The 119181-nt window shown below is 42.4% G+C and overlaps 1 protein-coding gene across 5 annotated transcripts; it reads left to right on the forward strand.

Annotated features, from left to right (window-relative positions):
* Nucleotides 1-276: 276 nt before the first annotated feature.
* Nucleotides 277-73870, forward strand: SINHCAF (SIN3-HDAC complex associated factor). Of its 5 annotated transcripts, none has more exons than XM_070410482.1 (6): nucleotides 277-423; nucleotides 53347-53494; nucleotides 55123-55222; nucleotides 56931-57057; nucleotides 66541-66691; nucleotides 71781-73870. In XM_070410482.1, exons 1-6 carry the CDS (start codon nucleotides 417-419, stop codon nucleotides 71938-71940), a joined length of 693 nt encoding a protein of 230 aa, XP_070266583.1. In that variant the 5' UTR covers nucleotides 277-416; the 3' UTR covers nucleotides 71941-73870. The 5 variants fall into 5 exon arrangements, with proteins under 5 accessions (XP_070266583.1, XP_070266585.1, XP_070266584.1 ...); XM_070410484.1 differs by lacking the exon at nucleotides 277-423 and adding an exon at nucleotides 7780-7800; XM_070410483.1 differs by lacking the exon at nucleotides 277-423 and adding an exon at nucleotides 39317-39477.
* Nucleotides 73871-119181: the final 45311 nt, after the last annotated feature.

Consider the following 119181-nt stretch of genomic DNA (forward strand, 5'->3'; position numbering starts at 1 on the left):
CGGCAGAATAAAAATGATATTTTATTGGCCTCTCTTTGTGGTAGATAGAGATTGAACTAATGTTTAAGAAACACTCTGTGGAACCCAGAGGGTGGGCAGGAGACCAAAGAAGCTCGCCCTTCTGCCCCGGTGTGGACCAGAGCACCTGTGCGGGGAGAGTTGGCCTCTAGGATGTAAACACCTGAGCCCGACCAGAGAGGCTTCCCTGGCAGGGAGGAGAGCGGGCTGCCCTGGCTCTCCTAAGCCTGTTTTCATCTCCTGATGCCAACTAAATGCTCTCCAACACGTGACACACCTGCATACCCGTCTTTAAGGACAGCAAGAAAAGGCAGAAATGGGGTAACGACTGACTTCAGCTTCAACTCCTGGAGGAGCAGGAGGAGTGAGGGGTGAACTTGGAAGGATATTTCCAGAAGATGAGAGGTAAGTCCCTGGGGGTCGCTGCCAGCGTGGGTGTGGGGGAGCCCTGAGCCCAGGGGATTGTCCTGGAGAGGCTGCGTGCAGTGTGCGGCTCACAGGGCCAGGGGGCCCTGAGGACGCCACGGGCCTTCTCCCGGCCGCTGAGGGATCAAAGTGAAAGCGCAGGGACAAAGGGGAGTGGTGAGGAGCGGAGGCCGCCGGGGCGAGAGCCAGGGGAGGCGGGAGGGCGAGGGGGCCTTTCCCCAGGAGACTGGGAGGCCGACCTCTTCTTGGCCATGAAACAAAGAGGACTTCTCACCCAGCCCGCCGGGAACCGCGCCGGCTCCCAGGTGTGCGCTGGGCTCTCACGGACCTTGGGGGAGTGGGGGGGGGGGGGGTGGCGGTGGGGGCTGGGGGGAGGACTGATGCACCGATGTGGACAGACAGCTGTAGTTACGAAGCTAGCTCCCGCTTCGTCTCACCTAAATGTATAGTCCTCATTGCGGCCAACAGCAGTTCCTCCATAGTAAACACACAGAATGTGTTTTACGGGTGTTGTTTTTAAACTTTGTGGGGCGAGTTTATTTTCTTGATTGCTTTACCATTTCCTATTAAAGCCTGAAGTTGAACAGTCAGCCTCACACAGCAATCTATGCGTTTTCTGCCCCTTTAATTCTTCTAAAAGGACAAGTCAAATACGCAACCGTAGGTCTTAGAGGTTTCATTGAATGAACTCAAAACCTCATCACACTTAAAAAAATCATATGGTGACTTTTTAAAACATGACCGTTTCCCTGCCTGCCTCTTAGGGGACTGATTCACTAGGGCTGAGACAAACCCTGGAACTGGCATTTTAAAAAGCCTCCCAGGTGATTCTCAAGTTGCTGCTACAAAGACCAACTTTGGGGAACTGATGTCTAAATGTTTATGTATTTCTGTTTGTTTTTAAACGGAGTTTGGGGTGGCAGTGGTGCCTGCTAAGATATTAAGTGGTGTTTTGCATTTCTGGAACACATTCCTCTTCCACCTCCCTCCCCACCCACCCTGGGCTTCCCCTGCCTGGGCTCCCCAGTCCTGACCTGACAGTCCCAGCCCCTCGCTCTCACTGCCGTGTGCCTCTGGGTTCCCATGATTCCTGGCTTTCCTCTCTGGCAGCATGTTTCGGGCTTGCTTTTGTGAATGACAATTGGCCTTTCTTCTTACACTGTCTTTGAAAGCCCTGCTGCCGCTCAGGGTGTCCTGACCCTGGGCCATAGGATCCACGTCCCCAGTGGGCGCCTGGGCGCTTCTGATTCTCAAACCTGCCTGGCTCACTGCTTCCCTGGGGAGCTCCCCAGGCCCCCACCTTTTAACTGCCTGCTACGTATTTACTCTTGCATGTCCCACAAAGCATCTCAAGATCAAATATTTCTAGTATCTTTTTTAAAAAATAATACTTCCAGTTTTCTTTTCTTTTTTTTTTAAATATATTTTATTGATTTTTTACAGAGAGGAAAGGAGAGGGATATAGAGAGTCAGAAACATCGATGAGAGAGAAACATCGACCAGCCGCCTCCTGCACACCCTGCACACCCTGCACTGGGGATGTGCCCGCAACCAAGGTACATGCCCTTGACCGGAATCGAACCTGGGACCCTTCAGTCCGCAGGCCGACGCTCTATCCACTGAGCCAAACCGGTTACGGCCTTCCAGTTTTCTTTTTTCCCCCCTCCCACTTTCCAAGTTCTTCTGGCTGGGTTAATGATCAAATTAACAGAGACGGATTGACAGGAGAAAGTAAACGTTTAATACATATAAGTTCACATAGGCATGAAAATTCCAAAGACCATGAGGCAACACTGGGGATATTAGGCATTTTGGGAACAAAGGAGGCGGGGTGTTAGATTTCAGAAGTGAGAATGGGCGAGTCACAGGTGGTTGAGGAAGAGAACACAGGGCAGGAAAGTCCTTGCTGGGCAACTTAGGAACAAGCGGGGGAGGGTGTGTACCTAGCTAACGGCACCCCCTGAAGCCCTCCTGTTTACCACACTTAATTCAAATTAGGCCGAGGCCACTTCCTAAGATTCCCTTCCTGAAGCCGGTTTCTCCGAATCTCTTGGGCAGGAAAGGGGGGAGGGTCAAAGGCTCCCTCTGAGTCTTGTTTCGTAGTGAACAGCTTAGAATTGATAACCCAAAAAGTGGCTTCAGGGGGGCCCAGCCTTGGTTCCCTTCGCTGGCACCTTGGTCCTCTGTGTGTGAAATCTCAGAGAATGGCTCTGCCAAGTGACTCAAGCCAGAAACCTGGGGACAACACTTCATTCTCTTAAAGCCAGAGTTCTAGGCTCTGGGGATCCCAGAGACCCCCCGTCCCCCCCAACCTCTGCCCTCACTGAACATGTATTCTAGAGGGGGACGAGCAATTAGTCTTTAAATCTCATGGATTCTAGTCCTTGGTTTCTCTAGACATAACTTTGCCTCTTCAGTCACTGCCATAGTTCAAACCCCCCTGGGTTTAGTATAATCTTTCTAAACCCAAATCTTAAATTTTAGCCTCCAGTTTTCGCTCTCCCTCCAGATAAAGCCCACCTTCACAAATCTGGGCTAAAAGGTTTTACACCTGCACTCTAGCCGGTTTGGCTCAGTGGATAGAGTGTTGGCCTGCAGACTGATGGGTCTCAGGTCCGATTCCTGGGTTGCAGGCTCGATCCCTAGTGGGGGGTGGGGGGGAGTGTGCAGGAGGCAGCCGATCAATGATTCTCATCATTGATGTTTCTATCTCGCTCTCCTTCTCCCTTCCTCTCTGAAATCAATAAAAATATATTTTTAAAAATAAAATGTTTTACACCTACTAGGCCCTGCTGGCCTCTCACAGCACATCTCCACCCACTGAAGCACTCTCTGCTCAGTCTCTGAATTACAGCCACACTTCACTGCACCTCCCTCCCTGCCTCCTCACCCCTCCCCTCCCTCCTGGCTGACTCCTGTTCACTCTCCCATCAGCCTCCAAGGTGGCCCCATTGATTTCTGCCTCCTCGTGTTCATGCCCTGGTGTGTGAGCTGGATTTCCTGATGTTGCTCTGAAGGGGAGACTATGGCAGAAGTGATGGGCTCCTGACATTAGGTTCCATAAAGACTGTGGCTTCTGTTAACATAAGTAACATTCAAACCTGTAAAGAATTTTTGTGAGTTTATTTGAGCCAAACTGTTGACAATGGCAGGGAAGCAGCATCTCAATGAATTGAGACAATGCTCCAGAGAATGGTGGTTTTCACCTATTTTTATAAATTACCACCAAAGTAGGAGATGTACTAGGTGTACCAATTAATAATGCGGATTTTGTAATCAAAGAAAACACAATAATTTCAAGAGAAACATCAAAAGTGCTTTATTCAAAGTAATGTCCATCGCTAGCTACACATTTCCCCCATCTTTTAGGTAATTTGTGGATACTGTCCCAGTAGAATTTTTCTTGTTTTGAGGCAAACCATTCAGAGACCCAATTTTCCACTTCTGCATACGTTTTGAAGTGCTGCTCAGAAAGTGCGTGTACCATCGATCAGAACAAGTGGTAATCTGAAGGAGCAAGGTCTGGTGAATACAGCAGGTGGGTTAATACTTCCCAGGCAAGATCTTTTTTTTTTTTTTTTTAAATATATTTTATTGACCTTTTACAGAGAGGAAGGGAGAGGGATAGAGAGTTAGTAACATCGATGAAAGAGAAACACCGATCAGCTGCCCCTGACTGGAATAGAACCCGGGACCCTTCAGTCCGCAGGCTGACGCTCTATCCACTGAGCCAAACCGGTTGGGGCCCAGGCAAGATCTTTTAATGTGTCTTTAACTGGCTTTGAAGTGTGTGATGGTGTGTTATCAAGAAGCAAAATTACTTTGCCATGTCTTCTGGAACATTCTGGTCGTTTCATGATCAAAGTGTGGTTCAAATTGATTATTTGTTGTCGGTATCGATCAGTATTAATAGTTTCACCTGGTTTTAGAAGTTCATAATACACCACACCTTCCTGATCCCACCAAACACAGAGCATTGTTTCTTTCCAAAGCTATTTGGCCTTGCAATCGATGTTGATGGTTGACCTGGATCAACCATGATTTTGTGCATTTGGGATTCTCAAAATAAATCCACTTTCCACCACCAGTCACAATTCGATGCAAAAAAGACTTTCTTTCATGCTGTTGAAGCAACATTTTACTGATGACTTTTCGGTTTTCCATTTGTCTTCTGTTCAGTTGATGTGGCACCCATTTTCCTTCCTTTAAAATCTTTCCCATTGCTTGTAAATGATCGGAAATTGTTTGCTGCGCAACGTTTAATCTTTCTGCAAGTTGTTTTTGAGTTTGACACGCATCTTCATCCAATAATGCTTGTAATTGTTGGTCTTCAAACTTTTTCAGTTGACCTGGATGTTCTTTGTCTTTCACATCAAAGTCATCACTTTTAAAGCGTTTAAACCAGCGTTCACAAGTATCTTGAGATGGAGCATGTTCACCATAAGCTTCCCGAAGTATACGATAACTTTTTCTTCAAAATAAAGTAATGAATTAAAACTTCCCGAAAATGCTTTTTTTTTTACATGAAATTCGACATTTTTAAGCATAAAAATATCTATGATGTTAACACCTTCAGCAAATTTGACATGAAATTTTGAAGCTTGTTGTCAATACAACAAAGTAGCATACATATCAAATCGCATATATATCAACACTAGAGGTCCAGTGCATGAAATCTGTGCATGGGAGGGGGTATCCCTCAGCCCAGCCTGCACCCTCTCCAATCTGGGACCCCTCGGGGGATGTCCGACTGCTGGTTTAGGCCGATCCCTGTGGACCACTGGCTCCTAACCACTCACCTGCCTGCCTGCCTGATCACCCCTAACCACTCTGCATGCCTGCCTGATCGCCCCTAACCACCTCTGCCTGCCTTCCCGATTGCCCCTAACCTCCCTCCCCTGCCAGCCTGATTGCCCCTAACCACCTCTGCCTGCCTGCCTGATTGCCCCTAACCGCCCTCCCCTGCCAGCCTGATTGCCCTTAACCACCTCTGCCTCGGCTCCCACCACCGTGGTTTTGTCCGGAAGGATGACTGGAAGATGTCCGGTTGACCCGGTCTAATTAGCATATTACCCTTTTATTAGTATAGATATGTATAACTCCATCTATTGAAAAAAATCCGCATTATTAACTGGTACACCTAGTAAGTGGGTTACATGAAATCCATTGGTGATAGATTAGGGAGGTGGGAGAAAGCAAAGTGGGGAAACCTCTGGGATTGGATAAAAAGTAAAATGATAGTCCACCCAGCAAGGCTCAGTGGTTGAGAGCCGACTTATGAACCAGGAGGTCACGGTTTGATTCCCCATCAGGGCACATGCCCAGGTTGCTGGCTCGATCCCCAGTGTAGGGTGTGCAGGAGGCACCCGATCAATGATTCTCTCTCAACATTGATGTTTCTATTTCCCTCTCCCTCTCCCTTCCTCTCTGAAATCAATAAAAAAATATTTTTTTTTTAAGTAAAATGATAGACACATGGTTCTTTTACATAGGTGGACATAGGATAGTTCGCAGTCAACAATTAACACGATAACAATAACAATGAGGAAATTTGTGGTCTCTACCCTGGCACCCTGCTTGCACCCTGAGGGGTCCGAAAAAAGGGAAGTTACAAGTTACCCAGACATTCCACAGGAATGTTATCTTAGATGCAAAAAGACAATAGGCTCAGTAAAGATGGAAGTTGATCTTTGTCAGGGAAGATACTGGCCCAGGACATGACTACCCACCGTAGACTGCTTTTTAATTAAAGTTTTCATTTCAGACCATCCTTTGTGGTTACTTTAGGTCTCTGAGTTTGCAAGGCCGCCACGAAGGCCTTCCCTGAGTTTGTCAGGTTAGCATGTGGCCCCTTTTCATCCATAGTTATTTCGTGGGGCTCTCTTACTCCATGGCTCTGTGGTGAGCCAGCTGCCAGGCTGTGAACTGCCCTGTGCCGGGGCCGTGTGGGAGCAGCAGAGCCAGGCCTGCAGCCCACCGCTGTGCGAACTGAATTCTGTCAGCTTCCCTGTGAGGGGCCTGGAGTCAGTCTTCTACCAGTTGAGCCTGTGGCCAGAGAGGTGCGCGCTAGGCCAACCCCTGGATTCCTGGCGCAAAGACACTGTGAGATAATAAACACGTGTTATTTGAAGCAGCTATGTTTTTGGTCGTTTGTTACAAGGAAATAGGTAACCAGGAGCACTCTGGCCCCCTGCCCGTCCTCCATGCCAAATTCCCCCCGTCCTCCCCGCACTTGCCCTGAGTGTTGTAATTAGGGGTTTGTCCATAGCTCGGCCCCCAGATGGTAGGCTCTGTAGGGAAAGGAGGGAAGGGAGGAAAGAAAGTCACCATGTTCCTTCTCAAGGCTGAAGGCTTGCTGTGCTTCTGGCCTCACCTTGACCCACCCACAGTGTCCACAGGGGATGTCCCTAGAGTGACGCTGGGACCCCAGGAAGAGGCTCAGGCCAGCATGAGCAAGCCTCCCGCCCCCACATTCCCCCCCCCCCCCCCACACACACATACCCTTGCACATGTGCACACAGGCACGCACCACACACAGACACTGGGCCCACTGCCCTTTGCTCAGGAGGAGGGTGGGTGCAGCCGCTCCTCGCCCCCACCGTACACCCCCGCAGGCTACACTTCTGTGGCTTTTCTGAATGAAAGGTGGAGGCAGAGCCACCCAGGACTGAGCCTTCCACCTTTGAGCCTTTGAACTGCCGAGTTTCTCCACCCTGTTTCCTGCTAACAGAACTGTTGTGAGTTCCTGGAAAAAAGAAAAAAAGAGCAGAGCGTTAGAATGTCTTGCTGCTTTCATTTTCTGATGACTCAACCTGCAGGCCAGTCACTCTCTCTGACCTAACCCTGACATCGGAACAGGGTGCCTGGGGTACTGGTGGCACCTCTCTCTGGACAGGTTACCAGAGCTGTCCTGCGGCCTCGGGTCACTCTCCTGGGCTTTTCTAGAGGGAGGGCAGCTGTGTCCTCCTGGTGGCCCTTCTGTTCCCTGTGCGGGCTGTACACTGCCATGGTGGCAACTTCCCCAGTCTCCCCTCCTACTCCCTCACCCGCCCCGCCCCCACCCCCAGGCCACAATCTGCCAGCCTGTCTATTGTGCCCAAGTAGGATGAATGAATGTTTGAGAGACATGCCCGGGTATGAACACACCTCTGTCTATTTAAGAAAAAAAGCTTTCAAATCACATGGCACCCTACGGTGCGTGCTTCTGTCCTCCTGCCTTGCTCCAGCACTCTCAGCATTTTCCTCCCGCCCTTCCTCCTGCAATTGCTTTCTGCTCAGCTGCTCACTGTTGCCAAGAAGGTTATGCCCATCAGCTGCGCTCGAGACCTGTCGTGAGGGCCAGCGATCTGCTTTCAGGTTTGAGTCCTGCCATTGATGATTTTTGACCCTGGTTGTGTTACCTGGCCATCCCAGGCCTCACCTTGGACTGGGTCTGCTAATAAGCTGTTTTCCCAGTGGTTCTGAGATTAAAATTAAAAAACCACAAATAGGAAAATGCATGGCATATAGAAGAAGTAAAGTGTCCAATAAATGCTTCTTGTCGTGTGTTCTAAAAGGACCTGAATGCCCTGGCCGCTGTGGCCCAGTTGATTGGAATGTCATCCTATGCACTGAAAGGTCATGGTTTGATTCCTGCTCAGGGCACATGCCCAGGTTTCGGGTTCCCTCGCTGGTCAGGGTGCATATGGGAGGCAGCCAATCACTATTTCTCTCTCACATAGACGTCTCTCTCTCTCCCTCCCCCCACTTCTCTCTTGCTCTTTAAAATCAATTAATTTTTTTAAAAAGTTTAAAAAAACTCTTAATTAAAAAAAGCGACCTTAACAATCCTTGTGATTTTTCCTTGCATATATATAAAGCAAAAGAAGATTTTGATGTCCAAAATGTTGACAAAGTGCCAGTTAGCTTGTTTGTTTGCTTGCTTTTGGCAGCATGTGGAGCAGGAGGAGGTCGAGGGTGCTGTTAGGGGGTGACTGCTGCATGGGCTTTTCATCGTTAGCTTCCGCAGCTCTCGGGTAATGATCTGGAAACAGCTGCTCAAATGCCTGAGGAGTGGATGTGTCGGAACCTGCCACCGACTCCCAGGTGGGAAGGTGTTTTTCCCATTTGTATTCCGGTCTCTGGGCCTCTGCACAGATAAAAGGGTAATTCAGTGGCTAACATGCAGCACAAACTGTCATTACCGGCAGGTAGGCAGGCTCAGAGGACCTGCGTATATCACTCAATTTCCAGATCAGCAAACACTTGTCTTTAAAGATTAATTGTCGGGGTGGGCTAGGTGAGGTCAATGAGGAGAAAAAGGGAACATATGTAACACTTTCATCAATAAAGATTAAAAAAAATAAAAACAAAGTGTATCCAATTTTCTTTTCATTGTCCAGAGTAGCCATAGAGGGTAGGATAGCAAGTCATGGATTTCAGTAGTCTCTTCATATCAGTCCAGATGATGGTCTAGCCCAGCCGTGGGCAAACTACGGCCCGCGGGCTGGATCCGGCCCGTTTGAAATGAATAAAACTAAGAAAAAAAAAGACCGTACCCTTTTATGTAATGATGTTTACTTTGAATTTATATTAGTTCACACAAACACTCCATCCATGCTTTTGTTCCGGCCCTCCGGTCCAGTTTAAGAACCCATTGTGGCCCTCGAGTCAAAAAGTTTGCCCACCCCTGGTCTAGCCGGTGGTCGGCAAACTCATTAGTCAACAGAGCCAAATATCAACAGTACAACGATTGAAATTTCTTTTGAGAGCCAAATTTTTTAAACTTAAACTATATAGGTAGGTACATTGTTATTAACTTAATTAGGGTACTCCTAAGGCTTAGGAAGAGCCACACTCAAGGGGCCAAAGAGCCGCATGTGACTTGCGAGCCGCGGTTTGCCGACCACGGGCTAGGCTAGGGTGTGTGTGTTAGTGCCTGACTTTAAACATAACCAGAAGAGGAGCCAAATACATTGTTTTGACATTTTTAGATAATGAAATCAATGAAAGAAGTTTCTGTACCCGTGGAAAATCCATTATTGCAACACTTCAACTTTCTCTCAACAGTGTAAAAAAGTCACCCTCGTTCTATAAACTACAGTTGAATCAAGAGCACATCAAAATGTGGGTTCTGAAGTCTCCACACCACCTCCCTCAGCATAAACAGGGAGGAGAAGCATAAAAAACAACATTTGGACGGTGGGCTAGGTGGCATTTTGTAAAACGAGAGTCAGCCATTCAAATGCTTCTCCAAAGGGGCATCTATTTCCAGCCAGTCTCCATTCATGATGTCTGAACTTGCCCTCCCACCAGGGTCACTGAGAAGGGTTTGCCATTTAAGCTGACAAATACCAGTCATCATGTATAGTAATTGGTAAGGCACTGACAGAAAACAAAACGGAGATGTCAGGGGAGGAGGCTGACAGTGTTTGGTTGCTCGAACAGGACTGTGTTGCTTTATTTAGGTCATAAAGTCCAAGGTTCTCAGCTTTGAAGATCCCCAAACCCCCTTTTTGCTGTTTTGGAGGTGATCGCTGGGGCTCACAGTGGGAGCTAATAGTAAACAAACTCCTAAGAGACCGAGGTGCAAGCCAGCTGCCAATTTGTAGTTTTACAGGAAGAAACACACTGCCAAGAGGACCAGATGGCCAGCGCAGTCTCCCTGATGGACGAGGTGTGAGACAGTTAAGCAGGGATCATAGAAGTCAGAGACCAGAGTTCAAGATCTGGATCTCAGAGGTCAGTCAAGAAACCCTGTATTACTTTGATAAGTGAAGATTCAGGTTACAGAACAGTATGTACAATGTAACCCCAACTTTGTTTAAAGATAAGAATAAACCTGCACCCTAGTCGGTTCGGTGGATAGAGCATTGGCCTGTGGACTGAAGGGTCCCCTGTTCGATTCCCAGTCAAGGCACATGCATGGGTTGTGGGCTCCATCCCCAGTGGGGAGTGTGCAGGAGGCAACTGATCAATGATTCTCTCTCATCATTGATGTTTCTATCTCTCTCTCCCTCTCCCTTCCTCTCTGAAATCAATAAAAAAAATATATATTTTTAAAAAGGATAAGAATAAACCTGGAAAACATAATAATGTCAGTAGTTATAATCTGGACAATGGCATTATGAGCAATTTTCATTTATTTTTTTCTTATCTCACTTTTTATTGTTATTTTTATTTATGTGTGTGTGAGAGAGAAAAAGAAACACTGACTTGTTATTCCACTTACTTATGCATTCATTGGTTGCTTCTTGTATGTGCCCTTACCAGGGATCGATCCTGCAACCTTTGGTGTATTGGGATGATGCTCTAACCAACTGAGCTACCTGGCCAGGGCTCTTATCTTCACTTTAAAATTTTTCTTTGCCCTAGCTCAGTGGTTCTCAACCTTCTGGCCCTTTAAATACAGTTCCTCATGTTGTAACCCAACCATAAAATTATTTTCGTTGCTACTTCATAACTGTAATGTTGCTACTATTATGAATCATAATGTAAATATCTGAGATGCAGGATGGTCTTAGGTGACCCCTGTGAAAGGGTCATTCGACCACCAAAGGGGTCGCGACCCACAGGTTGAGAACCACTGCCCTAGCTGGTTGAGCTCAGTGGATAGAGCATTGGCCCTCGGACTGAAGGGTCCTGGGTTCGATTCTGGTCAAGGTCACATACCTCAGTTGCAGGCTCAATCCCCAGCAGATCAACGTTTCTCTCCCACTTCTTCTCTCTCTCTCTCAAATAAATTTTTAAAAATTTTAATAAAAGAAAAAAAGAAAATTATATGAAATTGAAATGTGTCCAAACATCAAGTTTTATTGGGACCCTGCCTTTCATTTATGTATTGTCTGTGGATGCTTTTCTGCTTTCCTGGAATGAGTAGTTGCAATAGTGTATGAACTTCAAATCTTAAAATGTTTATTCTGTGGCCTGGCTGGTGTTGCTCAGTGGTTGAGCATCATCAACCCATGAACTGGGAGGTCACAGTGTGATTCCTGGTCAAGGCACATGCCTGGGTTTCGGGCTCCATCCCCAGTAGGGGGCGTGCAGGAGGCAGCTGATCAATGATTCTCTTTCATTATCGATGTTTCTATCTCTCTCCCCCTCTCCCTTCCTCTCTGAAATCAATAAAAATGAATACATAAATATTTATTTATTCTCTGGCCTTTTACAAAAGTTTGCCAAAGCCCCATTTAGGCCCAGCACTGATTTTAAGTCATAAGAAGAAAGGCTTTTATGAATCAACTAAGGTAGCAGTTTCCAGCTTTGGCCACACTTTAGAACCTTCCTCCTGTACCCCATTGCCCGACCCAAACTGTTCTGCCTCACAATTGCAGCTTATCCTGAAGGGGAGTGTAGGTAGGATGTTTACATTTTCTTCTCTTTTTAAAAAAATATATATTTTTATTGATTTCAGAGAGGAAGGGAGAGGGAGAGAGATAGAACCATCAATGGTGACAGAGAATCATCGGTTGGCTGCCTCCTGCACAACCCCACAGGGGTTTGAACCCACAACTCAGGCATGTTCCCTTGACCGGAACTGAACCTACGACTCATCAGTCTGCAGGCCGATGCTCGATCCACTGACCCAAACTGTCTAGGGCTACATTTTCTTCTTCTTAATATTTTTATTGATTTTGGAGAGGAAGAGAGAGATAGAAACATCAGTGATGAGAGAGAATCATTGATCGGCTGCCTCCGGCACACCCCCTACTGAGGACTGAGCTCACAACCTGGGCATGTGCCCTGACCAGGAATGGAACCACGGCCTCCTGGTTCACAGGTCAATGCTCGGCCACTGAGCGACGCCGGCCTGGCGGAAGTTTCCATTTTCAAATGCATACTGTGTCTCCTATGTTTGCACTTGCATGTGTATCTTATTTAATTATTACAAGTCTTGTGACACTGGTATTATGACCCTAGTTTTACAAATGAGGAAACAGGGGCCCATAAAAGTTAGATAATGTGGTGAAACATTACACCGTTTAGGAAGTGGCAGGAATAATAGTTTTCTGGAGAGGATTCAGTAAGTATTCTCGACACACACACCGCCTCCACGCGCTCGTCTTGTTTTGTTTATTCTCCTTTGTATGACCGTGGGTCACTTCCTGTTTGGGGTGGGCGCCCCGATCCCACGCAGAAATCAAACACCAATCTCACACCTCATCAACTACAATTCACTAACGGGCGAAAGCTAACCCCAGTTACTCCTCCCACTCCCAGTAACAATTTAATCTCAGTGTATTTTAACTCTATTCTTTAATCTCAGTGTGTTTGAGCTACATTTCACCTCCATTGCTGTCTTTATGGAGGGACTCTGTTGGTGGACATTCTCGGTGGGAAGAGAGCACAGTGGCAGGTGGGTGGGAATTTCCATTTGGAAGGTGTGACTCCATTAAAATCACATTCTGCAGACGTTCGCCTTTCCGCGGGGCGCTTATGGAAGCCTGGACTTGGTCACTTTTACAAAGTGAAAAACCTTTCTCCCTCGCACTTTCGTGTATGAGTGCCTCATGCTGGCTGGTAATGCCAACTTGTGAGCAAATGAAAGACCCAGAGATAGTGTTACATTCGGTGATACAGTGTTTCGTTACACCAAGCTTGTTGCTATATTTTTCTTCTTTCATGTAGAATCTGGACTTACTTTGTCTTTCTTCTCACAGTCCTTTCCAGACTGTTACTTCGAGTCTTTTCTCTTTTGGGCACATTTATTTATTTTATATTTTTATTGACTTCAGGGAGGAAAAGAGAGAGAGAGAGAGAGAGAGAGAAGAGATAAAAAACATCAATGATGCGAGAGAATCATCGATTGGCTGCCTCCTGCATGTCCCCTAGTGGGGATCGAGCCCCGGGCATGTGCCCTTGACCAGAATCTGTGACCTCCGGGTTCATAGGTCGATGCTGAACCACTGAGCCACGCCAGCTGGGAACTCCTGGGCACACTTAATTTCCCTTCCCCATGTGGCCACTCGGTGGCCAGGGCAGGCCAAGGGGAGAGAGTGCTGGCTTCATTTGCTAGCCCTGGCTCTGAAGCAACGCTATCTGTCCAGTGGCTACGCCTGCAGGGAGTATGCACAGCACCTCTGGGGACCCAGACCCCGGCAAAGGGCCTTAAAGACCCAAGCGAAGGTGTCTTGCAAAGTTGCTGTTCTCCTGGAATAACAAGTTTTCAAGAGTAAATGGTCGTAAAGAAACTCGTTAGGAAAGGCATATTTTACCTCCTTTTCTGTCATCTTTATAATAGAGGCTTCAATCAAGTTTAATTTATTCAGCCAGGTGCCTGTGGAAGCAGCCTCGTTTGTTTGGCTTTGTTTTCACAAAATCCCTTGTCAACCGTGTTCCCAGTGTCAGTGAGCTAATCCTGCCCCTCCGTCAGATCCCTGGTAGACAAAGGCCACGAACACAGAGTCTCCGCGGCGAGAACGGCAGAGGATCTATTAATGTGTCAGTTGCCTGTGAGTGATGGCCGAGATGTTTGCCCAACATATGGCACAAGGTTATCACGTTGTAAAAGCAACTCATTTGAAGCCAAGCATCCATGCACGCATGCAGACACTCTTAACTACTTCGTGGTATGAACACATTATGTATTCTCGGGAATTTGAAGCAACCACCGAATTACAGTAGCGTTAATCTGCTGGGAGTATTTTACTTTCCATAGGATAAAAAGTAATTAGAGATAAAATAAAGATCAGAGCAGCTTTGAGAGATAAAGTAGAAAAACAGCCACATTTAGTTCTAGCTCTCAGTGAGGACCGCGGGTGCGGCCCAGGGGCAGGGGAGAATGCTGTGACCGGGATCCACTTTATCCATGAAGGCACTGCAGTGGAAAGGAACCATGTGATGTCCTGGAGGCAGGTGTCGCCGGGCCTTCTGACGGCCCCTCTGGACCGACAGGCCCCTCTCCAGACAGGCCCGGGAGGTTTGGCTCTCACCTTTGCAGATACAGAATCTCATATGAATTAGCATTCCCCCCCTTAACAAATACTAACCCCCTAACCAAGCTGAAAGGTAGGAATCTATAAAATAGAATGCGAAATTATTGACTTGCAATGAGAAATATCACTGCCCAACTTAAAAGGTGTTGAGTCAGTGTAGACAAAGAATTCTCTCCCCATCAGTCAGGCCCGTGGCAAGGCGTTCTGTGGTAGCCAGAGCTCTCCCTGGGTGTGTGCCTCGGGGGGCCCATGGTTGCTGGGTAGGGAGGAGAGAAACGGGCACAGGGGACCAGATGCGTTGCTAATGGCGTGGTGTTGTCCTTCCAGACTCACAGACGAGGTTTTGAACCCCCACAGAGAGGGGGCTTTGGTCAGAAACTGGTCAGAAGATATGGGGAGGTTTCCTGAGAAACTATATGTGGTTCTGAGCCCAGGAGACCAGGGGCCATTGGAGCTGGGGAAGGGGTCATGTATTCGTTTCCTCAGCTGCTGTAACCTAGTTCCACACACTGGGTGGCTTGAAACAACAGGATTTTTTTTTCTTCTCAAGTTCTGGAGGCGAGGAGTTGGAAATCAAGGCATCAGCAAGGCTGGTTCCCGTGAGAGTCCTGAGGGTGAACCTGCCCCTGAGCTGGTGACGGCTGGAAACCCTCATGTTCCTTGGCTGTGGATGTGTCATTGCCATCTCTGCCTCCGTCTTCACAAGGTGTTCTTTCTGCAAGGACTCTGTCCTTGGCCTCGGGTCCCTGTGACCTCTATTCTCAAACCAGGCCTTGACTTTTGGAGTTCCGTGTCCTTCTTTGATTCACTCAGTTTTAGCCAGAATCCCCTACCCTTAGTATCTGATTACCACCCTCAATGTCTGATAGGGCTCGGCTTCCCCCACCATCCCTCAGAGAGCGTCTGATCACCCTGGCCTGCCTTTAGCAAGAATCCTGTTAGGTAAGTTTACCAATAAATCCCTCCTTATCCTGCTGTGTCCTCTGAGGAATTCTCTATCCACTGACCCTCATCCTGTTGTTTGGCTATAAATTCCCACTTTTCCTGGTTGGGCTCAAAAGTTGAGCTCAATCTCTCTCTCCTATTGCAAAACCCCACTGTCGTGGTCCCTATACCTATCTCAACAGTGCCCCTGAATGAAATCCACCTTCCCTCTTTTTTTTTTTTTTTTTAATATATTTTATTGATTTTTTACAGAGAGGAAGAGAGAGAGATAGAGAGTTAGAAACATCGATGAGAGAGAAACATCGATCAGCTGCCTCCTGCATATCTCCCACTGGGGATGTGCCTGCAACCCAGGTACATGCCCTTGACCGGAATAGAACCTGGGACCTTTCAGTCCACAGGCCGACGCTCTATCCCAGGGGTGGGCAAACTTTTTGACTCAAGGGCCACAATGGGTTCTTAAACTGGACCGGGGTGGGGGCCGGAACAAAAGCATGGATGGAGTGTTTGTGTGAGCTAATATAAATTCAAAGTAAACATCATTACATAAAAGGGTACGGTCTTTTTTTTTTTTTTTTTTTTTTAGTTTTATTCATTACAAACGGGCCGGATCCGGCCCCGGGCCGTAGTTTGCCCACGGCTGGTCTATCCACTGAGCCAAACCGGTTTCGGCGACCTTCCCTCTGTTTAACAAGTATCCTGAATATTTTCTTCTTATAAGGACACCAGTTATATTAGATTAATGGATCACCCTACTCCAAGGTAACCTAATCTTAATTAGTTATATCTGTAATGACCTTGGTCCTGGAAGTTAGGATTTCAATGTGTCTTTTGGGGAGACACAATAAAACCCATAACAGGTCACCTCACTATTTCTGCATAAAACAGGAGAGTGGTCATTCTAATGTTGCTTCATACACTTTCATCCCTTCTTCCGGCAGTGGGCCACCTCTTCCTGTCCCGTGGGAGAGCATTACAGTCACATGTCTCAATGTTTTGGTCACCGATGGACCTCATGCATATGCGATGGTGGTCCTATGAGATTATAATGGAGCTGAAAAACTTCAATCGCCTAGTGACATAGTAGCCATCCTGACTTTGAAACACAACATATTGCTCACGTGTTTGTGGGGATGCTGGTGTATAAAAGTGGCACATGTGCCCTAGCTGGTTTGGCTCAGTGGCTAGAGCGTCGGCCTGGGGACTCAAAGGTCCTGGGTTCGATTTCAGTCAAGGTCACATGCCTGGGTTGCGGCTCCATCCCCAGTAAGGGGTGTACAGAAGGCAGCTGATCAATGATTCTCTCTCATCATTGATGTTTCTATCTCTCTCTCTCCCTCTCCCTTCCTCTTTGAATTTAATAAGAATATATTTTTTAAAAAGTGGCCCATGCAATTATGCACAGTACATGATACTTGATAATGATAATCAATGACTATGTAATGGTTTATGTATTCATTACACTATACTTATCTGGTTATTTTTAAGGGTACTCTTTCTGCCCAGCTGGTATGGCTCAGTGGTTGAGTATTGACCTATGAACCAGGAGGTCACAGTTCAATTCCTGGTCAGGGCACATGCCTGGGTTGCAGGTTGGATCCCCAGTGGAGGGTGTGCAGGAGGCTCCAATCAATGATTCTCTCTCATCATTGATGTTTATCTCTCTCTCTCCCTCTCCCTTCCTCTCTGAAATCAATAAAAATATATTTAAAAAATAAAGGGTACTCTTTCTAACTATAAAAAGTTTGGGTGCTCTCCCTCCTGGGAGCACTGCTCCCACTGTTCTTCCCCCACAGGCAGGCATCGCCTAAACTCTAAGGGACCCCAGAGGCTTGCAACCAGGGCAGCAATGGGCAGCAGCAGCTTATCCTGGGAACCCCCTGAACTGTCCCCAGTGTCCCCCTTTCTCCGACTTCTTAGTGCGCCAAAGCAGCCCAGCTGAGGCTCATTTCCCCACCCAGTCCCTCTCCTGTTATCCTAGGCCTTTGCTTGTTTCAGTGTCCCCAGCTTTAATAAATTAAATGTCCTCTAAAAAATAAGTTTTCTATAAAACAGTATGTATGCTGTGTTATGCCACAGGCAGCAGCCTCATACACTCCATATTTACCGCATAATTTCTTTCATGCTAGATTTACTCTCCTGTTGTTTTATACAGTAACATGCTGTACAGGCTTATAGCCTAGGAGCAATAGGCTGTACCATATAGCCTAGGTGTGTAGTAAGTAGGCTAGGCCCGTGGTCGGCAAACCGCGGCTTGCGAGCCACATGAGGCTCTTTGGCCCCTTGAGTGGGGCTCTTCCACAAAATACCACGTGCGGGCGCACGTACAGTAGATTGAAACTTCGTGGCCCATGCGCAGAAGTTGGTTTTCGGCCTGGGCGAGTCTATTTTGAAGAAGTACTGTTGATATTTGGCTCTGTTGACTAATGAGTTTGCCAACCACTGGGCTAGGCCATCTAGGTTTGTATAAATGCACTCGGTGATGTTCGCACAACAACAAAATCACCTAATGACATATTTCTCATTGCCGCTGTGTGCACATGACTGTCTACCCCACCACTCCAAGCCTGGGAATCCACACCCTTGGCTACATAAGACTGGATGTCACCCACGCAGAGCATGTGGCTGCTCTACTTCTCTCGGATGGTTCTAAGTAGAGCTGGTAGGGGAGAGCTCTTCCTCTCTGGGATGTGGAACTCGGGCATGAAATCTTGGCCCTGCCCTGATCGGTTTGGCTCAGTGGATAGAGCGTTGGCCTGCGAACTGAGAGGTCCCGGGTTTGATTGCGGTCAAGGGCATGTACCTTGGTTGCAGGCACATCCCCAGTAGGAGGTGTGCAGGAGACAGCTGATTGATGTTTCTCTCTCATCGATGTTTCAAACTCTCTATCCTTCTCCCTTCCTCTCTGTAAAAAATCAATAAAATATATTTTTTTTAAAAAAAGAAATCTTGGCCCTGCTGCATGGGAAGAATTCTGCAGGTAGAGAAATGACTCTTATGGTACAGGAGGAGAGGCTCTGAGATGAAGTGCAGAGAGTGAGAGCCAGAGAGCTTGCAGGTTCCTGCTTCTATTGTAAAATATATATTTTTACTGATTTCAGAGAGGAAGAGAGAGGGAGAGAGAGAGAAACATCGATGATGAGAGAATCATTGATCCACTGCCTCCAGCATGTCTCCTACTGGGGATCGAGCCTGCAATTTAGGCATGTGCCCGGACTGGGAATTGAACCATGACCTCCTGTTTCAGTGGTCGATGCTCAACCACTGAGCCACGCCAGCCAGGCTGGTTTCTGCTTCTAGATCCACCCCCCCCCCCCCCCCCCGCCCCGGGCTCAGTACTGCCCTTCAGGGGTCACAAGCACCAATCAGGTCTCCTCTGTACTTAAACGGGTTTGAGTTGGGTTTTATCACTAGGAAGGAAGAGTCCTAAGGGATACATGCAGCGCAGTGAAGACGGAAAAGATGGAACTTTAAGTGGATCCTGGAGGGCTTCACCATTTAGGAAGGATAATATCTGCCCAGAGGAGCAAGGGAACTGGGTGCAGAGTGGACAGAAATACTTGGGGGACACTTTCAGGACTGAGGTAGGAATTTGGGTATTAAAGTTCAACTGGGCTTGATTGTGCCCTTGTGGGACCTGAAGACACTTGAATGAGAATTGAGAAGGCAAATTATCAAAACAGTGGTTGGCGAGCCTAGAATCCTCACAAGGGGGATCTACACGAGCTACACTTAAATATTTACTGGCTTCAGGCTCTGATGTCTGTTTCCACGGTAGAGTATGCTATTAGGAAGACATTAATTTATTCATCATTCAGCAAATATTTATAAGCGTCTATTATGTCTCAGGCACTTTAGTAAGGATGAGTATTTAGTGTACACAAAAGACAGGTGATTTCTGCTCCACGAAGCTTTTCAGTCTACGGTAAAAAAAAAAGATATTTAACAAATATACTGGTAAGTATATAATTGCAAATTGGAGTAAATAGTACAAAGGAAAGGTTATGAGAAGTAATTATGAGGAACCTATTTTATTAATTTATTTTTTAACATTTTGTTTTGTTCATTTTCACCTGAAGATATTTTTCCATTGATTTTTAGAGAGAGAGGAGGGAGAGGGAGAGAGAGAAACATTGATGTGACAGAGACACATCGACTGGTTGCCTCCCGCATGTGCCCCGACCAGGGCCTGGGATCAAGACTGCAAACAAGGTACATGCCCTTGACCAGAATCGAACCCAGGACCCTTCAGTCCTCAGGCCAATGCTCTATCCACTGAGCCAAACTGGCCAGGGCAACATTTTTTATTTGTTAATTTTTTTTCAATTATGGTTTACATTCAATATTATTTTGTATTAATTTCAGGTGTAATGAAGGAACCTATTTTAGATTTTAGATGGGAAGGTTAAGAAAGGTCTCTCTGAGGAGAGAAAATTGAGACCTGAAGGTGAGCACAAGTCAGCCAGGAAACAAGTGTATTAGGGAGAGGAATGATAAGGCAAGAGAAGGGAAGGGAATTCCATGCAAAGAAAATAGTGTATGCAAAGGGCCTGCAGCCAGAAGGAGGTTGCCTAGAAACGAAAGAGAAGCCTGGCTGAAGTATAATTAAGGAGGGAAGAGAGTGGCTTGAGAACAGCCTGGAGAGATAGGCAAAGGCTCTAGATAAGGATTCTTGAGTCTGTCCTAACTGCAATGGAGAGCCACTGAAGAATCGTAGTTAGTGTTCCAAACTACCTTTTTAAAAAAGAAAATGAATTGAAGAAGGACGTGAGAGCTAAGAGAGACCAGTCAGGAGGCTGTGTGCAGTAGTTCAGAGGAGAGAAGATGACAGCTTGGGAGACTCTGGATGTGAAATACATGTTGCAGGTAGAACTGATGGTGTTATCGTCGTAATTAGCTAATTTATTAATATTAATAATAGGGAGAGAGCAAAGGGGAGGCCAGACATTGTAGGCATGGTCATCTGGGCAGCTTCACCAGGAAGCTACAGCTTCACGCTCCCCAGGGAACCACCTGTCCATTCCCTGCAGATCACTGCAGAAGGGATTGAGCAAAGGGGGAGGTGGGCACATGCGCAGTGAAATTGGGGTGATGTAGGGAAGGTGCTTGCCTGGGGAACAATAGAGTGATGAGAAGGGTGGAACCACTGCAAGGGTATGAAATCTTGGAAGGTTGTGTGAATCCCCAGACAGGAATTCCCTCTCTCTTGTTCTCCTTATTCCCCTCCCTTGCTCTGTTACCCACACTCACTGTGCACTCGCCTGTCGTTTCACCATAGCCATGTGGCCGTAGCAGTAACATGGCCCATGGCTGTGCAAACCCCAGCATGGCCTGCAGCTGGGAACACAGGCTAAGCTATCCAGATGCTGGACTGGACTTCAATATGCAACAGTAATTCTGGGCAGGGGTCTTCATTCTGGCCCTGCTGAAGACAAGTTTGGACTTCTTCCATGGCAAGACGGGTCGAAATGGGACCTTAGAGGGGAACCCCCTTAATTTCACATCGTCAACAAAGCTTTCCACAAAATCCCATCCTCCCGTGGGCGTCTCAGGAAATTCTTTTCCCTGCGGTACCTGAAGAACAGTGGCACTAGGCCTGGTGTGGCTATGGTAGGTGACAGAGTGGGAGGCATTAAGAATGACTTTCAGGTTATTGGCTTGAGCTGCTGGTAGTTGGTGGTGCCATTAATTGAACTGCGAAATAATGAAGAAAGATGTTGCAAGGCAAAGGGCAAGGAAGATCAAAGAGTTATGTTGGTTTTTAACATGTTAGGCCTCTAGGACTTCCAAGTAGAGATATTCAATACTAGTTGGATATGTGAGTCTCATATGATATAGGAAAGATCCGGGCTGGTGGTATAAATCTGTGAATCACTTGGGGGGGGGGGCGGGGGAGGAAGCAATAGGAATGGATGACCCTGCCTAGGAAGAGGGACTAGGGACTGTGCTCAGAACACAAGCTCATATGTTGTTAGTGAAGGAAACTGAAAGGTAACACCAGGCAGTGGCAGAAAAACCAGGAGAGTGTCGTGTCACAGACTCCAAAAGAGAGTGTTATAAGGAGCCACCGGTCACATGTCTCAGTTGCCAAGAAGTCAGTAGGATGAGGATTGAAAAGTGTTTATTGGGTTTGGCAAACAGAAGGGCTTTGATGACCTCATCAGGAGTGTTCTCAGTGGAGCGGTGGGGGTATGAGCTAGACTGGAATGGGTTGAAGAGTGAATGGGAGGTGGGCAATGGAGTCAGAAAATGCAGACAGTGCTTTCAAAACCTCTATTTATGGCAGGGAAATGAAATAGTACCTCAAAAGAGAATGTGAGGTCAAGAAGGGGAGGATTCAACTATGGGAGTTACTAGAGCATATTTGAATGCAAATGGGAATAATTCCAACTGAGCAAGAGGATAAAAATGCGCGGGGAGTACAAGACAGGACCCTAGAGAAGGCTCGAGAGGACACACTCGCCTCTGCACAGCGCTGAGGTGGGCAACCTCAACATCTGCCTCTATCTTCTCTCTGCTTTTGTTGCTGACCAACAATCTTCCCTCCTTACCCCACGCCTCTGATTGACATAAAAATGCTTCATTTTCATTAATATTTTTTACTTTCTTCATTTAAACTGTGAGCCAGAATCTTTAAAGGAGTCAGCAGCCCTGGCTAGTGTGGCTCAGTCGGTTGAGTATCATCCCATGCACTGAAAGGTCACTGGTTTGATTCTCTAAAATTATGTAAAAACAAATTTTTTCAAAAGGTGACAGCTTATCTTTGTGCTCGTTCCATTGCATTTTAATTTTATAGCTTAGTCCTTTGGGAAGTATTGCCGTCTTTCTTAGGTACTATACTGATGAGAAATTTTCTGTCTCCATGTACCAACTCTAGTTTGTAGGCGATTGCCTAAGTGGTGTGATTGGAACAGCCTAGTAAAATTTATCCTTGCCCCAAAGTATCATTTAGTAAGAACTAATAATAATAAACTTAAGTATAGGAGTTACCTTTAATAAGCATCTTAATTTCACAGATATTACCTCATTTAATCTTCATAAGAGTTCTGTGAGGTAGGATTTGTTATGATCTCCATTTAACTGTGACCAGGAGACGTGAAGCAATTTGCAAGATTGCATAGCCAAGAAATGGCAGATCCTGGGTCGTCTAAACCCCAAATTTCACGAAGAGCTCTAGCTGGGTGTTTACACATGTAGTTTCATGGCCCTTGGGATTGATGTAGAGGACGAGAGAATCACAGATATTCTGAGCACTCCTTAGCCTTTAGGCAGAAGTAGGGAGGAGGGATGGAAGCAGCTTGTTTGTGGGCACAAATGTAAAGTTCGGCTCTGAAAAACCCTAGGACAGTGATGGCAAACCTGTGACACGCGAACGCATTTTTTTGGTTGATTTTTCTTTGTTAGATGGCATTTAAATATATAAAATAAATATGAAAAATATAAGTCTTTGTTTTACTATGGTTGCAAATATCAAAAAATTTCTATATGTGACACGGCACCAGAGTTAAGTTAGGGTTTTTCAAAATGCTGACACGCCGAGCTCAAAAGTTTCGCCATCACTGCCTTAGGAAGTGCCTTGAATTCATCGTTTGGGAGTCTCTCACAGATTAACCATCATTCCATAAATTTCAGCTCATGTTCTCACACGTTAAAATGAGACTGAGAAACAATCTGGATCCTGTGGACAATCAGACTGGAATTACGCATTTATTAACTGCAATTAACCAGGAGCAGGCTTATATTACTACTCTCCTGGTTCCAGATCACGGAGCGACAGGGAAAATAAAAGTTTCCCTCAACTTAATTTTCTGAGAACGGTGTTTGAAGTTGGGATGAGATAATGGATATAAAATCCCTTTGAGAACAGTATAGTCATGCTGCTGTTGGATGCACTTTTGGTGATGTTGGCAGGGAACTAGCAGTCCATTGGATTAGCCTAGAGCTCAGGACCTGTGAGCCAGCGAGCCCGCCTCCAACAAGCAGATGATACAGGCTGCTGTGGCTCCCTGCATCCCCCAACTGACTGGCCCATCCCTCTTTCATGACAGCAAGGAGATCAAAATGGAAGGTGAGTCGGATCCTTTGGAAGCTGTAAGGACAATTCAGAAGCCCAAGTTGATTCCCCCTTGTTTGTAGCAACTAAACAAATGTTGTGAGAAACATCTGCCGTGTAGGTGAGCTACAGAACTCCACACACACTTTGTGAGACAAACTGAGAAGAGGCATCCCTTCCTCGGGAAATGATCCTGTGTCAACTCAGCAAGAATCGTTTGTAATGCAGCCTCGTTAAAGGTGCAATATTTGGATTCCAAAGGACCAGGAGATAGTCCCATTTCCATCACTCACTCACTGTGAGACCTATCGTCATTTCTCTCAGGCTCCTTTTGCTCCGTGATAAAGTGGGAATGAAAGCAATAATGCTTAGCTCACAGGGATAGTGGGAAGTACAGAGAGAAAGTACTACTAGATAAAGTGCCTGGTGCTTTGTGTAATAGGGACCAAAATGAAACAATAATTCCCTTCCTCCCCAACCTCTACCTTAGCCATTGGTCTGCTGCTGAAATACAGGGAAGCGGGATCATAGACACTCTGAGAAAATGAGGAGGAATCAGTGGGGGTTTGAAAACGTTTTTTCCAGAGTGAACAAAGCTCTCATCTGGACAACTGGGGAGCTGTGGGTGTCCCCGAGGCTCAGGGCCCTGAGGGCTGTGAAGAGTGGTGTGCTTGCTCAGTGAGATTGGACCACAGGCTATAAAGCTTGTGTCACCGGTCACCGCTGACACATGAGATAAAGTCTGCCATATCGGCTTCTAGGTTCAAGGTTTTAATTCACCTTGGAGGGGCCGGAAGCATTTTGCAGCGAGTTTCACTGCTTGCTGGTCATCTTTCGTGAACTCATGTGCTTTTCATTTCTCAGAACCAGTTCATCAAGAGGAAAGACTAACGCCTGTGCCGTTGGCTTGTCTGGAGAAAACAAAGCCATTAATGATAGTTAACATATTAATTGCAGAGAGTGCTTCTTTAAGTTTCTGTTGGCAACAGGTTACCAGTCTAACAGAGTAAGTGAAGTGCATCCAGACTCAATTTAAAACCTGGCCAGGCAGGGTTTTTAATCTTCAGGCTTCAGGTTTTCGTTATGACAGTTGCCAAAACGGCCAGGCTTGTAATTTACAAGTAGTCCGCATGTGTCACTTAAAAAGAAACCCACACCTAAAAATAAAAATGAAACTCAGGAAAACACCAACCCAGATAAAGAAATCTTATGTCTCATGTAGAACGCTTGTAAACCTGGGATCACGGTTACACTAATTGCCTACATTCCAACTGATTAAAGTAAGCGCGTGAACCAGTCAGCCTGTCACTGCCCGGCGGAAAGGGACAATTCTCTCATGTTTCAGAAAATTTTCTCACATCAGGTCTTGCTCTTTTCTCTTATCCTGTCTGATGATTGTTCACATCTTAGGTAACAGACTGCTCTTCCTATAAGAGCCAGGGTAATACTTCCAATGGGATTACTTTTTCCTAAGGGCTTAGGTCATTGATTATGTCCATGCGGACCTTTGTTACATTGTGACACGTTGCAATCAGTTGTTAGAAACATGTGTGCCATTGTTATGGGCAGGACAAGGGTGAGATGCATAGTTGCAAACCATTGCCTCCAATCCTAAAACCTTGAACCTCTTTCTCACCCTCCCCCCCCAACCCCACATATCACAGTTGTAGACAATAAATAGGTTCCAATGAAAGTAACTTCAAAGGGTGATCTGATCATAAATTCCTAACTGGGCAGGTCATGGTGCATAGTCACACCCCAGACACATGACTTTTTTAGTAAAGGGTTTATCGTTGCCTTAAGCAAGACCTGTCCAGTTGTTTTTGTTCATCTAAGTTAACACATCTTTGAAGTACCCATTCTCCAGAGAGCACAGGATTTTGTTAACTCTCCTGTAACCCAACCCCCTCCTGCTTTCCTCCCACCTTTGTGTAATCTCATGTTCCCTCCTTATTTTCAAATGCATAAAAGAAGCTGCAAAACTGTTATTCTCTGGAGCATTTGAGATCTTGCTGCTACGCAATTGTCGTCCGTTTGGTTCAAATAAAATCTTTTTTTAAAAAATATATTTTATCAATTTTTTACAGAGAGGAAGGGAGAGAGATAGCCAGAAACATCGATGAGAGAGAACATCGACCAGCTGCCTCCTGCACATCTCCCACTGGGGATGTGCCCGCAACCCAGGTACATGCCCTTGACCGGAATCGAACCCGGGACCTTTCAGTCCGCAGGCCGACGCTCTATCCACTGAGCCAAACCGGTTTCGGCTCAAATAAAATCTTATAGAAATTATTTACAGGTTTTGATGTTTTTACATTGACACAGTCAATCACCAAATCCTGATAATGTTTTTTTAATTTTTTTTTTTTACATTATCCATTTTTCCTTAAACTTATGTGATGGTTAGTTTTACATGTCAATTTGACTAGGCTATAGTACCCAGTTATTTACTAATCTAAGTGTGTGTTGCTGTTATGGTATTTTGTAGATGTGGTTAACATCTATAACTAATTGTCTAAGTAAAGGAGAACATCTTTGATAATGTGGGTGGGCCTCATTCAACTCATTGAAAGGGGAGGGGAGGAAAACTTTTCTCTACCCTCTTAGGTTGTGTGAATGAGAGCTGCAAATTAAACTGACAAAGTCAGATTAACAGGAGGGAAAAAAGAGTTTATTTGCCTGCATAATGGATATATAGCAGGAGAACTCAGTCATGAGTAACTTGAAGAAGTGGTTAGAATTTGGGGCTTATATACTATCTTAATAAGTTGGGCGGGGGGATGGGAAAGGCACTTATGGAAAAACAAATGACCTTTTGGAAAGATAAATGAATTTTTCAAAGAATAAACAGGAGATAAGCATGTTTGTGATAATATTAATCTATATGGGTCTGAGTAATTTTCCCATCTCCTTCAGGGCCATAAAGAACCTCCCCTGTAGAATGGATCTGGGGTAGGTTTTATATTTTACTTGAGCCCCGGTGCACGAAATTCGTGCACGGTAGGGTGGGGGTGGGGGGGCGGTCATCAAGCAACAGATAATCTGAGCTTCTCCCACTTTTGAAAATGTGGCTTCATTTTTCACCATGAGTCTCAGAGGATGAGCTATCCTACTGCTTAAGACCAACTCATCTCCTTTGCTCCTGATTCTGCTCCTCGCTGTTTCCCCAGAACCTTACTCTATCAGACATGCTCTCTCTATTCCAACTGCTTCCTCAATTCACTGTTTCTATTCTCTCAACAAGTATTTATTGAGTGCCTACGATGTAGCATAAAATGCAACCCTGGGTCTCAGCCTATGAGTATGATCAAGTTCTTCACACACTAAAATGCAATAGAACATATAAACAGCAATTCTTGAACTTTTTTTTTCTTTATACTTTTTTTAATTTTTTTTTAAATTTTGTTTTATTACTTAAAGTATTACAAAGAGTATTACATGTCTCCTTTCTTTTCCCCCCGTCCTTGACCTTCCCCCTGTTCCCCCTACGCCCCCCCCCCCCCCCCCCCCGCCCCGCAGTGTCTTGTGAACATTGGTTATGCTTATATGCATGCATACAAGTCCTTCGGTTGATCTCTTTATTTTATTTTATTTTTTTAAAAATATATTCTATTGATTTTTTTACAGAGAGGAAGGGAGAGGGATAGAGAGTTAGAAACATCGACCAGCTACCTCCTGCACACCCCCTACTGGGGATGTTCCCGCAACCAAGGTACATGCCCTTGACTGAAATCGAACCTGGGACCCTTCAGCCCACAGGCTGACACTCTATCCACTGAGCTAAACCAGTTAGGGCGCTTCAGTTGATCTCTTACCCTCTCCTTGCCCCTCAGCCCTTCCTGGCCTTCCTGCTGTAGTTTGACAGTCTGTTCGATGTTGCTCTGCCTCTGTATCTATTTTTGTTCATCAGTTTATCATGGTCTTTATTACCCATAAATGAGTGAGATCATGTGGTATTTTTCTTTCATCAACTGGCTTATTTCACTTAGCATAATGCTCTCCAGTTCCATCCATGCTGTTGCAAATGGTAAGAATTTCTTCTTCAAACTTCTTGATCTTTCACCCTTCTCTAGCTTCTACTCTTTCTCCTTCCCTTCCTCAATTCAGATCTGATCCTCTTCCTCTCTAAGCTTGTTCATTTCCCAGTTTTCTCAATCTCAGTTCATGTGATCACCATCGAAATTAGAAACATGGGACTTATCTAGACTTTGTGCTCTCCTTCTTATACATTCAGTCAGTAACTAAGCACTTGTCTTCTCTCCTTGAAATCTCCCAAATCTGTCCTCTTCTTGTTCATTCTCATCCAGTTATGGTCCTTCACGATATTTTGCCTAAACTAGACAGCATTCTAATGTTAAGTGATAAGCCTGCCTCCAGTCTTACTTCCTTTTTTAAAAAAATATATATTTTATTGATTTTTTTACAGAGAGGAAGGAGAGGGATAGAGAGTTAGAAACATCGATGAGAGAGAAACATCGACCAGCTGCCTCCTGCACACCTCCTACTGGGGATGTGCCCACAACCAAGGTACATGCCCTTGACCAGAATCGAACCGGGGAACTTTCAGTCCGCAGGTCAACGCTCTATCCACTGAGCCAAACCAGTTAGGGCAAGTCTTACTTCCTTTTAATCCATCCTCCACACTGCACCTAGAATTAGATACTTAAAAAGATGAATTCAATCATGCCACTCCCATGCTTAAATGCTTTTAGTGATTCCCATTGCCTACGGCCTAAGTCCAAGCTCTCTATTAGCATGACTCACAGACTTCCATGACCTGACCAGACTTATGCCCCCAAATCTCAATCATGCACTTGCCACTGTCATCAGTCTGCACGTTTCTTCAACCTGGCATGCTATTGTACTCGTACACTTAAGGGCTTCTGCGTATGCTGTTCCTGCAGCTTGGAAAGCCCTGCCCATGTTTGTTCACCTGTCACCTCATATGCATCCTTCCAGACCCACTCAGGCAGCATTTTCTCCAAGCTTTCTCTGGACATCAGGCTGCTAAATAATCCAACTCTGTGCTCCCTTAGTACCTTCTGCATATTTTATCATATTATACTGAAATTATTTATCTATTCTGGTTTCCTTATAAGCCCTTGACGGGCACAGACCATCTGAACTCATATAGCAATAGTAGTGAGTATCATTTAATACAGACCTCATATAACTTTGTTTTGAGTATTTGGGTATTTACTTTTTATGTAATTGTTGTGTCTCCCTCATGGGGCTGAAAGCCCATTAAGGGCAAGGAAGTATATTTTATAACATTGTGTATCCTTATCACAGAGCGGATTATGTGCATAAGGATATTTACTAATAGTTACTATTGTAAGCTGTATTAAAAGCCACTTAAGTGTATTCTCTACTAACTTTGGGTCAGCTCTATCATCCCTATGTAACAAAAGCGGCCTATTTCAGGCCCAATCTAATTCCAACAATATTTTGAAATTCTTATGCTGATAATTAATATAAAGAATTGAGAAAAGTGAGGAATCAGCTAATCATACACACATACAAATACACACACAAATTTTTGTTGTTGTTATTGTAAAAGTATCAGGCTAACAGAGATAGTAACAAAAATAGGCTCTCTTAAAAGGCACTTCCTCTGGTAAGAAATACCACATTTTATGGTGCATATGTCATCAGTCCTGTTCAACCACATTCCTGGTGTGGTCTCCTGAAGTCCCATCCCCAGCTTAAAATATTTAATATGCCATGGTGTCATATTTTGGGGAGCATGTCCTGAACCTCATCACAGATGGTATTCCACAAAAAGAACTATTAGAACTAATAAATAAATTCAGCAAAGTAGCAGGATAAAAAAATCAAACCACAGAACCAGTTGGATTTCTACACACTAATAATAAACAGACTGACAAAGAAATAATGAAATAATTCCATGTGTAATAATATCACAAAGAATTAAATACTTAGGAATTAACTTAACCAGTGAAGTGAATTACTTGTACAATAAATATTGCTGAAAAAATTTAAAGAAGATATAAATAAATGGAAATATGTCTTATGTTCATGAATTGGAAGACTTAATATTGTTAAGATGTCAGTACTACCCAAAGTGATCTACAAATTCAATGCAATGTATTTATTTTTTAAAATTGCTTTTGAGAGAGAGAGGAAGGGGGAGAGAGAGAGAGAGAGATCAATTCATTGTTCCACTTACTTATGCATTCATTGGTTGATTTTTTTAAAAAAATTGAATGAGGACTTTATTTTTTTTTAACATTACAAACTCTCCTTTTCTGATAAGGTAGATCTTACACTCAAAGACAATCTTCAACAATTAAAAAAAATTAAAGGAGAAATCCATTGTTCATGAACAAGATTTTACAGTAATACCAGTAATGGCAGGAAACCAATACATTTCACAACCGAGTGGTTCAAAGTAAGTATCTAGAGCAGATTATAAAATCTGAAAGATGACATGAACTGGACAATGATGAAAACTCCTCGTAGTGCAGAACCGGGCTCTGACCGTACAGAACAAACGCTTGCATTGTGCCTCAGAAGACATTTTCATTAGTTTCACCAAGACATGGTGGCTTCCCCTCCTCCCAGTCTTTTGTACAAATCAGTAAGGCAAGTCTACAAAGGACCAGTAAAGCACAGGGGTACAGCAGCTGACCGGAGGAAATCTATGGAACTTCCTGTAGTCTAATATCTAGTAGCCTATAATGCAGACACTGGTGTGGCAAACTCTGTTTTGTTTTATTTTGAGTTTTTTTCAGCATCAACCTGCACCAAAGCACGAGAGGTTATTTCAAGTCATCATTGGTTGATTCTTGTATGTGCCCCGACTGGGGATTGAACCTGCAACCTTGGCATATCGGGACAATGCTCTAACCAACTCAACTACCTGGCTAGGGCCTTCAGTGCAATCTATATCAAAATCCCAATGATGCTTTTTCTTACAGAAATAGAAAAACTCATCCTAAAATTCATATGGGATCATAAAGGATCCTAAATAACCAAAAGACTTCAAAAAGAACAAAGCTGGAGGACTTACACTTCCTGGTTTCATAACTTACTACAAAGCTACTGTAATCAAAACAGTGTGGTATAGGTACTAAGACAGTCACATAGACCAATGAAATAGAATTGAAAGTCCAGAAATAAACCCTTGCATATACGATCAAGTGGTTTTTGACAAGAGTGCCAACCATTCAATGGGGAAAGGATAATCTTTGCCACAAATGGTACTGGGGAGACTGGATATCCACATACAGAGGAATGACTTTGGATTCTTACCTAACAACATATACAAAAATTAACTCAAAATGGATTAAAGACGGAAATTTAAGATCTAAAACTGTAAACCTCTTAGAGGATAACATAAGGCAAAAGCTTCATGACATTGGGTGTAGCAATGATCGTGGATGCAACATGCAAGGCACAGGAAACAAAAGAACAATGGGCAAATTGGACTTCATAAAAATTGAAACATATTCTGCATCAAAAGACAGTATCAACAGAATAAAAAGGCAACCAAAAATGGGAGAAAATATTTGCAAATTATATCTCTGATAGGGGATTAATATACAGGCTATATTTAGAACTCCTAAAACTCAACCACAAAAAAACACACACCTGATTCAAAAATGGGCAAACGACTTGAATAGACATTTCTCCCATGAAGATATACAAATATACTAATAAGCACATGAAAAGATGCTCAGCATCACTAATCTTCAGCAAAAAGCAATTCAAAGCTACAATGAGATACCACCTCACACCCATTAGAACGGTTAATATAAAAAAGACAGAAAGAAACAAATGTTGGAGAGGATGTAGAGAAATTGGAACCCTGCGTACTGTTAGTGGGAATGTAAAATGGTATAGCTCCTGTGGAAAACGGTATGGTAGTTCCTCAAAAAATTAAAAATATAATTACCATATCATTAAGCAATTCTTCTTCTGGGTATATATGCAAAAGAATAGGAAAAAGGGACTCTTAAAGAGGTATTTGTGGGGCTCCAGTGGCGCAATTGGTTAGCGCGCGGTACTTATAAGAGGTATTTGTACACTTATGTTCATAGTAGCATTATTCACAGTTGCAAAAATGTGAAAGCAATGGATGAATGGAGAAGCAAAATGTGATATAATGGAATATTATTTAGCCATAAAAAGGAAGAAAATTCTGACATACGCTACAATGTGAATAAACCTTGAGGATACGCTAAATAAAATAAAGCCAATCACAAAATGACAAATACTGTACCATTCCATTTTTATGAGATACTTAGAGTAGTTAAAATCATAGAGACATCTAGTAGCAGGGTGGTTGCTGGAGGGAGGGAGAATGGGGGTTGTTGTTTAATGGGTATAGAGTTTCAATTTTAAAATGTGAAAATAGTTATGGAGATGGATGGTGGTTATGGTTGCACAACCTTCTAAAAGTACTTAAAACCACTGAATTGTACTTTTAAAATGGTGAAGATAATACATTTTATATGTTTTACCACAATAAGAGAAAATTGGGAAAAAAATTCATGGGTGATTTTCATGCCCTCCAACGATTGACACTGTTAGATTTAGGTCTCCTTATCATTCAGAAACACAAGGTTGTACACGAATAACTTAAATAAAAGCAGAATTTTTTTTAAAAGCAGAAATTGATGTGCTCCTTAAGATGCACTGACAAAGTGTCAGTAGAATGAAGAGAAGGAAAATATTACTTCCTGTTTGGGAAATCAGGGAGAAGCTCTTGGAGGAGTAAAGTGGAATGAATCTGGAATTTGGACTCAAGGGACCTGCTTTCTTCTTTCACCTCCACCACTTACTATGACACATATGACACTAAATAAGCCTCATAACTGCTAAGGCCCATTTTTTCATATGTAAATGAGAAAGACTCACTTCTATATCACTGGATTATTGTGAAGATTTTAAACAATGAAGAGAGATAAAACGTGGAAGCACATAGAGTGATGCTACCTAGATCCAGAGCTGGCAATCAATACATGACAATTATGTCTGAACCTAAGCTGGCATTTGAAGGATGACTTGAAGGATGGGTAGGATTTAAACGATGGGAGATAAGGAAGGAAGGGAATTCTGGGCAGAAGGAAGAAGAGCTTTTAAGGACCGCGTGGTTTTATAGCTATTTATATGCATGTACCATACATAGTGTTTTGGAAGCTTTAAAGCCAATACAAGTATAGATCTTGAATTCATGAAGCTAACTTTAGTAATTCATTTGTGAAACTAATACAGACACTTTTTCTTTTAGTAATGTTGCTTGTATTCCTAATGTACTTCGTGTGTTTTAATAGCTGTTTTCTACTTTAATATATTTTGTATTATAAAGGTAATTGATGATCATAAAAGTTCAGAGAAAAATATTTTATAAAATAAAAATCGCCTCTCCCAGTTTCTTTCTCACTTCTATCATCAGAAGTAAAGGTGTTTAATATTGGGATATGGCTTGCAATCACTTTTGATGCATGTACAAATGCATATACTAGAGGCCCGGTGCACGAATTCATGCACAGGTGGGGTCCAGCCGGCCTGCCCCACTGGTGGGGAGGGGCCGTGGGAAGTTGTTCCAGTCGTTCCATCGTCGTTTGGCTTTTACATATATAGATATGCATTCATACATATATGTAAATAGGTATATTCCATACACACACACACACACACACACACACACACACACATACTTACTCCTTTTTACCCCTCAGATGAAATAATATTTTAACCTCTGTTCTGGAAATTGCTTTTCAACCACTAATTAGGGTGTTAATATCCTCCTATGTCAGTATGCATAAAGCAACCTCATTCATTTTTTTTTAACTGAATTTATTGGGGTGACATTGGTTCATAAAACCATACAGGTTTCAAGTGTACAACTCACAGCCTCATTCTTTGTGATAGCAGTATAGAATTCCATTTTATGGATGCTCCACCATTTATTTAACCAGTTCCCTGTTGATGAGCATTTGGGTTGTTTCCAATACAAATAGTGCTGGAATGTATGCCCTGTGTGAATGTACCTTAGGGGAAATTCCCAGAAATGGAACAAAAAAGAAGTTTTACATTTCAATAGATAATGCTAAATTGGTGTCTTAATGGAACAAATAATTTATACTCCCCAAATAGAGTATGAGAGTTTTTCTTTCCCTACATGGTCATCAAACCTGGATATTATCAAATAAATTTATTTACAATCAAATATAGATAAGTAGTGGTTGATTCTGTTTAAATTAAAATTACTAATATAGTTATCATAAAATTTATAAATAAGTAATCGTAGTTCAGCATCTTTCTGTGTGCTTTTATAGATACATAAACTTTTGCATCTATACTTTTAGATACTTTTATATTTTATGTTAGATATCTATACTTCACATACTTTTAGATGCGTTAACTTTTCATATTTTTACTCATATTAAGAAATTATTCCTTTATTTTATAAGGTTTTTTTTTCAGTTTGACTTTTTTTTCTTTGGCTATGTGGTAATTTTCCCTATGTATGAATTTTTAAATCTTATGTAGTTAAATTTGTTACTCTTTTAAGTCTTTTGAGTTCCCTCACTCGAGGATTAAAAAATTATTTATATACATTTTTAATTCTATTCTTTAATTACAACATTCTTTAAAAATAATATTCACTTTTGATCATATTGCTTACATCCATTATCATAAATGTTAATAGGAATATGTTTATGTTTGGTATATTTCTGTTCTCCAAATCAAGAATTTGGGCAAAGAAATAATGATTTAGTATATGAAATTCACTCTAACACAGCGGGCGATTGTTCTGATTTGAAAAAATGATGGAAGGTAAAATTTTAAAGAATGCATTTTTTTCCGAAATAGTCTTAGAACCCTCTATTCTCTTCCACAAAATCTTATTTTGTAGATTATTAGTTTAAGTATAGATTATATTGTTTCCATTAAAGTAGCGTTTTAGTTGTCAATAAATTGAGTACTAACATCCTTCCCTCCCTAATTTCAGCAAACCTGAGGATATGTTTCTTAATTCAATCCTACAAAGTAATTTAAATTATGTTAATATACTAAACCTTGCCTGTTAGGAAGATAGCATGCAATATGTTCTATTCTCTGTTAGTACTATCTTTTCTAACTTTTGCCACAAATGCAGTATGGTACATTCATTACCTCTATTTCATCTGTTTTGCTTTGTATTTCCATTTCTGGAACACTAAAGCACTGCTATATTAGCAGTATATCTAGATAAACTATTAATGGTTATATCATTTGACACATCAAAACGAATAACTTTCTCGCTGATCTGAGCTGTGAAAATTTATTCTATTTTTTAAAAAAATTGTGTAAAGAATTCAAATTAAAAAAATATTAAAAAGTTTTAAAAGTTAACTGTAAGAAAAATATTAAATTCTTTTAGATTCCTGGGTATTTTATACCCACGGTTCTTAGAAATAGCAATCCAGCATGTTGATGCTGTGGCATGCTTGTCTTCACTAATGATTAGAATATTAGAACAGGGGTTCTTCTAGTTCTGTCCTTTCCTACCACCCCAAGCAGTTGGCTGTCTCAAAAAACTTGTTTCTGAAGTTGCCACTGGTTCAATACTCTTTCCACTCTCCAAATCTCCATCTAATCGATAGTTTAACTTCATTTCCTCAAAGGTGCTTTCTCTTACCTCCAGATTAGATCAGACCCCCTGCCACACCTGTTTAGATTCACATTCCTTTTTCCCCCCTTTTATTTGTTACTGTTTGTAATGATATTTGTATGGTTATTTGGGTTGCCTGCCTCGCACATTTAGGGAAAGACTGTTTCTGCATTTCTTATCATTTTATTATCAGAGCCTGGCAATTCTATATACGAAGTATTTGTTGAATGAATGAATGAATGAATTCATGTCCAAGCTCAAATCCCACCCTCTTTACAAAAAACATTTCTAACTTCTCCAGCCATTGTGATAAATCCCTCTCTTGAATTTGAGGTGTTTGTGGTTGGTACCATTCATTTATCCTATGGAATCATAGATTCATAGAATTTAATAGGAGTTTAGAGGTAGCAAGTTTTATATTGTAAATGATGCAATTAATTGAAATACAATTCTTGGTTTTAGTTTGTGAATATCATCATTAGTGATTGGAAGTTGCCTCCTGAACCATCATCCTTGGACTATTCATAGTTTTAGTTTTTCTGATATTTAGCAAGTATCTACTTTCTTGTGATTTTCAAGACTAATTTGGTTCCTTAGCATAAAAAAGAATAAGCCCATTTGTTCTTCTAATGATGGTCCCTCAGATAGTCTGCTCTCCTGCTCAATCAAAACACAGCCCTCCTTTAATTATTGCTTTTATATTGTGGTTTCCAACTTCTTTCATCATTCTGGTTTACTCTCCTGTGATATCAGTTTAGTTTGTCAAGGTCCTTCTTAAAATAAAATTATGTTTGTTATTAGTAATTTTATTTTTTCTAAGTATGCTATTCAAATGTCATAAGATAGTAATAAAAGACTTAAAATTTCTAAAATTCAGAGGTTACTTTTTCTAAGAATAAATTTGTGATGGTTCTTTAAGTCTTTAAATTCAGAAATTTGAAAATATAATTTTGATTAAGTAATAGATACCGTTTTCTCGCAGCTGTTAACGGTTGTTGGAGGATTGCATAGATCACATAACCAATTCTATAACTTACTGTTTAAAATGATCTCACTTGCTCTGACCACTTGCTAGGTGAACTTCAAAGGGATTTAAACAAATAAGTAACAAAATACTGTTCTTGTTTTGGTCCGATAGGTTTACTCTTATAGTTATTACCTGCTAAGAAACCAAACCCAATGTTTAATAATAATAATCAGCTCTTTCCTGGGCTCAGCAAAAAATGTTTTGATGTGGTTGGTACCAGCCTCTGATGAGGGTATCAGCCTTCATTTAAAAAACAACCATTAGTTTGAGTTGTCATTACCAACATTACTAAATTGTTGATAATAACATTCATTACAAAGCAAGAATTGTCCTTTTCAGTCCTTTATATATAATTTATCCTCCGTTTCAAAAATATTGTAATATATTGTAAAGTTGCTGTCAACACGTCTCAAAAGAAGGCAACAAATGCTGCAAGAAGAAAAAGCAGCCAATAAAATAAAATAATATAGAAATAAATTAGAAGGGGGAGGGGGGACTTGAGCCTCTCCACTTCTGAAATGGTTTTACTATCTGGCACATAGTTACAATCATTAAATATTTGTTAAATGAATGAAAACATTCAAGCATTAGGGATAATTCCATAGCAGGGATGACATGTTATAAGCAAAATAATTGGCTTAACCAGAATATCTGGCAATTTATTTTCAATTTCAATTTTTACTATATTTTCCATTTCAATATTTTTGAGAACTCAGTATGAGTTAAACTGTAGTCACTAGAAACACTCAAATATTTTTCTAACATGATGTAATTCAATCTCCTATAATCCAAATTTATATTATAAATTCCTTCCTCTTTCTTTCCCTCCTTCTCTCTCTCCCTCCCTTACTTCCTTTCCTCCTTTCTAATGAAAAATTCACTTGGGCTATTTAGGTAACTAATTTAAAGTACCCTAAAATGAGCTATTGGCCCTGGGTAGAGTCAGCCATGTGTTCAAGCAACAAAATGAACAAAAGAAACTTTGGAATGCACCTGGATGTTAAGAAAATAACAGGTGGTTTAAAAAAAAAAAAAAAAGGCTAAGGAACTCAAATTTCTCTTCAAGGATTTTGTTGCTACCTTTCCTACAAAATTATCCAGATTACTTCTTGACCTCTACTTTGAGAGCAGAGGAAGTCTTGCTGTGTGATGTGTTACTCGGTAGCTAGCTCTGAAGTCTCCAGGTACTTTCTTACCTGAACGATATATTCGAAATACTGTAATTGCTTGCACATTTGAACCTATTCCATCCCTGGATTACAAAATATATATTCTCTACATAAACTTTAAAGAGAAAAGGCATTCGAGGTACATTTTAATATGTATATACTAGTAAATGTATATATTTTTATTTGTAGAAAATATATAGGCATATCCTGTAAGCAATAATTGTAGTTTTAAAAAAATTATAACATTTGCCATTTTCATACTTTCAAAAATATATACTAATTTCAAACTACTTTTGGAGAATCTGTCATAAACCAAATAAATACTTAAGACAATCCAGGAAACTTTAAAAAATTCTCTTCAAAAAGAAATTAGGAGTTTATGCTCAGGGGCCAGTTGGCCACCAACGAAAGCCCAGAAAGTTGTTAAGCCTATTCTGTTTTATTTATTATAAGGACAGGATTTATATCAGTCGAGATGACCACTATAAGTTCCAAACTCACTTTAGATTAAGTGCAAAAATTCTAAACTAAAGTTGTTTTGAACTGAGATAAATCTATAATAAATTTGAAAATGTCCATTGAATTATTATTTTACAAGCAATTAGAGTTTATCATTTGATGTGCACGCTGTTAGGCACTAGAATGCACAAAAAGGAATACAATATAAAATTTTTGCCCTTCGGGAGCTGGCATTTTAGTGAGAGGTGTCCAGTTTTTTCTCCTTTGCAGGTATTAAATATAGAGTTTTTATATACAATTATAGAAGTAGCATGTTACAGAACCTAAAGAAAAGAAGCATTAACTGAAGGTTTCAGAAGTGGGTTTGTGTTGTATATACTAGGGATTGGCTGTTGAATTAAAGTAGCGTTTTCAGAAGTGTCTATTTAAATCCATATTGTTGACACTACAGTGAAAGCAGTGAAACTTGTCAGCAGATGATTAAGTTTTATGGTTGATGTGCACCCTTTTGTAGCTTGGGACCAATATCAAGTTTCTGGGCAAATCATCCTTCCTCTCTCCCCACCCTCCATTTATCATTAAACCAGCTCCCCAGCCTGTTGGCGTTGTGTTCTCAGTATAAAGGTATTTCACAATAATTCCATTTTTCATTTTTCACTTATCAATCTGAGAAGAGTAGTTACTTCCATTTTTCTTTTTTATTTTTCCCCCTCCCAGGGCAAGAAGCGTTTAGATTGCTGGTTTATTTATATATTCCATAAGGGAAAGTCTGCACTCCACTGGCTACTTTTGCAATTCCCAAGACCACCAGTTAGTGGTATTATTTCTGGATGAGTGAAACGCCCTTAACAAGCAGCTGGGGGAGGAGTGTACAGCCCCAGGTCACTGGCTTTCCACCGACTAGTCTTTTAGGAAAGTGACACGGGTCCCACGGAAATTAACAACCCTTTAACTCGGACAGGCTTGACATCTTCAGGCCGAAGTGGAGATGAAAAATTGGATTCTTATGGGTTGGATTACTGTTTGAGGAGGGCAGGTGGGAGTTAGTGAATGGATAGACTATCAAATGGGGCTTTATTAAACGACTCATTAAAATGCACGAGAAAATAAACCTCTGCTGACTCCAGAGGATAAAAAAAAAAAGCTTCAAAAATCCAACTTCAAACAAAATTTAGGAAACGTAGGAGACCTATCAATGCAGTCTGGGTGCTTGCAAGACCACCCCCCGTCACCTCAGGCCAGAACCTGGGCACAGGTGTGAACTGAACAGTTTGCAAAACAGCTTTCAACACGGCGTTTCAACGCGAACTGTCTTTGCGCGCGACCTGGGAACTTCGGGGTGGCCAGCACGTCCCGCAGGCTAGCGCTCGCCCCGGTGGCTAACCTTTCCGCCATTCCCACCCCGCCACGCCCCCTTCGCCGCCGCCTCCATCCAGGAGGCGTTTGTTTATGTGACGTCATCCGTAGTAAGCAGTCCCCGCCCCTGGGTGCCTCCGGCCGCCGCGTTTCCCGCGCCGCGGCGCTTCTCCCCTTAAAAGGACAATAGAGGCGCCGGGAGCGCGCGCAGCCGCCGGGCCTCCTCGCCTCACCGCCCTCGACGCGCGCGCGCCCGTATGCAAATGAGCTCGATTCAGGAGAATTTTGTCCCGGGAGCCGCGCGTGCGCAGAGGGAAAGCGGAATCTACACCTTCCCGGCCAGCGGTAGCAACTGCAGAACTGCAGGAGACAATCTTTCTAGACAAGGCAGTTGAGGAGGAGGGAGCGAGTGGCGGGGGGGCTGGCCTGGCGTGCACTCCGCGCCTCGGGAACGTTACTGCGCGTGGAACGGCTGTTTTGGGAAGGTGAGTGACTCTAACCATTACTCCGGTGCAAAACTCTCCCTAGGCTTTGATTTCAGAGTGGCTTCTTTTTTCCTCTCATTTCATCGCCCCCACCTCCCCCAGCCCTTCCACACACACACACACACACGCACAGGAAGTTTTGTCTTGGAGATGGCATTGCGGGGAGCGCTGTTTTCGTGATTCCCCAGACCCCCGATCCTTTTGTATCCGCGCGTTTAGTGTGTCCCTTTTCACTGGGGAGGGGACCGGAGGCAAACCGAAAGTCTCGGGGTGGGGGAAGTGAGCGGAGCCTGGGAACGAGCGCGGAGTCGCTGGAGTTGGGGCATCCGCGGTAAAGGTGACAATGACTTTTTGTCAGCCGCCGCGTTCTCGGGCGCCGAGGAGCCCCGTGGCTGGAAGGCCCGAGAGGAAAACGACTCGCTGGCAATTGCGGAGGGGCCCCCGGGCCGGTGCGCGGTGGTGTGGGCGCGCGCCCGGGAGTGGTCGGGCTCCGCGGCTGCACCTCGTGGCTCAGTTCGTGGCAGCAGCCCCTAGCGCGTGGGGCGAGAAAGGTGGACCCTAAACGCCCTTCGCGGAGAAACTTAAGTTGCCGTGTGCACTCGCGAGCTGGCGGGCAGGAGGGGGGTTTAAAGCGGCCTCTGGGTCGGTGCCGGGGTGGCCAAGTGCACGCGGCGGGGCGTTGTTGGCCCAACTCCGGAGGGAGACGGATGCGACAATGAGAGCAGCACGCGGCCGCCCGCCCGCAGCCCGGGCTCCCCCCGCCTCGCCGCCTCCGGACCGCGCCCCAGCGGCGCTGCCGCCCGCGGTGCCGGGGGAGCCCCGAGTGGAGTTGGCCATGTAGTCACCTGTAGCGTCGCGGTGGGCGCCGCGGCCAGGGCTCTCCAGGGCCAGCGTGTGCACAGGCTTAAGATGGCCAGTCCGAGCCCCTGGACCTGGGGATGGAGGCAGCCGCGTTCCCTGCGCCCACGGGGCGGGAGAACTCCGCGGGGCACTGCTTTTTTGTGCCGAACATGACAGACCACGTGCTCGGAGCTGCGACCTGGTTTTCGTCGGAGTGTCCGGCTCCAGGGCAGCAGGGAGATGCGGGCGCTGCCGCGTCCGGCCGCCCGGCAGGACCATGTGATTTGCTGATGATGGCGTCCTGCCAGTTTAAAAAGCAGAGTGAAAGTCGCCAACTCGCGGCCGGTGTGGGGCGGGTCACCCGGGCGTTTCTCATCCAGGACGGGGCGAAACTTGGGGTGACACGGGCCTGCAGCCGAGGGGGAGGTCGGGAGGACGGGGCTCCGGTCGCGCGGGGTCCCGAGCCTTCCCGGGGTGATCGCCGAGGGTGTCGCCCCAGGGACACCATCCGACATCCCGAGGCTGCACGTAGGCAGCGCCGGGCTGGACAGAAAACAAAGAGCTGCATGTGCCCCTGCGGGCCCCGCCGGCGCTCGGGGCGGCTGCGGGCAGAGGGCCGCGCGGGCCGGGCCCCCTGAAGTTCGGGCGACTTTCGGGAGGGGCTTTTGTCTCCCTGCCCCTCGCGGGGAAACTTTGGCGGCGCGGCTCGGATGGGTGCCATGCGGGTGCGCGGGGAGGCGGCGGGCTTCCGCGCTCCGGGCGAGCGGGCGGGCGAAGGAGGCGGCATCTCGGGGTCCCCGCGCCCGGTGCGGCCACGGCCAAGGGACCGGGAGAGCGTGGCCCCGAGTTCTCGGCCCGTTACCCGCGGCCCGGAGCGTGCGTCTGGGAGGTCTGGGGCTTCGCCTTTGAAGTCGAACTGTTGCCATGTTTGAATTACGTCAGGGCAAAGCCATGAGGAGGAACAAGCCCCAGCAGCTCGGCGTGCGGGAGGGAGGCGCGGCCTGCGGGAGGCGCCGGGCTGGGCGGGCGGGCGGGCGCCGGCGGCGAGGGGCCCGTTGTTCCGGCGCAGGTGAGGGCGGAGGGACGCCGTGCCCCTCGGGCTGCCCTCGCCCCGGCCAGCAGCTCTCCCCTGCAACTTTCTTCCCGACCCGCGTTGTTTTATTTACCAATAGACCCAGCGGGGAGCTTTTCTGTTTGCTACCTCGGTGCCTCTTGCTTGGTGGTCACCGCGTGCCCAAGGGGGGGGGGGGGGTGCGCAGCTTGGGGACACACGAGGGCTGTGGGGCGGGGGGGCGGGGGGGGCCGGGGACCCGATTGCCATGGGAGGCAATTTGCTGCTTTCTGGGAAACCGGCGAGTGCGGCCAGCACCCCCATTCCCAGCAGCTGAGCCTCGGCCCGCACGTTCAGGGGACCCAGCCCCGACGACACGCAAAAAAGCCACCGTGGGGAAGTTTCGGGGCTCCGGGTGCGCGCTGCTGTTTTCTTTTGTGTGTGCGGGTGGGAGGGGGAGCCGGGAGGGCGAGGTTTGTTTGGGTTGGGATGGCGCTGGTGGTTTCTTTGGGTGGTAGAGCGCTGCAGAGTTTGCCCTGGTAACTATGACCCTAGGTTTCTTTGTTTTTATTTTCTTCCTCTAACGTCCGATTGCTAAGCTAAGAATTACTGCTTAGCCAAGCATGGTCCCCGTGGGGAGACAGTTTTACCTCCGTGATCCTATCCCCCCAACTCCTCATCTTGTCCTAAAGAAGGTTAATAACGCTTTTCTCCCTTTTTTTTTTTGAATAGTTAAAAAAAAAAAAAAAAAGGATTTGACCTTGTCAGTAAGCACCTGTTTTTGAGCTGGAGTTCGCCAGACTTGAAAAGCCTTTTAATAATTTATGTTGCAAAACCGAACACGTTTATTAATTGCTCAGTCTAAATAATTAAAGTATGGGAGTTCGTTTCTGGTGGAGTTGGAGAAAACCTGGTGGCATCTGAAGTATTTATATAATGATTTGGGGAAGGGGGGATAATTCTTGGCCCTAAAGGTATGCTTGGCTCTACGTCTGGCGATTGTTCGCTGTGTTATCTTGGGATGACCTTGAAGAAGCCTGCGCACAGGGAGTTGGGCCTCGGAGATTTGGTGTGGGGGCTGGGGAGGAAGCTGCTGGGAATGACTGTGGCTAGCCGTGCTGTCCCTGCTGGCCTCTTCCCCGTTCCTGGGAATTGTGGTTGACCTTCTGGTTACCCCTCTTAGATTTTCTTTTCAAGCTAACTTTTTTCTTTCCCCTTTTTTTGGTATGTGACCCCAGGCATAGCTCAGAAATTATGCTGGTTTGACACATGGATGCTTCTTTGGTATTTGGGGTTTGCCTGCAGTCTAGACATCCAATAAGCAGCCACCCTATCTGTTGCTTCTTTGCTGATTACGCCTGCATTCAGATGGCGTGCAAGGGTTAGAATCCAAAAGTAATCATCACCGGAAAAGAATATCCTCAGAGGCCACGCCCCCACACCTGAACAAATTGAAATCCAGTTTCTGCTTTTCATTGTTTTGTTATTAAACAATCACATTTCTCCCAAGTTTTGGTTCACCAAATTGCAGATACCCAAAGGCAAACAGTATCAGTAACAGTAAACTTCTGAAGTGAATACAAAGAGCATGTCAAGAAAATGAAAAGCTTTGGATTTAATAACTTGATGGCTTCCTTTGGGCAGTTATTTCTGGGGTCATGTGCTTAAAATGCACGTGAAGTACTTTGCAAATACACTGAGATTCTTTGTTTGTTTTTTCTTAATTAGTATTTTATGGTCAAGTTCCGGCGAGGATTTCAATATCCTGGGACATTTCAAATACAATATATAGACCTTAATAAAACTATTAAATTGCAGATATTTTTAATATCAGGGATATGTGCAACAGAGATTTGGTTTATCAAGGAGAATGAGCTGAGTGGGAAAGACACACAGCCAAGGTCTCTGCTGCCTTCCCTTTTTTCGTTACTTTTGCAGGAGGTTGGAAATAAAAAGTTTAATTGGTGGTTTATTCTAGAACCTCAGGCTGCTGTTGCTCAGTATTCTCAATTCTGTAGGTCTGGACCCTGGATAGTCACTTTTTCCCCAAAGTGGGAGTCAGGCCCTGGGAAAACCTGGCTCATGAGGCTCAAACTCGGGAAGATTTATGTCAGGAAAGCCATTTGAGAATGATTTTCTATGTAAAATAAATTTTTCACTGGGGAAAGCTTACTCTTATTTGAAATATAAACCAACTTTCTAAACTGTTATGGGGACATTAATTTACCATGCCAGGCACACGGTAGGTTGCTTTAAAAATAGGGCATTTCCTTTTTTCCTTAAGAGAAGCTAGGAATATGGTTGAGAAGGAAGGGAGCACATTTGTGGAGGCACTAGGTTAGTTGTTCAGAAGTCTCGGGGGTTAAAATGCCTAAATTCCAAAGCCCCGTACTCCTAAATAAGTCCCATTGTGGTCTCGTTATCTCATCTGCAAAGTTAGCAATGATGGGGTTCACAGGGTTGTAAATCATTAAGCAAGGAAGGTGCTTGGTAAATATTGGCTGTTATTCTCACAACTTTGGGAAGTAGACATTTTACAGAAGACAAAACTGAGGAAATATTCAGTAAATGATGAGTGGAAACAATGAGTCCCCCGCCCCCCCCACCTTCAGGAACTGGTTCTGGGAAGACACTACCTTCACTTCAGCTCCTGGTTCCCTATGCAGTTCTGATTCAACCATTTTACATCAAAAAGTCCTGTGGAAATCTAGAAAATGCCATTTTACTTCTTCCTGCTTTCTCTTGTTCACAAGAGTGTCCGGGAATTCCCACACTTAGTTTTGACTCGGGGTTATAAATTGAAAATATTTTCTTTGATTCTCCAGTTTCTCCTCTAATTGAATCAGCAACTAAGGTTTTCTGTATTATGGAAATAATCTGGAAATGCACCTCGTGCAAAAGAAGGGAGTTTGTTTTCAAGGGAGGGAGATTTCCTTTTTGCACTAAAAGTACAGAAGTCACAGGCACATGTACTGTTACATATTCAAGACCAAAGTTTCCATTGAACTAAAACAACTGATTGCTAGCTTGTACTTAGTTCTTTCCATCTATTATAAGTTTGATTTGGGTTAATGTTATTTTAATTTGGTTGATGCTAATGTATGCTGAGTTTAAATAGCTCTCATTTTGAGATTCATTTCTCCCACATTATTCTCCTAGCCTCCTCTTCCTCCTCATATGCTTACTTGAAATAAGCAAGAAATATTTTTTCTACCAATTGTTAGGAAAGCATTGAATTGTTTACTGCTAATCTTCTGTAATTAAAGTAATTGATTTGGTTTACATTTCCTGGAAGTCTGTAAGCCTCAAAACAATTTTTTCTTACAATGTTTTCTTAACGTTTTTTTAAACGTTAAAAATTACTCCAGTCAAAACATAAGTTTTTAGTCCAGCCGCCTCGGCTCAGTGCTTGAGCATCAACCTATGAACCAGGAGGTCTCAGTTTGATTCCCAATCAGGGCACATGCCTGGGTTGTGGGCTTGATCCCAGTAGGGGGCGTGCAAGAGGCAGCCGATCAATGACTCATCATTGATGTCTTTATCTCTCTCTCTCCCCCTCCCTCTTCCTTACTCTCTAAAATAAATAAAAGTATATTTTTTTAAAAAGACATCAGTTTTTAAATATACATGTTTTTAAATTTTAATTAAATTTATTGGGTTGACATTGGTTCTTAAAATCATACAGGTTTCAAGTGTACAACTGAAAAGAACTTCGCCCTTAATACACATCTTTATTGTAGACACATTTTCTTATTCATGCCTTTAAATTGTTCAGATCCATTTTGGCTCCACCACTCGAAGGGCAGTTAGTAAGTTTCACCTGTTTCTGTGTGCTGTGTATAGTCAGCACCTGGTTGTAATATAAGACTTAGTTCCTGCCCTACAACAGTTTACCACTGAGTAGAGGAGATAATATAGTAAATAAATATGTGAAATCCTGCGTGTTAGGTATTCTAATAAGGAATGGAAAGGTTTTGTAAAAAGAAATAATTCTTAAAGACATCCCCCCCCCCCCAATAAATAAAAAAAGAGTTTCCCAGGTTAAGGGGATGGAGGAGAAACCATCTCAAACAGAAAGAACAGCCTGAGATGTGTGGCTAGTTAGTAAAGTTGGTTTGACACTCCTGGAATATCAGAATTCCAAATTGGGAGCAGCTGGAAGGCAGGACCAGATCCTGCAAAGCTTTGAATTTCTTGCCAAGGATTTTAGATATTATCTTGAAGCCAGTGTTAGTACCTTGGAAGAGATGATTAATATTTGAACTTGAGTAAGATACCACCTGTTTGAAGAATGCAGGGAAATTAGTTATGAGGCCCTGACAGGAGTTCAAGCACCATGATGAGGGACAAACAGGCAGGGGTGGGAGGGACATGAAACTAGAGAAGTGAAGAAGCAGAATCTGTAAGGACTTCATCCATAGTGGATATGGTGGGGGCCGTGACCAGGATGCTAAGGGAGAGTCCAGTTGTAATATAAGAGTTCATAGTTTTTGTGTGACAGCATGGATGCTAACAGGTGAATACAGGAAGAGCACGCCTGGAAGACAAGATTAGGTAATCAATTTAGGGCATTTAAAGGTTAGGATCTCCAGTCCTTGTGTTGGCGCTTTGTTACAAATATTATTCAAAAGAGTAGGGATTTATCTTTTTTATAAAGAGAAATGGAATGGTCAGAGGGCTTAAGGAACTTTCTTGAGGTTAGACCAGATGTGTGCTACCATACCCCATTTCTTAACATTTTGTCAGTCTTAATGGGAGCACAGCTTCACAGGAAGGAGTGTGGTCCAGTTTCATGACCTTAACTCTCCCTGAAAAGGCTGAGTTCCTCTTTTCCCATAGACCTTGGCTTAAAAGAAAACCTTTAGAAATCATGTTCTACCTTCAGTTGGATTTGTTGTGCATGTCCTGGGACAGATAGAGTTTATATTTCTATAATGTGCAAGTCTCCAATTTAAGAAAATAAGTGGTATACATAGACTGATATTTTCATACTCTTGCTTCACAGCATCCCTGGAAAGTAGAAGTGAGATTTCACCCTAGTATTACAAAAGGGACAAATAAAATTAGAAGTGACTTTCTATTCAGTTGTAAAGATAAAAGCAGAAATAGACTCCAAATTCACTAATTACAGTGCTCTTTTCACCAGATTCACAATACTGTAGTTACATTTCCTAAGTGATCCCTTAAAAGCAAATAAATACTGCCCTGGTCAGGTGGCTCAGTTGGAGCATCTTCCCATACACCAAAAGGTTTTGGGTTCGATTCCAGTCAGGGCACATACCTAGGTAGTGGGTTCAGTCCCCAGTTGGGACATATATGGGAGGCAACCAATCCATGTTTCTCTCAATAAAAACATCCTCTGCCGAAACCGGTTTGGCTCAGTGGATAGAGTGTCAGCCTTCGGACTGAAAGGTCCCAGGTTCGATTCCGGTCAAGGGCATGTGCCTGGGTTGCGGGCACATCCCCAGTGGGAGATGTGCAGGAGGCAGCTGATCGATGTTTCTCTCCCATCGATGTTTCTAACTATCTCTCTCCCTTCCTCTCTGTAAAAAATCAATAAAATATATTTTTTAAAAAAACAAAAAAAACATCCTCTGGTGAAGAATTAAAAAAAAAAAAGTATCCTTGCTGGTTTGGCCCAGTGGATGGAGCATTGGCCTGTGGACTGAAGGGTTTGGGCTCGAATCCGGTCAAGGGCACAAGCCTGGGTTGGGGGGCATGCAGGAGGCAGCCAATCAATGATTCTCATCATTGATGTTTCTTCCATCTCTCCTTTCCCTTCAATAAAAAAAGTACATATATATTTTAAAGAGCAAATAAATACCACCTCTTCGACCATTATAATTTTCTTATCCACTGGAATTGCTCTTAATCTAGAACTGGGAGGCCCAGTATTTCTTTGCACTACCAAAATGGGAGGACGTAGTATTTTTTATATATATGCTATCTAAAACTCACAGACTTGGATTTGTGATTTAAAAAATAAAAATTTTAGAGAGGGAAGGAGATAGAGAGAGGGGAACATTGATGTGAGAGAGAAACATTGATGTGAGAAACATCCATTGATTTTCTCCCACATGCGCCCAGACCCAGTGATCAAACCACCAGCTTTTGGTGTATGAGACCACACTCCAACCAACTGAGCCACACTGGCCAGGGTGGATTTGTAATTAAAAAAAAAAATTATATCTAGCCCTGGCCAGTGTGGCTCAGTTGGTTGGGCACTGTGGTTCCGTGTACTGAGAGGTTACTGATTTGATTCCTAGTCAGGGCTCCGTCCCATTGTGGGGTGGGCAGGATGCAGCCCATCCATATTTCTCTCTTCTTCCTTCCTCTCTCTAACCACCCCCCCACCCCTCGCCAAAAAAAAACAAACCCCAAAACAAAACAAAACAATAAACTGTTCTTTAAAAAGGAAAGTTTTGAAACCTATGCTGTTTCAGCTGAAGACTTATTTCTGAGTTTGACCCTCTTTCCTGTAGGATGAGTTCTGGGCTCTTCTGCAAAGTGTGGGTTCCATAGGCAGCCACAGTTATACATACTTTACCACATAATTTTTCAAGGACTGGGTACATGCTTGGAGAGGCTGTTGGTAACAAGTGGGGTTCACCACCCTGTCTAACTTTGCCTCCAGGGAAACTTAAATTTGTCCCTGAAAAGAGAATAAATAAATTGAGAACCACTGATGCTGGGATGTGGGTTGGTATCTAGGCGCAGGTAAGAGGGAACAATAGTGTTTGATTGCCCCTTGGCTTTCCTTAAGCTCTGACGAAACATGCCTTCTTGTTGAATACCGCAACCAAGTGGCCTAGCAGCCTGAGAACACACAACACGGCAGTCCTGTTTGACCCCTTGTGCAGTGTTGCTCCAGTTACACTGTTGTTGTTTATTGGATCTTGTCCTTCTATGTGATTAAGGATAGCATACCATTGACTAAAATGATGTCAAGGGTAGCATTGTCAATTACAGCAATTCAAGGTTGCTCATAGCTTTTGATCGGTGTTTATTTCTCTTCCTTTCCCATCATCCTGTCATTTAAAGTTCAACCCTAAAGAAATGAGTCTCCTTCATTTCTAAGTTGTCTTTGGTTGCTTGGTTCCTTTTGTCTTTTTGTTCACCGCAGCTTCCTTCCCACTTGACAAATCTTTTGCTTGTCTCTTCTCAGCAGTTTCCTTCCCATTCTGCTCTCTGTCTATTCTGGTCTTACTAGTCTATTCTGTATTCTCTCCTGCTCAATATACTTCCTAATGTGTATCTCTTCATCTGTGGGTCTTTGAGGAAGTTGGTTTAAGCCTTTTCAGGTTCCTCTTTAGTTAAGTCAAGGTGTGATGGTAGCTTAAGGGTTTGGGGCATGGTACTCTTGAATTTAAAAAAAGCAGTATTAAAAAAAAAGCAATATAGAAAGGGAGTAAAGTGAAAGTAAACTTCCTTCATTCTTGCACCCCTCAGAGGCAACCACTAGCTACCAGTTTTTAAAAATCCATTTTTAAATGTCAGGTTTTTAAAGTTTGAGATCTCATTTTTTTTAAAAAACGCCATGGGATTATACTTTATAACTATGGTTCAACTTGCTTATTGCACAGGACAAAATATCTTGGCTAGTTCCCTCCCTGCACATGTTGTAGATACGTACTGCATTCTTTTTAAGGGCTGAAAATTTATAAGAGATCATCTTTGAGCTTAGAGTTATTTATCACAAGACTTTTCCTTGAATAATATCCCTTCAGTATTGGCTATTGCGGTGAAGATTCCTTTTCTTTCCCATTTATGTTATATTCCACTTAGTAAACTCACCTTATGTGTGTTGCATTAAATGTAAAATACAACATTGACCCTGATCTTTGGCTTCATAATCTCATTAGATTTGTTTCAAATAGTCTCCTTTGTATCTTTGTAGTCACCACACCTTTTCCTGTCTCAACACTAAGGTAACATTCCCCATCGTTTCATTAAGTTGATCATTAGATGTTTATGAAATTACAGCTTTAAAGTGGAAGAAATCTCAACGAATCAATCAAAACATGTTTCAAATGAATTGTTATGTTTTAAAAATTCACTTTTGTCAATATAAGGTGTTTTCTGACTTAGCTATTAAATGTAATCTTTTTAACTTTGGGAGATTGAACTAAATTGGACAGAATAGCAATTTTAGTGTGGCTGATTTGTCTTTAACTGTTATAGTATTGTAAAATTCTGTGGCTCTTTGGATGACAGTAGCCAAAAAAAAAAAAGTCAATGAAAGTTCTTCAAAAAACATGAAGAACATTATACAAATGACAGCTTTTCAAAAACGTTAATTGAGTATCTACTGACTGGCACTATTCTAGATGCTGAGGTTACAAAGATGAATAAAGACAGAAGAATTCCTAGCCCGGTCTATTTTTATTTTTAAACACAAGCTTATTGAGAAATAATTCACATACCATAACATAAAATTTACTCTAAAAGAGTACAATTCAGTGGCTTTTAGTATGTTTACAGAATTTTGTACCCATCACCACTATCTGAATTTTAGAAGACAAATGACAGTTTTTAATCAGCATTTTTAAGTCTTTCCTTATTTTTGGCTTTATCTCAAAGCTTAATTTTCTTCTGCTTTCCCTAAGCACACACATAAGGGTGAGATTGTATGTGGTCCACTCTCATGTGTAACTGTTCATCAATTAGGAAGCAGATGGTGTTAGCTTTCTTCTATTACTGGTAAAACATAGGGCTGAGTGACATGATGCTGTGAGAAAGATGCAAAAGTCATGAGTAGGTTTAGTAGCTGACAGTGCCATTGGAACAAATAAAATAGATTGTTCTGGAGGAATCATTTAATATTGCATAAATGCAGGACTAGGAAAGAAGTATTCTAAAGAACTATAGGTTTGTTGAAATAACAGACATCCCAAATTTACAATCAAGTTGTACCATACCCACCTTCTATCTATCTATCTATCTATCTATCTATCTATCTAATCTGTCGGGTGTGTGCATACATACACAGACACACACAAAGTAACTTGGTTTCAGAGCCATTTTGTGTGCTTGGTTTCCTTCCACAGATCAGGTAGGTGGGTTTTTTTGTTTTGTTTTTAATTTTTAAAAAAGCTTTAGGGCATCTATAGATTTTGTGAAAAATTTTTCATTTAATCTCTGGGCTCCCTAACGCTCACAGTGGTTAAAGCCAACCATTACTTAGTGGGGTTGCTGTAAACAAAGCCCGAAGTGAAACCCCTGTGTATTTGCTGCAGATTCCCAGGTGCCTCTCAAGTACTAAAATAAGCTCAGAAAAGTTTTAATGGGTTTATTAAATAATCATCCTTTAAAAGGTTCTTGCACTACTTGTCTGTTGTATTAGGATATGTGTCTGGCACTTTTACTGAATTTAGCACTTCCTAGAAGAGGGTGAACCCTAAGATTTAGATTCCCCTCAGATGTTTGGACAGAAGAATTTTTGTCAGTAAAAACCTAAGGTCACAGGGCTGCATAAAGGTTTACCAATCAGAAGACATCAAGCTATTTTATGTTCCCGGATGTCTTAAGAAAAAGACTTTTCAAACTGAAGAATGAAATATCTTGCAGGGGGGAACCGTTGGGCACGTTTTGTGGAGATCCCCCTGACAAAAGGAATCATTGGAAATGAACACACCGATTCACCGTAGCAGATGATGAAAAGGAAACCTCAGTGTTTCCTCAGTCTGAAGGCTAGAGCCCGTGCATTCCTTAGCAGCTTGTCAGCCTGATGACTGGCTTCTTGGCCAGATCCAGCCTCGGTGAAGGTAGTTCACATATTGGAGATGATCTGAATGCTGTACAGTTTTGATGGCATGTTTATTTGTGGGAGGATGGGATTGTGAGGGTAGAGATAGGAATCTGTCTTTTGTAGTAGGATTTGGTCTGTGTGTTAATGGAATGAACTGGCCTTTCTGCTGGACTTCCTTTGTCCTTGCTGAGAAGGGAGGCTGAAGTTTCCTAGGGCTATTGATGGAGCTGGCAACCGTAAGAGGAACTGTGGACTTTTGACCTTCTTGGTGGTAATGGAGGGTTAGGGGACTTTGAGAGCCCACAGGTTGGTGTGAGGATCAGAGAGTTGTGTTTCATTTTTGCTGCAAAACAGGAATATGCAAGTTAAAGCATTAACTTACACTTTCTTAGCACTTTTTAAAACAGTTCTATGATCCTGTGTCATTTGACATTGTTTTTTTTCTCAAAGCAATGGTTTTCTTCAGGAGGGCATTTTCTTTTCATTTATCATGAAGCCTGGTTGTTAGTTTGAAGAAAAATATCTGCCTTATTTCACAGGCCTCACTACACCTTTTTCCTGCTGTGTATAGAGCACCTTCCTCATTTTTTTCCTCTAAAAAAAAATAAAATTCCAAAGTATTTCATTTAACAACTATTTACTTAATCAGTTAAGAATATTTTGTTTTCTTGTTTTAACAATTCTTAAGTTGAAGTAACTGTTTAGACTTACTGAAATGACTCAGGAGCCTTCTGCCCCATCCCATCTCCCTTCCATCCCTGTGTCCCTCACCAACAAAAACATTAATGAACTTCTGATGAACAGTAGTCTCTGCTTAAAAGGAAAGCTCCAGTGTTGAGCTAATGAATTGCTAATAAAATATTTTCTTAGCCTCTGTCTGTATTTCAGAACCCCTCAATTTCATGCACACACAAACAAAATGCCTGGATATTTGGTTATTTCTCTGAATCACTTCCATAAATATTTGCTCTGGTATAGTAACCAGGATTGGAATGGAATGGGGTCAGGCAAGAGATTATTCAAAGAAAAATACTGAAGTTTTTGTTTTACGCATACATTTTAAAAAGAACTTTAAAAGGAGGATTGTGTTCTGTGGTTATAAGTCTCAAAACTATGGGCACAATCTCTCTTACTGATACTTTATTTTATATGATGCTTTTGTAATAATTTGTAATTGGTCTCTTACACACACCCACACCCTCTGGACTTGTCCATTGGGGTTTAGTTCCTATATTCATTGCCTTTTCATCACCTCTTTTCGTCCAGATGTTCTGGTAAAGCTGGCCCTTGGTTTGGATATTTTAAATTACTTCTAAGGTGCACATTTACTACTGTCCGCTACATTTTTGCTGTATCTAGCCCTAGAGCTATTTCTTCCTTTCTTGCTTGATGTTAAGATTTTTTTGACCATCGGAATCACAATTTATATGACTCTACATTTCTTGAACACCTGCCCAGTCCCACTGTTACTGTGCTCAGGCACAGAGCCTGGTAAAAGCTCGAAAAACCTCTGTAACAACTGTGAGGCAGACCAATGAGCTTATTCTTAATTCAACTTCATGATCTAAGAAATTATTGCTCTTATAGTCCAACCCTGGATTTTTGTGAATTTTACATCCTCCTTTCTGTAGTTTCAATTCAGGGCCCACTTGCCTGTTTAGGACTTCCCATTTATCATAGAAGAAATCCCCTCTCGTCTCCCATAGGGCAGAAGTTGTGTGTGTTGATGCGTTACTTGTATGCTTAGGATCAAATAATTAGTGGTCATGGTAAATGCTCAAAACTTCCCCAGAGGGGAATCACACGAATGCAGAGGTGCAAAATAAAGGGTGGTGCCTTAGCTTAAATGTTAAGGCACACCCTTCCTTGCGTATGATTCCATCGTTTTTATAGGATTGCGGACAGAGGTGTATATTCTACTTAAAACTTGATTTTTAAAAAAATGCCTCCCATCCCCTATTTTTAGAATGAGTGTTTGCCAGGAAGGTAGGAGTAGATGGTAGAGGCCTTGTTAAATAGCTGAGCTGTTCTGTGTGTTTTATATACCCTTGTCATGCTAGTGCCAAGAATGGAGGAAGATGCTAGAGGTCTTCCCCAGAGCCCCACTTTCTGGCCTGGCTGTGTAATACCAAGTTGCTGGGGGTGGGGTGGAGCAGAGAGCGCTCTCTCCTTTAGTGGTTTCTTGTTAATAGCCCTCAACCAAGCTGTGTCAATTCCCTTGGCTTTACAGACTATTGCCTAGAAGAAAAGATGTTTGGTTTTCACAAGCCAAAGATGTACCGAAGTATAGAAGGCTGCTGTATTTGCAGAGCTAAGTCCTCCAGTTCTCGATTCACGGACAGTAAACGCTATGAGAAGGATTTCCAGAGCTGTTTTGGGTAAGATCATCGGCTGTTTGTACCATTCTTAGCGTGAAATAGGTCACAGCATACAGAAATATTTCCCAGCAAGGCATTGGAGCAATGTGGCTAATATTTAAAATCACTTATGTTCTAATCTAGGCTGTTTTAAGGCCCTTGCTCTTAAAGGCAATCTAACATACTGACAGCCTACCTTTTTTCAGATTGTGAGGAACTACCGAATTAATTGGAACCAACTTCAAAGTTGTAACTAAATAAACCCTTTCTGTTCATTAATTTCAGTATGTATAAAGAGATTTAAAAATTTACCCTTATTTTCTCTTATAATTGCTATCCTCCAGTAGTTTTCTGTCATTTATATTGTTTTTCTAAATTATAGGAATATATTTTAACCTAACCTGCTGAGGATAGTAATAAGACTTATTGTTCTGCCCTGAAACCTGTCAGGGTATGTTAGCATTTATTTTATATAAATTTTCTTCGTTATCTTTTGACAATAATTCACTGCTTAGTGAAGTAGAATTTACTTTCCAACAAACCCTTGGATGAAATAAAATACATAATGTTGAACTAGTTCCCGTGTTAGAAATTAATTTCACCACTTTGTTTTTCTTATCAAAACATTTATTGATTATTTATTATTAATCCTAGACTTTGTATTTATTTTCAGGGTTGTCAAAAGAGTCCACTGACCTTGCCTTTTTAAATTACATTTTCCTCCTAATGTCTTCATTTCCAATTGTGTACATAATAAATATTATCAGTATTTTTCTGATGTATTTAATTCAGGATAAATGTAATAAATGAAAGCTCCTCAGAGATGTAACAACTTGGTGACTAGTTTCGTAGATTTTTTTTTCCCCTTATGCAGATATAATAACTTTTTTTTTGTCTAACACATTTTTTTTATTGCTTAAAATATTACAGAGCAGTACATTTGTCTCCTTTTTTTTCCCCTTGACCTTCCCCCAGCCTCCCCTACCCCCCAGTGTCTTGTGTCCATTGTACATAATAACTTTTTAAAAATTACAGTGCCTCTGGTTTTGTTTGTTGTGAAACTAGAATACCATCACACATTTTTTCCCCTTTATTATTATTACTTTTTTTCCTTCCTTTAATTCTCTCCCAAGAACATGTTTTTTATTGATTTTGAGAGAGAGAGAGAGAGACATCTATCGGTTGCTTTCTGCACTCGCCCCAACCCACATGCAAACCGAAACCTAGGCACATGCCCTGACTGGAATGCAGCCTGCAACCTTCTGGTGAATGGGACAGCGCTTCAACCAAACCGAGCCACCTGGCCAGGGCCATCACATGTTATTTTAAAGGATGGCATTTTGTTGCTTATGAAGCATCTATACATATTTCAAGAAAGATTGTTTAAAACTCTGGTGACCAGGATCTCTTCTAGGTCTAAATTTTACTATTATTCAATTTTAAAACATTATTTTGCAGCGTATAAAAATTTGGTTCATTGGATCTGGAAGTTAATTATATTTCCTAAATATACTACAGAAACAATGGAACTGGATCATCCCCGGTGATTAGAAATAGCATCTATGAACTTTTTTTCTAAAAGGAATGTACTTGCTTGAATTTTTTTAATGTAAAGGAGACCAATAAAGGCTTGGTTGTTTTCTTATCAGGTTGCATGAGACACGTTCAGGAGACATCTGTAATGCCTGTGTCCTGCTTGTGAAAAGATGGAAGAAATTGCCAGCAGGATCCAAAAAAAACTGGAATCACGTTAGTGCATCTGTCATCTTTCTCAATTATACCTGTTATATTTAAAGTAACATTAGTTTCCCCCTTATGTAGGAAGTAATAATGTTCCTAGGATGGAAAAATATGAAAAGAATAAAGAAAAACAGTTGCCACTTAGATAAAATTGCTTTACATTTTGTCTGTTTGGAAGCAAAATAGCTTGGTGTGGCATTTCCCTAAGGCTGTATCCACTACCCCCAGAAATTCACAATGTACATTTCACATATTTTTATGTTTAACTCAGAAATTCCTAGAGTTAATCAGATGAGCCTTTTTTTCATCTCTCAGGATGACATTTATCCTAACTCCTGTTGGTACTAATGAGCCTGTAGGTTTTTAATCAGGCCTGGATTTATCACCTCCTAGCTGTGAATTTTGTACAAGTTACATTTATTTGTAGAGCATAAAGATAATAGCTGTCTCAGAGCGGTTGTGAGAACTGAATGAGACAAAGTGTAACATAGTAATCATTCAATTAGATGAAAGCTGTTGTTACTCTGTGTTTAAATCTAGTTGAGGTCAAACTGGTGTATAAATGTGTGTTCTTCTGACCTTTCACTTTATAATTTCACTAGAATTCTTCATAAGATATATTTGACCAGAACAGCACCGAGTCTTAGTTAATTCTTCTGTTTGCTAGCTTTCAGAAGATTTATGGCATTTATACAACTTATTTGTTTTTAAGCGGGCAGTCATTTTATTCTTTACCTTTTCCCCTATACTTGCTTTACACTATCCTTTGGTGACTTACATTATAATGGTAGGTTTCTGAGGGTCTGTTAACTTATTAAAAAAAGGGTTTTTCTTTAATGCCTCATCTGGAAGAGATCCAAATTTTGATTTCGAAGGTGATGGCAACCTTTCATCATAAGGGTAGAAATCTGCAACTAGTAAAGATGAGTGAGTGCATGAGAAATGGGACCATACGAGCTGAACCCGTGTCCATGCTAGATGGGGGAGAACATGCATTGCCGTCATTTAACTGACTCAGGGATTAAGGGTGGGTAGTGAAAAGAGTTTACAACATAGGTCTGAACACCTTGATTTGAGTCTTGTCCCCCTCCCACTCACCCTGCCCTTTTCACTAGCCTAGGGAAATAAAGCGAAGTAAATAATTTAATTTCTCTTGTTTTCCTTCACTCTAAAATTGGAGTAACAAAAATATCCCCCTTACTGCTTTGTGGTGAAGGTAAAATCAAAAGTGTATGAAAGCTTTTTATAAACTACAAAACATCCTATAGAAATGATAGTTGTTAGATTTGATTTTTCTTAACCTCCATGGGCCATTCTCACCATATATAAATCTACTTAAAGTCTTTGTCCAGCAGACTCCTACTATTACCTACTTAAAAAAACAGGCAAACAAACCCCCACTATATAAACTATTCTTTATTTTTCCTTGATGTGCTGTAATTTTTGTTTATTTTTAAAATGTTACTTTTTAATTACAGTTTTCATTCAATATTATTTTATATTAATTTCAGGTGTACAGCATAATGGTTAGAGGTAAACTATTTTTAAATTTCATGTAATGATAAAAATAAAAAAGGTTCACACAGACTCTCAAACACTCTAATAGAAAACTGTGGTTCTGAAATTGGGCTCCTTCAAATACGCATTTGTCTGAACCAAGGGGAATACAGAGGTGTCATTTTAAAAATGGTATTAAATATTCAGTATTTTCTTCCAGGTGGTAGATGCAAGGGCAGGACCCAGCCTGAAGACTACACTGAAACCAAAGAAAGTGAAAACTCTATCTGGAAACAGGATAAAAAGCAACCAGATCAGCAAACTACAGAAGGAATTTAAACGTCATAGTAAGTTTGAAACTGAAACACAAAAGTACTCAAGAATAGTTGTTTTGTTTTTATTTTTGCCCAGAGGTGGCATATGCTATATATGGATCATTTTTTTCTTTTATTGCTTTTTTTAAAAAAGAGTGTTGGAAGGGGATTGTTGACTTGGTAGAGATATCATCTCTATGGAATCTTGGAACACTGTCCTTGATTTTGATGTCATGAAAATTCTTCCACAAACCAGCCACTTCTTCATATTGTGCTGAGGCCACTTTGCTCTCTTTACTGACATCTTAATTTTCTAGAAGATACATTTTTCAAGCTTGTTTACCTGATATTTTATGCATAAGGATATTGAGGCCTGAATATGTGTAGAAGGGAACATAAATAATTAGTGGATGATCTGAGACCAAAGCCCAGGAAAGTAACAGTAGAAATCATAACTCACCTAATGCAGTGAACTCAGCCTCAGTACTTTGGAATTTAGGAGTGTGTGTGTTTTGTGTAGAGTGATGGAAGGGCAAAGGAATGACAAATTAATACCCAGTTCATAAACTTGTATAGGAAGTCATTGTTGCATGTAGAGCACATGTAGTGGTACTTCTGTATGCAGGAATTTAGATTTAAGATTTTGAAAAGGAAATGCAGGGCATATAATGCTATTATGTGACATTTGTATCATCTCCCCTAGCGGGGGAAGATCTGAGGCAGTGCTGTTAAATCAAACACATTTGTGTTTCTGTAGTGAAACGGTATTCACATAGATGGAATAGATATTCACACAGTGTTCATGTAACTGGAATCAATAAACTGTACTATAAATAGGTTAGTCAGGTTTGGCTCCTTAATTATAGTTCAGGTCAGGCCAGATATAGTGACCACATGGGTTAGGAATACACTCTCCATTTTCAAAGCTTTTTCAGAATTGTAGATATGGGTTGTGGGTCAGAATTAGAGTTTTCAGGATTAAAAAAAATCTATAGACAAAATGTTATCAATCAATGCTTGTTTTGAAACAATGGAAAAACACAGTTAAATCTACTGATCTAGGTAGACTGAGAAAGGAAGGATAGCTGTCATCTCATGAGCACTTTGGTATATCTACCCAGCACTTCACATGCATAGTTATCGCCATGATTTCTGTGATAGAGATTAGCACTGGAGTGGTAATTTAACCCCTAGAGTGCCGCGGAGCGCAATCGCGCTCCTATCTTTCGCCAAAAGTGCCAGGACCACTATCAAAGCTTCGAAATGGCGTCCAGATCTAAGTCTGCTTTTATTAGTGATGATGATATTGCTAAATATGTCAATGTAGTAAAGGTTTCCTTAAGTTTTTGAATATGTAACTTCATTTACTTGCGATTCATATTTTTTTTCCTAAACTGCTGTAAAATCAGCAAAAATGCCTTGGCAATTTTAGCATAGTTCCTAGGATATTGGTTGGCACTCAGAGGGTTAACCTTGACCCAGGTCACTTAGTAAGTGGTAGAGATGGATTTGACCTCCTGTTTGTCTAACTTTAAAGCCTCGTGCTCTTTCTATACCATCCTGCTGACTGGTCTGGGGCACTATAACCAATATCTCAGAACTCCAAAGTCTTTCCAGATCTGCTGCTAACTTTGTGCTCTTGGGTAAGTAGGTGTTACCAGTCCTTAGTTATTCTGATGGTTTACAGAGTTGGGCAAAATTAGGTTTACAGATGTGAGATGCGAGACAGTTTATTCTTGTATTAGTATTTATTAATTTTGTATTTTCTTTTTCCAATCTATAATAAAATATATTGGGGTGCTATTAGAGAAGTCTGAAGAGGCTTCCTAGGGAAGGGTGACAATGAGCTTTGAAAAACACTGAAATTAGAAGTAAATCTTTTAGTCACATGCATTTCCTGTCATCGCCATCATTGTGCTCTGTCAGAATGTCCTGTTGGAGTTTTCATAAGAACAGCATAATAAATGTCTCTAGGTCAGTACTCCAGAATAATTAAGATTAAGAAACTTATGATCAGCAGTAAACACAAATTTAATTATGGTATCTAAGAGACTTATCCTTTGAAACTGGCACCAACTTAGGGAAATCAACATTTATCCAATCATACAAATACAATTTTAACATCTATATTAAGAATTACATAGCCCTGGCCGGTGTGGCTCAGTTGGTTGGGAGTTGTCCTGTGCACTGAAGGGTTGCTGGTTTGATTCCTGGTCAGGGCACATGCCCAGGATGCCGCTTGATGATCCCTTCCGGTGGGGGGGCCTATACAGGGTGTTCTACTCTCATATTGATGTTTCTCCCTCTCCCTTCCTCTCTCTAAAAATCAATTTAAAAAATTTTATATTTGAGACATTAGGTTGGCATTGGCAAATGAATTCCAAAATTACCACTTAAAATTCTAACTGAACATCTCCAGTCTTTTCAGAAAGCATTTCCTTTCTTTATACTGTCACAGGTGACTTATCCATTTATAATAATATTGTAGTAAGTAAACACTACCTTGTCATTATGAAGAAAAAAACTATGATCAGACAAAGATCATAATGTAGTTCTGGAAGACTATACATTCTTTCACTAAAAACAGTATATAACAGAACAGGTACTCTTTGAATGGCAGTAACATGTAATGATTTGGTTCTAGAAATGTTAATTTAGTTTCTGCTACATTAGAATTCTGTGTAGGTGTTCACAGTTTGGGAGCTAGGACGAAAAGAGCAATTATTTCTTGCTTACGTAGTAGAGACGCCTCAACATATAACATATATGTATGTATGTGTTACCACTGGACATTAACATGGAATTTAGAAAAAAATAAAGAAGACTGACCTATATAACCTAAGTATAAGGATGGACTTTATTTTTATTTCTTTGGACTTTATTTTTTTTTTAAAGTCTTTTGAGGACTACAAATTACAAAGTAAAAGCAGACTGCTACCTAGAAACCTGGTGAATACATTTTGCCTGTGCATGAAAACTTTATCAATGTTATCCATTTAACAATTTCACCCATTCACAATGGTTTGTATCAGTAATAATGCTCTCCTTCATAAGGCTACTATACACCTTTATTTCAAATTATACAACACACTAGAAGCCCGGTGCACGAAATTCATGCATGGGTGGTGGTGGGGGCGGGGGTTGTCCCTCAGCCCAGCCTGCACCCTCTCCAGTCTGGGACCCCTCGGGGATGTCTGACTGCCAGTTTAGGCCCTATCCCCGTCTCTCAACAATCCAGGACTGCTGGCTCCCAACCGCTCACCTGCCTGCCTGCCTGATTGCCCCTAACCACTTCTGCCTGCCAGCCTAATCACCCCCTAACCACTCCCCTGCCAGCCTGATTGATGCCTAACTGCTCCCCTGCCGGCCCGGTTGCCTCCAACTGCCCTGCCCTGAAGGCCCAGTCGCCCCCAACTTCCCTCCCCTGCCAGCCTGGTTGCCCCTAACTGCCCTCCCCTCCCGGCCTGGTCACCCCTTACTGCCCTCCCCTGCTGGCCTGGTTCCCCCCAACTGCCCTCCCTCCCCTGCCGGCCCGGTCACCCCTAACTGCTCTCCCCTGCCGGCTTGTACCCCCTCCAACTGCCCTCCCTCCCCTGCCGGCCATCTTGTGGGAGGGTGTGACGGTCAACTTGCATATTACCTCTTTATTATATAGGATTATTCTTTCCAGATGAACTATTAAACACTAAATTCTTTATTTATATATATATATATTATTGATTTTTTACAGAGAGGAAGGGAGAGAGATAGAGAGTTAGAAACATCGATCAGCTGCTTCCTGCACATCTCCCACTGGGGATGTGCCCGAAACCTAGGCACATGCCCTTGACCGGAATCAAACCTGGGACCTTTCAGTCCGCAAGCTGATGCTCTATCCACTGAGCCAAACCGGTTTCGGCAAACACTAAATTCTTATCTCATAAAAATAGCATCTTTGAAAGGGGCAATTTCCACTCAGCCTTTGGTGGCATTATTCCAAGCTATTTCTTTTAACTTTCAAAATGTTCACTTTTAAAAAAAATATATTTTATTGATTTTTTACAGAGAGGAAGGGAGAGGGATAGAGAGTTAGAAATATCGATGAGAGAGAAACATCGACCAGCTGCCTCCTGCACACCCCCTACTGGGGATGTGCCCGCAACCAAGGTACATGCCCTTGACTGGAATCGAACCTGGGACCCTTCAGTCCACAGGCGGATGCTCTATCCACTGAGCCAAACCAGTTAGGGCTTAAAATTTTCACTTTTAAGATGAAGTCTTTCCACCAAAAAGTATGGTCACATTTTGTTTTCTACTGACTGCATATATAGATGATGGCAGCGAGCAAGAAAAGACTAAAATTTAAAAGGCAGCCATTAAAATAAATGAATCAATTGTGTAGAAGAAACATTTGACCCGTGGCAGTTAACCAATAAAAGAGGGAGGGGGCAATTAGAGCATGTTAATAGCCAGATGTTTGAGTCATTAGTGAATATATTGAGTATGAAGTTGGTCCTATATGACCAAGTGGGAATATATCATTATCATTGCACTCCATTCTTTACATCAAATACTCTAAGCCAGTAGGAAATAAGAGTTATATTTAGAGTCCCAATTAGAACATGCTGGCATTTAACATTTTCAACAATTTACTGGGTTTGGTATAGTCATTTCCTTTAGTCACACTATTTTATGAAACCTTTCCTATTAATCTTAAGTGTATGACATATTTGTTAAATGACAAGACTTTCCTAAGGTACCATTGAAATGGTATGAGAAGAATACCCATTTGTTTTGTCTGGGAAGATGGAAAATGCAGTTTCTCAGTGGGAAAAAGCTCAACTGTCTTCTTCCCACCACCTCTGCCACATACGATTTCCCGAACACCTCACTTCCCAGCTTGTTCTCCATGTGGGGTTAAAAATGCAAGAAATACTAACACGTAAGCAATGGTCCAGATATTCAAAATTCACGTTAATTCAATTACTGTATATGAGATTTTCATTGATGAGGAGGGCTTTAGACGTACCAAATTATCACACAAATAACTGCTTTTTGGGACCTTGGATATTTTTATAGTTTAATATTGTATTATTTTCCATAAGAACAACTGTAGACCTAATTTTGCCTACTCTGTATTTAATCTTTGGCTAAAATATTTTAGTACCTTTCTAGTAAAATATTTTGCTAACATTAAGTATGTATGTTTTAATTATATATATTCCCTTCTTCACCAGCTATCTCCAAGGAGAAAAAAATGACTAATTCTACCCTTCATTCTCACTAGATGTTTTTGTTTGTTTGTTTGAAATCTCTCCACTTTTATTTTTTTTAATCTTTATTGTTGAAAGTATTAAAGATGTCTCTCCCCCCCGACCCTCATTGACCCCTTCTAACCTACTCCCACCATCAGTAGATGTTTTAATAAACATTTGGGAAATAGTAATTTTATTATACCACTTGACAGTGGTTAGAGGAATTGGTTATATTCATACATATATTCCTAGCTCCTTCGTTTAATTATAGGGAAAGTGACACGTTTGCCTTACTTAGAGAATATGCACAGTTAATTTTAGATTGGGGCTGGAAACTAAAAAATAAGTCTGTTTGAAAAGGAAAGATGTGTGGGTTTTGGAGATTCAGACTTACACTGGGTTTCCCAGGTGCATTGTGAATTGCTAGCACCTGTATGCAACGTACCAAACAGTTGTGACATATTTGAATTTTTATACAACACCCTCTGAATGGTTTCCTTGCCTCAGGTTATGTATTTGCTTCCGAGCATCTGCCTGTACCTGACCTGCGTTCCTCTTCCTGAGGCATTCTTTCCAAAGGCTTTGGACCTGAAGCTGGAAACTCTGAATCTGAGTTCTAGTTCTTGACACCTACAAATATGTGACCCCGGTGTCACTTAACATTGACTTAACCACAATTTCCTAATTAGAGAAAAGGGGATAATGAAAAAGGGTTTTAAAAAATGCAACAAATTCCTCTATAAATGTTAGCTATTTTTTGTCATCCTTCTTTCTAAAATCTGCAATGATTTCTGATTGCTACAGAATAAAGTTGAAAATCCCTAGCAAGTCCTTGAAGGTTCTATTTCAGAAGAATATTTGGACTGAGTAGATGCCTCCATGTGCGCAGTGTGTTCTGCTTCCACAGTTTTGCTCATTGCACCTACCTACGCCATGCCATGCTATCCAATTACTCTTTTGTGCCTTTCCAAACCCTGTTTAAAAATTTTGTTTAAATTGCAGTTCTTTGAAGAATTTCTAGACCTACATTCTAGAAGAGAGTTTTTCTTACAAAATGTGTTTGTATATCACAAGTATTAGATTAAACCATATGAAATTGCCATTTTTATAGGTTGGAAATGGTCAAATAACTGCACTTTCAAATGGTTCATAGATATTAAGCACTTCCTAATGTAGTGAGTTTTCTTTTTTGTATTTTTATTTAAATAACTAGTGGCCCAGTGTACAAAATTCGTGCGGGGCGGGGGGGGGGGGGGGGGGGGGGGAGTTGTCTCTCAGCCCGGCCTGCACCCTTTCACAATCCGGGACCTCTTGCTCCTAACCGCTCGCCTGCCTGCCTGCCTGCCTGATTGCCCCTAACCGCTTCTGCCTGCCAGCCTGATCACCCCCTAACTGCCCTCCCCTACCGCGACCCGCCTCCTCCACGCCACGCAGAGCCATGGGACCCCCAAGCTGTGTGTGTGGCCATCTTGTGGCGACCTTGTGCACAAGGGCCACCTAGGCTTTTATTAGTATAGATGTCTTTTTACTGATTTCAGAGAGGGAGAGAGAGATAGAAACATCAATCATTGATTGGCTGCCTCCTGCACGCCCACACTAGGGATTGAGCCTGCAATCCGGTCATGTGCCTTGACTGGGAATCGAATTGTGACCTCTTGATGCATAGGTCGATGCTCAACCACTGAGCCACACTGGCCAGGCAGGGTGAGAATTATTTTTATGAAGTTAAACTATTCATATATTAGAAATGAATGAGCATATTAGAACACTGATGGTGCTTTCTTTGTTTTAGTTACCTAATTTTATGTAAACTTTTGTCAATACAAAACACTTATGAGCTCTGTTCAAAAACGTTTTCTTTAGTCTGTTTCTTTCCATGCAGGATATGACACAGGGTTAGATGGCTAGTAGATACAGTAGGTCCTCGGGTTACATTCGAGATCCGTTCCTAAAGCGTGATGTAACGCGATTTTTCGCCGTAAGTCGGAACCCACCTACATAAGCACCTACGTCACTCACATGGAGCACATACACAGCAGTAATTAAGTGAAACAGTAAAAAAAGTTTAAAAGAAAGATTCCTGACCTTTACTTGTGGTAAATAAATAATAAAAATAAAGCACATATGTACATACGTCGAAATGACGGAACTTTTTTAAAAATAAATAAATGGGAGATGGTGACATAACCACAAAACAATGTACGTGGAGTCCGATGTAACCCGAGGATTGTCTGTACTTAATAAATATTTGATTGGTTCTTTGAATTGAAGGATTTCTCTATCCACCTGTGGGAGGGGAATAGTCTATTTATTTAATAAAATCTTTATTGTTGAAAGTATTACATATGTCCCTTTTTTCTCCCCTCAACCCTTTCTCCCCCGACCCTGCCCCAGGCCCTCACCACCCCACTGTATACATATATGCATGTATACAAATATGCATACAAGGTCTTTGGTTGATTACCTCCCACCCACCCACCCTCCCCCACTTTTGAGGGGGATAGTCTTTAACTAAAGGTAAGCTGTGTGGTAGGCTCAACCCCATTTATGACATTGCTCTGCTGTGGAATAGCAGCATAATGCCTTATAGCACAGTGACTATCAATTTGCTTTCCACTTCAGAAATTTATATGAAGTCTTCTGAGGGCAAAAATACTAAATCATACTTAGTTTGTATCTGATGAATTGCCTTATTATTAAATCGGGATCTATTGTAACATCATTTTTCTGTGTCTTTAGTTTTCAGAAGGCTTATTATGTGTCTTGGCTTTGATTTCTTTGGGTATATCCTGTTTAGGGTGTGCTCAACTTCTTGAACCTATAGGTTTATATCTGTTGCCAAGTTTTCAGCCATTATATTTCTTTGAGTATTTTTTCACCTCCGCCCTCTTTCTCCTTCCTTCCAGGACCACACTGACAGGTCTCTAAAGCTCTTTTCGTTTGTTTTCTCTGTGTTGTTCAGGTTGGGTAATTTCTGTTGTTTGTTCTTCCAGTTCACTGGTTGTTTTCTCTTTCCTCTACATTCTGCTGTTGAGCCTATCCAATTAGTTTTTTATTTCATTTATTGTATCTTTTTCAGTTCACATTTCAGTTCCACTTGGTTTTTCTTTATAGTGTCATCTTTTAAAAACTGAGACCTGGTATTTGCTGAGGCTCTGTTTTCATTTGTTTCAAGCATGTACCTAATGGTTTATTGAAGCATTTTTGTCATGGTTTACTTTAAAATTTTCATCAGATAATTTTGTCATCTCTGTCATTTTGGTGTTAACATCTACTTGCCTTTTCATTCAGTTTGAGATCTTCCAGGTACTGGATACGATATGATTTTTTATAGAAACCTGGAGTTTAAGAATTATGTTTTGAGATTGGATCTTATTTAAAACCTTCTGTTTTAACTGGCTTTTTTTTTTTTTTTTTTTTTTTTTTAATACTCCTCCAGGAGGGGATGTGGGGGAGGGATGCCACCTTGTTCCTGCCAGGTGGTGGTACAAATTCTCCACTCCGCCTCCATTGACATCTGAGGTGGGAGCTCCCCATGGCTGCCAGGTGGTGGGGAACTGAGGCTCCCACATGGTGGGGGGACCCTATTTCCGGTGGGCCATAGTGAAAGTCCTGACTCTTCAATAGGCTTCCCCTGACACACGCTGGCGGACATGTTGGGCTGCCTCAGAACAGGCTGGTGAGGATGGAAACCTAGGCTCCCCGCTTGGCCTTGGCCGAGGTGGGTGGGGTTGGGCCCGTTTTTTTCTGTGGTGTGCCAGGAGGAGAGCAGCTATTGTCTAACAAAAGTTTCCTGCCTTGCTAGGCTTCCCCTTTCCTGGTCTATAGCGAGAGCAGGCTTTTGTTGGCTTTAAAAAAAAATTGTCTGCATCCATAGGTATTTCTGGGTTGGCTATTTATGAGGCAACAAGAAAGCCCATAAAAGCTAGGGAACTCACTACCATGACCTTCCTTGGGTCTCAAGCTTTTCTAGCTGTTGACAACTTCCAGGGTCTTTAGGTTCATTTTTTAGGTAACGTTCAGGGCTTTTAGTTATGCTTATTAAAACCGGAGGAACAGAGCAAAGTATGTCTACTCTTACCTTCCAGGAAGCTTAAGTTCTCATATTGTTTTAGAGACACTTTAGTTAGTAGAAATGTCTTCAAGTATCAGTAGTGAATAGAAAAATAATTTTATTTTTGTTTATTTATTTCTTTTTACTAACTCATTCACAGTGTTTTATGCCAAGGTTTAGTTGCAATTGCATATAATGAAATAATATTTTGTTTTCTCTTTATTGCAGATTCTGATGCTCACAGTACCACCTCAAGTGCCTCCCCAGCTCAGTCTCCTTGTTACAGTAACCAGTCAGATGATGGCTCAGATACAGAGGTGGCTTCGGGCTCCAGCAGAACGCCAGTTTTTTCCTTTTTAGATCTCACGTACTGGAAAAGGTAAATGCAATAGAAAATACCTCACTAACCAACAAGCCTTCTTAATTACAGGCAACAGGTCCCCCCCCTTCCTTAGCAATTAAATGGCTGTTAGCACACATGCTTGGAGGTGGATTAAGCAAGAATTGAGCTGAGGGTTGGGATTTTGTGTTTTTTCCTATTTAAAAGGACTTAAAATGAAAATCATGTTAGGAAACCTGAATTTTCCCTGTAATGAAGTAGACTTAGGTATTCATTCTGACCAATTCATTCACTGAAAAAAGTAAAAGGGCTTGAAATACATACTTTTAAATTTTTTAAAAATGGCATTGAAAAGTGGGCAAGTTAATAAGGAATAAACAGGTCAATACTAAGTAAATGTGGGACTCCTGAGCCAGGAAGATGATAGGCTAGAAAAGAGAAAAATATTCAAAGAGAAAAGTGGTTAAGGATTTTCTAGTTCACAGATTTAGGAAGACTAACAAATTAAAAGCAAATAACCAGTTGTCTTATGAGTAAAGAAAATTTATCCATAGACACATTATAGTGAAACTATAGAACATGAAAGACAAACAGACCTTTAAGCAGAGAGAAAACAGATATTACTTTCAAAGGAACAACAAACACAAATCTGAGCTCTCCACATGAATGAAGGAAGCCGGAAAACAATAGGTTGTTTTCTTCAGTGGCCCAAGAGTTAATGACTCTCAAACTAGAATTGTATACATGTAGCAAAAATATCTTCTTTAAATAAGGGCATAAGACTTTTTGACTAGTAAAAAAATTGAGAGTGGCTGCCAAGTTGACCCTCAATAATGAACATTCTGCAGCAGAGCAGGCAGAATAAAGAGACCCTATTTTGAAATATTGAGAAGGAAAATTAAAGACAGTAGCAAATATGGCTGGGCAGGTCAGTTGGTTAGAGCATTGTCCTGGTATACCAAGGTTGCAGGTTCGATTCCTGGTCAGGGCACATACAAGAAGCAACCAATGAATGCATAAATAGTGGAACAGCCCTAGCCAGCATGGCTCAGTGTTTAAAGCAGCAGCCTTTGCATCAGAGGGTCATGGATTCGATTCCCCAGCACAGGGGTCCTCAAACTTTTTAAACAGGGGGCCAGTTCACTGTCCCTCAGACCATTGGAGGGCCGGACTATAGTTTTTAAAAAAACTATGAACAAATTCCTATGCACACTGCACATATCTTATTTTGAAGTAAAAAAACAAAACGGGAACAAATACAATATTTGTATTTGCATGTGGCCCGCGGGCCGTAGTTTGAGGACCCCTGCCCCAGCATTTCTGATCCCAGCCCCTCTCCCCCGAGTCTGGGTGTGTTGGGGAGGCAACCAATTAATGTGTCTCTGTCACACCATGTTTCTCTCTCTTTCTCTCCCCCTCCCCCATCATTTCCACTCTTAAAAAACCAATGGAGCCCTGACCGGTTTGGCTCAGTGGACAGAGCATCGGCCTGTGGACTGAAGGGTCCCGGGTTCGATTCCAGTCAAGGGCATGTACCTTGGTTGCAAGCACATCCCCAGTAGGGGGGTGTGCAGGAGATAGCTGATCGATGTTTCTCTCTCATCGATGTTTTTAACTCTCTGTCCCTCTCCCTTCCTCTCTGTAAAAAATCAATAAAAAAATATATTTTAAAAAACCAATGGAAAAAATAGACTCCTTGGGTGAGGATTAAAAAAAAAGTGAAAAAACAAATTGGTGTTTTTCTTTCCCTCTCTTTCCCTTCCTCTTTTTTTTTTTTAAAAAAAAGAAGAAGAAGTAGCAAATACTTAGGTAAATTTCAACAAATGCTGATTACTTAAAATGACAATAGTTGTGGGATAAAGAAAAAGAATTACATGACAGCAATAGCATATAAGTCAAGGTAACAGAAGTGATAGCAGAAGTTAAAGTATGATAAGTGTCCTTTGCATTGTTGGAGGTAACAGAAGTTAAAAGTGTATAAATGTACTTTGCATTACTGAGAATAAACGTAGTGAATAACTTTAGAATGTGAATAATTAAGTATATAACCACAAAAAATTAATAAAAATAAGTACAAAATCTCCAGAGCAGAAAGGAAGGGCAGAGAATTTAATGATTGCAAAACAAAAATAGAAAACCTACCTATAGTTGTAAATTAAAAAACCATGGTTTCAAGAAGAAAGTATAGCCCTAACCAGTTTGGCTCAATGGATAGAGCATCGGCCTGCAGACTGAAGAGTCCCAGGTTCGATTCCGGTCAAGGGCATGTACCTTGGTTGCGGGCACATCCCCAGTAGGGCGTGTACAGGAGGCAGCTGATCGATGTTTCTAACTCTCTATCCCTCTCCCTTCCTCTCTGTAAAAAATCAATAAAATATATTTTTTTTAAAAAAGAAGAAAGTATAATATAAAATAGAAAATCTTCATAACTAAAAAATAAATGAAAAATACTACAAATCAAAACAGGTGGTATAACATTAAAGAGGTAAAAAGAGCGCCCTAGCTGGTTTGGTTTGGCTCAGTGGCCTGCAGACTGAAGGATCCCAGATTTGATTCTTGTCAAGGGCACATGCCCGGGTTGCGGGCTCACTCCCCTATAGGAGGCATCCAGGATGCAGCCGATCAATGATTCTCTCTCATCATTGGTGTTTCTATCTTTCTCTCCCTCTCCTTTCCTCTCTGAAATCAATAAAAATATATTAAAAATAAAAGAAGGTAAAAAAAGAAAAGTTATCCTCCTAATGCTTTTTATAAATGAATGACTAAAAGCAAATGAAGTGATATATATCCAATTTAAAGGTTAATGAAACCCAATATATGAAAAAATAAAAGCAAGGGATTCCTAAAGATAACAAGCAGAAATAAATGGAGTAGAAAGCCTATGGATAGGATCAATAAGGCTAAGAACTGGTTGCTGAAAATGACCTGACCAAAAAAATTACTAGAGATAATGCAGATCAAGAACAAGAGACACTATTTTAGCTAAGAAAAGGGAGATTTAGCTATAGCTAAAGCAGAAATTTAAAAGACAAAAAGACATTATAAACAACTACATGCCAATAAATTTGAACATTTATGTGAAGTATATACATTAGTGGAAAAAGACAGCTTACCAAAACTGTCTGAAGGAAAAATAAAAAACCCGACTAGCTCATAATAAGGCAATTGACTCGGTGGTTACAAGTTTTCCCTCAAACAATCCCATGCCCAGATATGCAAGTTCTCCCAAACACATCAGGAACAAATAAATGATAGTGATCTTGCAATTGGCTTTTCCAGATTACCGATAAAAGAGGGCATAGGCCCCAAGCATTCTATGAAGCTAACATAACTTTGACATCAAAACAGTATATCATGATCAGATTAGGTTACCCTAGAGATAGAAGATTGTTTTAAACATTAGAAAGTCAACTAATATAATTTGCCACACCAACAGTTTCTAAATGAGCAGAAAAAAAATGCCTATCATCTTAGTGATAAGTTGAAGGTCTTTGATAAATTTGAACATTCCTTAAAATAAAACTTAGCAAAAATAGGAATCGAAGGGAACCACATTGACATATTCAAGCAAAATTGAGCATATTCCCATTCTTATATCCTGACAACATAACCTAGAAAAAACCTTTAGATATATGCACTGATAATGTACAGCGTGTTTGTAATAACAAAAATCAGTCCCATCAAAAGGAGAATGGATAAATTGTGGTTTAGTCACATGGTGGAATACTGTACTAAGTTAAAATGAAATAAAGCTTTACCTAACTATGTATGAACCTCAGTTAATGCTGAGCAAAAAAAATTACAGTATTCCTTGTGGTTCCATATTTCTATATAAATACTATGCATAAAGTCAGTGTGATCTAATTTTATATACAGGGTGTGGCAAAAGTAGGTTTACAGTTGTGAGGCTGCATTATTGTATTATCTTCCATAATAACTGTAAACCTACTTGTCCCACCCTGTATATATCTGATTTTATATATGAGATAATTATATTTTATACACATAAAATATGCATATGTCTGAATGAGATAACTAAGCAATATGTTTAGAGATGCAAACACAGTAAAACCAGGAAGTATAAAAAGAACAAAGGAGTGCTAAACCTAAAATTAAGGAGGAAAGAATGAGGTAGGGTGGGAAGAGATTAGAGACAGGCAAACTGGGGGACTTCACAGGAAGTGATAATTTTTTTTCATTACAGTCTGTGAGGTATGGGTGTTATGTGTTGTCATTTTTTGAGTGCCGTTACGTATATATTTTATATCTACTAAATATTTAAATATAATAGAACTACCAGCTGTGTCAGCCTGGTTATGGTGGCTATTTTTCTTCAAGAGTTGGTGATTTTTGGAGGACACAGTTTACAAGTTTGGGAGCAGCCTTTGAAACTGACTGCTGTCTCCCAGTATGCCTTCTTTCCCCTTAATATCGGGTAAGATTCCAGTGTGGGATGTATGGGACCTGGGTACTTCCCATTACCTAGCCAGTGGGGTTTCTCTAGGAGCCCCCCCCCCCCCCCCCCCCGCCCCTTTTAATGTATTTTTATTGATTTCAGAGAGGAAGGGAGAGGGAGAGAAACATAAATGATGAGAGAGAATCATTGATTGGCTGCTTCCTGCATGCCCCACGCTGGGGATGGATCCCCCCGGGCATGGGTCCTGACGGGGGAATCAAACCGTGACCTCCTGGTCCATAGGTCGACACTCAACCATTGAACCACACTGGCCAGGCTTTGGGAGCCCTTTTTTGTTTTTTTTTTTGTTTGTTTTTTTTTAAAATATATTTTATTGATTTTTTACAGAGAGGAAGGGAGAGAGATAGAGAGTTAGAAACATCGATGGGAGAGAAACATCGACCAGCTGCCTCCTGCACATCTCCCATGGGGGATGTGCCCGCAACCCAGGTACATGCCCTTGACCGGAATCGAACCCGGGACCTTTCAGTCCGCAGGCCGACGCTCTATCCACTGAGCCAAACCGGTTTTGGCGAGGGAGCCCTTTTTTGGAATGTGAAAGTAGACCCTTTGGATCATGTTGTACTAGCTATTATAATGAGAGGTGTTTTTTTTTGTATCTCTGTTCTTCTGCCTTATTAATATATTTCGTTCTCTCCATTTTTCTTTTAGACAGAAAATATGTTGTGGGATTATCTATAAAGGCCGCTTTGGGGAAGTCCTCATTGACACGCACCTCTTCAAGCCTTGCTGCAGCAACAAGAAGGCTCCTGCGGAGAAGCCGGAGGAGCCCAGTCCAGAGCCTCTGCCCATCTCCACCCAGGAGTGGTGACTGAGGTGTATGTAGAAGGGGAACAGGAAATGATTGAAATTTTAGGGGGAAAAAACACCCAAAACACAGCAACAAAACGACCTTCCTGTTTTTCACTTGGATACCTGCTATTCTGCCAAAAGACAATTTCTAGAATAGTTCCAAATGGGTTATTTTTTCCTCCACTTCCACAAGTTCCACCAGCTCTGAAGCCAGTGTCTAGCTTACAAAAAGGAAAAACAGATGTGTACATAATATTTAAGATGCTGAGTATTTCATAGGAAAGCTGAATGCTGCTGTAAAGTGCTCTTTAAGTCTTTTTCTTTTAAATCCCCTTCTCATGAATGAAACTAGGGGGACTTCAGGGGACAGAGATGGGATTTGTTGTATGATAAACGTACGTAGTTTTAGTCTTTCTATATTGAGAAGCAGTGGTTGGGGCATTTTTAAAGATGGCTGACTACACTTGTTTTCCTTCATGATAATGAATTTGTCATAAACCAGTAACCTGGACTTGCCCCTCGAGGTAGTTGTTAATAATTTTAAAATGTTAAGGTCTTGCCAAGGTTCTGAGGATTCAAACCTGTACTACTGAATATTAAGCAGGACAGAATAAGCTCTCTGGTACAAATACCTTGAAGGAGTCATTTCTAAATATACAAAGAGGTAACTGGACTGTATATGTTGTATCCTGTGTCACCTCCTTCATATTGCTATTTGATGAAGATTTTAATTTATATGAAACTTCTAAAGCAGAATCGAAGCTCCTCTTGGGGAAATGTCAAGTCTTCAGGATAAGCAATCTTAATATAGATAGTACCAAAGCTTTATTTTACCACATGGGAGAGAACACACTCTATGAAACATGTTCAGATATCTGAAAAACGTGCAGGCTTTCAGGATAGCATAAAAATAACAAAGGTTGATGCTTCTGGGGGCACGCTTCTCAGAGGGCTCACCGAGTGTGTAAATAATTGACTTTGGCTCGTGTTGCTTACCGGTGACTTCATTGAAAATCTACACAATTCAGTTTTAGCTCTGGATTACTTCAGTTGACCTTTGTGAAGGTTTTATCTGTGTAGAGTGTTTGTTCAACTTGTTTTAATGTATGAGGGTTTTAGGGTCTCCCCCCACCACTATGTTAAAGTAAAATGCTAGTAAAAGGAAAGAGGTGTGTTAATGCTGAGTGGGTTTGGCTTTTTGTAGTTAGGTTTTCTGAACATTGAGATTTTAGATGATAAATCCTGAACGTGGGGCCCTTCGGTTCTAAAATTTTTATGAAAAGCCTGTTACTTGAACTCAAACCCAAGTACTCCCATTGCCTCTTTTCTATCAATTCAGGAAGAATATTACCAGTTCACACTTTTTCAGAACGAGGGAGGATCATTTGCCGGCCTTATAATAAAATGACTCGGTGCTTATTTTTAAAGCCTGATTTTAAAAATTGGATAGTATGAATAACAATAAGGAGTGAGCTACTTTTTATGGGCACCCTGTAGTTTTATAGTTCTTATTCTAAACTTAAAATTTTATATTCCTTTGGAAGAAACTATAAGCCACCATCTGTACAGACAACACAGTGGTTTGGGGCGCCGCTCCCACAGCCTCGAAGGTGTACTGCAAGTCTCAGCCATTCTCCTCTTCCTCCCGAGTTACTTTGAAATGGTCCTTTTTTTTATTTTTTTATTTTGTACATTTTGGCTACAGTGTCGGTGGTAGAATATACTATAATATGGATCATCTCTACTTCTGTATTTATTTATTTATTACTAGACCACAGTCAACCACAGTCTTCTTTTTCCCTTCCACCTCTCTTTGCCTGTAGGATGTACTGTATGTAGTCATGCACTTTGTATTAATATATTAGAAATCTACAAATCTGTTTTGTACTTTTTATACTGTTGAATACTTATACTCAAAACTTTTACTAGGTTATTGAATAAATTTAGTCTTATTAGAAAATAAAAGAGGCTGTTTTGTGGCTTTGTTTGTATAGTTGGTATGTAATAATACATTAGTTATGTTAGTTCCAAATAGACAGTCTGGTGATTTGACGTTTTTATACCTTACAAGTGACCACCCCATTAATTCTAATAATCATCCGTTACTGCAAACTTGACACAATGTTATTGACTATATTACCCTCACCTTTTCCACCCATCTCCCCACTCTCTCCCCTCTGGTAGCCATCCTTGTGGTCTCTATTTCTGAGGGTTGCTGGTTAGATTCCTGGTCAGGGCACATGCCCAGGTTTCAGAACTTACATTATCCACACTTCTATAACTTAATTGCTGCTTTGTTTGTGTGTTTGGTTGATTTATTTTAGATTACTCATGTAAGTAAAACCATATGGTGTTTGTCTTTTCTCTGACTTGCCTCACTTAGCATAATACCCTCTAGGTCCATTCATGTTGTTGCATATGGCAAGATTTTTAAAAAACACATATTTTTATTGATTTCAGAGAGGAAGGGAGAGAGAGAGAGAGAAACATCAATGATGAGAGAGAATCACTGATCAGCTGCCTCCTACACGCCCCCTACCGGCAATCGAGCCCACTACCAGGCATGTGCCCTTGAGCGGAATCGAAGCCGGGACCCTTCAGTCTGCAGGCCGACGCTCTATCCACTGAGCCAAACCAGCTAGGGTGCATATGGCAAGATTTAACCCTTTTTTATTGCTGTGTGATATTGCACTTCTTTACCCATCCCTCCACTGTTTTAATGTTTTTGATGTGATTTTATTGTCTATGGGCATAGTAGGAGGCATCATTGAGACTAGAGAAACTGTAAAATTGGATACAGGGAAAGGTGGATGTTGTCATTGGGTTCTCTAGTTCCTGGCCCTGGCCCTTATTAGCCATTTGAGTCACTGAATTCTGAGGGATCCAGATAGGTGCATCCAACTTTTCATATCAAAGTTGTGAAAACATCGCCTATGACCTGGGAAAAGTAGATCCTATAGGCCAAACGTTTTATACTGCAGTCAGGGTTTAAATTTGCTTTAGGATAGTCAGGTGGTTTTGCCAGCTATGGATCTTGTTACTATGAAGTTACTAAGTTAACTAACCTAGGGTAGTGGAAAGATGACTTACCTATATTATCTATTGCTGTGTAATAAATTACCACACGTTCAGTGGTTTGAAGGGCATTGATCTCAGTTTCTGTCCAGGCACAGTGTAGCTGGATTCTTTTCTTGGGGTCTCACAAGGCTGCAACAAGGTGTCAGCTGGGTTGCACTCCGATTAGGTGACGGGAATCGTCCACTTCCACACTCAACTTGACACCTGCCATCTCCCAACATGGCCATTTTCTGCATGGAGCTAGCTGCAGGTCCCCAGAGCTAGTCTGCTAGGGAGACCGTCTTCTGGGGTACAGACCACACAAGTGGAGGGAACTATGCATGAACGCCGAGAGGTGGGATGTAGGCATCACAAGGAGCACCTTAGAGCTGTGTCCGCCACAGCACCTCATTTTTTTAAACTGAATTACTTGAAATATAAGTGCTTTGTGTAGCAAGTAAAAAGAACACCCCTATGATCAAACACCTACTATGGGCAGGCAAGTTTAAACATTGTTTAAATAACCTTGCAAAGTAAAACAAAACAAAGCCTGTTTGCAGGTGAGTGGGGTGCAAGGAGGTCATGCAACTGAAATAAAGTCCGCTTTCCCAAAGCGCTTGCTCCAAACTGAACCCTGTCCCCGTGGTAGCTGTGGTGGGCGCCGTCTTACCTGCCCTTGGGGGTGGTTACCTGGGTCTCTTCCGAAGGCTGACAATGAGAGGCAAGCTTTACCCTTGCCGAGAGGTTGGCCTTGACTCTAAGTCAGTTAATCAAATTTTGTTTCTTAATATTTTAAAAAAATACATATTTTATTGATTTTTTTACAGAGAGGAAGGGAGAGGGATAGAGAGTCAGAAACATCGATGAGAGCGAAACATCGACCAGTTGCCTCCTGCACACCCCCCACTGGGGATGTGCCTGCAACCCAGGTACATGCCCTTGACCGGAACCGAACCTGGGACCTTTCAGTCCGCAGGCCGACGCTGTATCCACTGAGCCAAACCGGTTACGGCCTGTTTCTTAATTTTGATGTTGAAAGTACCCTTTATAGAATGTCTGTGGAGGAAATAGTCTCCAGGGGGCTTAGTCTAAAAGTAAGTGGAGGCAGCCAGACTGACTGCCAGCTCTGCAGTGAGGAGGGGGAGGCCCCGGGGAGCCGCTCGATTCAGAGTCCCTAGGACAGTTTCCTGATGCTTCACATCTATCATTGTGCCCCGCAACCATCCCGTGTGATGTTCCGTGAATGGGAAGGGAGGAGAAAGCCAAATTGGATCAAAGATAGATAATTTCACAGGCTCATGTTCTCAAAGACAGGACAGGATCTAAGGGTTCCAACAGTTTCTCGAGGGGTGGAGTTTGGTTACGCATTGTGTTGGAGAGAATGCTTCAGGTTTCAAATGTCTTGCATCCTGGTTAGAAACTGCGTATTGCATGTGGCGTAGGGGGGCCTTGGACATACTTAGTTGCAGGCTTCGGTGTAAAAGAGCTTAATCTTTCCGTTTAGAGAGACAGCAGATGTTGGCAAAGCCTGCCCGTGGTCTCCGTGTCTGAAAGGGAGGGGGTGTAATGGGCTGTTTTAGAACTACATTCTCCACACTGCTATAACTTACATTAGCGTAACACTGTCCCGCTATTGGCTTTCTGTAACTGCAAGGAAGAGTGGTTGTTGTATGTTTATACTTTCAAAATTTAAAGGCTCAAGCCCTGGCTGGTGTGGCTCGGTTGGTTGGACGTCGTCCTGTGCACCAAAGAGTTGCCGGTTCGACTCCTGGTCAGGGCACAAGCCCAGATTTCAGGCTCAATTCCCGGTAGGGAGCGGGCAGGAGGCGGCTAATCAGTGTTTTGCTTTCGTATGGTTTCTCTTTCCCCTTCCCTTCCTCTATAAAAATCAATTAAAAACCAATCTTAAAAAAGAAAATTAAAGACTCAAAAATCTGAAGATTCTGTAGCAAGTCACTGGTAGAGTTAAAATAGGAACCTGAACAATTAGGTCTTTTTTTTTTCTTTTCTTTTTTAAGGTAACAAGTGTATTCTTTGCCTCCAACCACTTTTTCTAGTACAGTCCCTTCCAATGTTGATTCTGCCCCTACCGCTCCAAGGATGGCTGATGGCTTTCTCACCGGGACATCCAATCCCTCATTTTACTCCCCCAGCCTCTTAGCAGCGCTTGTACCACTGACAGTTTCTTTCTTGAAATATTCTTGACTGATAGCATTGCAGTTTCCAGGTTTTCCTACCTCAGATGCCAGTGGCCCAGGGAGGATTCCTCTTCAGCCCTCTTCCCCGACCATCTCCCTTCCCACTGTCCCACATACCATCTGAACACGCAGCTGTCTCCCAAGTCTATCTTACTGGGATTGGATAATTTGAGGGAAGTTTAATGTGGGGACTTCACAAGGCTGTGCAAAGGGTGCAGGGAAACCCAACGGGAGTGCTGTTCCCAGGAGTGTAACACTGGGGCTAGTAATACGAGGTGCTATTAGGTTTGGAGAATGGGTGGGGGGAGTGGTTAAAGGAACCAGGAGTCAAGCTATGTAAGAAGGGCGGGATATTGGGGGAAACACTAGGGATAAATATTCCTGTCTCCAGATTGGCCAGCTCCGCCCTAGAGCTTGGCAACTCCTATTATTTTTTAGGCTTCAGTTTAGGCGTCTTGGGAAGGCTTCAGAACAACCACCACGCCCCCTTCTCCCCCAAATAAAACTTTATGCTGAGTAGGTTCCATGAAATTGGGACCATTTCTTTTTTCACCACTATCGCTCCCAGAGTCTAGCCCAGTAGTTATTAGTATGTAAGTAGGAGCATAATAAATATTAACTCACTGATTGATTACAATTTTGTATTCTCAGATGTCATGTTCATAGAAGAGTTGAATTTATGCTAAGGGCTTGTTGCATTTAAAAAATTTTTAAAGTTTTATATTTGAACATTTTTTTTACATATGTAAAAAAATGGAAGGGTACAATAGTCTAACCTTTCCCTAAGTCACTAACTTGAAGCATTTTACAACATGTACTTGATGTGTTTGTTTGACTGAATGTTGTGACAGTATGACACTTCCTCCCTGAATACTTAAGCATTCATCTCCTTAGAATAAGGATATTCTACATAAACCCACAATGCCCACAATAACTCAGTAATATTCAATACCAGAGGCCCGGTGCACAAAATTCATGCACAGGTAGGGTCCCTAGGCCTGGCTGGCAATCAGGGCCGATTGGGGCCTTCTGGCTGCCAGCCAGGGCCTTCCTTCCCAGGCTGCCAGCTGTGGCCGGGGCCTTCCTTCATTCTGTGCTGCCCCCGGTGGTCAGCACATGTCATAGCGAGTGATGGGTCTCCCGGTTGAACTCCCAAGGGGACACTTTGCATATTAGCCTTTTATATATATAGATGATCATCTTTCCCCATGGTTTGAAAATGTCTTTTGAAACTTTTCTCTCATCCAGGATGTAATCTAGGTCCATGCATGCTTTGGGTTATGTCTCTCCTCTTAATTTGGAAGAGTTGTTTCCCCCTTCCCTTTTTTCCCCATGACATTGAACATTTTGAAGTATCCTGATTCAGTTGTATAGTGTTCCAGATCCTGGACTTTTTATGGTTGTTTTCTTAGTAGACATGGATGACACGTTTTGGCAAGAATGAAACACAGGCTGTGTGGTGCATCTCTTGCATCATATCAAGAGCCTCACATTGTTGAGTTGCTCCACTCTTGGTGATGCTAAGATTGGTCCCTTCGTTGGGATGGTGACTGCTAGATCTTTCTATTTCAGAGTGATTATATATATATATATTCTAGAGGCCCGGTGCATAAAATTCGTGCACGGAGGGGGAGGGGGGAGGGTAACCCTCAGCCCAGCCTGTACCTTCTCCTGTGGGATCGGGCCTAAACGGGCAGTCAGACATCCCTCTCACAATCCAGGACTGCTGGCTCCCAACTGTTCGCCTGCCTGCCTACCTGATTGCCCCCTAACCACTCCCCTGCCAGCCTGATCGATGCCTAACTGCTCCCCTGCTGGCCCGGTTGCCCCCAACTGCTCTCCTCTGCGGGCCTGGTCCCTCCCAACTGTCCTCCCCTGCTGGCCTGGTCACCCCTAACTGCCCTCCCCTGCTGGCCTGATCACCCACAATTGCCCTCCCCTGAAGGCCATCTTGTGGCGGCCATATTGTGTGTTGGAGTGATGGTCAATTTGCATACTGGTCATGACTAATTAGCATATCTGGTCATGACTGAGGGTCTTGTGACCAATTTGCATATTACCCTTTTATAGGTGTACATATATATATGTGTGTGTGTGTGTGTGTGTGTGTGTGCGTGTGTGTGTGTGTATGTAAATCAATAGTCTGTGGGGTGATATTGTGAGACTTTTAAAATAACCTTGTACTCAAGTATTCATTGAGCACCTATGTTCAAGGCCCTACTAAGTGTCTAAATCAGCCGTGGGCAAACTACGGCCCGAGGGCCGGATCCAGCCCGTTTGAAATGAATAAAACTAAAAAAAAAAAAGACCGTACCCTTTTATGTAATGATGTTTACTTTGAATTTATATTAGTTCACACAAACACTCCATCCATGCTTTTGTTCCGGCCCTCCGGTCCAGTTTAAGAACCCATTGTGGCCCTCGAGTCAAAAAGTTTGCCCACCCCTGGTTTAAATAGTCCCTGACACTTGAGAACTGTAATCCTTAAGTCCTTTGAGAACCCTAGCTCACTAAGATTTTGTGCTTATTCTTGCCATTTCATTGCATTTCACTTACATTTTCTTGATTTCTCTGTGGCTCCCATTCAGAAGTAAAGATGTGGTGAATAGAGGGTAGGGTTTATGTTGGGCATGTGAACTTGTTAATATCACCAAGGCATAGATGAAAAACAATGAATTTGAGTCAGAAGACTTGAGTTCAGATCTTGGCTCTGGTACTTCGTGGCTTTATGACCTCTGATGATACCTCTTCTCTGAGCTCATTTCTTTCCCTGTAAACTGGGGGAAATTAATAGAGTTGTGGTAAGAATAAAACGAGAAAATGTATCATAAAGGACCTGGCCCGTGATGGGTGCCCCCAGTGATACATTTGTGTTACATTTGTTCTTTTAATCTAGCATTGAGGTCTATTTGGCATAGTAGGAATGAAAACTTTTTATTATCTATAGTTATGGCGGACACAGGAGAGGTCTCTTACAGTTCACATCAGATACATAACCCCTCGGAAAAAAAACAACAACCCTAAAGCTTTCTTAAGCGTCAGTGTTTAAAGGAGAAAATGTATTCACTATAGAATTATTATGCTTTGGCAGCACATGAATCCCAGGAATGGGAACTTGAAGAGAGGGCATGAAGTCATGCCAGGTATAATTAAGCTACACAAAAGTGTGCAGAAATCCAGGGAGTGGCCCACGCAGGCTCTCAGGATGATCTCTGAAGGGTGAAATTGGGCTGTGCTGTAACAGTACCGTGAAGCCAATTCATAAAGCGTGCTGAAATAGCACAACATACCTCTTAGCTTCAAGGCCCCAATCTCCAGAGAGTTTAAACCCGGCCAGCCTAGTCTCTTGGATCAACTCCAAGGGAGCACCAGTCCCATTGTAGCAGGAATGCTGCCCCATCCTCCACTGAGGCTGGCGCCAAAGACTGTGCCGCTGGGGCGCACAATTGCAGGGGGCGATTGGCTCTAGTAGCTGAGACTCTGCTTTTTAAACTCGTCATTAGACAGATTTCAGGTCTCTGTAACATTTTCTTTTCCCAATAAGCCAGTGATGAGGATGCAGCAGAAATATCTGGCTGTATAGAGAACCTCCTGGGGATGCCAATCTGTCAGTTGTTAAAACGAAGAAATCTGTTATAGTTCAACATAATTTCCATTTTCTTCTGAACTCAAACCATTTCATATATTCCCAGTAAACTGAATTATTGAGGAGGCTGCCATATAAAGTGTCAGAACTAAGTAAGCCCTTTGCTATTATTTAAATAAACATCAACTTTTCTATGTCGCTTCCCTTAACACATACGTATCACGATATGAATGTCCACGAGGGGGCGCTACTCACACATGCTACTCTGAGACTGTGATCCTCCAGGTAGGCACCCTCAGTTTACCTACCCAGTTAGTTGTGGAGCTGAAACTGAAGTTAATCCATTGCTTTATCCACCGTCAGCTAAATAGTTATTTTCACTTAAGTATAAGCCTTAGAAACATTTAAAATGTTTGGAGAACCCATTTCTATTTCCTTTTCACCAAGATAATTTAAAAAAAAAATATTTTATTGATTTTTTACAGAGAGGAAGGGAGAGAGATAGAGAGTTAGAAACATCCATCAGCTGCCTCCTGCACACCCCCTACTGGGAATGTGCCCACAACCGAGGTACATGCCCTTGACCGGAATCGAACCTGGGACCTTTCAGTCCGCAGGCCGACGCTCTACCCACTGAGCCAAACCGGTTAGGGCTCACCAAGATAATTTTAATTTTTAATACAAACTTAAAGTGAACCCTTAACCGCTTTCCACAGTTAATTTTAAATGATCACAAAACAGAAAGAGAATACAGGTGTACCCCTTGAAATGCCCTTACTCCAGAAGACTGCCATCGTGGGTAAACACATGCTCCTGTGGGACTCAGTTCTTGGATATCACAGATGCTGTGGCCATAATCCTGAAGGTTAGGGCCAGCCTGGACGTCTGTCCACTGTGTTTTTGGAGATTAAATTGATGTCATGCAATTGAGGCCAGAAGTTACCAAGCACCCACTCCATTCCCTCCCCTAGAGACCCTGATTGATCTGATTGCGACTGTAGCCTGTAGCTACTATCTGTACCATTGTGGTTTCCCAATAGTAAGCAAGGCTAGTCCATGGAGGATTAGCAAGTAAAAATTAAAACTCCTATTTCTGTTTATTTTTCTTCTTTTTTTTTCCTATTCCCATAATGTTATATTAGTTTGGGGTATACAGCAATAATTTGATATTTGCATATATTGCAACATGATTACAATAAATCTAGTTACCATTCGTCACCATACATAGTTACAAAAAATATTTTTCTTGTGATGAAAACTTTTAAGATCTATTTTCTTTTATTTTTAACGTTTTAATAATACTAGCATAGTGCTATATGTGTATAATATATTTTTAAAAATTAAGTGTAGATACTCATTTTTGATACTCAGTTGTGTCCTGCTCTGTATGTGTACAGCATGTCAATGAGAAGGTTACATTAAAAATACCTGAAGATCGCTGCTCTAGAGACCGTAGAGTGGTGGAGGGTTGGTAGTGGGGACTGTTTGTTTTCAGGAGCTCATTTTGGTGAAATATTAGAGAAAGTGGGCCTCCGGACCTCTCCTCCTCGGTCCGAAGGGAAGGAGGATGACAGCGGCCAGAGCTGTCTTATATTACATGCTTATCGAGCGGCTGTTTCCTCTCCCACAGGGTCATGTTTCCTCTCCCCTTCATCTCGTGGAGTGGTGTGCTTTTCAGAATGGGCTGTCCTCCCTCGGGAGTCAAGTTATTCAGCGTGCCTTGTCATTGATGGAAAAGAAAAGACACCCTGGTGTTACCTGGGGACTTCTAGGTTCCTCCTTTCCTCTCCCATTCAGTTGGACACCCACGATTCTCAGCCCCAAATTGTATTTTCTTAATCATGTTGAAACTCCATAGAAGATAAGTAGGAATGCTCAAACTGACCAAACTATTGAGTGTGCTGAAATGGGTGGGGACAGATAAAATTGCTTGCAGGGCTTTGTAAGGAAGGAAGGCTAAGTTATTTAGATTTAGCTGTTGTAATAAAGAAGCTACATGCCTGCCCTAACAGGATAGGTAACGGAGACTGCGAGGAAATAGTAGAAAGAGGTTCTCCCGGAGCAGAATCAATCAAGTCAGAACATTTTGGGAAAAATGACTAGTGGGTGGTAGAAACCGGGAACACTTGTTTCAGGGAAAAGGAATATGATTCCATAATATAGCGGTATGTTGCAAAGTTATTTCTTTGTTCAATCATCTGTTTAAGAAATATTGAATTCTTATTCCACACCAGGTGGACTGCACACTACCCTGCTCTCAGGCGCCTTGCAGTCTTGGGACGCACAGTAGGAAGCGCTCAGCGGGGTGAGTACAGGGTGCGGTGTCAGCGCTGGGAAGTGCTGACAAGTCCCGCCGGTTAGAGGGAGATGTCAGGTTACATTTACTGAGTATTTTTGTTCCAGGCTCTGTGCTCAGCACTTTAAAAATGACATTGGCTTTTTAAAACTATTCTCCTTTATTATTATTATTGTTTTCAATATATTTTTATTGATTTCAGAGAGGAAGGGAGAGGGAGAGAGAGAGAGAAACATTAATGATGAGAGAGAATCATTGGTCCGCTGCCTCCCGCACGCCTCATACTCAGGATCGAGCCTGCATCCCGGGCACATGCCCTGACTGGAATAGAACGGTGACCTCCTGGTTCATAGGATGCTCAACCACTGAGCCATGCCAGCTGGGCAAAATGACTCTACTTTAAAACTAAAGTTTTTAATGAACTCTAAGGTTGTCCTCATTTTACAGATGAGAAAACAGAGGCCCAGAAAAGCCAACTAGTAAGAAACAATTTTGATGCCAATACCAAGAATTTCTGTAAGTACAAATCTAAGAAAATAGAAACTAATTTAAAGAGTATCTATATCATAAAAGGCCTGGGGTCGTAATGCCGTAACGGCGTCACGTCCAAACAACCGGTCACCAGGAGGTGCATGGAGCACCTCTTGTGGGCCAGTACTCACGGCTTGCACGGGACTGGGGGTGTGGGGGGGCGTGCAGCGAAGAGGGCTCAGCAAGGCAGGTGCCAGGAGGGCGGGGGAGGGGAGTGTGGCGCGGGTCCCCAGGTGGCGAGCAGAGGTGCTCCTGCTATGGGGGAGTGGTGGGGGTGCACGGGCCGGTGGGGGGGGGGGGGCGGCGGTGCATGGGGGAATGGCGTGAGCTGGAAGCATCGTGGGGCGCCAGCAGCGTCCACGGAGCGTGTGAGGCGTCTCCGGGCGGCGGACGGGCCCTGATGGCAGGCTAGGCCTAGGGGACTCTACACGCGCACGATTTAATTGTGCGCTGGGCCTTTAGTTTATAGATAAAAGAAACAATGTAGTCATTGAAAATGTAAGCTTCCCTGGGTAAATCGGTTTTCAAACCTTTTATCCGAGTATAATACATGAAGAGAAAGGCACGATCATAAATGTACAGTTCAGTGAATTTTAATAATGGGCACACATTTAACTTACTTCCATTTTAAGAAATGGAACATCACCAGTTTGCCAGAAGGCTCCCTCTGTTCCTTCCCTTGACTTTTAAAGATTCGCCCTGGCCCTGTAGCTCAGTTGGTTAGAGCATCATCCTAATATGCCAGTGGATTGTGGGTTTGGTCCTCGGTTAGGGCACATATAAGTATCAACTAATGAATCATAAGTAAGTGGAGCAACGATGTTTCTCTCTCTCTCTCCCTGTTCCTCTCTCTCTAAAATAAATCAATGAATAAAATTCAAAATATTATTACAATACAGATTAGTTTTGCCTCTTCATACTTTATGTATATGGAATTGTACAGCATGTCTTCTTTCTGTCTGCCTTTTTTTTTTTTTTTTTTTTGCTAACCCTTGTTTGTGAGAGTCATCTATATTGTGGCATATAGTTTTAGACCATTCTCCTTACTGTATGTTATTTTATCATGTGAACGTACCATACCTTTTTCTTAGATATTTGGGTAGCTTCGATGAGCATAGTAGCACGTGTCTTTTGGTGATCATATGGATGCATTTCTGTTTGGTACCTACCGCCTGGACTTATTGCATTATAGGCTATGCATTTGTTCTGTTTTAGGAGTTATTGGGAAATGGTTTTCCCAAGTGTCTGAATCATTTCGTACTCTACCAGCAGTGAGTGAGAGTCCAACTGTGCCACATCCTTGCTAGCATGTGGTATTTTGCATCTTTTCATTTTAGCCATTCTGGTCACATTTTAATTTTCATCCAAATATTCCTGATGACTGATCGGTTGAGTAACTTTTCATGTTTATTTATTTATTTATTTATTCATTCATTTATTTTTTACATTTTATTCTATTTTATTATGTATTTTTTTCTTTATTGATTAAGGTATTACATATGTGTCCTTATTGCCCCATTGCCCCCCCTCCCCCTGACTCATGCCCTCACCCCCCCTGGTATCTGTGTCCATTGGTTAGGCTTATATGCATGCATACAAGTCCTTTGGTTGATCTCTTCTGGAGCGGTCTCTCTTTTCCACCCCTCCAGAATGGAAAGAGAGTGGTCCGGTTCTTTGAGTAGGGACGGCTGGGAATTTGAGAAATATGAAAGAAAGAGACAGACACGAAGATGGAAGAAAAAAGCTGGGATCGGGTGGGACCACTGTCCTCTTCTTCTGATGGAGAGACAGGGACCCAGCACTGAAACTGAGTGTTTATTTTATACCCTCAATACCAGGAAGAAATGTCAGTTCTGGGCAGGACCGAGTACTATTCATTCCTGGTGTTTGGCTGGATTTACATAATAAAACCCACTCCCGGACACCTGGGCAAAAGTGAAGGTCAAGCTGAGAACACTTCTGTCTTTTTGGCAAAATGCGTATCCAGGACGTGGCTCTGCCTACCGCCCTGGATTCAGCTGACAATTTATTAAAGAAATGTCCATGTGCCTTCCCAGGGGCCCTCTACACTCTTCCCCTGACCCCCACCCTCCCCTAGCTTCCTTCTGAGTTTTGACGGCCTGATTGATGCTCTCTGTCTCTGGATCTGTTTTTGTTCATCAGTTTATGTTGTTCATTATATTCCATATATGAGTGAGATCATGTGATAGTTATCTTTCTCTGACTGGCTTATTTCGCTTAGCATAATGTTCTCTAGTTACATCCATGCTGTTGCAAATGGTAAGAACTCCTTTTTTACCGCAGTGTAGTATTCCATTGTAATTAGATTGTCTTACTGATTTGTAAGAGTTTTATATGTATTCTGTGTGTGTGTGTGTGTGTGTGTGTGTGTGTACATGTATAAATGGCAGATATTTTTCCCCACTCTGTAGGTTGCCTTTTAGATTTCTTAATAGTATCTTCTGAATAGTATCTTCTTAATTTTAATTTTGGCTGGTGTGTAGGGAGGTGTGTCTGGCTTGGTCAACCCTATGTTTTGAGGAACTGAGAACTGCTGAGTTTTCATATAATTCCAAACACTTTCAAACACATACCTGGGGTGGGATTGCTGTTGTTTTTTCTTGCTTTATTTGACACTAGAGGCCTGATGCACAAAATTCATGCAAGAGTAGGTCTTCCACCCAGTGATCCCACTTCTAGGAATATATCCCAAGAAAACAGAAACACCAATCAGAAAGGATATATGCACCCCTATGTTCATAGCAGCACAATTCACCATAGCTAAGATTTGGAAACAGCCTAAGTGCCCATCAGCAGATGAATGGATTAGAAAACTGTGGTACATCTACATGATGGAATACTATGCTGCTGTAAAAAAGAAGGAATTCTTACCATTTGCAACAGCATGGATGGAACTGGAGAGCATTATGCTAAGCGAAATAAGCCAGTCAATGAAAGAAAAATACCACATGATCTCACTCATTTATGGATAATTAAGACCATTATAAACTGATGAGCAAAAAGATATAGAGGCAGAGCAACATCGAACAGACTGTCAAACTACAGCGGGAAGGCCGGGGAGGGTTGGGGGGGTGGGTAAGAAATCAACCGAAGAACTTGTATGCATGCATATGAGCATAACCAATGGACGCAAGGCACTGGGGGGTATGGGAGGCTAGGGGAGGGTCAAGGGGAGAAAAAAAGGAGACATATATAATACTCTTTGTAATACTTTAAGCAATAAAACAATTAAAAAAAAAAAAAAAGTAGGTCTTCCTTCCCTGGCTGCCGGCACTGGCTTCCCTCTGGCACCCGGGACCCATGCTTCCCTCTGGCTGCCAGCAGGCACCCGGGACCCGGGCTTCCCTCACAGTCTGGCTTCGTCCAGAAGGTCATCTGAAAGGACATCTGAAAGGACATCCAGTCTAATTAGCATATTACACTTTTATTATTATAGACTAGAGGCCCGATGCATGAAATTCATGCAAGGGGCTCGGCCCTCGCAGCCCTGGCTGTCCCAGCCAGTCCTTGCAGCCCCAGCTTCATCCAGAAGGGCATCTGGATGGTTGTTCTGCTGTTTGGTCTAATTAGCGTATTAGCTCTTTATTATACAGGATAATTGACAAATAAAATTACAAAATATTTAAAGTGTACAATGTGATGGCTTGATAAACATAATACTTAAATGTATTATGAAAAGATTCCTTAATCAAGTTAATTGACACAGATGTTCTTGTTTTTAAATGTGTTTTTTAAAAAAATTGATTTTAGAGAAAGGAAGGGAGAGGGAGAGAGAGAGAGAAAAACATCAATGAGAGAGAATCATTGATTAGCTGCCTCCTGCAGACCCCCTACTGGGGATCGAGCCTACAATCCAGGCATGTGCCCTGACTGAGAATCTAACCATGACCTCCTGGTTCATGGGTCTACCTCAACCACTGAGCCACACCAGCCTGGCAAGATGTTCTTGAACTCACTCATACTAATTTATCATCTTTTTTCTTTATGGGTGATGTTTTTTTATGTCCTGTTTAAGAAATCTTTGTTATAGGTATACTGTTAAATGGACTTTATATGGAAAAGGAGGCTTTCCATTAATAGGCAGTGGAGGAAACAAATAGTGTCATATACAAAAATTATCTCAAAGTAGATCAAAGACTTAAATGTAAGAGCTAAAACTCTTAAAAGGAAGCCTAGGTGTACATCTTCATGGTCTTGGATTAGCAACAGTTTCTTAAATATGACACCAAAAGCACAAGCAATGAAAGAAAATAATAGATAAATTGGACTTCATAAAAATTAAAGGCCACTGTCGAGAAAGTGAAAACACAGCATATAGAATGGGAGAAATATTTGCAAAGAATACATCTGATAAGGGCATAGGAGCCAGAATATACAAAGAGCTTGTACAACCGACTGTAAAAAGACAGACAGCCCAATTAAAAATGGGTGAAGCATTTGAAGAGACATTTCTTTGAAGAGGACCAGTAAGCACATGAAAAGACCTTCAACGTTATTAGTCATTAGGAGATTGTAAATCAAAACCACAATTAGATACCACTTGGCACCTACTAGGATAGCTATAACAATCATTTTTAAAAGGAAAAATGGTGAGGATGGAGAAATTAGAATGCTTACACATTGCTGGTGGGAATGGAAAATGGTGCAACCACTGTGAAAACAGTTTGGTGGTTCCTCATAAAGTTAAAATGTTACCACATAACCCAGCAATTCCACTCCCAGGTATACACTGTACCCAAGAGAATTAAAAACACATTCCCACACAAAAATGGGAACAAAAATGTTCATAGTATCACTATTCGCAATAGTAGAAATGAGAAAGAACCCAAGTGTCCTCAGTTGATGAATGGATAAGCAAAAGTGGTATATCTATGTAATTGAATATTCTCCAGCCATAAAAAAGGAATGAAGTACCGATACAGGCCACAACATGGATGAATCTTGAAAACACTTTGCTAAGTGAAAGAAGCCAGACATAAAAGGACACATGTAGTGTAATTCCGTTCATGTAAAGTGTCCAGGATAGGTAAATTCATAGAGACAGGAAGGTTAGTGGTTCTTGGGGATTGGCAATAGGGGGAAATTGGGAGTGATTTCTAATAATATGGGGTTTCTTTTTGGGGTGATGGAACTATTCTGGAATTAGATACTGGCAATGGTTGCACAACCTTGTGGAAATACTAAAAACTTCTGAATTGTATACTCTAACATGCTTAAAGTGATAAATTTTGTTTTGTAAACTTTCTCTCAAAAATTGACAAAAAAATTAGCTACAAAGTTTGTTCAATCAATTGCTATTTTTTTTTATATTTTATTGATTTTTTTACAGAGAGGGAGGGAGAGAGATAGAGAGTTAGAAACATCGATGAGAGAGAAACATCCATCAGTTGCCTCCTGCACAGCCCCTACTGAGGATGTGCCCGCAACCAAGGTACATGCTCTTGACCGGACTCGAACCTGGGACCCTTGAGTCCGCAGGCTGACGCTCTATCCACTGAGCCAAACCGGTTAAGGCTCAATTGCTATTTTTAATATAAAAAAAGAAAAAATGTAAGTGTTCAATGATGGTTACTCTTTGAATTGTGCTAGAGCCATATGTACAAATTTGTAGAAATTAATTTATTGATATAAAAAGATGTTCATGATACTGAGTAAAGAAAAACCAATTATAAAATAATATTTAAGGAATGATCCTATATTTGGAAAACTATAGCAAAAACAAAAACAGCCCTGGCCCGTATGGCTCAGTTGGCTGGGCGTCAGTCATCCCATGCACCAAAAGGTGGCCAGTTCAATTCCCAGTCAGGGCACACGCCCAGGTTGTGGGCTCAGCCCCTGGTAGGGGGCACCCAGAAGCCGATTGATATTTCACTCTCACATCGATGTTTCTCTCTCTCTTTCCCTTTCTCTCTAAAAATCAATAAAAACATTCTTTAATAAACAAAATACACTAGAGAGTGAGAGACTGGAAGGGCATACACTAAAATTTAGATAGTTCTGGGCCAGTTTTTTTTTTTTTTTTTTGCCTCCTATTGTTCTCTGATTTTTCCACAATAAACTTACCTTATATATTTTTAAAGTTATGTTAAAAACAAAGGTCAAGAGCCACAGGAGTGTTCTTCATGGCAAAGTTGGTTTTAGCTCTAGCTCTGAAAGTTGCCTCCCCAGGTCTCCCTTCCTCTTTCTCTCTCCCACAACTAAGTTATGTGCAAGAACTGGCCAGTGGATGAGTCTGAAAGTTTTGCAGACCTGCACCTCTTTGGCTGGCCAAAGGTGCATTTTCCTCAGAGTCAGGAGAACACGAACATTGAAGGGGAAAGAGAAGGGTCTCCAGGTAATAAAGAAATAGATGTAAAAAAATGTCATTAGGCAAACGGTACCTATAACTGATAGACCGCCTGCTGCTGGACTGTGTCCTCAGGCCCTTCATACCTCCCTAGTGAAGGAACTCAAAGAGACCAGCGGGTTGACAATAAAATTGTTATGGCTGCACCTGGGAATGTTACTGTAATTATGGGTCTCTGAGCGCTTTCCTGCAAGTCCAGTTTTCAGATGTTTAAAACTACCCTCCACATTGAAACTTCGCACCTCCGACTGCAGCCCAGAGATTTCATTAACCACAACAGTGCCTTTTGATTGGGGAGAAAAGGAAAACAGGCTAAATATTTTATATTCTCCCACACTTTGATTTTTTTTAAAATATATTTTATTGATTTTTTACAGAGAGGAAGGGAGAGAGATAGAGAGTTAGAAACATCGATGAGAGAGAAACATCGATCAGCCACCTCCTGCACATCTCCCATGGGGATGTGCCCACAACCCAGGTACATGCCCTTGACCGGAATCGAACCTGGGACCTTTCAGTCCCCAGGCCGACGCTCTATCCACTGAGCCAAACCGGTTTTGGCCCACACTTTGATTTTAAAGTAAAACTTTTTGTATATTTAGCCAGCTTACAAACAATAGGAAACAACATTTCTAAAGCATTTTAAAATGACTGATGGAAGTTGAACATTCCTAAAAACTCCAGTAAATTATAAAATAATGTTTGCTATCAGCCACAGGGAAACTAGGAGACATTTATTCGCCCTTGACTAGTTGTATGACTTTGGAAGATTTGCGTAACCTCCGTGCTTTGTTTTTCTTTATGAAAAACGGGATCACAATAAAACCTGCTTCACTGTGGCAGCCGTGAGGTACAACACGAAGATTGCCCTTTAAGAAACGGACTTGCTGTTTCCGCTCTAAGGAGTCAGTGCTTTGGCTGTTAACACTTTTAGCTTCCCCCTCTGATTTTTTTTAAAAATACATTTTTATTGATTTCAGAGAGGAAGGGAGGGGGAGAGAGAGATAGAAACATCAATGATGAGAGAGAATCATAGATAGGCTGCCTCCTGCACACCCACCACTGGGGATGGAACCCGCAACCTGGGCATGTTCCCTGACTGGGAATCAAACTGTGACCTCCTGGTTCATAGGTCGATGCTCAACCAATGAGCCACACTGGCCTGGCAGCTTTTATAGTTTTTTAAGAGATTAGATTGGCTAGACTTTTTCTGTCATTCCCAAGCTTATTGGTTGTTTATTTGAAGTCATTTAAAAAATACCTTCTGTGATGTGATTCCCATCACCTTCCTACCTGGAAGCACCTATTAGATATTGATGGGTGCAGCTGGACAGCAGAGATTTTAGTAATCTTTTCTGCTTTTTGGTAAATGCAACACAAAATAAGCAACACAAATATCCACCGCTTGTTTACCATGAATGTGTACACTGGAGCACGTCCCATTTAGGTGGGGGCACACTCTATGACTAAGATTCACCAGAGAAGCTGGTCAGGCAGGTTTTTGCCTTGAACATCCTTGGTATTCGTTGGAATGTAAGAAATGCAACTTTGTCAGAAATATTCTCTCCAAAAATGTAACCCTCAGGACCGTCAGATACAATTTGACTCCTGGAGTCTTTGTGGCTAATACCAAGTCTATCTAAATAGAGTATCAGGTGTTCTATTCTTGGCTGCTTTTGGTTGTTGTTGTTTTTTTCTATAAGATGCTGGTTTTTGAAAGGGCGAGGGCTAGGCCCTCCACCTTGCCCCAGGGTAAAGGCTACACCCTCCATCTTGCCCCAAGGTAAGGGCTACACCCTCCATCTTGCCCCAGGGTAAGGGCTACATCCTCCATCTTACTTTGGCCACGTGCTTGGCAAGAAGGTTCTTCCCGGAAGTCTAAGACTCTGCTAGCCACACCCAGGAACAAGACATCAACTTGCGCCTGGCCAATCGGCAGAGCACAGTCCTTTCTCCTCCCCTTACTCCAACCCCCCCTTTAAAACCCGTCTCTAGGCGGGGTTCTGTCTCTCAGCCACTTGGTTTGCCATTGTGTCGGTGAGTCTGGTGGAGGGGAGCTCAAGCTAGCTTAAAATACAGATTCTTATGCTTTTGCATCGGATTGGCTGGCTCCCTCATGTGGTTTCTTGGGAATCTTGAAATCTGGGCATAACAGTTTTTCCTTGCCACAATGGTCTCTGGGCAGAAAAGGAAAGTCAGTTTACTTCTCAGTGATGGGCAGAGTAAAAGTGACCATGAGTCTATAGGAAAGGCACAGTGCTCTACTTGAGGGCAGTTACTGTTTATGTAGTCTTAATTTTCCACAATACTTAGCATTAGTGACTTGCATATTATAGTTTCTGAAAGTAAATATAGGGGATGTGTTAAAATGTGTGTGTGTGTGTGTGTGTGTGTGTGTGTGAACTGTGGAGTGAGCCATCATAGTTTATTAATTTTTATATGTTTATTTAAAAAATGTTTTTATTGATTTTAGAGAGACAGAAAGGGAGAGGAAGAGAGAAACATAGATATGAGAGAAACATAGATCAACTGCCTCCTGCACACCTCCTACTGGGGATAGAGCCTGTAACCCAAAATGGGAATTGAACCGGTGACCTTTAGGTGCATAAGACGCTCAACCAACTGAGCCACACTGGCCAGGTTTATGTGTTTATTATAAGGTTAAACGAAATGTACACATCCATGTTATGCCCAGATTTCAAGATCCCCAATAGACTACACCAGGCCGATTGGCCAGGCGATGGAGGGCGTAGTCCTCGCTCTTTCAATCCACAATATGTGGATTTGATTATCTTCAACATGGTAATCTCCTGGCTTTCACTATTATCAGGTTTATAACTTTCATCAAATCTTTGTTGTAATGTACCCCACGAATCACAGAAGGACGCCTCAAGAAGTCGAATTAAAGAGTCACATTTATTGCAATCTGGGACTATCAGGAGCCATTCCCCAAATCTCATAGTGATAAGATGGTGGCAAAACCAGACTTATATAGGCAAAGATCACAAAGGTATTGATTATATCTCAAGGTTTGGAATGAGGAACCTGGTTTGCAAAGAAGCAGTTTTCAGAAGCAGAAGCAGCATGTTAATTATAGTTTTGGGTCTTGGGGTCACAGAGTTGCCAGGGACACATTATCTAGAGCCTTTGGGTCTTGAGACCACTGAGTTGTCAGGAACACATTATCTAAAGCCCTCGGGTCTGGAATGAGGAACCTGGTCAGACTTAAGCATGTTATCTAAATTAGAGTTTTTGTTTTGGATCTCCGGAACACTGAGTCAACAGGGACACAGGGACACGTTAACTGGAGCCCTCTGACCTTGGGATAATTGTGCTGTCCTGTTTCCCAGGTACAGAAGAATGTACTTTCTAAAACCAGTAAGATAACAATCAATGGGATAGTCATTCAATCGAATGGGATGATGTATACAATTCAGAAAATCAAAATAACTTTTCTATTGTTAAGCCAAACAACAGGGTTAGAGTTAAACTACAGTTTCTACCTGAGATGGTTGCTACCATACTTCATCTTCAACTTCGTTAAGCAAACATTTTCTAAGGACTGGAATCCTTCAGCAGCAAGCATGGTCAGAGAGGGCACTGTTTGCTTTGCTCAGACTGAGCACCTGTTCTCTGGGGGTGCTAAGAGGCTCATCAGGAATATGACAACAGAAATAGATGCTCTCCCATTAAACTCTATGCTAAGGAACACATTCCCTAATTCTTGTAGCATTTAAGCCAATTTATTAGAATTCTGAAGAGGATTTGTATATGAAAACAGAATGGGAGGAGAAGACTGTTAAGATTCCTTTTGTATTACAAGAGAACTGTACTTGAGAATTAGATTCCTGAAATCAACAGCTTTTACTGCTTCATCAAGGACATTGGTAAGTGCAGCTGACGTTTTGGGCTGGTGCCTGGCTGTAGAGTACAGTGACTGTTCTACAGTGTGAAGTCACTGACTGGACTTGGTCTAAGGTGCCAGCAGTTTTCCCACCATTGCTTTTCCACCATCAGTGCAAATGTCAACAGAGTGAAAAGGCAAGTAATGTCTTTTATTATGAAAACAATCATTTTTAATCCACTCTGACAATTGAAGCAGGAATTTAGGGGGATATAGGCAGGCTTAGGGATTTTTTTAGAATTGGGGTCCATGGAAAAAACACAGGCCCACAGATTGGGAGAATATACATTTCCATAACACAAGGAAGCCAGGTGCAGTTGTATCTCCATAAGACAAGGGAGCAGCAACGGTTGCATTTACATAAGACAAGGGAACTGGAAGTAGCCAGGAAAGGTCTATAATAAAGAGAAGGAAGCCCTTCATTCAGATGGAAAAGAAGAAAGCCCAGAGGAATGGAAGGACTAGGAGGCAGGCGGGCCTTAGGAATCACTATAGTAACCAATTCGAAGGGGAATATTGACCAATCAGAGGGGATATCAGGACACAGGATCTGCAGCCTTTATAAGCCATAGGGAAAAGGAACTCAGTGGGACTCTTCCCCCTCCCTACATGGGAGTCTGTTCTTGGGACTCTTTCCCCTCCCTACGTGGGAGTCTGTACTTGTTCTTCAATAAATCTCCATCTTTGCTATACCACCTTCTGTCTGTGGATTCATTCTTCGATTCCGGTGGACAAAGAATCTGGGTTCCAGTCCAAAAATTCGGTATCACAATCATTTTCTTTTAGTTAATCTGTTTACAATTAATGTCATCACCAATGTATTTGCATTTAATTTAAATCTAGCATCTTCTATTTTATACCATGTGTTCTGTTCTTTTTTTCTAGCTTTTCTTGCTTTCTTTTAGATTAAACATTTTTTATTATTTCATTGCTCCCCCCATCCCTTAGCTTTGTTTGTTTACTATTCTTTTAGAGGTCACCCAAGACTTTTAACATGATTCCTTGATTAAAATTTTAATATGAATAAGTACTTTTCTCACTTCCTGGATAGTGTGAGGACTGAACAATTTTACTTCATTTACCTTTCTCCTGACTTAAAAAATTTTTTTTATTTTGAAAAAAATTTTACACCATCAAAACGTTGCAGTAATAGTGCAATAAACTTCTCCATACCCTTCATACTGATTCACCAATTGTTGACATTTTGCTCTCTCTCTTGCTGTTTTTAAAAAAATTTGTTGACAGTATTACAGATATCCCCCATTTCCCCCCCCCTTCCATTTTGCCACCCTCCATTCAGCCCTCTTAGTTTTGCTCTTAAAACCATTCAACTGATTGGACAAGGCCCACCCAGATTCTCAAGGATAATCTCCTTTACTTAAAGCCAATTGATTGTAAATGTTAACCATATCTAAAAAAAATACCTTCACCTAGATTAGTGTTTAGTTTAGTAAGTGGGTACTATGGCCTAGCCAATTTGACATATAAAACTAACCAACACAAAGCACATCCAGTTTCTTACTAGCTGTAGGTCAGGGAATATAATAGCCATCTATACTTTCCATCCGTCCATTCATTCATCATTCATTCATCCATCCATTCATTCGTCATTCATTCATTTCAGAACTATTTCCTGAGCACCAGCCATGTGCCAGACACTGTTAGGTGCATGGGTACATAGTCTAAGATTCAGACAACTGACTTACAAATAACTGTTACAATACAAACTATTTGTCAGTTGGAACCTTTTTGTAAATATTTAAGGCTGTTGCCTTATTTCTTTTTGACTTACTTTATTTTCTCCAGGACATAAACAGGAATGTATTCATTGTCATGGCTTTCACCAATCTCCTTGCATAGTTCCTTGTCAAATAAATATAAATATCTTCTATAAAAAAACTTTAAAAATGTTTTTATTGATTTTAGAGAGAGAAGAAGGGAGAGGGAGAGAAGCATTCACCAGTTGCCTCCGGCATGCCTCCCACTGGATTGAGCCTGCAACCCGGGCATGTGCCTTGACAGACTGGAATCAAACTGGTGACCTCTGGGAGCATGGGATGACGCTCAACCAACAGAGCCATGCCGGCCAGGGCTTTAAGGAAACATTTTAGTTAACCAATTTTTTGACCAGAAAGATTGAGCACAATGGAAGGGAAATCTCAGCCCAATTCAACAGCTTTCTTCCAAAAGCAGCAAGAGAAGACCCACTACATAAATGCTTTTCATGATTCTGCTTGTGTCACATTTGCTCATGTCTCGTTATCCAAAGTAAGTCACAAGGCCAGTCCAGGTCCAACAGGTGGGGAAAGAGACTCCACACGTTGATGAAAGTTGCAGCAAAGCATTCTGGGTCACAGGAGGCTTTCTCCATCATACTATGATCCTTGGTCACTTTTTAACATAAAGGGGAAAGATGGTGATTTAGAGTTAAATCAGGCAATCCTGATAACTCAAGCATAAAAAACAAAAACAAAAACAAACTCCTTTTAAACCCGGGTTATTAGTTGTCCCATTACATCAACCAGACACCTCCTCAACTGTGCTCTTTGTTTTCAAGACATTAGATCTGCAATTTAAATTACTGCCTCTTTCCTTTTTCCCTATGCATATAACCATGTCTTCAACCCTTGGAAAAATACCCATATTTCCTTCTTTTTTTGGATTATGCACCCTCTAAAAGATTACTTTGTCATTGAGATTCAAAATAAAACATTCTATTCACCTGGCAATGCCTTTTCATCTTTTTTTAAATAAGTAAATGGAAGATATATAATAGTTGCTATGGTAGTTATTCCCCCAACCCATGGGAAAATTACTTTTTTGCAATACAATGTGCTTGCTTTAAATTTGTTTTGTTTTGTTTTGTTTGTTAATCCTCACCCAAGGATGTTTTTCCATTGATTTTTTTTTTTTTTTGGGGGGGGGGGGGAGAGTAGAAGAGAGAGGGAAAGATATAGAGAAACATCGATGTGAGAGAAATACATCTGCTGGTTGACTGGTTGCCTCCTGCATGAGCCCTGACCAGGGCCCAGGCCAGGGAGGAGCCTGCAACCAAGGTACGTGCCCTTGATCGGAATCGAACCCAGGCCGATGCTCTATTCATTGAGCCAAACCGGCCAGGGCAAATTTTGGCAAGAAATAATGAAAATAGCCCTAGCTGGTTTGGCTTGGTGGATAGAGTGTTGGCCTGCGGACTGAAGGGTCCCAGGTTCGATTCCAGTCAAGGGCACATGCCCGGGTTGCAGGCTCGATCCCTGGTGGGGGGCATGCAGGGGGCAGCCGATCAATGATTCTCTCTCATCATTGATGTTTCTATCTCTCCCTCTCCCTTCCTCTCTAAAATACAATAATTTTTTTTTTTTTAATCCTGGGTATTTTAGCTCACTGGTGTGCCTGAGTGGTTAAGCATGGACCCAGGAACCAGGCAATCACAGTTTGATTTCCTGTCAGGGCACATGTCCGGGTTGCAGGCTCGATCCCCTGTAGGGGGCGTGCAGGAGGCAGCTGATCAATGTTTCTATCCCTCTCCTTTCCCCTCTCTCTAAAAAAAAATCAATAAAAACGTATCTTAAAAATGACATTAAGTAACTTAAAAAAAAGAAATAATGAAAATATATATCCTTTAACGAAGGTCTGCGGAGGACAGCTGAGTAGCTAAGATACTTAGCGAAGCAAATTCATCCACAAACATTCTCATTGTCCTGTGCACAAACCACGGGGACCTTGCCATGTGGCCCTGTGGACCTGGGAAGGTGACTGCAACTTTACAGAATGAGCGGATTGCTTGCTTCCCATTAGCAGACTTAAGCTCAGTGTTGTCATGGCTGTGTAATTGCTGGGGTCCAACCCCAGCAGGTCCAGGGATCCCCAAAGGTGTGGACGGAGTCGGCGAAGAAGGAATGACATGAAGGCAGTGTTCAGTTCATCAGCAGAGTTGGGTTCTCTAGCCAGGTTCTGTCTTGGTTCTCCAGCCAGGTTCAGTCGCCAGGTTCTGTAGCAAGGTTCTCCAGGCAGGTTCTATCCAGGTTCTCCTGCCATGTTCTGTCTAGGTTCTCCAGCCAAGTTCTGTAGCCAGGTTCTGTCCAGGATCTTTTGCCATGTTCTCTCACTAGGTTCTCTCTCTAGGTTCTGTCTCTAGGTTCTGTGTCTAGGTTCTGTATAGGATCTCCAGCCAAGTCCTGTCTCTAGGTTCTGTTCTCTGTTGTCTTGTTACATCTGTATTTATACCAGTTGATTTTAATCCTATCAATTTCTATTCCAAAGGTTAGGGTGTTTCATATCTCCATTCCAGGGAGTAAAGATTATGTAGCTTAAGTGTGATTGTTCGTAGTTAAAGTGATTAACTACCCACCTGGCACTTAGTTAAGGGGTTGTATCCCCTCCCTAACCTCAGGGAAAAATCCCCACCTGGGGAAACAACCTTTCTCGGAGAGGTGACCTTGGTTAAAACACATGGCGCTAAGGAGAGCAAACATATTAAGAACAATATGCTATATATGCCAGGTCCCTTGAAACATATGCTGTGCAGATGTTTCTTTCCTGCAGCGACTGTGTCAAGCAGCAAGGATGGACTGGCTTCCGGCACTTCCCTCCTTCCTTTCTTTTTAAAGAGAGAGGAAGGGAGGGAGAGGGAGAGGGGGAGAGAGAAACATTTATGTGAGAGAGAAACATGGATCAGTTGCTTCCCACAGATGCCCCTATTGGGGCTTGAACCTGAAATCTGGGTATGTGCCATGACTGGGTATCGAACCTGTCACCTTCGGTGCGTGGAACAACGCTCCAAACAACTGAGCCACACTGGCCAGGGGAGAGGATCATTTCTGATGTGCTACATATATACATAACCCATTATCCAGAGGTAGCTAGTCATTAATATTTTAGTGTGCTTTATTCTCATCTTTTCCATACATATAAATATATACACAAATATGAAAATTATATATGTTTTACATGATACTGTGATACAACATGTAAGAGGCCATCTGGCGTAGTGTTTAACAATGTCAGATAATCTAGGTTTGAATCCTGGCTCCTCCACTTCCTGATTGTGGTAACCTGGGCAGTGTGCTTCCCATCTCCGTCACTCCGTTCCCTTAGCTGTAGTATGGAGTAATATTAGTGATCTACTTTATAGGGTTATTTTGTGGATTAAGTTAGTTAATAATTATAAAGCACTTGGAACATTTCCTAGTGCATTATAAATGTTCAATATTATAATTATAAACAATTTTTACTTACCACATAACACCAGGGCATAAGCATTTCCAAAATAATATAAGACACTTAATGAACATATGACCAGAAAAATTGAGCACAATGAAGGACATTCCATTGTATAGCTATGCCATAATACTTTACCAGCTCCATTGCTGAATATTGTGTTTCCAAAGTGTTACTATTATTAATATTATCTGGATGAATATCTTCATGCATCAAATTTTGTCTGCATTTAATATTATTTGATTAGCCCTGGCCAGTGTTGCTCAGTTGGTTGGGTGTTGTCCTGTGCATGAAAAAGTTGCCAGTTGGATTCTCAATCAGGGCACATGTGCGGGTTGTGGGTTCTGTCCCTGGTGGGGGGCATGCAGGAGGCAGTCAATTGATATTTCACTCTCGTGTAGACGTTTCTCTTTCTCTTTCCCTTTCCCTTCTTCTCTCTCTAAAAATCAATATATATATGTATATATGTGAAAACATTTGGAAAGAGGTAAGAAAGATATTCATAAGCTCACTTTAGGTTTTGTTTGTCTAATCATCTATTGAAAGTATTTCTGAGTTTAAAAAATATGCTCATATCGACCAGATTTAGACACAATTAGTATACAGTGTCTGAGGCCGTGTAAAAGTATTTATTTGTAACTAGCTCCCTCTAGTGAAAATTATTTAAAATTGCATGGTTCATTTCTGAATTTCCTTTGAACTGGTAAAAAAATTTATATATATATTACTGATTTAAGAGAGGCAGAGAGAGAAAGAGAGAGAGAGAGAGAGATCAATGATGAGAGAGAATCATTTATCAGCTGCTTCCTGCATGCCCCCCACTGGGAATAGAGCCCACAACTGACCTGGTACAATATTTTGAGAACAATTTTTAATTTTAAAACCACAAATCTTTGAATTTTATTCTTTACAGAGTCCCTGATTAGAGACTGATGGATTTTTTTATTAGGCTTATTTTAGAAATTAATTTATGATTAAAAACAATTCAAAGAGTCCAGCCAGCATGCCTTAGTGGTTGAGCATCGACCTACGAACCAGGAAGCCACGGTTCAATTCTCGCTCAGGGCATGTGCCTGGATTTCGAGCTTGGTCCCCAGTGTGGGACATGCAGGAGGCAGCCAATCAATGATTCTCTCTCATCACTGATGTTTCTATCTCTCTCTTCCTCTCCCTTCCTCTCTGAAATAAATAAAAATACATTTTTAAAAAATTCAGACACAAATTAGCCCTGTCTCAACACCATCATTGCAACATTTTGGAGAAACAATAAAATGGAATTTAAAGATAGATTTTGGTAGAAAAGTAAAGTACTGACTGTTCTTGAGAAGTGGGTGTGGGGCACAAGAGAAAGATGGTGCTGAGGTTGCTCCAGAATTCAGGCTGAAAAGAATAACCTTGTTCACAGTTCACACACTGCTCGCACTCGTTCGTGTTGTTTTTTCCTTTGGGTATCCCAGGAGGTAGGTGTTATTCCCTTATGTTGCAGGTCAGGGAACAGTGTCAGCAGAGTAAGTGAGGTGCCCAGAGCTGAGAGCATGTGGGTGCTGTGGTGGGCGGCCGGGCCCCCTCAGGACTGAGGCGCTCCCTATTCCTCCAGCTCCAGGGCAGTTGTTGGCTGACGCCTCAGCTGCGTGCTCCCTGGAATTGTCCTCCACCAAAGGAAGAACCTCGCCCAAGGCTGTGTTCCCTTCCCAGGACAGTGTGTAGCCAAGCTCTGCTTCATCTGAGGCACAAAAGCTCAACCTGGGGTATCTCGGAGGGGCATCCCAGGTCCAGAGCTCCCCAAGCCACCCCCCGAGACCTGCACCTGCACTTGTCTTCTCGGCCCGGGCTCTGCCTTCACCACTCACAGGTTCTCCTTCTGCAAGGATCCCCAGTAACCTCCGCACGGAAACCTCCCTGTCTCAGGGTCTGTTTCCCGGTGACCCCAGCTGACGACAGCGGGTCCTGCAGAGGGCCCGAGGACCCCTCTCTAAAATGGGCTTTTGTTGCTGGTCCTGGCTGATGGGAAGCAGACCCTGCGGCTGGTGGCAGGGAACACGAGTAGCTCCAGGCAGGCCAGGCCAGAGCTGCTGTCAAAACTTCCACAAGCCCTAACCAGTTTGGCTCAGTGGATAGAGCATCGGCCTGTGGACTCAAGGGTCCCAGGTTCGATTCTGGTCAAGGGCATGTACCTTGGTTGCAGGCACATCCCCAGTAGAGGGTGTGCAGGAGGCAGCTGATCGATGTTTCTCTCTCATCAATGTTTCTAACTCTCTATCCCTCTCCCTCCCTCTCTGTAAAAAATCAATAAAATATATATATTTTTAAAAAACACAAACTTCCGCAGGCGGCTAACCGGGATGGTATACTGATGGCAGGCAATGCATGGCAGGTGCAGCATCTCAGTGGTTGAGAGTTTGGGGAGACACAGTCATGTAAGATGTTTGGAATGAGCTGGCTGCTGCTGGGGGCCGTGGATGCTTTGGAGAGAGGCGATAAGAGGCTGAGGATGATTGCTCACCGATAGGATGGGAAATGTGCTCCCGGGCTGTGTATAAATAGATGCTGACCTGGAGCCTGGTGGCAGTAAAGCTGAAGACCTATGTGTTACCCCACAGTGGGGTTCCAGAGAATGTTGGCTTAGCAACTCTGGCTGGTCCTTTGTGTCCAGGTCAGGACTCTAATTTGGAAGCAGGCAGACTCTAAGACTTTGGATGGGGTCATCTGGGTCGATGCACTAACGAGTCTGGAATCTCAGATTCCCAAGGGCCCCGGGGCCTGCGGAAGGGACCCACCCTCCCTGTGAAAGGTGAGTGCCTCTTGTTTATTTGCAGCTGACTCAGAGGATCCTGTCTTGCAAGACAACCCATGCCCTGCTCAGATGCATTCCCACCTCCTCCCCAGGCCATCAGACCCCAACTAGGGTCAGGTCGTGACCTAACCCGGCCAGAGATGTGCTGGGTTGGCTGAGGCAGAAGGGGACTATGCCAAGAGGCAATTGTAGGGCCCAGTCGGTCAGGAACTGCGAGTGTATGTTTGGGACGGGATCCTGAGGGTGCTGAGTCAGGGGGCACAGAAGATAACATCGGGGAGGGGAGAGCTTGTTGATGTGAGAGCCTTCTCTCATGGTACAGGATTTACACCTTGGCAAGCAGCCCAGGAGACGACGCCAATACATTGGACGTGGCCTCCTAGACTCCTGAAAGAAGTATCAGCTCACCTTAAAGGAGGTAGAACTGGAAACACTGCCGTGGCAAACGACGAAAGAAGGAATGGAAATGTCCGGAGAAGGGGGCGTGCCAGAGTGAATATGCTCCGTAGGCCAGAAAACCCACAGGACACGGAGGGCTCTCCATGTGCCCTGGTGGCCATTATGGCCTGTGAGAAGGGGGCCGTGTCCCTGGGGAGCTCTGGCCGCTTCTGCCCGGAGCTCTGAAGGCCAGGGCTGCTGGTGGGGGATGCTGTTACAGACGGGGCTCGCTGAGAGTACCCGGGAGCATAGGGTTCTGAAATAATAGAGGCTGGTGGCTGACCTCAACTGCCATAAGCAGGTGGGTGCAATGCTCGTAAGGAGCAGCTGAGAGCCCATTGGCTGTCAGCACAGAAGGACGGGGTGCAGGGTGAGGAACGGTTCTCACACCCGACACCCGGCTGCAGAACCACACCTCGGAGGCTCCGCGAGGCCTGAGGTTCCGCTGGGGGAGCTCTCCACTTTTGTTTTAACGGTTAGGCTTTCATTCTTGTTTTCTGTTACCGTCACTGGGTTTCTTTCAAACACATGCCTTTACCTGTCGGCGGCCTTTCTCCACCAGGATTTTAAGAGCAATTAAGGTCCAGAGCCCTATGGAGCTCATTAACTTTTCCCCCCTGCACCAGAATGGTGCCACCCACTCTAGACTCTAGATCAGTGGTTCTCAATCTTCCTAATGCCGCGACCCTTTAATACAGCTCCTCATGTTGTGGTGACCCCCAATTTCATTGTTACAAATTGAACATAAGTAAAGCATAGTGATTAATCATAAAAACAATATATAATTATATATGTGTTTTCCGATGGTCTTAGGCGACCCCTGTGAAAGGGTTGTTCGACCCCCAAAGGGGTCGCGACCCACAGGTTCAGAATCGCTGGTCTAGATTGACCCTTCTGGTGAGAACTGAGGGACAGCCCCTCAGATCAGGTGATGTGCTCTGAGGTTCAGGTGAACTCCAGGTGAGAAAAGCTGAAGTGTACCTATATCTTCGACTTTTTTTCACCTTTTCTTTTTTAAATTTATTGATTTATTTGAGAAAGAGAGAGAGAGAGATTTGTTGTTCCATTCATTCATGCACTCGTTGGTTGATTCTAGTATGTGCCCTTACCACAGATTGAACCTGAAACCTCAGGATGATGCTCTAACCAGCTGAGCTTGCAGGGGCTGGGGTTTCTTCACCTTTTCAAACAATGATTAATTCACCAAGGGGGTTTTGGCCATTCTTACATACCTTCTGTTTCTCAAGCTTTGAACTGGCTGTTATCCTTTCAATAGCTTTCACTCTATTTTCTCATCCTTCAGCAAAAATTTTTCCTTCCTTTCCCATCACTAGAATGCACTCTTTGAATTTCCTTCTCTTTGCAGAGGCTTCGCCTGCAGTCCCATCTCAAGGGATCCCCTTCACTTTCTTTTTCCCAGTCTTTTCAGACCACTAATTATTTTGTAATATTTATGTAAACACATATAAATAATCTAGTTAATTATGTCAATATAAAACTGTATGTACTTATTATTATTAGTGAGTATGAATCTCAGCCCCCAAACTCAAGTATACAAGAAGTAAAAGTTAAAAAAAATTTCTATAAGAGGAAAATTCCTGACTTTAAGCTCTAATTCTGCCTAAGTCTGAAGCTAAATTTCAGTCATCTCCAGGGCTCGCTACTGCTTCCATCCCCATGGGGGTTTGTTCAAGTTCATTTCCCAGGGTGAGGGTTACTCATCTGGTTTCTCTGGACACTGCTTCTCAGTCTCCTTTGCTGCCCCCCCCCCCCCCCTTCTGCTAGACCCTACATTTTGGGCCTAGCCCAGGGCTCTCTTCCCCATGTACGCTCTCTCCCTAGATAATCTCTTGCAATTCTTGGATGCTGAAGGAAACCAGAATATGCCACCCTAAAATATGCCTCTTTGAATTATTTTGAACTAAAGGCAATTAAGAATTGGCAAATGCAGGAAACGCTCTCTGTCCTCCTTCTCTCTGCCTAAAAGCAGGATGTAAGTTTTCCTTCATTGGAGATGATTAGTCTAGACCAGTGGTCGGCAAACTCATTAGTCAACAGAGCCAAATATCAACAGTACAACGATTGAAATTTCTTTTGAGAGGCAAATTTTTTAAACTTAAACTATATAGGTAGGTACATTGCTATTAACTTAATTAGGGTACTCCTAAGGCTTAGGAAGAGCCATACTCAAGGGGCCAAAGAGCCGCATGTGGCTCGAGAGCCGCAGTTTGCCGACCACAGGTCTAGACTTACAGCCAGAGAAGCAGCAGAGGGATTGCAAGCAAACCTTACTCCATTAGTTTCCTCCTGTATGCTGCCCTCGGAAGCCTAACATCACTTTCCTTTGTCCTGTCATTTCTCTACCAATTTTTTGTTCTTTGTTGAAGATGCTCTGTAAGTCAGAGTTCTAAGCTACCTCTTTGAGTTACTTTCACTTGTCTCTCTCATGTTTCTATGAGATATACATGCGAATAAACTTCCGTTAATCTGTCTTTTATTACAGAGGCCACAGCCGAGAACTTGGGAAGAATGAAAAATATTTCGTCCTCCTCTGCAATGCTAAGTATTATCTTTATGTTGATTTTTCCCAATCTTCAGGGAAAACATCTCCCCAGAACTCCAGTTGAGTATATCTTGACATTTCCACCTAGATGTCTAATTTCATCTCAGCCTTACTATTCAAAAGAGAAATCTTGGTTTTTAACCTTAGACATTTTCCTCCTCCTGTCTTCCTCAGTGGGTCAAGCTAAACACCCATGAGCCATCTTGGTAGCTCTGTTTTCTTCATCCAATTATTTAGTCAGTTCTCTAGGCCCTACCTCCAAAATATATCCCTGTTCGTTTACTTCCCTTCATCATCAGTGCTTTCACAATCTGTCTAAAGGTTTATCTTCATCCTTCACCTAGAATACAAGGGTATTGTGCTGATTTGTCTCCGTGCTTCACTTTTGCCTTCTCATAGTCATTATTTCATACAGCCACCAAAGAGTTTTACTCGGACTGAGACTAGGACTAAATGGTGAGACTGTGTCATAGCTCTGCTTACTACCTGTTATTTCCTTCCCATTACACTCGAAAGAAAAACCCAACCTCCTTTCCACCTTCGGTTCCCTAAGGGATCTGGCCCTTTGCTCTCCGCTCGAGTTGTATTTCCTATCATTCTCTCCCTTGCTGGTAGCTCTAGCCACATAGGTTTTCTCACCTCCCCACTCCCCTGTTTTAAAATAATAGAAGCTTATTTTTGTCTTAAGACGCTTGAACTTTCTATTCCTAAGATACTCTTACTCAGATGTTCATAAAGCTAGTTTATTGAGGGAGGAGGAGTTGAGAAAAAGAGAAGAATTAAGACGGTTTTTGGGGGTAGGATTTTGGTTTGATCAGCTTGGATGGGTGGACTGGGGGAGGAGAGAGGAAATTTGAGATGTCTATTATTAGCTTACATTAATGGAGTGCTTGAGGGCTGTATTCGTTAGCTATTGCTGCATAACAAATTATCCCTCACGAGGTGGCTTAAAACAATGAATGTTTATGTTCTCACAGTGTCCGTGGGTCAAGAATCTGGTTGTGGCTTAGCTGAGCCCTCCAGCTCTGGGGCTCTCACACAGCTACAGGTGTCTCAGGACTCAACTGGGAAGGATCCTCTTCCCAGCTGATTCTGGTGCTTGCTGGCAAAATTCATTTTCTTGCAGATTGTTTGACTGGGGCTTTATTTCCTCACAAACTCTCAGCCAGAGGTGTCTCTCAGTTCCCTGCCGCTGGGCCTCTCCACGGAGCAGCATCTCACAGCACAGGAGCTGGCTGTAGAGAGTGCTGGCTAGAGAGGAGTCAATCTTTTATAACCTAATCACAGAAGTTATAGTCAACCACTTTGGCCATATTTTATTTGTTTCAAGAAACAAGTCTTTAGGTCCAGCCCACACTCAAGGGGAAGGAATCACCACAAGAACTGAATAGCAAGAGTTGGGGATCACTGGGAGCTATGTCAGAAGCTGCCTACTGCAGGCACTCCTCTACTAGTAAATGCTCTGCATGTTTTAATTTAGTCCTTACAACACACCTTACGATAGACATGCTATTATTGTCTCCATTTCACAGATGAGGTGCCAGTAAGTAAAGTGAGTTGCCTGAAGCCACACAGCTGAAGTCAGTGGGGGACAGAGATTTGAACCTAGGCTGTCTGATTTCAGCATCTGTCTTAACTAGTTGGCAGCACTGCCTGAAGTGGAGGCGTCATGAGCTGGAGTCTAGACTTCTTGGGGGAGGATTGGGCTGGCCGAAGAGATGGAAAGATGAATGAACTAATCCTAAAATAAGAATCGCATCTGATTTCCAGTTTTTCTCTCTCTGGCACCCAGGCTCCTTCAGTGCCAAGGAGTATAAGTGTCTACTCAGGCGCCCTCTACAAAGGAGGTAAGAAAAAAATAGATTTAAAGCTTTTCTCCCATTACTCCTCCCTCCCTTCCTCCTTATCTTTCTCCCTCTCTCCTTCCCTCCCTCCCTCCCTTCCCTCCCTCCATTCCTTCCCTCCCTCCTTCCTTCCTTCCTTCCTTCCTTCCTTCCTTCCTTCCTTCCTTCCTTCCATAAATTCTGACTGCCAACTACGTGCTGGGGAAAGTACTAGATCCAGGAGAATATATTTTTAGCTCTCTGGATACAAAAGATGTATCATTTTGAGATGTTTTTAAACAACTGTAGTTTTTCCTAAAATCATCTACTGAACTGTCATCTACTTCAACTTGAACTGTCTTCCTATGAAATGTATCATCATTAAGTGTTGTGACAGGACTAGAAAATAAGCAATTTGTAAAGCACTTACACAAATTCTAACTGGGCTGGCTACTTTGGCTTCCTCTATTATTAAGCAAATCCTTAATTTAACAAATGATGTTGAAAATAATTTTACAATATTTCCAATTAAGTTAATTTTCACATTGCTTTTGTGTTCTTTGTCATCACATGTAGAATGATAAGAGTCTGTTTTACATATTATTAATGAATATGGGGTGTGCTTTTCCATTTGGGTCACTAATAGCTCACTATTATCTAATTTCAGAAATGAGTTCAATACTCAATCTACAAATTATAAAGTAAGCAACTTCTCTAAATCAACCACAGTTCAGAGTTAAAGCCCACATGCCAATTTTTCTACATTTGTAGCAATCCAAAACAAGCCAAAACTTCAACTAAATAGATTGGACAGAATTTAGAAGTTCATTAGCAAGAAGTTTGACCCATAACCAAGATAGGCCATCATAGAAATGAAGAAGAGATGAAATTGCACAGTTTATTTTTATTTTATTACTAGAGGCCTGGTGCACAAATTCGTGCACCAGTGGGGTCCCTCGGCCTGGCCTGAGGGATCGGGCCAAAACTGGCTCTCCGACATCCCCCAAGGGGTTCTGGATTGTGAGAGGGCACAGGCCAGGCCAAGGGACCCCACCAGTACACGATGGGGGCTGGGGAGGGACGTGGGAGGTTGACCAACTGGGGAGGGACCGCGGGAGGGCTCCAGGCCATGTCCACCCATCTCGCTCAGTCCTGATTGGCCAGACCCCAGCAGCAAGCTAACCTACCGGTCAGAGTATCTGCCCCCTGGTGGTCAGTGCACATCATAGCAAGTAATTGAGTGGCCTTAGCATATCATTAGCATATTATGCTTTGATTGATTGAATGGCTGACCGGATGACTGGACATTTACCATATTAGGCTTTTATTATATAGGATTATTATTTTTTTGTTAATCCTCACCCAAGGATATTTTTCCATTCATCTTTTAGAGAGACAGGGAAAGAAACATTGATGTGAAAGAAACACATCAATTGGTTGGCCTGGGCCAGGGAGAAGCCTGCAACCAAGGTACTTGCCCTTGACCATGCCCTTGATCAGAATTGAACCCAGGACCCTTTGGTTCACAGGCCGATGCTCTATCCAATAAGCCAAACCAGCTAGGGTGAAATTGCCCAATTTAAACCAACATTATCCACTCTCCAACTTATAGTTGGAGATCATTGAAGTGGCAACCCTGCTTTTTACTTAATAAAAGACTTAAAAGCAATGGGAAAATAATTGTACTGCTTTCTGCTGAATATTTAGACTATTACCAAGAGAAACATTTTGTAAAAACCAGCCTATGGTGAATATCAAGAAAGAAAGAGCCACCTGGGAAAATCTAACCAATTACAATTTTGATTAGCATATGAGCTACCATTTTGTTATACTGTGTCAACATAAGAAACATTTAAACCTGTAGAGAATTTTTGTGAGTTTATTTGAGCCAATGCTCCAGAGAATGTCAGTTTTGCACCTTATTTTATACATTACAATAAAAAGAGAAGATGTAAGTGGGTTACAGGTAATCCATTGGTGATAGATTGATAGATTAGGGAGGTGAGAGAAAGCAAAGATGGGGATTGGATAAAAAGTAAAATGATAGATGTTAGGGTCGCCTAAGGAGGACACACACAAGGCCAAAAGGAATGATACATTTATTAGGTCATCTGGATACGAGATGGGCTGAGCCCCAAAATGACACCAGCACCCAGGGATGGGGAGTCAGAGATTTTAAAGGACTCTAAGTGGGCTTTTTCTGGGCAGACAGAGAGTTCTCTGGGCAGGTCTGGAAGGGAACGATAATGGTCTTAGCAAGTGGAATGTGGTTTGAGCAAGTGGAATGTAGTCTAAGCAAAAGGGAATGTTGGTGGTAAAGTGTTCTAAAGGTCAGTTCCCCGGGGGGGAGGGGGGGGATTCAACGATTTGATTAGACCTAATAGACGTGTACATCTTTAACATAGGTGGATGCAGGAGAGTTATCCTAGATGCAAAAAGATAACAGACAGGCTTAAGGTGAAAACTGACCTTTGTCAGGGAAGATTCTAGCCTAGTACGTGACTACCCACCATAAACTGCTTTTAGTTAAAAAGTTTTTATTTCAGACCATTCTTCCTGGTTATTTCAGGTCTCCGAGTTTGTAAGGCTGCCTTGCAGGCCTCCCCTGAGCTTATCAGGTTCAGTATGTGGTCTCTTTTCATCCACAACTGCTAGGATATTCTGATTAAAAAGCAGACACACAACTATTTCTAAGGGATAAATCTGAGAGAATCTCACAATAGTTCCATTTGGCCATTAAAAAAATGTCATCATGTTGCTGCCATGGAAATATTCTGGTGATATACATGGCTAAATCTAGGAATTTGTCTATTAGAATTGTCAGAACTTGCTTAACAAAAGTGCTCATTTTTATGTGGCTAAGAGTCCAATACAGATATTCTCCAAAGATTGCCATCATCACCAGTCAAGTAAAATTAGCAGTCTAAGGGGTTCACTTAGCTGGGGACACTGCTCTCTGGGTTTCAATCAGTCTACCAGTTAAGGCCTTATGAGACATTGACTAGTGCTCAGCACGTTTGTGGGTGATATGGGGCTGTGGACGCCACACCTGCTGAACACCAAGATCTCAGGGGGAGTTTTATCAAATAAACCAACAGATTCCTTTGGTTCCTCTTCTGAAGATTCTCCTTGGTAGCTTCTGGCATGAGGCTCCCAGGAATCTGTTTTTGTTTTTTGTTTTAAAATATATTTCATTGATTTTTTTACAGAGAGGAAAGGAGAGGGATAGAGAGTTAGAAACATCGATGAGAGAGAAACATCGGTCAGCTGCCTCCTGCACACCCCCTACTGAGGATGTGCCCGCAACCAAGGTACATGCCCTTGACCGGAATCAAACCTGGGACCTTTCAGTCCGAGGCTGATGCTCTATCCACTGAGCCAAACCGGTTACGGCTATTTTTGTTTTTTAAAATATAATTTTATTGATTTCAGAGAGGAAGGGAGAGGGAGAGAGAGATAGAAACATCAACCATGAGAGACTTCATTGATCATTGATCAGCAGCCTCCTGTATGCCCCACACTGGGGATCAAGCCCCCAACCCATGCATATGCCCTGACCAGTAATTGAACCTTGACCTCCAGGTTCATAGGTCAATGCTCAACCACTGAGCTCTACTGGCCGGTTTTGTTTCACTTTTTAATGGAAATAACCCGAACACAAACTTTGTTCAGCACATTCTGTTTTTTTTTTTCTTCATTAGTTAGTGTTATTATAATGAACATTAACTGTTATATCTTACAACAAACAATAATATCATGGATTATTGAAGTCTGAAAACATGTTTGTCCATTAAATAATCTGGGATGTCTAGGATTTTTTCTTGTATTTATTTATTTTTATCTTTCCTCTTATCCTCAAACATATCCAAGCATCTTTTAAAATATTCTTACCTTGCTTCTAATTTTTTTTTGAGGTTGACAATATTTATTTTTACAAAGAGTATTACATATGTCTCCTTTTTTTTTCTCCCCTTGACCTTCCCCGGCCTCCCCTACCCCCCAGTGTCTTGCTTCTAATTTTTTGTTTTAAGTTGGGAAGGCTGGGAACACTGAAAACAAGTCTGTTAGAATATGTTCATAACATATACAACAAATTTACAGATTTTATTTTTTACTGACAATCTCAATGTTAGTAAGGTTGTATTAAAGTGAACACTTTCTGATGTTGGTTATGCAAGTGTTGATTAATGTAATTCTTTGGTAAAGCAATTTGACAATATATTCTTGAAATACTCATATTCCTTAGTATAACATTTTTTCTTCTAGAACTAATATAAGGAAATAATTTATTACAAAAATTATCTATAGTAAAGTTTGTTTTATCATTTGTATTAGCGGAAAATGAAAAACTATCTAAACATTTAATAATACAGGACATCTTAGGTAATTTATAGAAACTTATCAATGAAATTATAGCCATTAAAACTGATAGATACAGCCCAGCCAGTGTTGCTCAGTGGTTATGTACCAAGAGGTCACTGGTTCAATTCCCAGTCAGGGCACATACAAGAATCAACCAATGAATGCACAGCTAAGTGGAACAAGGAAAAGATGTTTCTCTCTCTCTAAAAAAAAAATCAATTGAAAAATTAAAAACACACACTGAAATATACAAAGATGTTGAAATAATTTTACTACACATGCATAAAATATAACATTAAATGAAGATGGCAATCCCTCTATCCATGGCAGAGGTTACAAATCCTATATAATAAAAGCATAGTATGCAAATTGTCCCCTTGACCAGGAGTTCTTCCGGGAGTTTGAGTGGGGGGAAGGGGGAGGGCTGGCCGGGGGAAGGGAGGGAGTACCTGGCCAGCTGCCTCCAGCCACTAGGGATCCTACCAGTGCACGAATTTCATGCACTGGGCCTCTAGTAATATAATAATAAGTTAAGTATTTATATAAGTTAACTAATTTAAACCTCACAAAACCCCAATAAAGAAAGTACTATTGTAATCTCCTTTGAATAGGCGAGGAAACTATTACTAAGTAACACAAATAATTGTCAGAGCTGGCATTCAAATCTCAGCAAGGCGGATCCAAGAGCATTGTTTCTTACCACTGGGGCTTTGAATAGGGACATCTCAGTTTATGCTGCGGTGCCAACATAATTATTCATGGTGCCCCATTTCATTCTCAGAGGTCCAATTTTTTTTCCCCCAAAATATATTTGATTGATTTTTTACAGAGAAGAAGGGAGAGGGATAGAGAGTTAGAAACATCGATGAGAGAAACATCGATCAGCTGCCTCCTGCACACACCCTACTGGGGATGTGCCGGCAACCAAGGTACATGCCCTTGACTGGAATTGAACCAGGGACCCTTCAGTCTTCAGGCCGAAGCTCTATCCACTGAGCCAAACCGGTCAGGGCTCAGAGGTCCAAATTAGATGAGAAACCACATGGCTACACTACTCTAGGTGCACAGTGTCATGCTAAAAAAAAAAATTAGAAAAGAAAAAGAAAGAGAAAGCAATTCTCAGTGGATCCGACACTGAGGATTTTCTGAGACCGAACGCATGTCGAATCTGATGGGAGAGGGAACTAGTAACCCAGAACATGACTAAAGTAAGGAAGTGTGTGATCATAAAGAATCAGTAACCAAGTGGGCCTTATGCCTGGAGGCTGGCACAGCTTGGTACATAACCATTGAGCAACACTGGCTGGGCTGGGGGCTTAGGGGCAACAATATAGGGAGTGCTGGGTGACTATAACAGGAACAGAGACTGCAGTTGTGATAGATTGCAAAAATGGTCACAATACATCTCCTACTACGAAGAGGTAGTATCTCTTCCCCTACCCCTTGAATCTGGGCTGGTCTTATGAGTCTCTTTGCTGAAAAGGATGTGATTGAAGTGATGCCAAGTGAGCTCTGAGCAGGCCTGGGCTGGCCTGGCGGAAGATGAGAGACGTTTGGAGAAGGACCGAGGTGCCCTAACCCACAGCCCGCTGCTACCTCTCAGGCATGCAAGTGAGGCCACCGAGGACCAGCCCGACCCCCTGCAGACCAGCTGATTGCCAATGCATGAGTAGGGCCACAGAGGAACTGCCCACAGAGCCCAAACTGCTGATCCACAGGTTGAAGGCTGGGTGTTATTTTGAGCCACTGAGCTTTGGGGTTGTCTAGGATGCAGCAAAAACTAACGAACACACCAGGAAACCCCTGCAAACAACTCCAACTTCCACTCCTCAAAGGGTTAGCAGGGTTTCCTTGGGGGTGTCTGTGCCGGACAAGAGCAATGCTGGAAACAGAAGGGCACTGGCTGGGTCTACAGTCACCTGGGCGAAAAAGATCACTGAGCCCAGAAAAACAGTCCTGACGTATCTTACCCGGTAAGGTGTGTGTGGTCTCTTCTTCTATAAGACAAATCATGCATATTGAGATATGCAAAACGAGACAAGAACAAAGTAAATTTTGCCAAAAATCTAAGAGAAATCGTTCTTTATCCGGAAATCATTCTTTTTTGTTATTTCATGTTGCTGTCGAAGAAAATCCTCCCATCAGGCCTATTCCCCTGTGTCACTCAAGTACTAGAATTACAACCCCGTGTTTCCACAGCCCATAATTTTTGCCCCTAGAGAGGTCATTAAAAGAGTTAGAACACTTTCCCATTTTGAAACAGACACTTGCTCATACCGCAAGTTTGGCTGTAAATTGCACCCAAACCCCTGTTTCATTGCTAAGATAGGTAAATGAGATTCGAACTGCTTACACATTTGCAAAAGTAACTCACCTCCCAAGCAGAAGGCAATATGTAGCATTGTTTTATGTATTTCTTTTTTATCGAGGTGAAATTCACATATAACAGAATTAATCATCGTAAAGTCTACAAGTCAGTGGCATTTAGTGTATTCACAATGTCATGTAACTACCACTTCTCTCTAGCTTTAATGCTTTTTAAAAAATATATATATTTTATTGATTTTTTTATGGAGAGGAAGGGAGAGGGATAGAGAGTTAGAAACATCGATGAGAGAGAAACATCGATCAGCTGCCTCCTGCACACCTCCCACTGGGGATGTGCCTGCAACCAAGGTACATGCCCTTGACCGGAATCAAACCTGGGACCTTTCAGTCCGCAGGCTGATGCTCTATCCACTGAGCCAAACCGGTTAGGGCACTTCAATGCTTTTTTATCACCCCAGAAAAACACCCATCATTAAGTACTCACTGTCCCCTCCTCTCATCCCCTGATAACCACTACTGTGCTGCCTCTGTGGGTGTGCCTATTCTGGATATATCATAAAAAAAGGAATCCCTCACTCAAGCAGACCTTTTGTCTCTGCTTTTTTCTTAGCATAATGTTTGCAGATTTCATCCAAGGTGTAGCATGCATCCGTACTCCCTGACTTGATATGACTACCTTATATTCCATTATATGTATGTGCCACAATATGCTTCAGCATGTTTCCATTGATGAGCATTTGGATTGTTTCCACCTGCAATAAACTGGGTTCCGTAGAGGGTATTCTTTGTATAACATTTGTTAGAATCAGTTTGGCCCTGAAAGTGTGATCTCTGTTGAGGGAGGATTCTCCCTTCCTTCTTTAATTTAGAATAAAGAAAACATGGTTGAAAATACAGTGTACTAAAGCAAACAAACAAACCCAAACTAGTCACTGTTTTTTGTGTTTTATTAAAAAATATTTTTATTGATTTCAGAGGGGAAGGGAGAGGGAGAGAGAGATAGAAACATCAATGATGAGAGAGAATCAATGATTGCCTGCCTCCTGCACACCCCCCACTGGGGAGAGAGGAAGGGAGAGGGAGATAGAAACATCAATGATGAGAGAGAATCATTGATTTCCTGCCTCCCGCATGCCCCCCCACTGGGGACTGAGCCCGCAACCTGGGCATGTGCCCCTGGCTGGAATCGAACCCAGGGCCTTTCAGTCCTTAGGCCAACGCTCTATCCACTGAGCAAAACCGGCCAGGACTAAAACCTAGTCATCGTTTAGGTTACATACCGTTAACCATACAGAATCAAAAGTGGCAGGGAACGTGCTTCTGCAAGCGCATACCTACATCCCTCGCCTCTCAGGTACCCATAAATTTGGACCGATGAGTGAATGTTGTATGAACCTGCTTTGCACCTTGGCACAGGGCTCACTCGGGCAAACAGCCCAGGCCCTTTTATTTCAGGCGCAGTTGCCCTGGCACCTCCCCTGCTCTGCCCACTGAGTCTCTCCCATGCACCAGACAGGTGGTAGTTCTGAGCTCTGTCAAAGGAAAAGACCAGCACTCCATACTTCTACAAAAAGCGGAATTTAATCCTTAGCCGGAGCACAGTCTCCCCGAGGAGAGCAGGGAGCTGATTACTTAGCGTTGGGGAAGTACGGAGCTGAGGGAGCGGTTGGTGGACGTTCAGAGGCAGCAGTGGGTTGAGGTCGGCTGTGGAAACCTGGTTGTTTAGATGAGAAGGATGTGCATTGGCTGACTTTCAGAAGCGTGTTCCCTTAGGCAAGTTGCCACTGATTCATTAAACCGAGGCAAGCTGTCATTGATCCATCAAACCAGTTTAGAACTGGTTCTGGTGGTTCCTTGTTGCCATAACTACGGAACGTTTCATCTTTTCTGAGGAGTGTGGGAACTTCTTAATTTACTTTGATTTTTCTAGGGGCGTGGGAAAATCATGTGTGTGGAGGACAGGCATGCAGTTCTGCACAGAGGCAGCACAGCAGCGAGGCCAAGGCCCAGGCTTCTCACTCCACCTGGCAGACTGGATACTTGCATTTAGCCCGGCTTTTTCTTGACTCTCCACCCAGAGTCTCATTCAGGGATTAAACATAAAGCCCTGAGGAAGAAGAGGACATGAGGTCAGACAACAGTAGGGAGTACAAGAGCCGCTGAGAGATGTCAATCAATTTTAGAAGCCAAATAGCAGATGGGCAGTTGCTAACTGATGGAGCAGACCAGGGAAAGCTGAAACCATACTGCTTGCCAAGCAGGAAGCCAAGAAGTAAAACCCTGCTTTAGAGCACTGGGCAATCTCAGGAATTGCGGTGCCAGTTATCGCTAAAGGCGGACTGAAACCAGAAAGATGGGTTGAAATCCTGTAAATGAAGAAGTTGGGCCCTGTATCGCTTTCCACACCACAGGCCAGAAGAGCATGGGAGGGCGTTGAATTGAGGGACTCCGAGGTCAGGCACAGGGAGAAGGCAGGGAGCGCTGCAGAAAGTGGGGGATTAAGTGGAAGCCGATATCTCGCCAAGTGAGATTCTGAGCCACTGTCCCTCACGTGGCTCCCAGAATGCTGGCAACCAGGTTGCCACCCACAGAGGCAAGGAACGGAGGCAGATCTCTCCCCGGGGAAAATGACCACCCAGGAAAACACCCAGAGATGTGGGAGGCGTCTCCTAGGGAAGGGCTGGGCCCCTGCCCAATCATTCTGCAATCAAGTCTACACACAGGGCTTCTTACTAGGTTTCAGTGTCTCACTCTTAAATATAAATGAATAAGCAAGATTTGCCAGTCATTTGGGGAAAGTCTTTGGCATGGAAAACATAGAGATAAGAGGCTTTGAAGGAAACGGAGACATAGAGGAATCAGAAAAATGAAGACGTATAACTTGTGGTCTCAAGCTGTTGCATTTACAAAGACAGAATGGATGTTTTTTAAAAGCCATGTTTACAAGACAACAACAACAACAAACACAACAATAGGCATCACATAAGAGCTGTATGACTATAGGGATATTATTTAACCTCTATGAGTCCTAATTTATTTTCCTATAAAATGGGGATAACAATAGTAACTAATACATAGTTGTCATGAGCATTAAGTAATTTAGTACATGAAATAAGTACATAGTGCTACTTTTTCATTTGCTATTTTACCATATTATATAGCAGGGCAGATGTCACCTTGTTATTTAGAGAGAAACATCAATGATGAGACTTCCATTGATCTGCTGCCTCCTGCACACCTCACACTGGGGAGTGAGCCGACGGCCCTAGCGTATGCCCTGACCAGGAATTGAACCATGACCTCCTGGTTCATAGGTTGATGCTTAACTGCTGAGCCACACTGGCTGGACAATAATTGCTACTTTTAAACTTATCAGATTCTTAGAAAGAAAAAATTGATCTATATAAGCAACATGGAAAAGCATGTTTATCTAACTCAAAAGTACTTTTAAAATTAAATGAGTAGTAATTATTTTTAAGAAAAAAGAGGACATTGTCAGCTTTTTAAAATAAAAAGGTGTGTGTGTGTGTGTGTGTGTGTGTGTGATATAGTGCAAAGCAACGTGCCTGGCCCATCTCAGCTCCTTCACCGCCTGGGGCGGGGGGAGGGGGGGGGCGCGGCGGGGTGGGTGGTGGGGAGAGAAGAGAGGAGAGATGCTTCAGTTCCTCAGCCTTTTCCTTGTCTGTGATGACCAAGGTATACAAGTACCTGCTGCATTCAGCTTTAAACTTCACATTATTCTTATTTTTCTTAATCTCAACAGTCTTGGCATCCTTTTGCTTGGCTGCGAGCAGAAAGTCCTTGATTTCCTCAGTTTTGTGGGGATGGTTACAAGGGGAAGGAGAGCAACGTTATCTACTGAGACACAATCTCCTACAAATGGTATGCTATGCTTATACAGACTGCACCTTATTGAGCTTGAAATTTAATTATTTTTGCTTTTGCATTCTTTCTTTCTTTCTTTAAGATCTCACACATTTATTACTGAACCAACCTATTCCAGGGGAAAAAAATCAACAGAGCAAAATCACAAGTTCATTAATCTTCTAATTAAAATGCCCCAACTGTCCAGACTCCAGACAGTAGCATCTTTTCAATCACTTACGGGTGTAGGCAACCTGGATACAGCATGTGAGTCATCTCTCATGTGTGATTTCTCATAGGTCCAGTTTGGTTCTTCTCCAATGTCTCCTCTTTGAGTTGTACCTGATTTTATTACCAGTTTTCATCCGAATCCATTGGGGAATGGGCCGATTCTGCTTTTGTTTCTTGGCCAGGAACCTGTTGATCCTGAAAGTCTTCTGGGAAGACACGGTGAAGGAGAAGTGAACGTGCGCACCTCGATGGTGGAGAAAGGTGCATTCTTCCTTTTTTAAAAAGATATGTTTTTATTGATTTTTTAGAGAGAGGGGAAGGGAGAGAGAATGAGAGATAGAAATATCGATGAGAAACATTGTTTGGCTACCTCCTGCACGCCCCCTACTGGGAATCCAGCCCATAACCAAGGCACCTGCCCTGATCAGAACATGGATCATTTGGGGCACCTCTTGGTTCAAGGGTGGGTGCTCAATCACTGAGCCACACTGGCCGGGCATGCTTTTGCATTCTTCTTGATTCATTTTCTGAATCCATGTTTGGAAATAAATCTGTATAGATTTATTCAGAATTATTCGATGTAGTGGAATATTTAGGATCTATGGCTAGATCTATAGGAACCAAGGGGTAGTTTTTTTTGGGTCAATCAGAAGGCAAACATTTCATGATTAATATGACTGAAATACCTTCTTTAGAATCATTATTAAATCAGGCTACAATAGGTATAACCTGTGCTGTGACTTTGGGCTTATTGATGAGAAAGTTGTCCTTCACATTTTTTTTTAAAGCTATGCCCACTGTTTTGGTTTTCCTAAAGGGTGAGAGTACAGCTTTCCTCCCCTCATCCTCAGTATCTTCACTTCTTTCTCTCATTATAAACAATGAAACAAATCAACAATCTAATATTTGCCTGGCCCTCAAGGACACATATGGGATTCAGAGATTCAAAGCAAAAAATGCAACATTAAGGTACATTATATCACTAGACACTGAAAAGAACACAGATAACAACTGGAAAAAATATTGTATCAAGAAATGTTAAACATCATGATGACTTTTGTGTGGGCTCAGCCAACACTTTTGAAACTTGGACCTTTGTTGCCTTGATTATAGTTCTGAGTTTTCTCTGTTCTTCTCTTGCCAGTCTAAATAATTTTTATCAGCCTCAGGGACAGAACCAAAACAATTCTATTTGGTGTAATAGCTGGACACATATTGGGGCCCAAGTATTGCTGGGTGGTACTGTCTCCCTCCCCCTCTTATTCGTTCGGTATGAGAAACACCATCCCTTCCTTTAGAAACACTGATGTATTTCCAGCCTTTTCTCTTAATTTTATGCAACCTTACCAAGATTTCTATCAGTTTTTTTCTCTGAGTGCCAATTCTTCTGTTTCAAAGCAGCAAATAAAACGGCCCCCCACTCCGTGTTTATGGCAATATTGGGGCATTCTGCTCTTAGAGGCTGAGTCTTTTCTTTGGACACGTGGCTTTTCCCCATCCTACTGTCAAGGATGGACTGACGGGGGGTTGGGGTGGGGTCAGAGGTGGGGGCAAAGGCACCCTTGCATTTCAAGAGTGCCCACCTACACCACCAGAGGCTCCAGCTCGGTTTAACTGGCAATTCCGCAAAGGGCCTACGGCCTTTACCGAGTGATCGAAATCACCTGTTCAAGGTCGCACATGCAATGATTCCGGTTT

Source organism: Myotis yumanensis, unplaced genomic scaffold, assembly GCF_028538775.1.
Source record: "Myotis yumanensis isolate MYYU_CA2020_CCGP unplaced genomic scaffold, mMyoYum1.0.hap1 SCAF_3, whole genome shotgun sequence".
NCBI classification, from domain to species: domain Eukaryota; kingdom Metazoa; phylum Chordata; class Mammalia; order Chiroptera; family Vespertilionidae; genus Myotis; species Myotis yumanensis.

What these genes read in the sequence shown, in the direction of transcription:
- SINHCAF (XM_070410482.1), top strand. An exon ending in CCAAAAAAAACTGGAATCAC is followed by an intron (nt 55,223 to 56,930) that starts GTTAGTGCATCT and finishes ATTTTCTTCCAG; the next exon opens with GTGGTAGATGCAAGGGCAGG. An exon ending in GAAGGAATTTAAACGTCATA is followed by an intron (nt 57,058 to 66,540) that starts GTAAGTTTGAAA and finishes TCTTTATTGCAG; the next exon opens with ATTCTGATGCTCACAGTACC.